The 144,179-nt window shown below is 40.9% G+C and overlaps 6 protein-coding genes and 1 long non-coding RNA gene across 27 annotated transcripts; 4 read left to right on the forward strand and 3 right to left on the reverse strand.

The window, feature by feature from the left end:
* Window positions 1-12,452: 12,452 nt before the first annotated feature.
* Window positions 12,453-17,646, reverse strand: LOC112848065 (putative transcription factor Ovo-like 1). The gene is made up of 4 exons (XM_025911045.1): window positions 17,001-17,646; window positions 16,569-16,798; window positions 13,837-14,026; window positions 12,453-13,155 (listed from the first exon to the last, which is right to left on the reverse strand). Exons 1-4 carry the CDS (start codon window positions 17,098-17,100, stop codon window positions 12,833-12,835), a joined length of 843 nt encoding a protein of 280 aa, XP_025766830.1. The 5' UTR covers window positions 17,101-17,646; the 3' UTR covers window positions 12,453-12,832.
* Window positions 17,647-26,132: 8,486 nt separating this feature from the next.
* Window positions 26,133-28,092, reverse strand: LOC109199532 (uncharacterized). The gene is made up of 2 exons (XM_019354879.2): window positions 27,115-28,092; window positions 26,133-26,982 (listed from the first exon to the last, which is right to left on the reverse strand). The coding sequence occupies exons 1-2, from the start codon at window positions 27,394-27,396 to the stop codon at window positions 26,329-26,331; spliced, it is 936 nt and encodes a 311-aa protein (XP_019210424.1). The 5' UTR covers window positions 27,397-28,092; the 3' UTR covers window positions 26,133-26,328.
* A 5,911-nt stretch (window positions 28,093-34,003) lies between these two features.
* Window positions 34,004-56,843, forward strand: LOC100692448 (vasodilator-stimulated phosphoprotein). The gene is given in 14 exon segments (XM_005453912.4): window positions 34,004-34,186; window positions 39,248-39,419; window positions 39,780-39,960; window positions 41,452-41,500; window positions 52,676-52,787; window positions 52,790-52,993; window positions 53,348-53,451; window positions 53,544-53,592; window positions 53,714-53,756; window positions 53,916-53,955; window positions 54,089-54,160; window positions 55,308-55,374; window positions 55,707-55,764; window positions 55,893-56,843. Coding segments are annotated over 14 exon segments (1,203 nt in total). The 5' UTR covers window positions 34,004-34,181; the 3' UTR covers window positions 55,940-56,843.
* LOC102077459 (uncharacterized) lies at window positions 45,343-46,868 on the reverse strand. The gene is made up of 3 exons (XR_003222010.1): window positions 46,737-46,868; window positions 46,556-46,646; window positions 45,343-45,969 (listed from the first exon to the last, which is right to left on the reverse strand). It is a non-coding gene; the product is annotated as an uncharacterized LOC102077459 (long non-coding RNA).
* Window positions 56,844-58,899: 2,056 nt separating the features above from the next.
* Window positions 58,900-87,857, forward strand: LOC100702193 (RAC-beta serine/threonine-protein kinase). Of its 10 annotated transcripts, none has more exons than XR_003221998.1 (15): window positions 58,900-59,039; window positions 60,620-60,750; window positions 60,877-61,005; window positions 61,147-61,258; window positions 61,533-61,683; window positions 62,214-62,345; window positions 63,572-63,637; window positions 66,253-66,321; window positions 66,463-66,585; window positions 83,363-83,491; window positions 84,987-85,201; window positions 85,282-85,369; window positions 86,697-86,799; window positions 86,900-87,032; window positions 87,314-87,855. XR_003221998.1 is itself a non-coding variant. In XM_019354884.2 (15 exons), the coding sequence occupies exons 2-14, from the start codon at window positions 60,705-60,707 to the stop codon at window positions 86,977-86,979; spliced, it is 1,443 nt and encodes a 480-aa protein (XP_019210429.1). In that variant the 5' UTR covers window positions 58,900-59,039; window positions 60,620-60,704; the 3' UTR covers window positions 86,980-86,998; window positions 87,314-87,857. The 10 variants fall into 10 exon arrangements, 7 of the variants coding, with proteins under 7 accessions (XP_019210429.1, XP_005453970.1, XP_025766823.1 ...); XR_003221999.1 differs by having other exon boundaries at window positions 87,326-87,855; XR_003222000.1 differs by having other exon boundaries at window positions 87,330-87,855.
* A 4,530-nt stretch (window positions 87,858-92,387) lies between these two features.
* Window positions 92,388-138,781, forward strand: LOC102078118 (CLOCK-interacting pacemaker). Of its 12 annotated transcripts, XM_025911031.1 has the most exons (7): window positions 92,401-92,573; window positions 92,712-92,785; window positions 94,046-94,090; window positions 94,481-94,530; window positions 96,045-96,250; window positions 96,692-96,858; window positions 105,222-106,816. In XM_025911031.1, the coding sequence occupies exons 4-7, from the start codon at window positions 94,523-94,525 to the stop codon at window positions 106,410-106,412; spliced, it is 1,572 nt and encodes a 523-aa protein (XP_025766816.1). In that variant the 5' UTR covers window positions 92,401-92,573; window positions 92,712-92,785; window positions 94,046-94,090; window positions 94,481-94,522; the 3' UTR covers window positions 106,413-106,816. The 12 variants fall into 12 exon arrangements, with proteins under 12 accessions (XP_025766819.1, XP_025766820.1, XP_025766821.1 ...); XM_025911029.1 differs by having other exon boundaries at window positions 92,712-94,090; XM_025911030.1 differs by lacking the exon at window positions 94,046-94,090.
* On the forward strand, window positions 108,627-116,224 carry LOC109199536 (uncharacterized). Its single transcript, XM_019354887.2, has 2 exons — window positions 108,627-111,177; window positions 115,801-116,224. The coding sequence occupies exon 1, from the start codon at window positions 109,856-109,858 to the stop codon at window positions 110,579-110,581; it is 726 nt and encodes a 241-aa protein (XP_019210432.1). The 5' UTR covers window positions 108,627-109,855; the 3' UTR covers window positions 110,582-111,177; window positions 115,801-116,224.
* Window positions 138,782-144,179: the final 5,398 nt, after the last annotated feature.

Below are 144,179 nucleotides of genomic sequence, written 5' to 3' on the forward strand. Positions count from 1 at the left end.
CCTGAGTGTATAGGCCTGGTAAAAATGTGGATGAGACTGACACAAAGTTCTCAGAAACTCACACCTTTTGAAATCATTCACGGTAGACCATTTCCACTACCAATTACAAGTGAGCCTATAGATAAGTCAATAAGAGAAACTACACTAGCCGAATGGATGACTAAATTACTTGAAAATAAAGAGATTGTTCTAAACAACTCTCCAGTGTCTTGCAGGTTGAAACCAGGTGATTGGATCATGATCAAAGTACTCCAAAGGAAAAATTGGAGTTCACCAAGGTGGGAAGGTCCTTATCAAGTGCTACTCACCACACCTACTGCCTGCAAAATAGCAGAAAGACCGTCTTGGGTCCATCAAAGCCACTGCAGAAAAGTGAGTGACAACCTAAACGTTTAGACGCCGACACCCCTAACTCCTGGTGATCTATTGGTGGAGGGAGGGCTGATTGGGTACACCCCGCCTTCTTCTTCTTGCCGGTAGTCTACTCATCAGAGGTCACAGGTGTGTATGGTCATCATGAAGACACTCGTCCTCCTAGTGGCTAATGTTGCACACCTGGTGAGTTTATTAACACTCACCCGAAAGAAAGAAGATGAACAACACCACCTGCAGACAAGATGGACACATGACAACTCACATCTTCGTGACATGACACAAGACCACATTCATCCATGGATGAACAACGCATGGTATCGATATATACATGACAGCACACCCAGAAAAGACTGCTATGTTTGCTCCTATATGCCCCCAACGACGCAGTACGCCACCTTGTACGCGAAGGCAATGGACATAATTCAGGCAAAGTGTGCCGCAAGCTACGCCAGCCTTGGGTATCAATTCCAGGGAATCGTGGTCAACCATGAGGAACCTCTCCAGATAGAACTACGAAATGGCACATGTGACGAATGGTTCTGGGTTGACCTGAAAGTGAAGCGCAGAAGTAAGGCTAAATCATTCCCAGTCTTTCTCGAAAACAATGGGAATTTGAGCCTCACCCGTGTACACGTTAAACCTGTCTGAGCGTTTTTATTCTGACCTGAGTTGCAATACAGGAAAACTCCTGACACTAAATTAACCTGTATGGTGTGATATTGCATCGAGTGAAGTTCAATAACTTTTTATTTTTTTTTGTACACAGCTCTGGTTAGGTGCAAATGTCATGTGATGGAAAGTCCCGAACAGCAGAATTTAACATCCTGTGGTGTCACTGTATGCAAGATGGCTATAATGGTCATGGTGTATTGTATTTGAATAAACAAAGATTCTAAATAATAGAAAATGGTCAGCTTGTAAAACAAATTCTATCAGGGAAAACAACACAGTACCCTGTTGACCAAGAGGGAGTTGCCAGGCTAAGACTGGATACACTCTCTCTGCTCAATAACTCAGCTATATCCCAGAAACGGCTGGATATTCATTTAAAATATTTATATGTATAAGCTAACCTCTCTATAGTTGTGAGTATGCTGAGAGGAAGAGCGTCAGCATGGTCTGAAGCCTATTTCACATTTTGTTCAGTTTTTTCCTGCCCATATAATGAGTTTCTAAATAAACTGAAAAAGGCCCCACTCACCCAGTCTCTGGATATGTGTGAATGTTAGTTAGTAAGCATTTAAAATCCTAGATGAAAGAGCTTGTGTTAATGGGTGAATGTGGCATGTTGTATTAAGTGCTTTGAGTACTCCGGGAGAGTAGAAAACCACTATATAAGAATCAGTCCATTTACCATTTACTATGGAAAAGCACATTCAAGAGTCATTGGCAGCAGGCCCTTCCTTTTCTCTTCCCAGTAGGCGCTGTTATCTTTCTTTGTAGCCAAGAAAGATAAAACACTATGTCCATGTATTAATTGGAGGTTGTCCCATCTGTAACAACTGAAAAAAAAAAAAAAAAAAAGATAATAACAACAAAGGTCGATCAAATGGACCAATACGGCAAGGCCGTGATGATCCACTTGGTAAAGTAAATCTGTTGGATATCTTTGTTGGCCCTCAGACAACAATTCTGATGGCTAAAGAACCAAACGGGACAGGCAAAAAACCCCAAAAACAAAACAAAAAATCTCAAGCAACCTTTCACCTCCACATCCATTCTGGTTCACCCCGATACCAAAAAACTGTTTATTGTTGAGTCCAGGGTTGAAGCAGTTCTCTCCCAGCACCCAGGCCCTCATGGTAAGCTACATCCTTGTGCTTTCTTTTCTCACCATTTAACCTAACTGAGTGCAACTCTGATGTAGGAGACTGGCTGTGAAGCTAGCCTTGGAGGAATAGTGGCACTGGTTTCGAGGGGGCTGAACAACCATTTGTAATATCGTCAGATCATAAGAACCCGAGTTACTTAAGAACCACTAAAAGACTCGATGCCCGCCAAGCATCTTGATCCCTTTGGTTGATTTGACTTTTTTATACACCAGCTACTGGTAGACAGGGCAGTTGCTGGAGACTGCAAGACTAGGCTGACCAACCTGTGCACTGCCTGGATTGATTACAAGAAAGCCTATGACTCAATGCCCCACACCTGGATCCTGGAATGCCTAGAATTGTACAAGATCAACAGGACCCTGAGAGCCTTCTCAGGAACTCACTGGGGATGTGGCGAACAACACTAGAGGCCAACTTGATGGCTATCTCTCCTATGGGCTTCAAGTGGAGAATCTACCAAGGAGATACTGTCCCCACTACTGTTGAGCACAGCCTGAACCCCCTCAGTGAGATCACTGAGAAAACTGGCTATGGATACCGACTACAGAACGGAACAATTGTCCAGTACCATGGTCCAGGATGAGACAACGAACATCAGGAATGATTAATGGAAGTTTGCCACAACCGATAGCATGCTCAGCGAATACCTCAGGCAGCAGAAACCCGAGCGAGAGGGTGAACCATCATGGAAAAACAGGCCCCTGCATGCTATGTACCGCAGATAGAGGAAGCGGCTGACATCCAGAAATCCTACCAGTAGCTGGACTGATAGACAGCACAGAGGCACTAATCATGCCAGTTTCTGAGAGTTAGCGACTCACGTGATGGGCGACTCACAGGACAACAGTTTGAAGCACAGCTTAATTGTGGTCATAGTAAGCAAGTCTTAGTTTTAAACTGTGAAGAGAACACTTCAAGCTGCAAGTTTGACAGGATGAGTTGCAGCAAGAAAGCCATTGCCAACACGTCAGAATGAGACAAAGAGGCTTGCCTGGGCCATGTAACTGAAGCTGAACATCCTTAAAACAAAAGAACTCATGGAGCTCAGGAGGCACAGACAGGTCCACTGCCCTCTCAATATAAATGGAGAACAGGTGGAATCTGTCTCCGCCTTCAGGTTTTTGGCCACGCACATCTCCACCATTTCCACCTGAACCCACAACACCAACGCCCTGGTAAAGAAGGCCCAGCAGTACCTGCACTTCCTCCTTGTCCTGAAGAAGAATAACTTCAACTTCAACCAGAAGCTTCTGCTGGCCTTCTACCAATCATTAGTGGAAAGCGTTGTCTTCTACTGTCTGGGTGTTGGGTATGCAGGGGCCATAACTGAGAACAGAAAGGCTGCGCAGAAGGTAATTAACACTGTCCAAAAAATCTTCTCTCTGCCACCAGTGGAGGCCATTATCAGATCCTCCAAGGCCATCACAGGTGAGCCCTTGCACCCTGCCCACGACCTTTTTGACCTACTGCACTCTCTTTGGTGCCTAAGATCAGTTAGGTCCCACACCTCCAGGCTCACAAACAGCTTCTTCCCCTTCCCCATTCAGGCTGTCAGTAAACACTATCCCTCACACCCCACCCCTGCCCACCCACCTCACTAATATGAGCCATGGTCTGAGTCAGCGGTCCCCAACACCCAGGCCACGGACCGGAGTGATTTGGTACTGGGCCATGAGAGTTGAGGCTCGGGTGTGAAATTTATGGTTTTCAGGGTTTTTATCGTTAACTCGGTTTCCCTGGATCTTTTCCAGTGTGTTATGAATACATTTTTTATATATTTTCATGTACTTTATATTTGTTTTGTAGTTGTGTATCTTATTTTGAAAGAAATGTTTACGCATTACCATAGCGACCAGAGAGCATTAAGGGGCAGAGAGGAGGATGTTACTCTCAATGTTTCTGGCGCATTTCAGGAGGAGGCTGCTAATAAAGTTACACAATTACACAGTGAATTTATGTTTATTATTATATTTACAAAAGACCACAGTTTTTGTTTTGGTTGTATTGTTTTATTTTGTTGTATTTATCCGTAACACCTTAAAGGCCGGTCTGTGAAAATATTGTCTGACATTAAACCGGTCCGTGGCGCAAAAAAAGGTTGGGGACTGCTGGTCTGAGTAACCCCCCATCACTCAGGCCTCTCACACACAGACTCTATTCAGACCAAGTCTTTATTTCTAACAGGTACATACCGGTACATAGTCTAAGGAGCTTGGAAAGAAAAGCATCTGGACTGCTTTAAGTTGCTTGAAGATGTTTCACCTCTCATCCGAGAAGCTTCTTCAGTTCAAGGGTCAAATGGGGGACTCTCACGTGTTGTTGTCATCACTATAACAGAAAGGAAGTGTACTTTTATCATTTGAGGTTTTTCTTGAGTCTTGTTTAGAAAATTTGATTTTCCTAATTTGTGTGAAATAACATGCCCTTTTTCTGTGGCCATGCCCTTAAATTTCCTGACTAAGAAGAATAATTTAGGATTAACAACAAAAACTTTTTTTGATAGCATAAACATGTGTCTTATAGTTCTCAGAGGGCACTACAGTGGCCCTTATAGGCCAGAAATAGAAATGACACAGAAAAGGCTAAAAGAAAAAAATCAGAAAAGAAAATGGTAGTGTTTTTGGGAACTCAATAATTTGACGGACCAGATGCAGAAGTGTGGTGGTGGATTTTTTTCCCAAAAAGGTGGAAGGCCCAAGGAGGATGGCCAAAGAGTAAACTTATTATTATTATGATTATTATGATTATGATTATTATTTTAGGCATATATACAAATATGGCAATTTGCATTCTACAGATACAAAAGGTACAATCAATTACAACAAGATTACAATACTCAATACTAAGAAAAAAAAAACAAATGGTGAATATGGACATCTGTGCAGATGTAAGCAAATGAACAGGATGTAACACTAAATTAAATGCCACAAATGCGAAGCCAAAAAAGAAGGAAAAAAAACCCAAGGGGGAAATGTATTTTATCTCAGCTATCCAAATCAGTGGGAAGATGCTTTAGAATATCATGTAGTTTTTGTGGCTTGTTTTTTTTAAGTAATTTCAAAGATTCTATAGATCATTTCAATTCCTTAAAAAAAATAACAGGCTACTTTTGTGTATGAAAAATTTAACTAAACATAAAACAGTGTTACAACACAGTTCGTCTTTCTTATCTTGTGAAATCAAACCAAATGTTATATGGTCTCTAGAGAAAGAATCATGGAGTGATGAAATCTTTGGTTTCATCCAGTAATGAACATCAACCCAGTATGTCTGTGTAAAAGAACAAAAGAAAAATGTATGTACTGTGCTTTCAACTTGATTTGTATAAAATGAGTACATGTTGTCATTATTTTAAATCTTAATATTAAATCTTATATTAATGCGAACATTAAGCAATTCTTTAGAGGGATAAATGTCATTCATTATCCAAAAATGTGTTTCTTTTGTTTTGGGGGGAGTATAGTAAGTTTTAAGTGCATTGCTCTAAATCTGTGAATTGAATCTTTAATATATTTATGTAGGATGTCATTCGGATTTTGTCTTCCGGGGAATAATTGATCTGGTAAACAGCTTCTTACGAAACTGTTGTTCCATTTCTTGTTTAAAAGGGGTTTTCCTTCAATTGCCAGTGAGGTGCGCTGTGGCACCATAGGTTGTTGTGCCTTTATATTTTTCGTTAGAAACACAAACTCTTTGGTAGTGCTTTACATAATTTAGTGAAATTATTAGGCATTAAAATTGTATTTAGTAACAAAATTATCATAATCCAATAAGTTACCATTAGTGTCCATTAGATCAGCTATAGACAGGGGTGCACATAAGTGGTCCGCAGGTGCACATTCGCTGTCAAAATAAAAGACAGCGAATGTCAAAATAAAAGACAGCGCATTCGCTGTCAAAATAAAAGACAGCGAATGTCAAAATAAAAGACAGCGCATTCGCTGTCAAAATAAAAGACGTGCACCAGATAAGAAGTTGCAACGTGCGTTTGCGTACATTTAAAAGGCACTGTTTTTGTCCGCTAGAGTGAGATTATCACAGCGTATTCTGCATCACATCTCTGTGCGTTCATCATTTGTTTGAAGCCAGCTCACCTCCTGCAACCACTTTTCCGAGAATACGCGCTTCTTTTGTGGTTCGGACTCCTTCTGACTTTTCTTTGGAGGTGGAGGAACACCAAAGTAATTGCTTAAAGGAGCTTGCTTCTTCGACATCTTTAGGCGTTCTAAACAAATGTCTGTCCTCCTCCAGAAAATCTTATGTACGCAAACGTGCGTTGCAACTTCTTATCTGGTGCGCATTTTTTATTTTGACAGTGGATGCGCTCCTGCGGACCACTTATGTGCACCCCTGCATATGGAAGTGTTTACACTACATTCGCTTCCTCCATCATCTTGCCAGCGTCTCGCCTCTCACTCATTTATGTAGCAATATAAATTTTCCAGTAACAAAAAAATGAAAACGTTACTTTTGGCCAAATGTTGTTATGTGAAGTTAGTGATGTTAGTATTTAGTGGGGCTCGTGTTCCAGTTGCTTTTAAAGCCTTTATTTTAGAATGCACGCCATTCAAAGATTGACTTTAACCTTAAGCCCATTTTCCATTCTATCCTTGTACAAATGTAAAATGAGCTTTACAGAGAGATTACAATTTCATGCGCAATGCCAGTATATTCACAAACAGAACAAGCGGAAAAACGTAGACAGGTTGGGAATTGTGCCTAAACCTTGGCAGAAAACCATGGAGGACAGGAGGACCGTGACACTCAGCTACTTACTTTTAAGCCCCTTTTCCATTAGTACCTACTTGGATCAACTTGCCATGGATGGACTGGTATACAGGAAGTACTCAGGTACTCAAGTATAAAAGGCAGTGGAAGGTTCTATATTCAGAAAGAGTATGTAAATATCAGCACCAGAATGTACTTGAAAATGTCATATTGTTTTCTTCAGTAATATGAAACATAGTGTATTTTGGATTAATAGTACTGCAGTTTGTTCCTTGTATTTGCTGTAGATGTTTATTTGCTTTATATATTTTAAGGTAAGTTCATCTATAGTGTTACATCTTTTTTTTTTAAGGATGCTAAGAGTTTGCATCATCTCTGTCCTGTTAGACCCATTTAGCAAAAATCAGCCCGATTACAGCTTATTTTTCAATCTATTCTATATGAATTAAGACAGTTACGATATGGTCTGACTTTTCTCACCCAATAAAGGAATCTTTAATATATTAATTAATATTTAATTTTTCAAAAACTAGTGCTGTTGAAATTAACGCTTTAACGCAAATTAATCTGCCATCACGGTCAACGCGATTAAAAAGTTTTTTAACGCAATTAACGCATCTGGAGTGCAGAATGACACAAAATCCCTGAAGTGTTTCTGTCCACGCATTTCGGGCAGTTTTGTCCAAGTAGAGTTACCTTCGCACATGCACAACTGGGCAGTTGATCTGGTTGTGACGGGCAGCTGAACCAATGAACTCGATCTGGAACATGATAAACGCACATTGGCCCTCTCGATGGGAAATTTCAGTATTAAAAAAAATAAAAAGATGGAACAGTCGGAGAAGAAATTTTCTTTTCACCGAAGCACTTCCAGCCTAAAATATCACATTGACACGAAGCATACGTTAGTTGGGGATGCTGCTAGGACTTTTGCTAACACGTCACCCAGCATGCGACAAACCACTCACGGAGCATCAGGGACTCAGTAGGTCTACCTCGGAAAGATTGACTGACACAATTGCCAAATGGATTGCAACAAACTGCAGACCTATTAATATCGTTGAGAACACGTGCTTTACATAGCTTTGGTTCCTCATTTCAAAGACTTGAAGTGCCTCCCCAAGAGTGACAGAGAGAGTGGATACATGAGTTTTTTGTTAACGTGAATGTTCATGATATTCAATAAACATATTAAGTGCGTATATTTTTCCTTTTTTCTCAAGTCTGTTTGTTCATGCAAAATGAAATGCGATTAATATAGAATAAAAATGAATGATATTTAATTGTGATTAATCAAAATTAATCCACAGTAACCCTGTGATGAATCTGATTAAACATTTTAATTGTTTGACAGCACGACTATATATCATATATTAGTGTATACTTACCTATTAGTATAGAGGGTTTTTAAAAAGTTGTATTTCAAAGGAGATTGAAGAAAACTATTCAAATTCTCTTTGAATTTAAGCATACATTCTTTGTGTTTATTCTGCATTTACTTCATTATATTGCATAAATGTCAGTTACAAGCTTAAATATGAAGTTGAAAAAATGTAGTTGCAACCAGGCTATTGATCAAGTAATTGCGATTAATTACAGAAAATTGTGAGATTAATTAGTTAATTTTTTTAATCTGTTGACAGCACTATCAGAAACATACAAATGATTACAGCTGGCGAGTTTTCTTTTTACCTATATAAGTAAGCATTCAGACAAATGTAGTGGTGCCAACTATTTCAAGAACAATATTTGTCTCTTTCATAGATAATCCATCCTTACATAAGCTCTAAGAAATATTTGTCTTTGAGATGATGAAGATATAAAGTGATATGAAATAGAAATAAATGCACCTTGAATGTTTGCTGAATCTCAGTATTTAAAACAGAGTTAAATTTGACTGCTGTATTTTTTAAAATTAAATACATTTAATGTGTTAATACAATAAATGTAATGTTGGACATATTATTATTAAATTATATTACCAAAGTGTGACAGACATTGGTCTCTTAAAGTATGTTAGCTCACTGTTGTTTATCTGTCTCTCTGCCTCAGATGTATCACATACCAATGTGAACCTTCAGTAAAAGTAAAAAATAAGATAAAATTAAGATTAAGAAGGTTCCTTAGTGTTGTGAGGAAAAAATGTTCTGGATAACTGCTTTTGTTGTGTAATTGGATTGCACTTTGTTTGGCCTCTACCCTAAGACCTGACCAACTTGGCCCATATGAAGGCTAAGCTTCTGCTGGTCTAGCTCGTAGGGACACTAAACCACGAAAACCCCATGACCATGTTAAGGTGGCACTTCCTCAGGGGGAAAACTGAAAAATAAAACAAGAAAAAATAAAATCAAATATTCCTCATCAGATTATAACAATTATTTACAATTGGATGGCTAATATCAAATATATTCAAACCCAACAATAACACTTCCCAGTATTTGCAATATTTAAAAAAGTTATTTAAAAAAATCAATTCACCAAATCTTGAAAACAAAACTGAAAAATAGAATAAAAAAATTACATAAAATATCCATATAGATCTTTACAAACAACAGCATAAGCTTTATCCTAATTGGATGGCCTAATTCTCAAATAAATTTGCAAAATAAAGTCAGAATAAATTAAGATCTCCCAATATAGCCAATATTTACAAAACTAAAACGGGTTGGTATAGTAATTTTTAAAAAACATTCACCATGTATTTTCCTACAATTCTCAAATTAATTATTCAAACAAAACAGATTTTGTCTTGTTTTAAGCTTGTTTGTTTTGCAAGGAACTGAACTCCACTCTCCTTTCTCCTCAATCCACTCGACAGCAACAGTCTCCTGCTACCCTTACAGATTCATCCACAAATATCCAAGTTATTTGTTATGGACGTCTCATGGGCCACGATCAGCAAATTCCTTTTTCTTTTTTGCAATATGGTATGACAATAGGGGGCTAGGACCTATCACACAGCATTAACTTTCTCTTTGTGAGCTGCTGGAAGTGAATAACCTTTACTAAAATCGCTGTGATTACATCAGTATATGAAATGAGGAAACTGTTGAGTGCAGAGTTGAAAGCTGGTCCTCTAGATGGCTCTATGCAGCAGACAGGCTCACATGAACAAACGCTTCTCTACCAGAGACTTTTAAGGGGGCATTGCCCCCTCTTGCCCCAGCGCAGAGCCAGCTGCAATTAGCAAGACTTCTGCCTTCTCTGAGTTTTAGTAAAATTGAAACTGCACATCAGCAGCTTTAAAAGTCGTGATGGAAAGTTCGGCTCTTTTCAGAGAGCCGGCTTCCAAAGAAGAGCTGGCTCTTTTGGCTCCCAAATGGCTCTTAATTTATTATCATCTGTAGCCTCATATTATAGCTTTACTTGGCAAATATGAATACTTTGTGTGTTGATAAACCCTTTTGCATTTAGTGTTTTTATGAGAAGGCTTATAATTGCCTAATTTTGTGTTTGTTCTGTTGCAAAAGCAGGCATTCTTACTTTTGTTTAATATTTTAATCATACTTTTAATTTTAATTTAACACAAAAACAAAACACTGCAAACAAATCCACAGAACAGAAACAGAACCAAACTCAGTAGCCAAACAGTTTGTCCTCAGTGCAGGTTGACATTCAGAAAAATCCGTGGCCTTAGCTTGGATGGGCTGATTTAGTTTCTTCTCTTAGTTAGTATCTGCTTCTTCTTTAAAATGCAGCCAGATGCTGTTTTTTTTATTACGGGTGTCAGTCATATATAAGTGTTTTTGTGCTGTCTACCATCGGAGAAACCTAAGGAGTGGCCTAGTCAGAGTCCTGTAAAAGACTTCCCACATAGCAGACAGGTCTGGCCCATATCTGTTGTCAAGCTGGCACTCCTGGCTGACCTCTGGCATGGTAACTGGTATGTCATCCAGATATGGGCCAGGCCTGGCGTAGATGGCACTGTTTATGTGATGGCATGGCACATCTGGCCCAATTGTGGTTTGGTTTATGTGGCCCAAGCTCATAGAAAACAGGTCTGGCCCGGGTCCGGCATCAAGCTGGCACTTCTGACTGACTGGTGTCATGGCAGGGTGTATGTCAACCAGATTTGGGCCAGGTCTAGCAATGATGGCACTATTTATTTTCCTATTTCAGTTAGAAGACCCAAATTCCATGTAGCAATACTATACTGCTATGGTAGCCAACGTTTCAAATGCAGGTTTGTGAGTGTACACTTTATCCAAAACCTAGTGAGGGTTTACTCGTGTTTACCACTGAGTGGCTGTAGCTCAGGAGGTCGAGCAGGTCACCTACTGATTGGAAGGTTAGTGGTTCGATCCCTGGCTCGTCATGTCAGGAACATCAGAAGCTCAAGAAAATTCAAGAGCTGAGAGAGGAGCTAAGATATGGAGGGTGAAGGTAACAGTGGTCCCCCCCCCCCAGGAGCAGTAAAGATGCTGCACAGGGCCCTCAAGCTCCCAGGCCTCTGGTAGAGGACAAAAGCTCGAAGGATAAAAGACCATCTGAAGGAGCGAGTGGGGAATTATACACACACACACACACACACACACACACACTTATTTCTCACTAATTTCCTAGATCTTTATCATTTCAACTGCTGCAACAAAAGGGGACATTCACAAATATTAAATAAATAAACTATTTTTGATCTCATGAGGGCCAGACTAGTAATCTGGCATACTGGGCATTTGCCTGATGGACTGACACACGTGTGGGCTGATGGGTGAATATATAATTTTTAAAATATAATTTGATATAGGGGTAGCATGGTGGCACGGTAGTTAGCACTGTTGCCTCACAGCCTGAGTTCAATTCCCCCATGAGGCCAGGGTCTTTCTGTGTGGAGTTTAGATGTTCTCACTGTGTTTGCGTGGCTTCTCCCAGGTACTCCCACAGTCCAAAGACATGCAGTTAGTGTGGATAGGTTAATTGGAAACACTAAATTGCCCACAGGTGTTAATGTGGTAGTGAATGTGAGTGCGATTGGTTGTCTCCTGTTATGTGTTAGCTCTGCGACAAACTGGCGACCTGTCCAGGGTGTACCCTGCCTCTCGCCCTAAGACAGCTGTGATAGGTTCCAGCGCCCCCCACGACCCTAAAAAGGATAAGTGGAAGCGAATGGATGGATAATTTGAGATAATTATATAGGCTATGTGCCAGCTTGAAGGGCTGTTGTGCACTAGCCCACCAGCACTGACAGCAACCCATTCGTTACTTTTCATTAGTAATGCTGAATTGCCCAACCAAATCACTTAAAGCAACCAGCCCCATCCCTACCGTCCTTTTCACAGAGAGAAAAAAATAAAGTAGAAATAGATACAGCAAAGTCCTCACTGCTGGTAGCACCAACTATAGAGAAGTGCAGGATAAGGGACAGCAGGAAACAACCCACAAGCACAGGGGCATATTAGATTTATCCAAGTAGTAGTAGTAAAAGGAACTTTGTACCACATTAAGGTAAGGGTGAATTTGGTTTTATTTCCAAAATATATATAAGTTCAGTGGTTCTTCCTATTACAAAAATATAAATGACAATAAAATCAGTTTTGCAAGGCTGCTTTTCTAATAACTGAAAGAAAAGACAACATAAAGTACCTAGCTAACTGTTAATGAAATGTATTTATTTTTCCCTAGCAAACATTTGGAATCTCTTTATTAGCACTGCTAACTTAGCAGGTCAGGCTTAGTGGGTTACAGATAGATTAAAAACATTAAGAATAATGTACAAACCTTCATTTTTATTTTAAAGTTTTGATTAAAAGCGTTTGCTAAAAGCAAAAAAGTAAATAAGCACAAAAGGGTATTAGCACAAGTATACTGACACACATGGCCTACATATTACACAAGGGAATACTTATGAATAGTTTTGTAATATCTACACAATAATGTAGCATGTAGCATTAGAATAAAACCTACATGTAGTATGCAGAGGCTGGGAACAGCAAATAGGGACTGAGATTACGATCTTCTGATGGAAAGGTGCTGTTCTCATGAGCCTGACGACGGTAGTACCTGCGGAGAGCAGGGCTGCCAGGGTGGCACTGTCTCACATGGAGGAAGTACTCATCAGGCCGGCTTGATGTATAACCACAATCCTCACACACAAAGATCTTGGAGCGTCTCTGGCGGTAAGCATACTGCTGATGTACGCCATGAATCTTTCTCATATGGGACTCCAGAGAGCAACGCTGTGTGAAAGCTTTCTCACACAGCTCACACTTGTAGGGACGGATACCTGTAGCAGTGAGAGACAAAAGACAGTTTCTCCTTTAAGCTTTCCACCAAGGGTGACATTGTCAGAGAGCTCATGTAATGACTGAACACAGATTTTCCATTTATTTACATTTTTGTTGTTGATTTCTGTTAATGCCAGTCACTTTAAAGTTACTGTAAATCCCACAAAGGAATTCTTGCAGATTTCAATCAAGTGTAAAAAGCTTGAAAAAAAAGTGACTGGACTTCTTAAAGTTTTTTTTTAAGACGTTTCAACTCTTATCCACGAAGCTTCTTTAGTTCTAAAACCAAATGATGGAGACTCCCGGGTATTTAAACCCTAGCGCAGGGGTGGGGAACTCCAGGCCTCAAGGGCCGGTGTCCTGCACGTTTTAGATGTGTCCTTGATCCAACACAGCTAATTTAAATGGATGAGAGGTGAACGATCTTTAAAAATCTTGAAGAAGTCCAGTCACTTTTCTTTCCAAACTCCTTAGATTATCATGAACTGGATGACTAAGAACCTACACAGACATTTCAATCAAGTGCAACTAATGTTACACAGCAAACGCATTAATCCCTTAATTATATTATCAGTAACGTGTATAATAATATGTACTCCCTTGTAATAAAATTGATTGTGATTCTTTTAATTTGATAAAGATTAGTGGATTCAACAAAATACATTTAGAACATTCCTAACCTGTGTGTGTTCGCATATGTCTCTTTAGGTCAAAGGTATCATTGAATCCTTTGCCACAGAACCGACAAGGATGCCTCTTCACCAGGCTGTGGCACTTCAAGTGGCGGGTCAACATGCGTTGTAGAGGGAAGATCTTGTGGCACACTGAGCAAACAAAGTCACCTGAGACAGGGGAAGCACGGGGACGTGGCTGATGGGAAGAGAACTACTGAATAAATATGACAAAACTTCACTGTAACAATCATCTTTTCTCTGCTCTGTTTAGCTTACAAGTAACAAACAGGATTACAAATTGCTAATACATGGTACAGTGTACCAAGACACCAGTACACCTTCCATGCAAATAGTTCCTTTATAAGCCATTAAATCATAATGAGTGGGTATGCAGTTCTTGAATTGATCCTATATCTACATCTTATCTGTGCAGATAAAATATTGCAGCCCCAATAATTAGTCTAGTGCATCACGACTAGCTTTTTCCGTCAGTCAGTGACAGCAAGCATGGCATAAAAAAAGCAGGTTTTTAAAAAAAAAAAAATATAGATATATTTTCTTAAATAGAGCTAAATTAATCTCACTGTATAATATTAGCCTTAAAAGTTTAATAATATTATCAAGAATGCATCAAGGATTTTATTTTTATCCTTTCCACAGCAGTTCAAAAGCAGATATGTACAATGCAATCAACAGACCTATATGAATAATGAATTTCTTGGCCACTAAAGGGAGCACAAATGTCAAGGAGTCTACTGAACTCAAACTTGATTGCACAGAAGACCAGTGAATAAGAAATAGATAGTTTTACAATTTGATTTGCATAATAAGGCACCTTTTTCTTGATAGATTATGTTCACAGTATGAGCACCTATGAAAGCAAATGAAATTGCCAGCCATGTGTCCGTGTTCAGTAGTTAGGGTGTGCTGAGAATAGCTCTAGTAAAAATCACAAAGTCAGCTGTTTTATTAATTGTCACAAATGCTTAACAGATTTTCTGTTAACAAAATAGATGGGAAGTTCAAAAGGGTCCTGTGTTTCTTTCCCCCTCTTTTAGTGGTTATGACCTCATAGGGCAGTATTCTTCTCACATGTAAAGTAGTTCTGTCTCTCTCCAACATATCTGCCTGACTGTGTGTTCCTGGACTTACCTACTGTCTTAGAGTTGTATGAAAAATATGATTTTTAATCTTAATAACTAATTTAAAGAACTTGAAATAAATGGTTGTTTTTTAGTTAAATGGAAAATGTATTTTACATCTTCATCAGATGTGTTACATAAACTAGGAGCATTCCACATTGTAGGTCAAATAATGAGCACATCTAAAATGACCTGAAAGTCCTCTACCAGAGGCCTGAGAGCTTGAGGATCCTGCACAGTATCTTATCTATTTGAAGGATTGCGCTGTTCTGGACAGAGACCTCAAATGTCATTCCTTGAATCTGCTGGAGCCACTTGCCCAGTTTGAGGGTCACCACTCCGATTACCACTGTTGCCTATATATATGGAAAAATGAATTCTGCTGTCTACCAAAACATCCTGAAGGAGAATGTCGGTCATCTGTTCATGACCTCAAGCTGAAGCCCCCTTAGGTTCCTGACCTGAGATTCTGTGACATGACCTTAAAAAGGTGGTTCATGCTCGAAAACCCTCTAATGTGACAGAATTACAACAATTCTGCAAAGATGAGTGGTCCATAATTCCTTCACAGCCCTGTAAAAGACTCATTGCCAGTTATCACACTTGATTGCAGTTGTTGCTACAGGGTGGCCCAGCCAGTTATTAGGTTTAGGGGGCAATCACTTTTTCACACAGGGCCATGTAGGTTTGGATTTTTTCCCCTCAATTACAAACATCTTCAATTATAAATTGCATTTTGTATTTGTGTTATCTTTATCTAATTTTTAAATTTGTTTGATGATCTGAAACATTTGAGCGTGACAAACATAGAAAAAAACAAAACAGGAAATCAGGATCACATCACTGCATCCCTATATATGTGTGCGCACTGATGCCATCTTAGATTGTGAAGTGGAGTGGATTTTTGTGTCTTGGAAATCCAACTTGAAGGGGTATTTTAGTTGAAAATTCCAACTTTGAAGTTCCAATTTCTGATTCCACTAGCCAATTTTTCTACTTAATATATCCAAGTGTTTTCTCATAGGTTTTCTGATTGTTGGGGTTATATTTTATATTGCCTTGAGATAACTATTATGAACTCAATCAATCAATAAAATTTAATTATAATTGTATTAAACTGAACTGATTTCCCAAGCACACTGCATCTAACCCCCCCAACATACACAGTTGTGATGAAAGCCACATATATAGTGGAAGAGAAAAAAAATTACTCAGAGAATGTAATATAGAATATTACCCTTTCCCTGATTGATGATTGAATTTACTACCATCTCATGCTTTTGAACTGTAAGCTACAACAAACACCTCTGTTAACTCTGTGTCATACATCACAAAAAATGTGAGTCTGATGATGCATATATTCCAAAGGCAGTCGTCTGTGGTCCTGCCTAAGGTCATGTCCTAAGAATCCTTGCCCAAATTTCTAAGCTGCTACTAGTCCACCTCTCCAGTATTGTACATTTACTTCATTCTTTTCAGGTTGTGAACTACCCTGTTCTAACAGTCACATGATGCTAATAACTATGCACTAAACACTGGGTTAGTTGTTCACATTAAAGGAGTGATATTGTATTTTGGCAAGAAAACCTTTCTCACCTTTGCTCTGCTGACCAGTGCCATTGTATTGGGATGGTAGGAGCCCCGGAGCATCACAGTAGACCAGTCCGGCCTGGTATCAGCTCTTGGTCCTCCCAGTCCTGCTAAAGGTACTGGCACTATAATTCCTGTTGTTGCATCACGTCCTGAGGTGATTACTGGCTGAGGCATGGCGGCAGGCTCTTGGGTGCCAGGACTGCAGGATATCTGTTTTTCAATATTTTCACTCACTAGATAGATAGATAGATAGATAGATAGATAGATAGATAGATAGATAGATAGATAGATAGATAGATAGATAGATAGATAGATAGAGAGATAGATAACATGACTAAATTACTACGTTGAAGTAAATTACTGTGATACAGACTAATTGTTGCGGCTTTAACATTTTGACAGCTGAAATTAAACTAAACTACTTGAAATTCATACCTTGTGGATTTTCTTCTTTCCACTCATGTTGTTCTGATTCTTTCCACTGCCATGCTCCACATGCCCCACGTTTCTTTTTCACAAGGAAAGACCTTGGCATCCTTTCAATCTCTCACTTCTTGTTTTTTTTTCTATTTCTTGACCTGTCTCTTACCTAAGCGTTGCCCTCTGATCCTGTCACAGTGCTAAGAGATTTAATTTGCTAATGTCCAATGTTCTGCTCTTACAAGTGCAACCATCTCCTTTGACAGTCAGCAAGTAGAGTGTCCTAGTAAAATCACAGCACTCATTTTCATAACACTCTCTGGAAAGGATGGTGAATGTTTTAGCTCTGGTAAAGGATGGGGAGGGAGAGATGGGCGGTTGGAGCGTCACTCTTAGCAGGAGTACACCTGTGCTGCTTGTGCGTGTGTGCCATTTTAACTGGTCCTCCACCAGTTTTGCATGTCAGGTAGTGAGAATCCGGGGAGCTTCACATTCAAGTGGCCCTTGGCATGCAAATTTTGGATCTGGACCAAGCCCTGGCCCCAGACAAAGGGCATGGCCTAAGTAACAGGAGCAAGCACAGTGGAGCCACAGCCTTAACTGCTAGGTAAATCAGCCCTTTCTCTTTTTTATGGCTTTTCTGTTGCAGTTGTTTGAAGGAATTACAGAGCTTCTTTGAATGCATACAAAGGACATTCATACGCAATAAAAAGATGTCAAGCACTTGCAGTCTATTGACTGAATTGTTTACATAATTACATATATGATGGCACCTTTTGTGTTGTCCCCTGGCACTTGCACAGTGAATGTAGGAATAATTTACACCCTCTGTAGCACTGAACAGAAAAGCATTATATGGAAATATATGACAGTGAAAAAAGTATCCAGTATCCAGAAGTCTGTTAGATACTGGATAGGCAACATGAACATATAGAAAAGATTTTCCCTCAGTCAGTCAGTTTCCCTCAGTGTGAGAACTGTAACAACTATTAATTTTGCTGATTTACAATCCCCCTTTGCTGCAGGTAAACAAGTGGACCCAAATTATGCCAGAAATGTTCTCACACAGCATAACAGAACCAGAAGCAAACTGCCCATTCTTGTCCAATTGTCTGCAGTTGGTGTATGTTTAACAGGAAAATGAACTGCATGTATCTTATTTCACTGGGCGTGCATAACAAATTCAAACAGTCTGAGTGTAAGTCAGAGTCTAAACCTCATCATGCAAATCTCAGTAGAGGTCACTCCAAGACCATCAGGAGGATCATGTAGTATAAACTGTACAGTAGTACAAACACAGATCTGCTCTACCTATCTGCTACATTTATGTGTTGTAAGTGCAATATTTTAACTGCTTACTACAATATATTGTAGATATTGGCCATTGAATATGAGGGTTCAGAAAGTGATGAATACAATGCAAATCTGGAAAACATTTGTTAATAGCTATATAAAACACAACTGCAGAGTCTGTATTTATTTCGGTTTATAAAGGAGGATAAGCCTATATTGTCCTACTTTACTCAAGATATTAATTTGTGTAAGTAAAATATCTTCAGACAGACTAATTAAATTCTGATTTTGCTGTGTAATGTTAGTGTTTGTACTGTTAATGTTTCCTAAATGTGCTTTAAGGCTGTTGACTATACTGTGATGTTCCTTTCTGAAGCTACACTCTAACTGTATGCAAAGCACATGCCTGTTTGCAGCAGCATGAACATGAAATGGTAACAAGGCATCCATCCATCCATTCGCTTCCGCTTATCCTTTTCAGGGTCGCGGGGGCCTATCCCAGCTGTCATAGGGCGAGAGGCGGGGTACGCCCTGGACAGGTCGCAGGGCTAACACACAGGGACAGACAACCATTCGCACTCACATTCACACCTAGTGGCAATTTGGATTACCCAATTAACCTATCCCCACAAGATGCATGTCTTTGGATGGTAGGAGGAAGCCAGAATACCCAGAGAGAACCCACACAAACACAGGGAGAACATGCAAACTCCACACAGAAAGACCCCGGCCTGATGGTGGAATTGAACTCAGGACCTTCTTGCTGTGCGGCAACAGTGCTAACCACTGTGCCACCGTGCTGCCGTAACAAGGCAGCTCCACATTATTTTGTAGTAAACAAAAAACTGTCCCTTCGAATAATATCTAAAACCTATCACTCTGTCTACTGACTGACGTATCAGTATAGTACAGAGTGAAAGAAAAAGCCACAGATTAAGATATTCAAACACAGCCTTCCTCAGAGGATAGTCACTGTTGCAAGTTTTGACAAATGCATATTAAACTTGAAAACGTTTGAAGATTAAAAAAAGGTAACCTTCATGTCAGTAACAAGAGGAGACTTGATAGCTTTCTTTCTTTCTTTACCTTCGGGTGAATGGCTTGTCTGAACTTGAACATGAATGTAAAAGAGACTTTTAGCTGTTCATGTGTGTCATGGTTAGCCACGCCTTTGTTTTCTTTTTCAGTTGGATTTAAAAGTGTGCTTGTGCATTTGTCTGTTGATTGATAGCAACTAATCTTTAGTAACTGAAACCACAATTTAGAGTTAGGAGCATTTTATCACCTGACATTGATGCATTGTATGAGGTACAAGGCTGCATAATTACTTCCCCAGGCTTTATATTACCTTTCACTGTATATGTATTGTGTCATAAGAGCTTTTTTAATTTAGCCATTCAGTTAGTTTTGGACAGTTTCTAATATAGTGCTGCATATTGTATACACTCTCTCTCTCTCTCTCTCTCTCTCTCTCTCTCTCTTGCTCACTCTAACAAACATATGGATTCAAATTGACAATTAACTGAGCAACAGTTCATTTGTCATTTGTTTGTTACTGTGAAATTTATATTTCACAACAATTTCATTATTTTGCAAATTTTTTAAATGTAAAAAAATTAAGCTGTAACAATGTTTAAAAATCATAGATTGTTTTTTCTGGTTGTGTTATAACATCTTACCTTAAGAACATGAAACATCTTGCAGTCCTCTTTAATCAAAATTTGAACCAAATCACAAATATCGATCCATGTGATTATGTCAAGACCTAGCGCTGTCTAGTCTTCCTGCTTGAGACTCTTTCATGGATGTCTGCCACTATGATGTTCCTGGATCTTGTTCAGGGAGGTTATTGTGGTCTGCTCTTAGATCCACTAACCACTGAGCAATGTTTCATCCTTCTCCCATATTCTCTTCCACTATTGCTCTGTCTCCAGCCTTGGCAGGGCTGTTCTCATATTGTTCCCCTGCCAGTGAGAGTACACTTTGGATGGCTCAGAGAAGAAGAGCTGGTTTATAGCCCTGGCTTCTATCTCTGTGGTATACCTCTTCAAGTGGTTAGCATATGAGTGTTTGCTTGGCAGTTTCTAAGGCCACAGATATGGACTGCTTATTGTACTTCTTAAGCATCCCTTTCTTCATCACATCTCTTAACAGCTCACGAGGAACTGGTACAGGGACCGGCTGGGCCCTAGCCACCTTCAACCGAGGAACAGGAACAGGTGAAGAGGGAGGCAGGGTCCAAGCCACCCTGCGAGCGGGAACTGGCTGACAGAGTGACAGGAGTGTCACAGGTGTGAATGTCCTTAATAGGAGCCTGAGATGGCAGAACAGTTTTTTGGGATTCAGGCTGATAAAAAACAGTCTGAAGTTTTGACAGGCTATCGGTGTGTTGAAGAGTCACTGGCTTATTAGTAGAACAAACAGGAGTCTGTTTGTGATGAGCAGGATTGAAAAAGTCAGTTTCACTCAACACTGGTGAGTGCTCCGGCTGCTCCAAATGATAAAAGCGTCAGTGGTGTAAGACTCGTCTCCTGTTGGCTGTGATGTATCTTCATGGCACATGTCTTATCATTCTGTCATGGTCCCTTTGAGGGGGTGGAGAAGAGAGGACCCAAACGCATGACTCACGGGTTAATTGAGGATGTGGACAGTGTTTTTTGTGAAGACAGGACAAACACAACATGAGACAACTGACTGAATGACTGGCTGGGACACAGCAGGATTGACAATGACAAGACAAGGAACTGAGGAAATTGAGGGTTTAAATACACAGGGTGATTATGGTTTAATCTAACTAATAACACATGGGAAGTAGAACTAAACATAATACACGCAGGAAGAGGCTAACACAATAGAACAGGAAGCACATGGAAAATAAACAGTGACACAGTACAAACTGAAAACACTGGGTCAATGACCCAGGAACCCTGCCATTTTGCAGATGTGTTCTTCCCCCAACCAGCAGTACCAATCTCATAGAGCACCATTTTGAAACGCGCCCTAGCATGACAGTGTGTTTGTGGCCATATCTGTTACTTGAACATAAAAGACATATTGCGGGTCGTGTCATATATGTCAAATGGCTGGTAAGCCCGACCAAATCATCCCTCCAGCTCCTTTACATCTCATCCCTATAGTAGGTGAGCCCTTTGAACATGTCATAATAGACTGTGTAGCCTGCTGTTGTTGCTGTTTGCCACTCGGGAAACCACACAAGAGTCCCTGGGTTTTAACCCCACTGCTTTGGTTCTTTGCATGAGCCCCTGTCACATCAAAGCACCTGACTCAAGGGCCATGCAGCTCCCCTGTTGTGGCTGTAGCTTCACTCTCCTACCAAAGTGAGGTGGATGTGTTGCATGAGCAACATGGCCCAAGCTCTGGTGCACGCTTCTAAAATCCTGGACGAGCCTAGGGGAAACCAGGGCGCAACACGCACAATAAACCCCAAAAGAATTAAAGATAATGCCCTTGTCCCTGCTCCCAAGAAAATACAGGCCTCTCACCTGTCTCCCTAACCTAAAAAGGAGAAAAAAGGTTTTAAAAGAAAAAGGCTTCCCACCCCTACGGCTACCAGATCAATCAGAAAAGGTCTATTCATATTATTTACAATAGATACAAGACAACCAAGCTCTTCTCAACATGGAAATTTGGTCACACACAGCACACTGCTAAACACAAGATATAGGGCTAAATGCCCAGCTTGTTTGGAAGCAGGAAGCAGGTGGGGCTGCCCATCGTGATAGGTCCAACTTTATAGCCAGCCTCATTCCATCTTCAGCCAGTGGTCTGCCTCCACTTGGAACTTACATAAGCACAAACAACAGAGAGAACGAATAACGCCACCCTCAGGTGTGAGGAGCAAAAATAACATACAAAATCATGACCTGGGTCATAACAGAGGGCCAAACCATGAAGAATTTTATACACAAGTAGCATATCTGTAAGTTTAATCAAGTTATGACAATTGAAGAAGTTGTATTTTGTAAAAAGTCTACAATGATGACATTCTTTGAAGGCCTGCTTATAGTCTTTCTATTGATTGTAATGTGGTCCAACTAGTCTGTGTCCAACTAATAATACAATAGCTCATGTAAGTTGTTAAATTGTTCATAATATACCTAAAATGTGCCATACCAAATGTGACTCTATTCACAATTTTTAACTTGTGTTTTACATGTAAGTTTTGACTCTAAATATTTATATTTATCAACAACTGATAGTCTTCTCCCTGCTACAAAGCTGAATCCAGCTTTCTATTTGCAAACCTTGAACAAAACATACAAACACACAGCTTACTGGGGCTTCTCCAGAAATCCACCATCATCTCTGCAATCTTGAGGGGGTTCAACTCCAGTGTGTGTGGGATGTGATGCTCCTCAGCCTCACCAGCTGTTGCCTATACGTCAGGAAGCTGGTGACCCACTGACAGTTGTTGGCAAGCACAGTGAACTGGTATGAGATTCTGATGGAGGATGTCTGTGATTAGGATGTTGAAGGCCCAGCTGAAGTCCATGAACAGGATCCTGGTGTACGTCCCAGGTTGGCTGAAGTGATGCCAGAGTCTTCTTGGTCTTCTATCTCTGGAAGAGTAGACACACATCCTCCTCACAGATCTTTAGTGCAGGTAGGGAGTCAGAGGGGAAGGGGGTGAGGGCTGCAGGTAGTTCTTTTGTGAAGGTGTAAGGTGAGGGTGAGCATCTTTGTATGTAGGTGAGGTGAGGGGGAGTAGTTGTATTTTTAAATCTGCAGTTCAAAGTATTAAGCTGGCCATCCAGCAGGGAATTCACTTCAGGGTGGGGGTATGGACTCATGTAGCTGGTGATGTGCTCCGGGCCTCTCCAATCTGATGCAGTCATTGGCTGAGAAATTGTTTTTTATCTTCTAACTTTATCTCCTATCAGCTACTCTGATCTCCTTGTGCAGCTTGTTTCTGCCCCGTGGTCCACAGTTTTGACCTCAGACTGGAAAGTTTTTAATTTCTGTCTGTAGGCATGAGGTGAAACAGATAATGATCTGCTGTCCCCATAAAGAGAGTCTACATGGGAGACAGCTTAATAGGCATCCTTTAATAGAATGTAATAGTGCTCCTGTATGTTAGCGTCCAGGACAGAAATAACTGAAAGGTCATGGAAAAAGACTTTCGGACTGCCTCGAAGAGATTCTGGCAAACCGTCAGGCGTCTCAGGAGGGGAAAGCGGTGCTCTACCTGCACTGTGTATAGTGCTGGCGGTGCGCTGCTGACGTCGACTGAGAAAATTGTCAGACGGTGGAAGGAATACTTCGAGGACCTCCTTAATCCCACTGACACGTCTTCCGAGGAGGAAGCAGAGTCTGGGGATGAGGGGAATGACCCGCCAATTTCTGGGGTCGAGGTCACTGAGGCAGTTAAACAACTCCTCGGTGGCAGAGCCCCTGGTGTTGATGAGGTCCGCCCCGAGTTCCTGAAGGCTCTGGACGTTGTAGGGCTGTCCTGGTTGACACGCCTCTACAATGTTGCGTGGAGATCAGGGGCAGTACCCCTGGACTGGCAGACCGGGGTGGTGGTCCCCATCTTTAAGAAGGGAGACCGGAGGGTGTGTTCCAACTACAGGGGGATCACACTCCTCAGCTTCCCTGGGAAAGTCTATGCCAGGGTGCTGGAAAGGAGAGTTCGTCCGTTAGTCGAACCTCGGATACAGGAGGAACAATGCGGTTTACGGGCCATTCGATCCCTATACAACCGTTGTAAGAGTTTGGTTCGCATTGCCGGCAATAAGTCGGACTCGTTTCCGGTGGGTGATGGGCTCCGCCAGGGCTGCCCTTTATCACCGATTCTGTTCATAATTTTTATGGACAGGATTTCTAGGCGCAGCCAAGTGGCGGAGGGCTTTCACTTCGGTGGCCTCAGAATCTCATCTCTGCTTTTTGCGGATGATGTGGTTCTGATGGCTTCATCGGGTGGGGGCCTCCAGCTCGCACTGGAACGGTTCGCAGCCGAGTGTGAAGCAGCAGGAATGAGGATCAGCACCTCCAAATCTGAGGCCATGGTTCTCAGCCGGAAAAGGGTGGAGTGCCCACTCCGGGTCGGGGATGAGTTCCTGCCCCAAGTGGAGGAGTTTAAGTATCTCGGGGTCTTGTTCGCGAGTGATGGGAGAAGGGAGCCGGAGATCGACAGACGGATTGGTGCTGCGGCTGCAGTGATGCGGACGCTGCACCGGTCCGTCGTGGTGAAGAGGGAGCTGAGTGTAAAAGCGAAGCTCTCAATTTACCGGTCGATCTACGTCCCGACCCTCACCTATGGCCACGAGCTGTGGGTAGTGACCGAAAGAACGAGATCGCGGATACAAGCGGCAGAAATGAGCTTCCTCCGAAGGGTGGCTGGCCTCTCCCTTAGAGATAGGGTGAGAAGTTCGGCCATCCGGGAGGGGCTCAGAGTAGAGCCGCTGCTCCTCCACATCGAAAGGAGCCAGTTGAGGTGGTTCGGGCATCTGACAAGGATGCCCCCTGGGCGCCTCCTGGGCGAGGTGTTCCGGGCATGTCCCACCGGGAGGAGGCCCCGGGGCAGACCCAGGACGCGCTGGAGAGATTATATCTCTCGGCTGGCCTGGGAACGCCTTGGTGTTCCCCCGGATGAGCTGGAGGAGGTGGCTGGGGAGAGGGAGGTCTGGGCTTCTCTGCTTAGGCTGCTGCCCCCGCGACCCGACCTCGGATAAAGCGGATGAGGATGGATGGATGGATGGATGGTCATGGAGGCAGATAGTCTCGTATGACGTTACATCTCTCTTCACTTGTGTCCCAGTCATTGAAGCAGTGGAGGTAGTTCATAAGAGATTACAGGATGACCCCAATCTCAGAAACAGGACCACTCTCACCACCAACGAACAGTGTTTGCTTTTGGAACTGTGTCTTCATTACACATATCTCACATACAAGGGCCAGTACTACAGGCAGAAACATGGGTCCACCATGGGTTTTCAAGTTTCACCCATTGTGGCCAACTTGTACATGAAAGAAGTGGAAATGAGGGTCGTACCCTGGAACACCACCAAGTCATTGGTTCAGGTATGTATAAGACTATTGGGTGAAAATCAAACCTCAGGCCCAGATGTGAGAAGCAAAGTACAAATACTTCGTTACTGTACTTAAGTAGAACTTTTCAGGTATCTCAGGTATCTGTACTTTACTTGAGTGAGTCTTTTTCTGACTGCTTTTCATAACTGCATTTACGTTCAGCATAGAAATTATGCTGTGTGCAATGTATGTGGGAAGACAGTTAAATACTGTGGAAACACAACAAACCTCGGTAAAAAAAGTGGAGAGCTGGCTTTCACTCGATAGGAATTAGCTCTTCTGATTCACTACAAAGCCTGTCTTGTTCGTGTATTACAGTTTTTTTCAATCGCTAACAAGCGCCTACCCATACTTCAGATACTTTTTCTAAACTCTTAACACAGACTCACACCTACAAAACACAATTGGCCAAATGGATAATTTTCTTCTCAAAAATACATTTTGTTAAATATATACTAACTCTTCATTTCAAAATAGAACACATCTTTCTCTGCACACACTAACTGTACAAAAACATTATAAATCTGACTCAAAATGAAATTAGTCTGTCAAAGAATAACACTTGTTTTCACTTCACAAGGTACATGCAGTCAATCAAAGTACACCAGGTTTCAAAATACTGGCTATTATTGACATTACAAAAACTGCATAGACTTTTATGTTTCAGTTTTACAGGTATTTGCATGCGAAACATGCAATCCACCATTTTGACATCAGAAATGTCTTGGTTGGTAACTGTATGTCCACATGTACAGTAATGTTCACATTCAAAAGCATTCCAGTAAAAAGCAAACAAGGTTTTGTTTCTTTACTGTTTACTACAGGAGGTACAGTAGAAACACGGTATGATAGGACAGAGAAAGTTTTACAGTATTGCTTACAGTGAACAAAATATCCATGAAACACACAAGAGCATTCTGAACAAAAAAACAACAGCAAAAAGCCAAGATAAAAAGGGGGGGAGGGGGAGGGGGACTAAAAAAAGGCAAAAAATTTGCATCTAATCTCTGCGATCTTCAGGGTTAGGCCACATGTTTTCATCAACATCACATCTGATGTTATCCAAGTCGATGCACCTGGGATAAAACCGCCTGGTATGTCGGATCCACCCTTGGCAATCGTCAACTGTGATGTCCCTGGAGCCAGCATCCATGGCTTCAAGGAGGGACATCTGGTCATGTGGCTGATGGTCATAAACCTTCCACCTCCATGCAGAAAAGAACTCCTCTATGGGGTTGAGGAAAGGTGAATAGGGTGGAAGGAAGAGACTTACCAGTCTTGGGTGGACTTCAAACCATGTTGTTATTGCTTGCGAGTGATGGAAAGCCACATTGTCCCAGGTAATTACAAAGGTCCTCATGTTTTCACCCTCCTGACCCTGCTCTGGAACCAGGCGCTGGTGGAGATCATTGAGAAAGGCAAGCAAGCGCTCTGTATTATAGGGTCCAACCTGACATCTGTGAAGGAGTAATCCTGCATTTGCAATTGCTGCACACATGGTAATGTTTGCCCCTCTCTGTCCTGGCACATCAACTGTGGCCCTTTTTCCAATTACATTTCGTCCACGTCGACGCCTTTTGGCCAGATTGAATCCTGCCTCATCGATGTATATGAATTCATGAGGGGCCTGGTTGGCCTCCAATTCCATAACTCTCTGAAACAAAGTTTATGTAAGTCATGTTATTACTGTATACCATACTGTACTGTAACCTAGTATTGTGTAGGTTACCTACTTGCAAAGTGCAAAGCTTATAGAACTGGACATTGGATTGAATATACACTATACCTGGACATATTGTCGTCGTAGCTCCTTGACCCTCTCACTGTTCCTCTCAAAGGGAACAGTGTAGAGCTGCTTCATCCGCACTCTGTGTTTGGACAATGTCCGCGTAATGGTTGTGAGGCTGATTCTATCGATATTGTCAAATATCTCATGGTCCGCCACAATTCTAGTTTGAATTTCACGCAGTTTTATTGCATTATTTGCAGCAACCATTTCTACAATGGCAAGCTCCTGATCATTACTGAGGAGCTTTCCTCTTCCCCCAGAGGGTGGAAGACGTTGCATTCTTTAGAAAGACAAAAAATTCAACATATGCATTACTGTATGACCATATTGACATGTCAAGTGAGAATAGAAACAATCCATGTAAAATGCTCGACCAGACATTACAGTGTTTGTCTTTTTTTTGTTTCCAAAAACATCACTCCTCAAGGTCTTGCCTTATAAACCCCACTGAGTCTAAGCCAGAATGAAATAAGCTGTGGTTGGCCCAATTTACCCAACATAAATCAGCTGTGTGTCAATTATTCAATTGTTTGTTTATTATCAGCTGAGATATATTTTTGATATTGATATTGTTTTTGTACTGATATCATTGCAGAAGCAGAGGTTTTTATACTGTATCTAAGGTTTGGAATATTGTTTTTGCTATTGTGGGATGTTGTGTGTTAACATTCGTAAATACTACAAAAACAGTCCATAATTTTGTTGGGAGGTATAGCTTGTCTGTTAAGAAAATGTAAGCATTGTGGAAATGTGTTCACTGACTGCATATTGGGTGAACACGACATGAAATGTGTGAATGGTATGGCCACAACAGACCGATGCTGTGCTAATTGTGTTTAGAGTTTTGCAAATGTGACAACTGTTTGGACAAACGCTTGTTAGCGACTGAAAAAAACTGTAATCACCAGGGGATGCCACATAAAAAGAGATGATGTGTGCCATGTCAGGGGTTAAAAATGGAACGGTATTTTGTTTTTTTCTTTTGTTTTTGCCACAACATGGGAATACTCTGCAGGTTAGTGCAGAATAAACAGGTTGGTTTGCTGTACTATGATGAATTTAAAATAAAGAACAGTGTATGTGACTGCTGCACACTGGCTGTGGTTTCATGGTCAGAGAAAGGTTACATTAAGTGTAGCAGAAATTCATATGAATTTTAGCTGATGATACTTAGATCCACTGACTGAATTCCACCTTCATATCTTGTTGAATTCAGTTGTGTACATTCACAAAGAGCAGCAGGTCAGCTGATCACAGCATGTACACTAAGTAAATCTACTGGAGCTCTCAACAGAAATTATTGTGAGTTATGATTTTTTCCCCACACTGAGCCATTACAACTTATTTTGGGGGTTCCCCCACCTGCCGATCCCACTTTAACCCTGTTTAGAGCCCACTTTTTCTGTTTAGAGGCAAAGTCACCCTCTACAATGTAGGCAATAGAAAATAGATATATATTTTTTTATTTTCTTTCTTTTTCTTTAGATTCAAGCTGAGTATAATTTGAATGAAAAAAAGTTAGACTGAAGTTTGTATTCCCATCTACTGATATTATTTTACCTTTATTTTAATGTAGCACAAGGTTCAGTTAGCTTTGCACAAAAATATCCTTCAAAGAACTACTTTTTACCTTCTTACTTGGAGTACATTTCAGAGCCTGTACTTTTTTACATTTACTTGAGTAAAGAATGTGCTTCTGTTTATAAGATTGGGGAAACCTGCAGTCAGCTGAGACTGAAGAAGTCACTTGGATGAGTGACGAAATGTTTCTCCCACTGAAAATGCTACGTCCAGATGAACAGAATCAATCTTTGGTGATTTACTTACCTGGAGCATCAAGACCTACATTGGCTGTACTCAGGATTTGCATTTATGTGACCAGTTGTTTGTCTGTCTTGCTAATTCAGCTAGAAGTAGTGCTTTGCCTAATCAGAGGCTCTCCCACTGATTTATGTAAGCTACAGCATCAAAGGTTTCTCTTTGCCTTCATGGGTCCTTCTTAAAAGGCTCCCTGTGAGTGATATTTTTGTTGCAACTGGTTGATCATCACCACACACTTGTTTGGTTCTATGGCCTGGATGTTGTAGCCCCTTTGGTGGCTCATTCTGTCCTTTCTGCTCATTCTACCATGCACTAAGGTGCTGGTGGTTCTTTTCCAGTTCAGGTGCTTCTCTGCAAGTGAATCAACCGAAAGGGAACAGGCAGTTATATCTATAACTTCTTATTTTTGTTAGGATTTTTTTTTTTTTTTCAGTTATTACAATCAGAACAGAGAGGACTAGGGATAGGAAAGAGAAAGAAAAAGGAAAGAGAAGTTGGGGAGAAAGTTAACAGAAGGAGAAGGAGAGAAAAATAGAAGAAAAGATGGATAGGGAGAGAGAAAAGACACTGAAAATATGCTTCACTACCTGCTGAAAAACAAGCAAAAAACAACACAGTAGTGTAGTAGTCTACTAGTGGGTATGGGAAGCCTTATCCCTGCCCCCCAGGATATGAAGCAGGCATGGAGGAGACCTGGGTCTCAGATATCTAGAAGCCCCTCAGAGCACAAGAGCCTAAGGAGGATCACTGCAGGGGCAATCACTCCACACAGACACAAACATGTATTCCAACCCTCATGCACACTTAAAAAAAATAGTCACTCATTTGCCCAACATGGAGACATAGAAATGAACTCTGCACTCCCACGTCCAGGCACCAGCACCACCTGAGGGGGAATCCGCCCCCCAAACCCTGGAGAAGGTCCCCTTTACTCTGAGGTGAAGACAAGCAGACCACCCTGTTCCAACAGCAGCAGGTAGAGCCACCAGCCCAGAACCCGACCAGACAGTACCCCCTCCCTGGAGCCAGCTCCCCCCGCTGACCCACATATGCACCCTCGTTCCCTGATTTCGATCCAGACCGGGGCCCACAGCAGAGGTACAACCAAGCCCCACAGAAGTCGGGGTGGCCCACCTGACCCCACCACAGAGGAAAAACCACACCCACTCAGATTCGTAAGACAATAGACACCCAGGCTGAGTTCATCTTCCACCTCTGCTAGATCATTCCAACCTGCAAAATGGACTCCTCAAGATCAGAGGATGGAATGGATGCATTACCACCTGCAAAGGATGGTTACAACCTCCCTGCCAGCTGAAGAGGGCCCCAGTTTCACTGATACACCAAAGGCCCCCCTGCCAGGGCCGAGGCCCTGTGCATGCACCCACCCACACCCCCAGTGATACACCAACCAGGATCCAAGGCCCCCAGGCCCAGCCAGAACCCCAGCCTGCAGGTGGAGCACCCCCAAAACCCCAAGTCCCCACAGGCCCACCCAGGTGCAGCCTGGCTACCAGGCTGGCAACTTACATCTGCTGACATGGAACCCCCCAGGTCTGCTGCACACAACCACCAGAAAAACACCACTCAGAAGCCACCAGAGCCCCATGCATCATCGAATCATGTCTCCCCTTTTAAGGATGTTGCCAGGACCGGAGGAGAGAGCAGTGTGGAAGGAGTAATTAATTCAGTTTATTAATGAGTTTATTCATATGATTACCTCAGGGATAGTGGTTTGTGAATGTTAGTTGAATGTTGGTGAATGTTGGAAAGTAACGTATCATCCGCATAAAGACTGATTTTATGTTCTACATTCTTGCATTTTATGCCCTTAATCACTATAGCCTGTCTAATTGGTGCTGCTTGTGGTTTGATACAAATTGCAAACAGTGCGAGGGAGTGTGGCCATCCCTGACTTGTGCCCCTATGAAGACATAAAAATGGAGGATGTTTGGTCTCTTGTCCTAACACATGCTGTTGGGGATTTATATAATATTTTTAACCAGTTTATAAAGAGTTTCCAAAACCAAATTTGTGTAAAGTTGCAAATAAAAATTTCCAGTTAACTCTATCAAATGATTTTTCTGCATCCAGAGACAATACTGTGTTTGGGTATTGTGGTTGCAGGTGTCCCGCATGAGTACTTGTTGATGAGTGCCTCCCTTTTATGAAATTAGTTTGGTCAGGATGTATTATGAGGGGCGTTATCTTCTCTAATCTTTTTGAGAGAGATTTGCATATTATTTTAAGGTCAGCATTAATAAGGGGTGTTGGATAATAGCTGGTGGGTAATATAGGGTCTTTGCCTGGTTTTAGCAGGAGAAGAAAGTATGTTCCTTACAGTTGGGGTGAAGGGAACATGATGTGTCCCAAAGTCTGAAATTGCTCATGTGCTGTTTAACTATATTTCTAGACTGCCAATTCCACTCCATCAATCCCATTTTAGATTAAGCTGCTCTCATTTCTGGAAATTTGGCCAAACATATTACATCTTTCAAAGATTTACTATACAGAGAGGGGGCTGGGAAGCAGAGTCTTACACCACTCTTTGTGGTTTCTCTCCTCCTGTTTTCCCCCCAAAACCACATCAACATTGAGTCTGTTTCTGCTCCCAGACCATCCTGTTTGTTTTATATTGCTTTTCATTGTTTTTTAAATGTAAATAGAAGATAGACTCACACTGGGAGTCTTGAAATATCCCAGTATCTCCACCTTTAACCATCCAGTCCACATTGCAGCAAACCCTTGCAGCCCCTCTTGTGGTTGATAAGCCTACAGGAGGCAAGCCCATGTGGCTCTTTCAGTCTCTGCCCCAAGAGCTATGGCCTGGCCACCAGTAAGCCAGTCCATGGCTAAGTAACTTGGTTTCTAGATTCTTTTCATCTTCATCTGGGTTTTTAAAATTGTTCTTACCCTGGCCCTTCACTCAGGACAAATTGCCTTGGGAAACCAAATCAAAGTAAAATTGCTCCCAGCAAAATTTTTTTTTTTCATAATGTTCTATAGTCTGATGTTGTAGTCTCCCACACTTCTTTCCCAGTCAGCTTAAGGCCTTAGTCACACTTGAGTTAAACTAGGACAGCAACCTCCATGCGGGGACAACTGGTGGTGGGGGGGATTGCATTTGCTGTCTGGGACCGATTGCAAGTTTTCTGCACACTACATTTAAAAACCCAAAGGAATGCAAGCATTTACCCACATGGAACAGTAACGGTATCTATCTTAGTAAGAAAAGGCTTTCTCTTTCCAACCAAACAATACCTAATTGTACTGTGATTAACATTAACATTTAGCATACTAACTGAAGTCTCAGGTGTAGTTCTTGGGCTTTTTGCAATTTCTCTGTCCTGGAACAATCTTTCTGAACACCTGAGATCAGCTAAAACCAAATAAATGAGAATAATTCTAGGTTGTACACCTGAGTAAATTATTTTTTGTTAACCTCTTAATATCTCTTCTCTCTGTTAGTATCATATTTTTACTCTTAATATTTTCATTTTACCTTATATTATTAATGTAATATACTCCATTTACTTTCACTCAATATGATTTAAAGTTTAGTTAATATGTACATGCAATCTGTGGAAAAACTACAATTATTGTGTGCCTTAGTGAGCAAACTCTGTAACCCTGTGAACTCTGTATGAACACAGGAAGCTGTGCATCTATGTCTTATGGCTTATATGCTGGCCTCACCCCAGTAGATTGTCTTTGAAGGGAAGCTGTTATATAATCAGCATGAAAAATTACACAGGAAAGCACTGTAATCATACTGGGAGTACACAACCTAGAGGGAAGATACTGTGTCGCAGACACAGTAGAACATACTGGAGAGGACTAGTGTGGTCTGTATGCCATATGAAATATAATTCACAGCTTAACATCTGAAAGATGTAGTGTTTGTGCGTGATGCATTTGTTTCCTTAAAAAAAATAAAGAAGCATTGGGGGACACCTTGCTCTATATAAATGAGAGCAGAGGAGAGGCGAGGTCAGTCTTTCTTTGTTTTTGCCCACCCTGTTGGTGTTTTGCTTCTTTGTCTTTGTCTGCTAACCTTGCTGTTTTTTGGAAACTCAATAAACTGCTATGCAACATTTTTTTTTTTATCCAGGAGATCTCTTTTTGAGTGTTTGCACTCTTTAATAGGTGCTAAAAAGCTGAATCCATGGGTAACCAAAAAACTAGTGATAATTTTTGACCCAGCACAGGGTTTACAATGCTATTATTTGTAATAGCTTATCAATAAAGCAAGTCTGAAACCTGTTTTAACATTTTTATTTTAATTTGTAGTGGATTGCAGAGACATTATAAGAATGAGGAACTGCAAAGTGATCATGAAAAGTAAGAGGAAATGAACAACATTCAAATACGACTACAGATAGCTATTAAAGGAACAAAGCTTGTCACTGACGAGGTGTTGGTTTCATACATATGTATGTGCATACAAATGCATAACTATTTAAAGTCAACACACATGTGAACATGCTAAAACACTGAAGCTGTGCGAATACATATTTAAAAGCAAACTTCAATATTTCAGTAGATAAGGGTTGAAAGTTTGGCAAAGTGTTGTACAAAGCACCAAAACACAAACAACAACAACACTAATGATAATAGTTAATAGAAGGTAAGAATACACCACTCTCATTCTGCAACAACAGGATAGTAAAGCAAGATTTGAAGCAGTTAGAATTGTTGTAATGAAGACTGAGGGATTACTCATTAGATTTTAATTTGTAGGTTGAAGCCTGAACTTGTTGCTGTTACTTTACTATGACTTTTATTTTTACTGCCTACCTATAATACAGTGAATATAAACATAACAGTATTGCACAAACGCAATTACAGAAATTTCTGTTAAACCACACGTGCTCTTTATCTGAAATAGTAATAATATTTATGTCAAGAGGACTCACCCTAATTAAAAACAACAGCTTGATAGAAAAGAAAAAGCAGACAGAAATCAGAGCTATACCGCAGGGAGACAGAAAATGGGGGAGGTGTGAAAATGTGAATTTGAAAGAGCGTGTGGAGACGAGAACAGGAAGAAAGAAAAAAACTGTCTAGGAAATGACAATACAAAGGCAGAAGTGCAAATGCTTGCTGCTAAACAAGTCACAGAGCGAGAGAAACTCAGATGTGCAATCAGGGATGACAGTAGGTTCTAAAGAAACGACTAATTTTGAAGTGAAGAAATATTGTTAAAAACAAGTGAAACGCTGGATATTGACCAAAGCTGAAATATGGGGTGAGTCATTTTCTTACATTAGTTATATTAATCAATTTTTTTTAACTGAGGAAAAAAACACATGTTCATTCCAATTTTGAATGACTCGTGAAAGAATGTGTAAAACAACACCGACTCTCATAGTGCCCGCTATATTTTACCGAAAAGATCTTTAGTTTTGTCTACATTTCCTGTTGTCTGCAAGTGTCTGAAGCTTATAACAGGTGCTTCGATTATTACAGTTATTGCACATAGACTAAAAATTTATCTGCATTCCCTTTGTTCTGAGAATGTTATTTAATCCAAGAAGGCATTCTGGGGAACCAAAACTTTTTGAGAACTTGGTGCATATGACAGGTGAAATACAGTCCATATTAGGCATTGTACTGATCACAGGAAGTGGTCAAAACATGAAAACCTTTGTGACAGGAAGTAAAGCTTTCCCACAGGCTACAGACGTTGCAAGTAGCAGACTGAAAATAAGTCAGTGTCATAATGCCTTGTAGAGACATGTAGTCTTTTTATTATTTCATTAATTTTTGCATACAAACATTCAAACCACACAGGATAAATACATAAAGGTATAAATGTATAATTGTTTTAATGAAATAATCATCAAAAACACATACTTGCCCCATTACTTTACAGTGCACAAATTTAGGGTTCTGAACCTCTGTATAGCTATGAAACATTACTTACTTTTCAAATGTGCTAAACAGATTAACTAACTAGAGGAATTAATTTGATTTTATATACAAAATTTGAACAGTTTAGAAATAGAAAAGAAAGTCCACCCTGTATGTATTTCATAGAACTTGAAAAGTTCTATGTGTCAGGACATAATAAATAAAAAATATATAAAAGAATATGATTATTTTAAAAAAAGGTCTTTGCTAGGTTCTAAAATAATTTTAATACAATCTGGATGTGGAGTTATATAGGCCTTATCACACAATTATAACATATTTATTTAACAAAACTAAACCCAAATTTAGTGTGTTTGTGCTGATATAGTATGTTTGGGATTTACCAAATATTGCACGGTTCAGTACCCAAATAGCCAAACTCTAGTGTGGTCTGTCTGGAAAACATTGTTCCAGAAAGCTTGTGGTTTATTCAGATAAAACTTTGCAAATATTAAATGTTCTTTAGAGAAAAGAAACTGTCTCCTGCAACTTCCAAACAAGCAATGCTTGTTCAGTCTTTTTATAATTGTACTGTCAGGAGCTTTAACATTTAACATGCTAAACTGAAGCCAGTAGTGTGTAATATGAAGGTCTTGGGTTGTTTGCAATTTCTCATTTGCTCTTTGCTTTTTTAAAATGGTTTTTTCAGCCTTTTTTTGATAGAAACAGTGAAGACAGGAAAGCAGCGGGAGAGATAGAGGAAGACATGAGGCAAAGGGCCGCGGGTTGGGTTAACCCATACGGCATGTGGTCGCCTGCTCATCCCAGTGAGCTAAACCAGCACCCAGTCGGTCTTTATGGTTCAAGCTTGGGTCCTCTACCTGGGAGCTTTAGGGTCCTCAAAAGTATCTTTGCTGTTCCTAGGACTGTGGTCTTGTGGACAGAGATCTCAGATGTCATTCCTGGGATCTGCTGGAGCCACTTGCCCAGTTTGGGGGTCAATACCCTGAGGCACCATCGTTGCCTTCATCCTTCACATCACCTCATGCTCCTCTCCCAGCCCTTGGTATTTCTTGAGTTTCTAGTGTTCCTTATTCCCAATGTTGCTATCACTTGGTATCGCTGCATCTATCACTACGGCCATCTTCTTCTGTTTGTCCACCACTACTACGTCAGGGCATACTTGGCACAGATGTTTCTGTATACTGTTCCAGCCACTTGATTATAGTGTTCCATGTATCCCCTGCCTCCTAGCATCTTACACCTTTCTGTTATGTGCTGGATCCCAACCTCTATCAGTCGTGTGACTTAGACTTCTCTGCATTAAATCATACTTGTTATTAATCTCTGTCTCTCTTCTACAGCATGTCATTTGTCCTGTCGTCTTTCTTTCACCCGAAATGGTCACAGTATATGGCCGCCCCTCCCTAAGCCTGGCTCTGAAGGAGGTTTCTTTTTGTTGAAAGGGAGTCTTTCCTTCTCACATTCACCAAAGTGCTTGCTCATTGGGGGTCATATGATTGTTAGGTTTTTATCTGTATGCACTATTGTAGGGTCTACCTTACAATATAAAGAACCTTGAGGTGACTGCTGTTGTGATTTGATACTGTATAAATATAATTGAATTCAAGTCAATTGAATTGAATTCTGCTTAAAGTTTGTTCCCATACTGACATAATTAGTGCCTCTGTGGTATCTTTTAGTCATTGTCCTGTCATTGGTAAGATTTTTTAATAACAGGTGCCTATCCTTCCATTATGGTTCCTCCTATAGCACCTCTTGTTTCACGGGTTTCTGGTGCACTAAGCACGTGATCATTATAGCCAGCTTCCTGATGTACTTATGGATCTTTGTTGTTTCATCCAGAATAATGGTTCTGATACTTACTACTAATCTGCGTCCTATCTTCCACTTAGCGTACAATCTGAGGGTGCTGGACTGGTGATACCCTCTAAGCATGATAAGGAGCTTTATTGTCTTGACTCAGTGGATTTTATCTCATCCTTCATTTAGTGGAGCGTGTTATCTCAACAGGGTATCCAACAGGGCAGGGTAGGTATTGATTGCCTGGATCTTGTTCTTCCCATTCAGCTGACTCCTGAGGAAGCGTGAATCATGTCAGGGGTTGGTGCTATACAGCTCTTCATATTTGAGACTTTTCTAGGATGTATGGCACTGTGATGGTTACTGGATCCTGTTCAGGGAGCACTGACTGAGCATTGATGTTGCACCTACAAATATTTGTGAAAGAATGGGTTGGTCTAAGGGGCTCAGTGAATTCCAACATGGTACTGTTCAGAGTACTATGTTGGAGTACCAAGCAGAATTAAGATTCTGAGGCCACAAAAGTGGAAACCTTCTGCCACCTGGCTACTTCTAGAAATTCTGTACATAAAAATTATTAACGGAATTGGTGAAAAGGGGCAGCCCTGGCGAAGACACGCACCAGGAATGAGTCTGTCAATGTCTGTTGGCAATGCAGACATTGCTCCTGCAACAGTTGTATAGAGACTGAATGGCAATGGACCAGACATATTCCTGAAGCACCCCCAGTAGGACACTCCAAGGGACACAGTCGAATGCCTTCTCCAAGTTCCCAAAACACATGTAGATGGATTGGACACACTCAAATATTCTTCCAAGGATAAAGAGCTAGTCCAGTGTTCCATGAATAGGATGAAAACGGCATTGTTCCTGCATTGTTTGTCAGTTAGGTTTGACTAATTGACAAACTCTTTTTCAGCAACCTGGCATACATCTTCTCAGGGAGGCTGGTATTCATAAAAAAGCATTTTGTAAATTATTTATCATAACCTTGGTTTTACTTGGTCTATCAACACAATTTAAAAACTAGTCTATAGTTTATATACACTCTTAAAACAAAAACAAAAAATAGACTCCACGTGGCTGCACGTAGACTCTGCTTTCTCTACAGAAGTCGATTAAGGAGGTTCTTGAAGTATTCTTTCCGCTACCCAATTATATCCTCTGTTTTTGCTTCAGCTACTGCCCAAGACATGTTCTGCTTGGCATGCTAGTACCCATCAGCTGCCTCAAAAGTTCCAAAAGTTACCTAAATCTGATAGGACTCCTCATCTCTGGTGTCCACCATCTGGTTCAGGGATTATTGCCATAACAGGGGCCACCCACCTTGCAGCATCTCCTTGCAGCTGCCTCAGCAGTCTAGGTGCAGATTCTTTCTCCAGCCACAGAATGCTGCCGGAGGTGGGAGTTGAAGATCTCCTGGACTGGGGGCCAGCACACCCTCACTGTATATTTAGGTGTGGCACATGTGTCAGGCATCCTCTCGCCACCTGATTTAATTAACCACCAGGTGGTGATCAGTTGACAGCTCAGCTTCTCTCTTCATCCAAGTGTCCAGATCAAAAGGTCACAGATCAGATGATATGATTACAATATTGATCACTGATCTGTGACCTAGGATGTCCTGGTGCCACTTACACTTATGGACATCCTTAACATGGTGTTGGTCATGGACAAACTGTGGTTTGCACAAAACTCCAATAATGAAACACTCCAAAGGTTCAGATCAGGCAGATAGTTCCTTGAAGTACTCAGTGACCATAAGAAGGCTGGGTACTCTGAACTGTTGCTCAGCATGTAACCCCCTCCACCATGGGTTACACGAGTCACGAGTCCAGTCGTAAAATTTCCTCATTAATAAATTTAACTCTTAGTGGTATTACAAACAAATTGGAAGCGATTGGGAACAACAGCAATAAAATCATAGAGGGGGTTCTCAAACTTTCTACAGACCTCCGAACTTCATGTGACCTTCAGATTAGCTCAAGAACAGTGTGCTTCATTTAATGGGTTCATTTAATGCTTCATTTACTGGGTTTCCATGGTCGAGCAACTGCATCCAAGCCTTACATCACCAAGCGTAATGCAGAGCATTGGATGCATCACCAACACTCTATAGAAGTCGAAACCCGTTCTGTGGAGTGACAAATCATGCTTTTCCATCAGCAATCCAATGGATTAGTCTGGGTTTGGCAGCTGCCAGGAGAGTAATACTTGTCTGACTGCATTGTGCCAGGTGTAAAGTTTGGTGCAGGGGTATTATGATGTGGCCTTGCTTTTCTGGAGATCAGCCTGGGCTCTTAGCTCCAGTGAAAGGAACTCTTAAAACTTCCCAAGCATTCCCAGCCTTCCAAGATGTCCATAAAGACATTGATGAGCAAGTTTGGTGTGGAACATGACTGGCCTGCACCTGAGCCCTGACCTCAACCCAACTGAACACAAATGCACTTCTGAAAGAATGATCAAAATTTCCTGTAAACTCACTCCTAAATCTTATGGAAAGCCTTCCCAGAAGAGTTCATGTTATAGAAGAATGTTCATGCTTCTTTTATCTGTACACTTACACCATTTTAGTATTTTGTTCTTGCACTGCATCTGGTCATCTTTTTTTTCTAATCATTCCCTCCAACAGTGAGTCCAGTATCTGTCAGGTGAGGGCAACGGTCATGCTGTATGATGACAACAGCAAGCGTTGGGTGCCAGCAGGATCTGACAGTACTTCTATAAGCCGTGTCCAGATCTATCACAACCCTTCAGCAAACACCTTCAGAGTAGTGGGACGCAAACTACAGGCTGACCAGCAGGTTCAACAAAAGCATACACACGAAACCAGACAATTACCTTCTCATGTTCTGATTGGACATATATATGTGTGTATATATATATACACACATATATATACATATATATATATATATATATATCCTTTGATTTCAAGTACTCCTTTTAAAACACACTGTGTATTCTGTTCACCTTGCACAGACTTAACAGATGAATACCCACAACATATATTGGTTTATTCCATGCACATTACAATCTACTGTTGGCCAAGCATCAGCAATATGATCTCACATATAATTATATATTTAAACAAATTCACTTCTGGCCTGACTAACTTTACATTTAATTTACATTTACTATCCTTCGCTTCCTGTTTTCATCAGGTGGTGATCAACTGTCCCATTATCAAAGGAATGAAGTATAATCAAGCCACACCAAATTTCCATCAGTGGCGTGATCACAAGCAGGTGTGGGGGCTAAATTTTGGCAGTAAAGAAGATGCTACTCTGTTTGCCAACACCATGACGCATGCTTTAGATACTGTCAGTGCGCCGGCAGTCGCAGGTAACCACACCACTGCAAGAAGACATGTTAGATCCAGATCGTGCAGTATTCCTGTCTGTCAGATTTGGCGAAGACTGAGGACCCTAAATGCAGACTCTTAGACAGGCAGGTTCCAGTGAATGTAATCCTTTATTGAAGGTAAACCAAAAGCCATAAGAACACACAGAAATGCCTGGAAAACCCTGGGAGCTAAACGAAGATGGAACATAAGGAACAATATGTTTTATAAATATTAGTTAATACAATTATTTTTGATTATTAGGCATTTATTCCAACTACTTTTTTGGAGTTTTATCTGGTCTATAACTCTGTTTAGATATTTATACAGAAAAACACCTTTCTATGCCTGAATTAAAACAATTCTTCAAAGAAAAGTGAGATAAAAATTTCTTCAAAGCATTGTAAAAGATTCCCTGCCAGTTATCAAAAGGGCTCAATAACAATTCTTCTTACCAAGGGTGGCTCATCATTAGATTTATGGAGCTATTATTTTTTCACATACAGCCAGGCAGGTTTGGATTGTTTTTGTACCTTAACAAATGAAATCATCATTAAAAAAATGATTTTATGTTTGCTTTGGATTATCTTTGCATAATATAAAAATTTGTTTGATAAACTGAAACATTTTAGTGTGACAAATTTGCAAAGAAACTAAGAAATCAAGAAGGGGAAAATAGTTTTTCACCACACTGTATCAATCTATTAAAATATTTAATTGCAATTAATCACATGATTCTATATAGTTAACTTTTTAATCGCATTTACAAGAGATTTTTTTTTAACCTGTTCTAAATGTATCTTAACAAGGTATTCTTCATGTTTCTAATATTCTTACCAGCATTAAGTTGGAGACAATTGTATTTTCCTTATTCACATTTATGTTTATTATTATTGCACAAATCCAAAACAATGACAACTCCCGAAAAACCTCAAAGGAACTGCATGCTCATAACATAGTCCAAAAGTAGACACCAAAAGTACCACCATATATTCCCAAACAATGGAAAAAAGTACCCGAGAGCTGCAGCCGCCTGTTTAGCTATTTAGCTATGGCTGTTGAAGGTTTGTTCGTTCTAGAATTGTCTCGACATCTCTGTTAAAAACTGTCCAGCATGGTCTGCCTTTGGCATCAGGGAGGAGGGCTCTCCGCATCAGCTGTCTACTTAGCCACCAAGTGGCATTTGAGACTCAATGTGGTAACTCAGTTCACATCAACAGTAAATACAAATAACTCTGGTTTTGTACAGAGAACAATCTGGCATAGCTTTGAGATTACTGATGCATCACTTCCAAACATCCTGAACTACCAAAGGTCACAGAAAGTGCAGCCGTACATTAATTGAGAGTCAAAAAAATAGAAGCGTTAAACTGAATTTGCATGACTGTGTTATCATCTCGTTGGCTTTGAGAGCCCTAATATAAACATACATGCATATTTTATATTATCCATTTAATATATTAATTTTAAATAATTTCAATGCTTTTTCTTAGGCCCAGCTCAGAACGGCCCCACTGCACAGCAGCTGGAACAACAGAGAAGGTACAGCTCATTCTTAATTATACTAAGGCTAATATCTATTTTGTGTCATTGATTTTTAAGTTTTGTTTCTGCTTTTAATTAACATTTTAAGCAGTTATTACATACCAATAAATACTACAATGAAAATGCAGAGATATGTTGTTTACAGCAGATAGTCCACATATCTATTTTCTCCTGCTTCTCTTGTCATGAGTTCATCAGTCTAAAGGCACTAGAATACTCTCTGCACTGGTTGCTTGCTCTGCACAGTCACTTCTATTTATGCTCACCATTAAGATGTAAATAGCAGCTGCATTATTTTCCTGAACAACAGCTTTCACTGCTTAGACAATACCACATCAGCGCTGATATAGAAAGAGATGAAGTCAAAACTGAAAGCAAAGTCATTGCCAAGTATTTTTCCATAAAGTCTCGTGTTATCAAAATTTTTCCACTCCCTCTGTAGAATTTATGAAACTCTAACCTTCTGATACATCATTAGATATCATTAGAATGGCAGAAAAAACTAACATGACTGTACACTTGACTGTCAAAACCTAGCTGTCGTGGCAGCAGTGCAATGCACCAGGTTACAGAAACTGAGAAGTGCACAACTGGGTGAAGTGACACCAAAACAAGGCTGGGTGCCAGTGGATGTGACATTATTTTTGGCGCACACAGTCTAAAAGCAGAGATGTTTACTCCTTGCTTATCTCACCCACCTCCTAGACCTCTTCAGGAAGACACCAAAGTGTTTCCCAGCCAGCCAAAAGTAATGATGTCGTGGCTGGCTTGTATGTTCTGGGTTTGCCCCGGCGTCTTCTTCTACTTCGGCATGCCCAAAATACCTCAGCTAGGAAGCACCTTGTAGGTGTCCTTGTTACATTCTTGAACCACCTCAACTGGTTCCTTTCGTGATGGGGGAGTAGCAACTCTACCTTGTGCCCTTGCTGAATGACTGAGCTCCTCAATCTACTGTATCTCTAATGGAGGAGGCATGCTTCTGCGGTGGTCCTATGGACAGACTATGCTTTTTCTGCTGATAAAGACCTCCCCCAAACTGCACTAAAGTGATGAGTAATGAATAAACTGTTAGATGACAAAAATAAAATGTCCTTTTTTCCACTATCTACAATTGAAAGTACAAAATATGAGAAATATGAGAAAATAAACTAAAATGTTGCTTTTATTAAAGTAAAGCAAATCACAAAGTAACATGAGAAATTTAACAAGGTAAATCAAACCTGCGACAGGAAAAACAAAACAAAAAACATACTGCAAGGGAGGACACAACTTTGAGGGATAATGTGACAAAGAACAAATGGAGAAAATATATACCCACCAGGGAAAACAGCTGGATGGAATTAGACTAATGAGACAGGGGCAAGCAAAACTAAACACAACACAAGACACGAGGGACTATCAAAATAAAATAGGAAGTAATACACCGAGACCCAGGACTAAGACATGAACTTAAGAGGAAATAAACAAACATGGAGACATGACTGACTGGGGTGACAGAAGGGGAACACAAAAACAATGATAACTGAAGAATACATAACCAAATGAGGAACAGAGACTAGAAACAAAGGAAATTTAACATGATGAAAAAAGAAACTAGAACCATGAACCAGAAATATAGATAATACACTATCTATAAATATAAAACATAAACAGAAGACTGTAGAGCTCAAACACAAAACTCATCTTTACCTAGAATGCACCTAAAGACCTATAGATTAGGAGAGCAAAACTATAATACAAAAATAATCAAAAATGAGTCAAACCAAAAAAAACTTTTTTAAAAACCATGGCACTTGGACTGATGGAAAGGAAAGTTTCTTTGGTCCAGCCTACTTAACATCAAAGTGGGTTGTATGTGGCCCACAAAGCAAAAATGAATTTGACCCCCCCCTCCCTGTTCTACATATTGTAGCTGTTTGCTGTAAATAAAGGGCAATGTCACAAACAACTGTTCTGTGGCACACTCTCCTAGTGCTGTGGCTGGTCCTTCATTCAGCCATAGAGAAGACTGAAGCTATAACACCTGAAACCAGGTGTTAAACAAATGAAAATTGTCTACTGTAACCATGACATCACTTTCATGCTTTTATATTTTTTTGCCCCTCTAAAATTTGTGGTGAACTCTGCTGTTACTGCATTGCCATGGTCCACTTTTCAAACAGTCAGCCAGTTAGTCACACCTATCCATAGTGTTTTTGGAAGACTGCACGAGAGATGTTTGAGTATGTTGAAAACCCCTCTCCATAGGCTTGGCATAGGCAAATACATACGCAAATGGACACATTCACTGTATCGTAAATTAAACATAAAAGAAAGTTCAGACACACTCCAGGCAAAGCTCATTTCCAATGCTTACATCCACTATCTCATTCTTTTGGTCTCTTGGATATAGGTAATGGTAGGAAAATAGACTAACCTTTAATGCTTAGCTGTCTCTTTACTATTGACAGTGTAAAAGTTGGATGTAGCTTTTGGATATGAAAAATGGAGCCAATGCAGTGCCTGACAACCTGCGTTCTATCTCATTCTATCTCAGAATCAGAATACTTTATTTTATTCCTTGAGGAAATTATGTAATCTTAAAATCAGCACAGCTTTGAAGCAAAAATACTTCCAGTCCTATAGACGTCTAAGAGAAAACCGCTTTCTGTCTTGACCTGTAAATACACTATATTACACTATAGTATTTATGAATCCTGGATTCATCAATGACTCCATGGATTTATTCACTGAATTTCCTCGCTACTAAATATTCCACAGTCAACTGTTGGTGGTATTATAACTAGATGGAAGTGATTGGGATTTACAGCAACTCAGCCACGAAGTGGAAGGCTGGATAAAATCAAAGAACGGGGTCATCAAATGCTGAGGCACATAGTGCACAGAAGTCTGCAACTTTCTGCAGAGTAATCACTACAGATCTTCATGTGACTTTCAGATTAGCTCATGAATAGTGCATAGAAAGCTTCATTTAATGGGTTTCTTTGGCCAATCAGCTGCATCCAAGCCTTACATCACCAAGCGCAATGCAGAACATTGGATGCATCTCACCACCACTTGACTCTAGAGAAGTGGAAACATATTATCAAAAGTGACCCACCGTTGACAATTGAAAGGAGCTCTTAATGCTTCAAACATGTCAGACATTTTGGACTATATCATGCTCTCAGCTTTGTGGGAACAGTTTGGAGATGCCCCCTTTCTGTTGCAACATGACTGTGCACCAGCATTGCAAAAACCCACCTCCTTAATACTAGATAAATACACTTATTTTTGGAGAAGATTTGTTTAAAACAAGTGAAATTATCTGCCAGTGGGGTAAGTGTTTTTTTCTTAGTAAGATTTCTTGAAATAAGAGCAATATCTAGATTTAAATAAAGCTAAAAAATAAGTCTTTTACACTTATTCCAGGCAACAAATCAGAACATTGAAACTTAAAATAAGCTTTAACCACTTATTCTAGGCAACAAATAAGATAGTTAAATCTTAAAATAAGCCTTACACACTTATTCCAGGCAATCAATCATAGCAATTGAAACCTAAAATAAGCTTTAACCACTTGTTCTAAGCAAAATGTTGAAGAAATTAAATCTGAAAATAAGCATAAAACACTTATTCTAAGGAACAAATCAAGGCAAATAATCTAAAAACTAGTACATTAAATCATTTTAAAGATACACTGCAAAAATTACCCATCTTAAAATAAGTTAAAAAATAATAGATTGTAGTCTAAATCTTCTTGAATTTAGTGAAATAATCTGCCAGTGCAGTAAGATAATTACACTTGATAAGAATTCTCAAAATAAGAAAAATAAAGCCAAATGAAAGCAGGCAAAGTATACTGTGTACATGACCTTTATTGGAAACAAACTCTCCAAACAGTAACAAATATTTCAGTAAATCATAGTACACAAAAATTTAAAGACACACTGTAAGTGTAACATTGTTATTTTGTGTTCCTTTTAGAAGTGCTAAACCAGTTAGCTACTCAACATATAAAATGTAATAAAAAGAGCATTTGCAATTTTAAACAGAATTTGCAGAACAGATGTGTTTAAAGAAAGAAGCACTGTATTACATTAATAAGAATTTTAAAAAAAGAATTCAAGTGTAAATTGCAACTTCAAAGCTATCAGGTCCAAACCTTCCAACACAGACCTAAGATACATCTTGCTCAAACAGCTCTACGTTTCAATAAAAAATTTCTACAGCCTGCCATGACTTTTTTGTATGAGCCTGTGGTGTCTTACTCATGGATTTTGTCCTTTAACACTTCAGTCTGAATGACAGACAGAAGCGTTGCCACACATTTAGGATAGGTGAGATGCAGGGTGTAGTAGTATGCCATAAGACACAGCAAACCTTCTCCAAGGTCATCTGCGGCAAATGTGGTGATGGGAGTGGTTCCAACTGCAATAAGACAGCGGGACCCTTCAAAGAGCAGAACAGGGCTGATGCTGGATCTTCTGTTGGCAAAAGAAAAGCAAAGACAAAATTGTACAATGTACGGAGAAACTCCAAAGCTATCAGGGTAGTTCAAATACTTAACCACAAGTATGTATTAGACTTAGACTTCACTTTATTGATCCCTTTGGGGTGCACCCTTGGGGTGATATATGAATGATGACAACCATAGATCAGATGTGCTACAGACCATATTAATGTCATTTTTCTTTAGATTGACAAATACTGTATAGAAAATCCCTAATATTCATGCCATTGAAAAATGTAATAAATTCTGACTCATCACCGTTAGGATTATGTCTTTACACACTTTAGGAAATGACAAAGATACTGCACCTGTGATAGTTAAATATGTAATTATTTCCATTTTGTTTTTAATTTCTTTATGATTTTCTTTATTATTTTTATTGAAATTTTTGATCAGTGTTTGTGCCATTTCAGATTTCTGCACACTTTTTTTTTTTTTTTTTAAATATAAACGACATTGTTGGAGGACTTGGCATGGATAAAAAGGCCATATGCCAAATGAACTGTTAAAGTGAATGCTTTAGGGGCATTATTTGATAACAAATATGAAGAAACACAGACCTGAAGGACATGAATCAGTGCTTCACTGGCATGTCCCATCTGGGTGGTGCAGCTCATGATGGGAAGAGAGTTGGTAGTGGCCTGAACAGGGCTATGTTTAAACAGAACAGGAAAGAAAGAACTAAATCAACTTTCAGTTCAATATTCAATATTATTGCCATAATTGTAATCTTTCACTTACAACTGTTGTCACCAGAACTGCTCCTGGTGGCAAAAGCATGTTTGATCCACCACTTGAATCTGCATCATAATCTTCTCCCTGGTCACATGGTGAGATATCCATGAGATGCCTTTTCTTTAGTTTCTTCCTAAATAAGAAAACAAAAACAGTTATATTACAGGAGTCCTAAACAAAATGTGTTGTGCTAGATGTTTTTAAATCAAAAGCGGCAAAACTTGCCTCTTTGTGAACTTGAGCCTACAACTGTTTCCTCCTCATAAAATTTTCAGGCCCTGGAAGCAGGTCCCTTAAATCGTCCCTACTGAGGGTGTGGAGCAAGACCTCATCTATGTTGGCAGCTGTAAATAAAAGTCAGTAACTTTCAGAATTGTAAAAGTTGTACATCTCTTTAAATGTATACATTTCACTGCTCAAAAAAGGAAACAATTCCAAATTGTCATTTTGTCAAATACATTTAAATGTAATTAAATATATTATTGATCTAACAACATAAAAATGATTCTATGTACGATCACTGTCAGTGTGTGCAACACAAAATTCATTTAGACATTAATTTGCATAAATATGCATATGCTTGGCCTACCATTTAGAACCGAAATCATCCAAATAGGGCTGTGCGATATGACCAAAATCTCATATCCCGATATTAAGACATCTATCGTCCGATAACGATATAAATCACAAAAACTTAACATTTTCTGTAAATTCAGTGACTCTCGGGCAGCTCGACTTGCGGGAAATGTTTCTGGGCGTCATGTAGCTGGAGTCGAGTGTTTTAACCGATGCATGAAACTATACATTTTTAGACATTAGTTGTAAGAGCCACCGTTTTCTTTGTGAGTATTTATTACACAGCGTGCTGCGGGGAAAAGCCTGTTCTAACGTTTGAGTCTAAGGTTTATTTTTTAGCACCTGACGGCTCTTTTTTGCTTCTCATCCGTAAATACTCTGCATCTTTCACGTGATTCAGTTTATTTTGAAAAGTCTCAACAGGATCTTGAGCTTTATTGTGAAAGGTTTATGTGGAAAATAAACAAGCGGACACGAGGTGGTTTTACCGTCGTTGTTGCTAACGACAACGCATAAAAACAAGCGCTTGTCCGTCTGTAATGTGGTTATATTAAATATAAGAGAAAGAGAGAACTTTAGGAAATTAATATAGCCACTACAGTGACCATCAAAATAATGAAAAAATATTGCCGTAAACGGTTTATTTTGCGACACCACGAAACAAACGATAGCGTAAAATAAAACGCTTATATCGAACAGCCCTACATCCAAAGCCTCCATGATTTTCTGGTGTAGCTTTTGTCAGAACTTTTCCCTGAGGACAGAAAAACATATATGTTTGGGTCAAAAAGAAAAACTGAGTCAAGACACCACCTGCCATGCCAAAGTCTATGCAATCAGACACCTGGATAAGGTGCAAAAGACAGACCAAGTAGAGCCTGTGTTAATTCCATGGTTAAGTCTTATAAAATTGCTCACTTAAAATTTATGACAAGGCTAATCCAAACTAGTTTTCAAACTAAAACCAATAGTGCCCAACTGCTTGTCAAATCATTCAACAAATGATCAAAGCTCAGATTAGGCCACTTCATCCAATAAGAAAAAATGTTACCTCAGTTCATCAAGGTTAAAGTGACCTGATTTATATTAATAGTTTACAACATAAATAATTGGAAGTAAGTTCACATCTCCAACTTACAATAGTTTATACGATTAATCATAATCTGTCGGAAATGAAGCTTAAAGTAAATCTATAGGTAAAGATGTCATTCATAAATGTGCATTATTTTATTCCCTTGTGTTATCTTTAATTTCATTACCCAAACTGGACTTGCAAATAAAATTTGAATAAACTCATGTTGGTTAAATGTAGTTTTGGTCATAAAACAGTTAACTCTTGATGACTTAAGTAAATCTTCATTTAAATTAAATATAGATCTGTCCAATCCCCTTTCTTTTTCCATAACAAAAAAAAACAAAACACAAAACAGCATTGTAAAGTTACGAGCCCGATTGTCAGATTTGTCTCAAACCAGTATTGGTCCTCCCAAGTTGCACACACAAACACACCAAGTGCAGTGCAGTGCAGTGCAGAGCGCGCGGCTTAAGAAGGGAACAAAAAAAAACCACACTGCAGCTTTTTATTCTCCGTGGGTGGGACACCCAAAACGGACTTTTGCAAAGGCGGATATCAACTGTAGTTCTTTTGTCGTATAGCTATGTTAAGTATATTGAACACGAAACTAAATTTACCCAACTAGCACCATTAATAATTTTAAACTCTCACTGCATGCTAACAATTCAGCATACTGAATGAACTAAGCTAGCTAGCTGGCTGGTAGATTTGGCTAACTACCCATTGGTAGTGAACTGATAATACTGCCTTGGTAAAACTTAACATTTGACCACGACTGATGTTACTACAGTAAGTCAAAGCTAAAAGAACCTTAAATGTTTGCAAGCAAAAGTTAATTACCTTAACAGAATCCAGTCCGAACCTGCTCCCTCGTATCCTTCGATTCGATTCAAACAGTGAGATAATGGACAGAGCCACTTGAGGGCAGCCAGGGGGGAGGTAGTGTTACACATTTTCGTCTGTGTAAAGCTTGTAAAACGTGAACATAACATGCATAATGAACCGGCATTAGAAAAACTAATTTTAACAAATAACCCATCAATTACTATGACTGGTGTAGTCGTCTTTACAATTACATTACTACACAAGTTCACGGCACTTCACTAACCCCCCTCAGAGACATCTATACTGGCAGACTTCAGCAGAAAGCCAGCATCATCGTCAAAGACCCCTCGCACCCTGGACACTCACTCCCCCCCCTTCCCTCTGGTAAACGCTACAGGTCCATCAGGTCTAAGACAAACAGACTCAACAGAAGTTTTTACCCACAGGCTGTCAAACATGCCCTACCTCCACCCTGATTGGAGGATAACTGCACTGCCAACACTCATGGACATTACACCTTAATTATAAATGGTATTTCTGTTTATACTTCAATGCAACCAACACCCCTACCTCTTTAAACTGTATTTATTATAACCTTATTTAGTATAGTTCAAACAGAACCCCCCCACTCAATGTGCAATATCATCCCCCCCCCCACACACTCAATGTGCAATATCACTGATCACACTGCACCTCTCAATGCACCTGCTAGTTACATGGCATGTATGTGTATGTATATAGATGTAAGCGTGTATGTGGAAATATGTGTGTGTATGCATGTACGGATGCAAATATGTATATATACATATATGTATGTATGTGCGTGTATGTTTGCAGGTGTATGTATAACTTGTACATATCTTTCTTGTGTAAATGTAAATTTGTCTGTTATTGTGTAAATACTTACGCTATTGTGTACTCCACACACATGGAGAGATGCCAAACTGCCTTTCACTGTTCTTGTAACAGTGACAATAAAAAGCTATTCTATTCTATTCTATTCTATTCTAAGTTAAATGCAGACTTGGTATAAACCACCCCTTCAAACTTGGTATTGACCTCTACTACTCTGCCCGCCAAGAACTTCTTTCAGGTCTTTTCCCCAAACAAGATGGCATGTTGGAGGTGTTGGATTTGTTTTGTTTTGTGTTGGATTTGTTTTGTTTTGTTGCCTTAACATTAAAGTCTCTTTTGAGCCATATTAATACAATTCATAGCAGTAGTCCAGACTTTTGTGTGATATGTGGGATTGATGGTTGTATGGAGGAATACAGGAACCTAACCTAGTGCTAATACATTATTTAACTTTTTAATATGAACTAGAACACCAAAGTGTTAAAATGTGTCATTTAATTTTTATTTTACATTGTGTATTTTTATAATATTTTATTAAATATTTATTTCACTACGATTCTTTTTTGTAATAATAGAAACATTTTGAGACACTTTAATTTTAAGCACCTGTTTAAGCAGCAGCCAGTGAGCGTTCAGGTCCCGCCCACTTACCCTGATTGCCTGAATAAGAAATTCAGTTGTTAAATGACTTTCTGAAATAAATACACCATTATGAAAAACCCCCATTATGAAACAAAAACAGATTTTGGGAAAAAGAGATTTTGGAATATAAACTGATTGAATTTAATAAAATGTCTCAAAAAAGGTTCTATAATTCATAAAAAAAAAAATTAATGCTAGTTTAGCTTCAAGTGACAACAGATTAAAACAATCCTCTGGACAAATGCTTATATTGATCAAGATTTTGCCATTCTTATTGGACAGTGTTGTAGAGAAAAATCCCTTTATCCAGTTTATTTTGGATTTAATTGAAATTGTTAAAATACTTTTTGCCCCAGTTGTGTCTTTACAGACTGTGTCCAAACTAAAAAAAATGATAGAAGATTACATGCTGCAACTTCCCTCTCAGATTATTGCCCTGGGACCTGTAATTTGTCATACGTGTATGAAAGCCGAGTCTAAACACAGTTTTTTTTAAACAATGTGTGCAAGTCTCTTGTAAACCACAATCAGCTGGTGGAGTGTTGTCAAAGTGAAGCAGGAACTGAGCATCTGATATTTGTAAATGAGAAAGGACTAGGTCCTGTATCAGAGGTTGCTAATATGGAGTTTTTGGTGATTGAAGATGCTACACATCATGCTGTTAGAATAAAGTAGCTTATTTTACATGGTAACAAATACATCTGTGACAGGTCTCAGATATAAATATACCTTCCAATGACTGACTTTCTTATTTCAAGGAAAAAGGTGAATGTTTCTTATTTTGAGATCATTTTTTGTTTTACACTCTATCTAAAAGCTATTTTTGCTTGAAATAAATGTAAAATGGTTCATTTTTAGATTTACAGCCTAAATAAGAAAAAAAAAGTAATATATACTTGAAACAAGTCTAATCATCTCACACATGAGACTGGAAACTAGCTTGTAATGTTCAAAACAAGATGGACAAGATAATCTGGCTAAATTTAAGACAATAAATCTTGTTAAGCTACAAGAAATTTGCAGTGAGTGCACAAAGCAAAGTCTATAAAGACATTAATGAGCAAGTCTGTTGTGGTAGAACATGACTGGCCTATACAGAACAACGATCTTAACCCAACAGAACACTTTTGAGATGAGTTAGAACATAGACTGTGAGCCAAGCCCCCTCATCAAAGATCAGTGATGAGGGGGGTACCCCAGCTGGGTAGCTTGGGGAGCCCCCCTGTAAGAAGGCCAGATACTCTAACCTGCTGCTCGACACGTACGCACAACCAACAGTCAGGACCTGTATCGAGTTGGTTCTGTACTACTCCATCAGATCTGCTTAACTCTGTGTTTCCTGACTGTAGTTTAAAACCACAAACTCTTGGGACCAATCTGGACTCTTTGCATCTCAGATTTAATCAGAGGGGAATTTTATAGTTTGCTAATTTCCTGGATTCTCTTTCATACTCCCTTACCACTTGAAAAGTGTTCCTCCCATCCATGTCCATAACAAACAACTACAATTGAACAGAGGTGGTGGCTTTCAACACCAGCTTCAACCGCAACTTACACCGTGCCTCAGTTGACCTTAATAGGCCACATGATAGGGTGGGTCTCACAGAGGTTTCACTCTTGTCTTCTTCTGATGGTAATGACCTATGCCTTTTTTGACTCACATGATCTGTATTAGGTCAACAACCACCTCCAGAGGGGACACCACTAGGTGTTAAATACCTGGGATTCTTTTGTTTGTCTTTTGTTTCTGGAACCCTGGGATGAGAGGTGAAGCATACTCAGAAACTTAAAGAAATCAAGTTCCTTTCTTTTTCTAACCTCTTAAAACTACCATGATTTGGAAGACTATGAACCTCCACACACAATATAAAGGATGGATTTTTAGTGAAATATAAACACATGTATTATATCTGTTGAGTTTTTATACAAACAGCAGTACTTAATGCTAATTTATCTGCCCATATTTGTCCAGACTCGAACGTCAGAAGCAGGAACAACAAGAGAAGGAACGTCTGGAGCGAGAACGCCAGGCCACTGTATCAGCCCCTCCTGCCCCTCCTGCCCCACCAGCTACTTCACCTGCCCCACCAGCACCCCACCACCTCCAGGTCCACCCCCACCTCCCTCTGGGGGATGCCCACCTGCACCTCCACCACCTCCATCTGGAGGTATGGTTCCACCTGCACCTCCACCCCCACCGGTTGCAGGAGGCAGTGGAGGAGGTGGAGGTGGCAGTGGAAATGATCTGGCTGCAGCTCTAGCAGGGGCTAAATTGCGCAAAACAGTGAAGGTATGAGCAAACACATATATGCATATACATATATGGGGTGGCTGTAGCGCAGGAGGTAGAGCAGGTCACCTACTGATCAGAAGGTTAGTGGTTTGATACATGGCTCCTCCAGTCTGCATGTCAAGTATCCTTGGGCACGATACTAACCCCAAGTTGCTCTCCCATGCGTCCATTGGCGTGTTGTTGTATAGAGCACTTTGAGTACTCTGGGAGAGTAGAAAAGTGCTATATCAGTCCGTATTTGTATTCTCTAAAACATTTTACTGTTTGTATTTAGTTTTATGTTTTTCAAAAGGATCTATCCATTGGACCAAACGGCTTTAAACACAGTGATGTGCATTTTTTTGTGTTAAGGATGAGGGAGGCTCAGCAGCCCCAGCCCCCAAACCACAGTCCTCATCCGGTGGAAGTGGAGGAGGTGATCTAATGGGAGAAATGAGTGCCATCCTTGCAAGAAGGCAAGTCATAATCGAGAGATATAAATCCTTGTGATAGTCTGATATGGAGGATCTCATTGTTTGTATTGTAATGGATTTATTTTTTTTAATAGGCGAAAAGCTGCTGATAAGCCAGCTGTAAAAAAGGAAGAATCTCACAATGTAAGCCCAGTGCTCTCAAGAAGACCTATAAGATTTTTTCTTGTGGGTCTTTAGTATTTGTAGATGTAATAAGATTTAAATATTAAATGATAACTGTAATTATCTTTATACCTGACCACAGGAGGATTCTGAGCCCTCTGTATCGAAATCCTCAGTTGTAGCGGGTGAGTAATCACATCTGTGTAGATAAAGAAAGATAAATGCCTCTCTTTACACTACAGCCCAGCATTGTACATAGACTTTTTGTGAAAAAAAAAACTTAACAAAACATTTAATTTGAGGATATCAACATGAAATGGAATAATAAATGCAACATTTTCCAGAAATCAATCAATCCAAGGAAAAATCTGCCACCATGCCAAGGTAAGAGACTGGTTCAGACTTTCACTTTACAACTGATCCATACATTATACACTAAACAACAACCTATTCTGAGCCATCCACAGCAATTCAGCAATCAACAACTTTCTTAAAACATCTGTGTTCTTTGCAACAGAGCCAAATCCTTAACCACCAATCAAAAAGACTCAAGCCCAAGTTCAAACTCTGCCACTACTCCAGCGTCCAGGTACTAGTCTCCCCCTGACTCTGCCTACTACATGGGTTCTCTTCTAAGAGAACCCATGTAGTAGGGTTCTCTTAGATCTTCACATGCATTCAGTGAAGATCTACTCCAATCTGAAAGAGATACTTTTTTGTTTGTTGGTGTGTGCTGCATTTCTATTTTCTACTTTGTCTTACTGTTGTAAGATTAACTGCTTTTATTGTTTCTGTCCGAAACAAAGTGTGTTGCTTCCCCTGGCCAGCTCATATTTGAGACAAAGATAATGCTTGGTTTTTAACCACATGTTCCCACAGATAACCAGCAGAACTGTGAGCATGACTGTACAAATAGCTTACTCTGTTGTAATCGCAAAACTGCAAACATTAGGTGAAAGGCACACCAGAGAGCTACACCCAGCCATAGTTTTATGAACTGATTAATATTTGTCAATGCAAATAATTAGTCTGCTTGTCTATGCACTTATTTAACTTAGATATTAAAACTTACTTTATTATTTTAATATATGTATTCTACAGCCATTAAAATTATTTGTGCTTTAATGCAAAGTGACACAAAGCATATAGAACATTTATACAACTTTCATATTTGCTGAATATTAACAACAAACATGTCAGTTTTTGAAAAGCTGTATTTATTTTAGGCAAAACGGATCTTAGCTGACTGCCTGTTACAAGAATAGGCTTGGCAAGCACAGACACCTGATGTCTGATAGAACAATTCATTTCAATTGTATAGCGCCATATCACAACAACAGTTGCCTCAAGCATGCCATCTGCATCATCCCCACTTAATAATAATATAAAAATGTGATATTTTAATAATAATTTTAAATTTTAATATTTTCAATGTGGTGGCCTCAAACTTGCTTCAATTTAGTTTGAGAGATTTCCACATAAAATTCCAAATTATTAGTGATTATTTCCTTCTGCTTTGAAAAACACACTGCGTGTGACACCTTCCCATGCTGCCACTATCCTGCTCAACTGATTCAGTGAGTATTCCACTTTTTGTAGCATAGCACTCCAAACTAATTTAAAAGAAAGAAACATCATTGGAATGCGTACATGAAGATAAAAGTAAGTGTTTGGCCTGAAATATGACCTCTTTGATTGTGTTTGCGTCAGTGTAATAATGTATCTTTCTTTTGTAGGATGAAGGTGGTGAAGAAGAACTCAGATGGTACAGGAAATGATAGTGATATGGAAAAATTTAAACAGGTTTGTTCCTCCATCTTTATATAAATACACACCAATATCCTAGAACTCCTTAGTAAACAGTATAACTTTCTGTGATGATATAAAACTATTTTAGTTCCTTTGAAACAAGAGAAGCTATTTAGTATGTAAAATATGTGTTCTAAGCCTCTGCTTGTTTTTCCCAGGACTTGCATTATAAAGCCATTTCATCTAAAGGACCTTAGATTATAGTTGCAAAGCCCCTAGCGTTGTTTCCAGATTTGTACTATTGTACACACAAAGTTTTAAGGCTCTTTATTAAAACAAAATTTACTTCTTTTATGTAAAACCTCATACTCTGTCTGCATTTGAAGGAAATCCTTGAAGAAATCAAAAAGGAACTCTACAAAGTAAAGGAGGAAATTATCACAGGTGAGTTCTAACGTATATACTATCCATAAACACTATGTCAGATGAACCTAGGGCATACATGTAGAAACTACTCATATACAGTATGTTGTGATCTTGTGTTATACCAGAATATTGCTCTGTTTTTCTAGCTCTGATGCAGGAGCTACAAAGGTCACAGCTCAAGGATGAAGACTGAAGAATTGATCAAAAGAAAAAAAATGGATGCTTATCTTGCAGTGCTTGCAGTGTTTTACTCTGGCGAAATTATTTTATTTTACATTGTTTAATTTGTTTTCATGCAATTGACTTTAAAGTCTGATCAGTCCTAAGACTATGAACATGAACACATTTTCAAATAAAATATTATTTTCATCATTTTTCCCCGATATCTTGCTTAGTTATAGAAATCAGAAAGAAATCCCAGTTATTGTCTAGGAGTTGTAAATTTTAGTGTTTCATGTAATATTCATCAACAGACATATGAATGACACGCCCAGGCATTTTTATCAGTGGCAGGTAACAGTAATCTGCTCAGACAGGTTGCTGACACTTTTACCATCAAACAATTTCAAGTTCTTGCAAAATTAAAGAACTGGTAGCAAAAGTGCACACTACTGGTTTTGTAGCTACGAGGATATACATTTTAGCACATGTTAACTTACATTCTTGAAAATGGGCCAGAAATTTGACTTTTTAATAGAATATTCAATTCAGTTTCAATTCAATTCAATTTTATTTATATAGCGTCAAATCACAACAACAGTCGCTTCAAGGCGCTTTATATTATACAGTATTCTATTCTAGTAGAATAAAATAGAAAAGAATAGAACTTTGGGGAGTTCCATTCCGGGAAATTCCAGCAGCTCTAGTTGAATATCTAAAATTACACAACATTATTCAGGTGAAGTTATTTACATGTATGTACATTTCAGGTTATACCAGGAAAAACTCCATATGACCCCATGTAGGACTATGATACCCTTCAGATGTGAAAACATTATTTTTGATATTCTTTCATTGTCATCTAATAAAGTACTCTTTAAAAGTACTCACAAATAAAGCTTATCTTGTTAAAAAATAATAAAAATTGTGACAAGCAAGCAATTTTTGTGTATGATTTTTCATTAAAACTGTGTAAAAACTGAATTTATAATGTTTTTAATATAATGTAGGTCACATACACTTGATTTAAAAAAATAGAAGTTAATAAAATTTAAAAAGCTAGGTGGTATTTTATAATATCTACACACTATTAAGCATTAAAGAAGTATTAGTTAAAACTCAATCATAAAATATTGTTCCTCCTTAGTATGTCATTTATATACATGTATATGAATAGTCTTGCTTAGTAAGGTCATATAAAAAGGTCATAAGGTCATAATTTTTTTTTATGTTTTCTGCTTTATAAATGATGGATTAACCATTTGCAAATAAAGTACTAATCCCTAGTGAGCATTCTCTCTTAAGCGGGTCATTGACCCACTATTAATCAATAATAATGTGCCTCACCACATGTAAGAAGATGTGAAAAAAGCTGTTGGTCATTATCCGCACAGTCTTGATGCATGCTCAATCATCCAGGTAGCGGAATACCAAAAAGCTGATTCTGTTCATCCTTACATAGTGTCCAGAGAAACAGAATCAACTTTTTAGGATTATCAGCAGAGGTTTTAGGTGAAACCATTGTGAGACCTTGCCCCACCCTATTATGTGACCCATTGAGCTCACATGATGCAAGATGTGAATGGGGACTCGGGCGCTTGGGAAGGTATCTCAAAACTGCATTGTAGGTGGCAGCCAGTTGCTGTCATGAGCTGTCCCCTCTGTTCAAAGATGGTCAGTTGCTTTCACAACTGAAGAAACTTCTCAGGTGAGAGGTGAAATGTCTTCAAGAAACTTAGAGAATTCCAGTCAGTTTCTTTCCAAGCACCTTAGACTGTATTTGTCAATATTGGGTCACACATATGCCGCTAACTTGTGGCAACAGGAAACTATGCAGTAGGTTATAATCATCCAATATAAATGAAATTTTAATTGGTGGTTGCACACATGATACAGCAGTGTGACATATGGTTAGACAATTGCCACCTAGTGGCCAAAGATGGTAAATGGTAATGGTAAATGGCCTGTATTTGTATAGCGCTTTACTTAGTCCCTAAGAACCCCAAAGCGCTTTACACGTTCAGTCATCCACTGATTCACACAGACATTCACACACTGGTGATGGCAAGCTACATTGTAGCCACAGCCACCCTGGGGCGCACTGACAGAGGCGAGGCTGCCGAACACTGGCGTGTTCAGTAAGTAAATTATGCCAGACCCAGTTAACATACTGAACTGAAAATAACCACATGACTGTGTGAGTATAGTCACCTGCCAAACGCCTGAGACGTAGCCCAGCTTGACCTCAGCACAGTTGACTGAGGCTGGCATGGACATGCAGCAGGGTGCAAGGACCCTCTTATTGCTGCTTGCATCTTTAATATTGTATTTGGTATTGAATCGACTAATACAGTGGTACAAAAATTTAAGCATTTAGCTTGTGACATATTTTAAATTTTATTGTACTTTTAGTCTCAGTTGGGTCCCTCACTTTCACTCTTCTTTTTCTATTATTATTATTATCCCTGTGGAAAGACCTCTTGTGTGAATGTGTGTGTGAATGGGTGGATGACTGGATGTGTAAAGCGCTTTGGGGTCTTTAGGGACTAGTAAAGCGCTATACAAAGACCCATTTACCATTTCTTTAAACAGGCTGAAAAACTGGATTCCATAATGTCACTAACACCATCAAATGAGCAACAACTAATTCACTATGTTGGATAAAATAACATTAAGAGAACATAATTTACAGTGAATTAGGTGTTACTGGGTATGTGTTTGCTCACAGTATTATCCTAGCCTAATCACATGTTAAAAAGCCCTAAATCATTGATGGCTGATCCACTAACATGTTTTCAGATACAAATTAATTGAATTTATATGTGCTTATAACATTGTGCTCTGAGTTATTAACTTTTCCAAAAAGCATCACAAACATTAGCGTTCCAATATCTTCATGGCGCGGCCAGTGTATGTTACTAACTTCCGGGAACAATGGCATAAAAAAACAAAACAAAAAACAAGCACACAGGCTGCCTGCAGGAGGCGATACTAGCGTAAAGAGGTACAACTATGTGACCTAAACTACGAAGAAGAAACTTCCACGGCGTTTTCCTCGGTGGATGGCCTGTTCTGGAACTAAACTGTTAAAGCTGCATTGAAACGAAATCTGTGTGGGATAAAGTCACTGAGATGTGCGTTAAATTGTGTTCCATAATTAAGTTGTGCAAAATATATCAAGTTAAAAGATTAGCTGACAAACTTTTAACTCATAGCTAGATTGAACTGCTATTTGATTATCGCTACCAGGGCTATATCAGCAACCTACCAGAAGGCATATGATCGCTAACGTAAGATATGTTTTCCTAATAATAAAAATAAAAATGAATTTATAATAGTTCAAGGAATCATTACTAATATTAGAGTTCGTTGTGAAGCCCCATAAAACTCGAGTATCGAAAGCACTACTATGACTGGCTGCAAAATAAGAACCTAATATGTGATAATAAGCTATAAGTAGCAAAGTGACTTTTGACATAACTCAAGTGACAAGTATCGTTGTTTGACGTTTGCTTGTCTGTAAATATAGATTCAGTGTGAATGCGTTAAGTTATTAACTGTATGTACATTTCTTTACTTAAACCTTTTTGTAACGTGTGCTTTCAAACTTCGCTGTATGTTAACAGTAAGTTATCTGCTGTGCGTATTTAAGTGCAAGCCAACTTAACTGCCCCGCCGAGTGACGAGAAACAATGAGACTAGGATTAGAATGGTATTATGTGTTGTTTAGCTGGAATTACTACAAATTGCGAGTTTTGTAGTGTGCGTTCATTTAAAATGTTGCGCGATGTTTGTAAATGATACCTTCTGCAACAAAACTAGCGATAAACTCACACACTGACGTTGCTGGAATTGTACAGTAATGTACGTTAACATCCGGCCGACTTAAGCATTCATTTTATATGCCCCCCCCCTTTTTGAAATAATACTTAAAATTCCGGATTGGTTTATTAGTGCTGGGCGACGTATTCTGTGGAGCCTTCACGTTAGCTGCAAAGGGCTAAGATATGCCATATTAAATGTTACTCAACATCACTTCTACAAAGTGGAATGTTTCGTGCCCTTGATACGTAAGTTTATGTTCCGAGTAAAACAGAGTAATAGTATACATTTAAAGAAACTTGTTGAGACAATCATAAATGATTAAACGATTAGCGAATAAATAGACAATGAATATGCAATAATTTCTTATCAAGTTTGAAAATATTGTAATAGCTTGTTAAATATTGTGTGGTTTCCATTACTTGAATACGAAGATTTTTTTTTCTTTCTAGCGATTCTAATATATAGTGGATACAGCATCATCGGTCGGTCTTTTTAATTTTATTCCAAAACCCATCTTTTTCAACATAAATCATTCAGCTTGACAGTGAAGCAAAGATGAGGCTTTAGGCTTTAAATCTGTAAATTAAAATAAAATTGTTTAATCCTAAAGTTGATAGTCTTTTACAACATCAAGACAGCAAACATTTAACAAATATCTTAAATAAGCTATTTAAATTTAGTCAATACTCTGACTGCATTCGGTATCGAAGAAATCCAGATACTCTCATCTGGATATTATATTATCAGGTCTTAAATGAGTTTTCTTTCATTTTAAGATTATTATTTTTTAGTCAGCTGTTGACTGAAAGTTAATTTTTTTCTTTGTTTTTTTTCTATGGAAAATATTTAATGTCATTCCTGATTTTGTTGCACTGCTTATTTCATTCAGTAGGTGCTGTTGTCACTGTGACTGAGACTTAAACATAGTAAGAATCCACTTTTCCTCCTTCTGACTCTCTGGGCAGTCCCTTACCATGAATGAAGTCAGTATAGTGAGAGAGGGATGGCTTCACAAAAGAGGTATGGATCATGAAAATTGTTATAAAATTGTGTTATAAGATGGGAAAACTGTTATCTTCTGTTGTCTGTTGACAGTTAATTATCGTATAATTGCACTGTTGATTTAATTTGTCATTTTTGATCCAGGTGAATATATCAAAACATGGAGGCCTAGGTATTTTATCCTAAAGAGTGATGGCTCTTTCATTGGTTACAAAGAGAAACCAGATTTAAATGACCAAACTTCCCCACCACTGAACAACTTCTCAGTGGCAGGTTAGTCTTTTAAGATGTTGAAGAGTGGCCATCCTTTATGTCAGATGCTTTCAGTTTTCAAGACTCGCTGTATGTTTTATCAGTTCTGGTCCCTTCTAACCGCCTTCAAGTAAATATGAATGATAATTGTATTTTTTACAGAATGCCAGTTAATGAAGACTGAAAGGCCCAGGCCTAATACATTTGTCATCCGTTGTCTGCAGTGGACCACTGTTATTGAACGTACTTTTCATGTAGAAAGCAATGAAGAGAGGTAAAAACCGTAAATCACATTTCTTACTATCGTTGTCAAATCCTGGCATGCACTTTTTTTGTTTTATGTACTGTGATGTGCATTTTCATTTATCCATTATTCATTAGTTGTCATTTAGAATACTTCGAATCCATCTAATGTTATTTTAATTGACAATTGCTAAGTCACGCCAAATTCTCCAGCATTGATGTATATGATACAGTGATTTTATGCTCTTCACAGTTTTACGGATTGGATAGCCGAGTGGCATTTTGTGATACTTTTTATTTTTCAGAGAGGGGTGGATAAGGGCAATCCAGTATGTAGCGAACAGTCTGAAAATGCAGGAACAGGGGGAAGAGGAACCAATGGATGTTCTCAGCTCACCAAACGAAAGCAGCCTGGTGGAGATGGAAGCGGTTATGTCCAAGAGCCGCACCAAAGTGGTGAGAGAATAAGTTGATACAGTTTTGAGCTGATAAAAACTGCTACTTACTGTAAGTCAGGCCAGTTTCAGTTGGTCTCACATAAATTATTATTATTTTATGGTCTTATTTGTTAGTTAAGTTCATTTTAAATGTTATTAGAGTAAGAGAGAAATCTAGTCAGTCTATTCAGGTGTTTATTCTTTGTGATTGAAAAGTCATTAGCCATTTAGTGTAGAGGTCCTCCGTTTCACAGTCAGAGCCACTGCTTGCTCATTACTGGTGTGGTTTCAAAGCACCAAGGCTCAACTTTAAGCCTTAATAATAGCCAATAAGATATGTCACAGTGATTAGGTGAATAGTTTTATCTGCAGTCTGCTATTTGCATTAGGACATAAGGAACAAGGATGCAAAGAACAAAACTTTTCATTTCATGTCAAAAGAACAGCATAATATATTTTACTTCTAAATCTATGTAACTTTAAAAGATCATTTTGTTTAATTAAAAAAATGTACACACTTCCACAATGAATGAGTTGTATATTTTACAGACAATGAGTGACTTTGAATATCTGAAGCTGCTTGGAAAGGGTACCTTTGGGAAGGTGATTCTTGTCAAAGAAAAGACAACTGGAGTACATTATGCCATGAAAATACTGCGCAAAATGGTGATAATAGCCAAGGTAAGTGTCTGTATTGACATAGTTGGTGCAGTTGTAATTGATATATTTCTGCCATTTTGCTGCTGCAAGACTCGTCCTACTTTAACAGGTGAATGCTACGAATATATGTGAAGACAGGAGTGCGGCACAGCATCAACATTGGATTCCTGTTTTCTTGTATAATGTTTACTGGCTCATTTTGAAAATTAGTGTTTATAGGGCTTGACTAAAATATTTTTGTCATTAGTTATGAAAGACACTGCTCATTGAATTATGATCAGTTCCTGATTGTCAGTGATTTTAATATTCAGGTCCATTATGAATCCAGACTCTTGGTCAAAGAATTCCTTGATCTTATTGAAACATTCTCACTCAGTCTGTGTCTGGTCCGATAGTGCACATGATACGTTCTTTAACAGCATCTTTGTTTGCATCAGCTTTTGATGACTCTGTGCTTGTAAATCGAGATTATTACTTTAATCTTAATCTTAACAAATTTATAGTTCTATTTAATTCTTGGCCTTTTTCGGATTTTACTTTGATAGGTACAGTGAAGAATTGACAGGAAAGTGAAAGGAAGAAAGGGCCACGGCTTGGACTTGAACCCGGGCCGGCTGCTCGCAGCCATACAGCATGTGGTCGCCTTTGGGGGTCAATTTTTCAAAAGCATAACATTTCCAAAGCAATGGCTTTGCAGATGGCTTACAGATTTATTTGCGAACCAACAGCCATGTTTTTATTCAGGCACTAGTGAACTGTCTGAGATGTACAATCATGATTACTTGACATGATAAACGATAAATGATAAAAGAAGAAGGACTGAACGTAGATATTTTCTAAATTAGTTTAGAATTTGGTGAGGACTAGAGATTTTTTTCTTTATTATGTCTTGATACATAAAACTTGAAAGTAGGTGTATTTTCTTTTACATAACTCCATAACAATATGTTCTTGTCTAAATATGAGCTAAATGAAAACGTCGAGCATCATTTGCTACTTTGTTGTGTCAGCAGTGTGCACTGTCCTCTGACCATCTTTAGGTAACAAAGTGGCTGAATAAAATTAGACTACGATATATATCAGCTACATTGTTGTATTTTAGCTTTGATACAAGTTAAGGCATTAAAACAAAGATTATGTCAACCAGACTGTCGTTCTCAGTCTCTGTTTGTTCTTGCCTTAAGTAATGTTTTACTGTTTTTAAAAATGTATTTTGTGTTTGTAATAATAATTGTGTTTGTTGGCAGGATGAGGTGGCCCACACGGTTACAGAGAGCCGAGTGTTACAGAACACAAAACACCCTTTCCTCACGGTGAGAATTATATTAAAAAGTGACCTGACAGTAGATATTTATTGTCATTGGACCAATGAAACATTTAACAACAAAATGTTGTGGTGCAGTTCCTCTCAGTGCAAAAGAAGACTAAAAATTAAAGAAATAAAATTCCCATGGATGGTCCTGCGCAGTATCTTTGCTGTTCCTAGGATTGTTCTCTTCTGGACAGAGATCTTATTCCTGTTGTTCCTGGGATCTGCTGGAGCCACTCGCCTAGCTTGGGGGTCACTGCACTGAATACTCTGATTACCACTGGGAGCACTGTTACCTTCACCCTCCACATTTTCTTCAGTACCTCTCTTAGCCCCTGGTATTTCTCCATCTTCTTGTGTTCCTTCTTTCTGATGTTACTGTCATTCGGTAATGCTACATCTATCACTACGGCCGTCTTCTTCTGCTTGTGCACCACCACTATATCCAGTTGGTTGGCCACCGACATTTTGTCTGTCCGTATCTGGAACTCCCACAGGATCTTAGCTCGTCATTCTCCACCAATATAGGAGGGGTCTCCCATTTTGACATCGGGACTTCCAGGCTATACTCGGCACAGATGTTTCTGTATACTATGCCAGCCACTTGGTTATGGCATTTCATGTATGGCCTGCCTTGCACCCTGCTGTTATGTGCTGGATTGTCTCAGGGGCATCTTTACACAGCCTGCACCTGGGGTCTTGCCTGGTGTGATACACCCCAGCCTCTATGGATCTTGTGCTCAGAGCTTGTTCCTGTGCTGCATGATTAGTGCTTCTGCAGTCTTTCAGTCCGGTTTTGTCCAGCCACTGGTAGGATTTCTGGATGTCTGCAACTTCCTCTATCTACTGGTCATACATACCGTGCAGGGGTTTATCCTTCCTCCTTTTGCTTCTCTTTCTTGGGTTTCTGCTGCATGAGATATTCACTGAGCACGCGGTTGGTTGTGGACATCTTCTTGATGTATTCATGGATGTTTGTTGTTTCATCCTGGACTGTAATACTGACACTCACTAGTCCCTGGCCTCCTTCCTTCTGCTTAACATACAGCCTCAGAGTGCTGGACTCCGTGCATGGTAAGGAGCTTCCTCGTCTTGATGTCATTGGCCTCTGTCTCTTCCTTTGGCCAGCTTATTATCCCAGCAGGGTAACTGATCACGAGCAGGGTGTAGGTGTTGATAGCCCAGATCTTGTTCTTACCATTCAGCTGACTCCTCAAGACTTGCCTGACCCTCTGCAGGTACTTGGTGGTTGCACCTTTCCTAGCGGCCTTTTCGTGGGTCCCATTTGCCTATGGGATTCTCAGGTACTTGTAGCTGTCCTCGATGTCTGCAGTGTTGCCTTCTGGTAGTTTAATCCCCTCAGTTCTGAATACCTTCCCTCTTTTCGTTACCATCTGACTGCACTTCTCCAATCCAAACGACATTCTGATATCCTTGCTGTAGATCCTGGTGGTGTGAATCAGTGAATCGGTGTCTCGTTCACTCTTGGCATACAGCTTGATGTCATCCATATAGAGGAGGTGGCTGATGATTGCTCCATTCCGTAGTTGGTATCCGTAGCCAGTATTGTCAATGATCTCACTGAGGGGGTTCAGGCCTATGCAGAATAGCAGTGAGGACATCACATCTCCTTAGTGAGTTGTGCTATTGGCTTGAAGTTGGCATGCTGTCTAACTCTTCATACTGGAGACCCTTTCTTCAATGTCTGCCATTGTGATGGTTACTGGATCCTGATCAGGGAGGTTGCTGTGGTCTACCGTTAGATCCACTAGCCACTGAGCATTGCCGTTATGGGTTCCATCCTTCTTCCATATTCTCGTCCAGTATTTCTCCATCTCCAGCCTTGGTGGTGTTGTTCTCACATTGTTCCCCTGCCACTGAGAGTACACCTAGGATTGTTTATTCTCCTGGCCTCTATTTCTCTGGTATACCTCTTGAAGTGGCTGGCCAAGGCTGTGACTCTTTGCTTGGCATTTTCACAGGTATGGACAGCTTGCTGTACTTCTTAGGCACCTTTTTCATTACACCTTCCTGCAGCTCCGATAGTTGGCTAACTTCCCTTCGTGCTACCTTGATCTTGGCCTTCTTGTGGTCTCCTTTTCCACTGAGGGTACTGCTCCTTGTGGTTGTTCATCTTGTAGCCAAGCATCTCACTGATCACTGCTGCTATATTTCATATATAGATAGATAGATAGACAGATTATTTTTTTCTGTTTGTTTGGACAAGAATTTACTAGATGAAGAAAAGAAGAAGAAGAAAAGCTAAAAGTGTCTCACAGGTTAAAACTGCTCAAATTGGAGATATCCGAGCAGAAAATGTTGTAAAAGCTGGCTGTTTTGAGATACGATGAGCCTACTAAACTATGACCCTAAACTAGTCGTCATTTTGTAGACGCTGTTGAACCCACTACAGTATCTTCACATTCCAGTCTTCAACTCATAAGCAAGGGAAAATTGAATCTTTTGATTTTTGAGGACCGTTAAAAATTATTAAATCAAATCAAAGGCCTCTTTCTATTCACTTCATGTTTTTGTTTTTCTCCTGATGGTTAGTAGTTATGTAGGGATTCTTCGCTATCTACCTGATATTTTATTTTCATTGTGATAACATTCTTACAGACACTGAAATATGCCTTCCAAACCCACGATCGACTCTGTTTTGTAATGGAATATGCTAATGGAGGCGAGGTGAGACCCCATATCCTACATCCATAATCAACTCATCAGTCACATGGGATGCACTCAGTTCAAGAGTTAACCATTTACACGTAGACAGATCTTGTGTAACACCAGGTAAGTGTTTGACTCTCTCTGCTCTGTTTTCTTCAGCTCTTCTTCCACCTCTCACGTGAACGAGTCTTCACAGAAGACCGGGCACGCTTCTATGGTGCTGAGATTGTATCAGCACTTGAGTACCTCCATTCACGTGACGTTGTTTACCGTGATTTGAAGGTGAATATAACACACAAATCCATCATTTCATAAATGTCCCATGTGCAAGTATGACTACAATCATAGTACAAACTTAATTTTAATTTGTTGATAATCACACACCAAGGCAAATGTTGCAAAATTTGAGAGCTTGTAGAATAAAATGTCTTTAGAAAAATATTTAACTTGTATTTTGAAATTTTCATTATTATTTCGTGTTTTCACGTTTTAAATTTAGTTACAGAATAAACATGCACAAATAGACTGATATTTGCACAAACGAGAGCTGTAAATTTCTAATTTAAATTTTACGTATTTTTTTTATTACTTACAACCAAAGCTCTGTGATTACAACCTCTCAAATTAGTGAATACAAGTACTCAATTGCACCCTCTCGAGTTACAAATTCATGAATTTCCTCGCTTTGACATTGGCAGCACGTCTTACAGTAAATGTGTTGCAAAACTCGTACTTGTACCTAAAGGGGTGTTGGTAGGGCGGACAGAGCAGAAGTAGAGGTCAGCCAGTCAAAAGCAGAAGACCAAGAGGCTCATTTTTCTCTGTCCTCTGTACACTACAACGGAACAATGGTAAGTTTCCCTCAAAACTGCTTTAGCACATTAGCACTGTGAATAACGACAAAAGCAACACAAAATCACAAAAACAAAAATCCTCAATCCTTATGAGGTGCAGCGTCAAAAACAAGAATGAATGAGGATTTTGGCTGTCTGTAACAGCGGTATTCACTCCATATGCCAGCAGTGTCTCTCTCTCACTCAGTTTGTCCCAGTAAATCACGACTTTTACTTCATCTTTGAGCCCTCACTCTGAACCACAGGACTGTCAACTCGGGGACATCAGAACATTACTGTCAGGGTTGGTTGTGTGGCAGGCAGGCAGGCAGGAGTGGGGGACCCAAAATGCAGGACTCAACACGGAAGTCAAACTTAAAGCGCAGCTTTATTGCTGGGAAAAAACTCTTACTTAACTAAACTCACCAAAAGACAAACAAAAACCCTGGAGGACTAAAACACTGGAGCAGGAGACTAAACACTGGAAACACGGAGACAAAACACACAGCTTGTTGAGGGTACGACGCGACAGAGAGCACAGGAAAACACAGGGCTTATATACACAGGGAAGTAATCAGGGAATGAGAAACAGGAGGGAGACACAGCTGGGAGGGTTTGGGCTGACGAGACACAGGGAGCAAAGCTAGACACACTGACATGAGGCACAACCTTTCACAATAAAACAGGAAACAATTCACAAAGACGTAGACAAAGAAACACAGACTTTACGCAGGCAGAACTAAACCAGAATGAGCTAAAACCTGCTAAATAATCATCATCATCATCATCATACAATAGATCAAGAAAATACCCAAAAATACAAAATCAAACCAAAACGTGAGAACTGAAAATACTGGGTCAAACTGACCCAGAACCGTGACAATTACACTTTAAATGACAGTATCTTTAAGCTGCTCTATCCATGCATATTATGCTGAAAGGAATCTATACAAAGTCATTGTTATGCAGCAAATATGTTTGATTGCTAAAGGGTTTTCCCAGTATCTCTTTCATGCTGTTGTCCACCCTTTCAATGGAGTGGATGTTTGCAGGAAGGCTGTATGCTGTTTTTTGTATTTGTTGTAATGGACTGGGGAATAGGAGCTATCCTCAGTTGTTTTCCTCGCCTTCTCTCCAAGCAGTCATAGTCCTTCCAGTCTTAGTCCCTCCCCTTCCCTTCCTGTAAGGAAGAGACATGAGGAGAGAGAGGAGTCCAGTCAGCCACTGTAGCGATAAGACAGCTTTACTGCATCGTGTTAAATTGATGTCACTTAAAAAAGGGTGTGGCACATTTACATCATCTGTCTATTGTCTAATTTCCAGAGCAGTGCTATGTCTTCTGATTACTGAGAGATGAGCATGGCAAATGTACAGATATCCATTTTTTGGGCACTCTTACAAATGGTGAAGGGTAGAAAGTTAGATTACATACCTTATCATCTTAAATATATAAGAATGCAAATTATTGCTGAATTTAGAAATCTCATGATTTGTGTATTACTTATTACTTATAACTTTTTGTTGCTCCTCTTCTATGCATCGCAGGTAAAACTTACAAAAGCATACATCATTACAGTGATGCTGACTGGACTCCTCTGCCTTTCAGATACATTTTAGGAAAAGAGACAACCTGTAAGATGCCAAACTGACTTAATTGTTTCAGTCTCAAGATACAGAAGACATAAAATTGAGAAACTTGAAAAGCCCAACCGTTTTGCCTCTATATTAGGCAAAAGGATAAGCAAATTGGCTGGGATGCCTTTACAGTAGGTCTCTATTACCTGAGATTATTGATAATTTGGGTTCTCCTGTCACAGTTGTCCTCATCAGTAAAATGACATCATATTGGTTAGTCTATAAACCATTAAACATTCATACTAACACTTCTATAATAAATTTCTGAATTCAACAGATAGAAGCTTTAAGAACTTAACTGACAGATGTTAACTTTTCATTAGAAGTCGACTTGCTTTTTATTAATATAATTTTTTAGAAAGTAAACTTTGACTGTCAGCAGTATTTTATTCTTGTTGTTCAATTTGTTATTCATTATATTCTATTATTTGTCTTAATATCAGCAGACAATCTGTCTCGATGGGATTCTTTTTTTCTTCAGTCACAGGACATTAACACAGAAACCAGCACAATGTTTCTAATGGGTCCAGCTACAATGTCATCAGAGCCAGAGGACTTGATATACACTGTTAAAGAATATGGTAATACATTACAGGTATCTCTGAAAATTATATTTAAGATATATCTAAATTTTTAAAGTGGATCTCCTTTAGTTACTTATATTAATAAACAAAAGAGAAAGTTTTTGTTTAGAGAAACATAATATTCAGATTCAGAAGACTTTATTTATCCCCCAAGGGGCAATTAAGAGACTGACCTTGCCGACTGTACATACAATACACAAACATCACATTGGGGAGACAGGTCAGGCTAGGTAGCTGGCCGGTCAGCTGCAAGAACAGGGACCCGGAACCGAACAACAATGGAAAATGCACAACATAAGGAAAGATGAGGAGAAAAGAAGAACTCCCCCCAGACTGAGCTCCAACAGGGAGATCAGTTTGAGAACAGAAAAAAACACCTCAGCACATAGCATATGAATCATCACATCTCACAACACAGAAGACATAAGCTTCGAAGGCGTTTGGAGGGGGTGGGGGGTGAGTGTAGGTCTGTTTCAGTGTACATGCGTATGTGTGCGAGTATGTGTTCCGTGTTCAACCGAGAAAAAGTGTCCCTTCACCCGGTTAAGCAAAAGTCAACAATCTTCGGTCGACGCGGCTGACCTTGAATGAGGAGGGAGAGAGTCATAACAAACAGTCTTATTATCTAATGGAGAATTGTTATTCCCGTCAGCTTTTGCCTTGAGCATCCAGCTGGCGCCAGGGGGGCCGCATGAGATGAAGATGGTAGTTGTTTTGGTTAGTGCGAACAAACTGCATCCAGGTCTAATGTCCGTCACTGGTCACAGGTCTCTCAATTCCCGTTGTTCTTCTTCAAGATGTTGTCCATATAGCAGAGCCATGAGCTTCTCCAAGATCTTATCTATATTGCGTTAAAAAAAAACCAGTCTGATAGATGTCGTTCAATGTCCTCCATCGAGAGTGTCGCCAGACACACGACGCAACCGACCATCGAGTATCCGGCAGCAAACGTCTCCGCAGGACAGTCGGGCTCTCCCAAGCCCAGGAGGTTGTCAATTCCGTTAAGGGACCAGTTGATCAAATCCATAATTCTTCTTTATGGTTTTAGAGAACAAGTCTGGGAGACTCTCTTAGGGTTAGAGAATAAGCGAGACTATACAAAGGACATGAGAAGCCAAGCAGGAAAGATAAGGGAGAAGGAAAGGGAGAAGGAGAAAGTGCGACCGCCTCTATCAAGAGCCAAGAATATTTACGTAACTTGTTACGTTATAGCAACAAGCGGACTGAATTACAGCAGAGGAATAGGTTTAAATTAAGTTTGTCTTTTTTTAAAAACTAAGTCACTGGAGATGAACAAGGGCAGCAGGTGAATTTAAGGAGCAGGAGAGTGCAAGCTGAGCAGATAAAACAGCTGGGATTAAAAGAGTACAGGGACTGGAGCTTGGAAAGTGGTGGGAACAGGACAGTGGGCAAGCAGCTAGGTACATGGCCATAAATCATGATGATAGTGTCGGTGCCGGTCAGTAGATGGCTTATAAGCAAGCTGGGGATTCTGAGAAACAGACAAGCTACAGGTTAGCTACAGGTTAGCAGGTCATCTACTAATCATAAGGTTGGATATTGGTAAATGGTAAATGGACTGGTTCTTATATAGCGCTTTTCTACATTATCTGAGCACTCAAAGTGCTTTACACACAAAAAAAGCAGCACACCCATTCGTACAACCACTTTTTTGCTTTCTATCTAAGGCTACGTCCACACGTACCCGGGTATTTTTGAAAACGCAGATTTTTCTATGCGTTTGCACCTTTCGTCCATACATAAACGGTGTTTTCGGTCACTTAAAACTGAGATTTTTTAAAGTTCCTGCCATGGTGGAGATTTTCTAAAACTCCGTTTTTGCATTTGCATGTGGACGAGAAAAACAGAGAAAACGCAGCGTCAAAGGTGTGCGCCTTTTTTGACGTCACACTGTGCGCCACGTTATTGTTTTGGTAAAATGGATTTCTACAGTGGCGGACTTAGACAAAATACTGTTACTGTTAATTTTACTCTCTGCAGTGTTTAAATGCTTACATATACACACACAGTTTCTGTCCCTCACACATAGGACTCAGTTCTGCTTCTATGTGCCATCTTTGTTTACCCTTTCCCACCCAGGCTTCTAGACTTCTGATTGGCCAACATTTCTACACTGTTAGGAATATATCACCACCTGTTGCTTTGGCATGTTTCTAGCAGCGTTTACCTTCGTTTTTGCGTTTACGTGTGGACAGGATTTGTTTTAAAAACAAAAACGGAAAATCTCCATTTTCAAAAATATCCGTGTACGTGTGGACGTAGCCTAACATTCACATGCAGTCATACTCCAATGGATGCATTGGAGAGCAAAATGGGGTTAGTATCTTGCCCAAAGATATTTGTCATGCAGGCTGCAGCAGACTGGGATCGAATCACCCACCTTCTGGTTAGTAAGTGACCTGCTCTACCACCTGAGCTACAGCCAACCCATATAGCCACCCCCGTATTCAATTTCTGGCACATATTTGAAGATCAGCTAGAATAGTCATAGAAGACTCACAAAGAGTCAGACTACAAAGGATCAGAGTGTCTAGTTTTAAACTGTTTGTGTTGTACAGTGAACACAAAGATGTAAACACACAAACAAGTGAATAAAACAATGTCAGTATAAAAATTAATAATTTGTTTTTAACAGATCCAGTGATGGTGAAAGATGTTCTGTCACTTCCAGTGACAGAATATAGAAAGAACAAGACAGGAACCTGAGAACATGGATTGTAAAAGTAAAGTGATTTTATAAATGTCCTTTAAGTTGTGGAAAATCTTTCTTTGAACTGTCAGTGGAAAGTAGAAATAAAAGTGTATGTACCATATTTGTAATGACGTTACAAAATTCAGTGTTGGTTCTTAGGTACTCTAGCTATTAATACCTAAGAACAAATAAGAATAGAAAATAGACAGTAAATCAGTAAATCATAATAAAAGTAGTGCTTCTTTATTTGCTAACTGGTATCATATAACATCTAGTATGGATTTGAAATGACATTAAACAGAAGTGCAGGGGAAGGTGGGCATTTTATGTTTATACATTTAAATATGTAATATGTTTAATGCAGTTACCCATTAGCAATCAAACAAATTTTCTGCATGGCTAAATCAGCATGACCCTCTTGTATTGCTTCATGGTCCAGTTCTGATGCTCAGGTACCAATTGTTGGCATTTTCTACGGGAAACAGAGGTCAGCATGGGCACCCTGACTGGTCTGCGGCTACAGAACCAATACAAAACACGCTGTGATGCCAATTCAGACACTTTTCTATCAGAGCCAGCTTGAACTTTTTCGGCAATTTGAGCTACAGTAGCTCGTCTGTTGGATTGGACCACATGCCTTCCCTCCCAATGACCCTTTCGCTGTTTCACTACTGTGAACATTTTGTTGTCAACGTTGATGTGCTGGAAGCCAAAGGCTGAATTGTGATGGCATACCACAGCATACTAAAGGTCTATTGGAGTCTATGTCTTGACACCACACACACACACACACACACACACACGCACATGTACACCACCGGTCAAAAGTTTTAGAACACCCTAATTTTTCCAGTTTTTTATTGAAAATATGCAGTTCAATCTGTCATTGCACTCTGAAATGAAAGCATAGTACAAATAAGCATTTGGAGTTAAAAAAGAAATAATGAAATAATTTATAGACTAAAATGTATTCTAAACTTTTGACTGATCAAATTAGCCATGGTTGGCAGATATAAGAGCTGAACACACCCGTGGCATTCTTTCTACAATAGAAACAAATATTCTTTCCCATGCTTTCTACACAGTGGCTTGCAAAAGTATCCGGCCCCCTTGAACTTTTCCACATTTTGTCACTTTACAGCCACAAACATGAATCAATTTTATTGGAATTCCACATGAAAGACCAATACAAAGTGGTGTACACGTGAGAAGTGGAATGAAAATCATACATGATTCCAAACATTTTTTACAAATAAATAACTGAAAAGTCAGGTGTGCGTAATTATTCAGCCCACTGAGTCAATACTTTGTAGAACCACCTTTTGCTGCAATTACAGCTTCCAGTCTTTTAGGGTATGTCTCTGCCAGCTTTGCACATCGAGAGATTGAAATCCTGGCCCATTCTTCTTTGCAAAACAGCTCAAGCTCAGTCAGATTAGATGGACAGCGTTTGTGAACAGCAGTTTTCAGATCTTGCCACAGATTCTCGATTGGATTTAGACACCAGACAGGCCAGGGATAAAGTTATTGAGAAATTTAAAGCAGGCTTAGGCTACAAAAAGATTTCCCAAGCCTTGGACATCCCACGGAGCATTGTTCAAGCGATCATTCAGAAATGGAAGGATTATGGCACAACTGTAAACCTACCAAGACAAGGCCGTCCACCTAAACTCACAGGCCGAACAAGGAGAGCGCTGATCAGAAATGCAGCCAAGAGGCCCATGGTGACTCTGGACGAGCTGCAGAGATCTACAGCTCAGGTGGGGGAATCTGTGCATAGGACAACTATTAGTCGTGCACTGCACAAAGTTGGCCTTTATGGAAGAGTGGCAAGAAGAAATCCATTGTTAACAGAAAACCATAAGAAGTCCCGTTTGGAGTTTGCCACAAGCCATGTGGGGGACAGAGCAAACATGTGGAAGAAGGTGCTCTGGTCAGATGAGACCAAAATAGAACTTTTTGGCCAAAATGCAAAACGCTCTGTGTGGCGGAAAACTAACACTGCACATCACTCTGAACACACCATCCCCACTGTCAAATATGGTGGTGGCAGCATCATGCTCTGGGGGTGCTTCTCTTCAGCAGGGACAGGGAAGCTGGTCAGAGTTGATGCGAAGATGGATGGAGCCAAATACAGGGCAATCTTGGAAGAAAACCTCTTGGAGTCTGCAAAAGACTTGAGACTGGGGCGGAGGTTCACCTTCCAGCAGGACAACGACCCTAAACATAAAGCCAAGGCAACAATGGAATGTTTTAAAACAAAACATATCCATGTGTTAGAATGGCCCAGTCAAAGTCCAGATCTAAATCCAATCGAGAATCTGTGGCAAGATCTGAAAACTGCTGTTCACAAACGCTGTCCATCTAATCTGACTGAGCTGGAGCTGTTTTGCAAAGAAGAATGGGCAAGGATTTCAATCTCTCGATGTGCAAAGCTGGTAGAGACATACCCTAAAAGACTGGAAGCTGTAATTGGAGCAAAAGGTGGTTCTCAGCGGGCTGAATAATTATGCACACCCCACTTTTCAGTTATTTATTTGTAAAAAATGTTTGGAATTATGTATGATTTTCGTTCCACTTCTCACGTGTACACCACTTTGTATTGGTCTTTCATGTGGAATTCCAATAAAATTGATTCATGTTTGTGGCTGTAATGTGACAAAATGTGGAAAAGTTCAAGGGGGCTGAATACTTTTGCAAGCCACTGTATCTGCTGTAAAAGTTTCCATAGTGGCACTTGTAGGTTGCTTTGCTTTCACTCTTCTGTCCAGTTCATCCCAAACCAGCTCAGTGGGGTTTAAGTCCAAAGACTGTGTTGGCCACTCAATTTTTTCCAACTTACCATCTTGTTCTTTTTTTCCCGAGTTAGTTCTGGCATAACTTGGACATATGTTTTGGGTCATTATCTTGCTGCAGTATGAACCCCTGACCAACGACCAGAGGGTATTGGATGGCGCTGCAGAATGCTGCAGTAGCTGTTTTGGTTCAGGGTGCCTCACTCTGTACAAATCACTTACCCTGGATCCAGCAAAACAGCCCCAGACCATCACACTTCCTCCTCCATCTTTGACAGTTGATGCCACTAACTGTGGAACCATCCTTTCACCTACTTGAAGGTGTACAAGGATCTTACGTGATGAACCGAAGATTTCCAATTTTGACTCATCAGTCCATAATACCTTCTTCCAGTCTTCAGTAGTCCAATGGTCCTGTTTCATGGCCCAGGCAAGACTCTTTGTCTTATTCTGACATCTTAGCACTGATTTTCTTGCTGCAACTCATCCTGTCAAACCGGCAGCTCAAAGTCTTCTCTTCACAGTTGAAATTGAGACTTGCTTACTACGACCACTATTTGTTTTCCCCAGTTTCTGAGTGCCTTCTGATGGCTAAGGAAACTGTACTTATTGACACCTTAACTTTATTTGCAATTTGTCTGTAGGACTGTAGGAAAGACCTACATTTTTAAGTGTTAAAATGGTTTGTCTCTCTTTCATTGTTAATTACCATCTTGTCGCCATATTTGTAGTAACACACTACTTTCTGCAGTACAATACTGTTCAACTGATGCTCACAAGGGTATGGTCTTCCAGTCAGTGTCTTCCAATACTGCTTTTATGCAGACAAAGGGGGTTCTAAGTAATCCAGAAAAGTTGGAACACCTGTAGGAATTAGTAGCACCAGCTTTCAATGCTTGATCAACCTCCAGTGCTGCAGAACAGTTTTAATTTTTAACCCATTTTGTTTTCCCTGAAAAAGGCCATTTTCTGAAATGTACATTATATTTCAGTTTTAGGTAACCTTATTTTTTTTTTTTTAACTTCTGGCAGTTCACCACCTACCTTTATACCATTTCAAGCTATTCATTGGATTTAAACGACTTGAATTGCAATAAATAACTGGAAAAATTGGGGTGTTCTAATTAAAACTTTTGACCAGTTGTGTGTGTGTGTGTATATATGTATGTATGGACATATGTTTTGGGTCTTGAAACTTGGATCCTATGTAGCCGGTTACCAAGGCTACGTGAAGTACCCACTGAGGATCTGCTAGATGATGTGAATGCAGAGACTAAACAGCTGATCTACAACAGCCACAAGGAGCAGTACCCTCCATGGAGAAGGAGACTAGAGGCCAAGATCAAGGTAGCACGGAGGGAGGTTAGTTGGAGCTACAGAAAGGTGCAATGAAGAAGGTGCCTAAGAAGTAAAGCAAGGTGCCCATACCTGAGGCCTTGGAAACTGCCAAGCAAAGACTCACAGCCTTGGACAGCCACTTGAAGAGGAATAGAAGGCAGGAGAATAAACCAGCTCATAGGCCCCTGCAGCTATACTCTCAGTGGCTGGGGAACAATATAAGAACAGCAGAGTGAAGCAATACTGGAAGAGCATAAGGGAGAAGGATGCAACCCATAATGGTGATGCTCAGTGGCTAGTGGATCTAGGAGCAGACCACAGCAACCTCTCTGAACAGTGCCCAGTAACCATCACAGTGGCAGATATCCAAGAAAGGGTCTCCAGTATGAAGAGCTGGACAGCAAAAGGCCCCTACGTGATTCACGACTTCTGGCTCAAGAAGCGGACTGCACTCCCCGAGCCTCTGGCAGTACAAATAAACCAGCTACTAGTCGATGAGAGACACCCCGAATGGCTAAAGGGTAGGGATGGGTACCGGTGTCCGGTTCCATGATGGCACCGGTTCTGACATAAACAGTAGTAACCAGACCGAAAAGCAGCGCACATTTCAGTGCTTTATTTCGGTGCTTTTTTTTTCCTGAGCCAATTCTAGCCAATCATTTTACGTTTCCGAGGATAGTAGGCGGGGCCAGGTACGTACGTTCTTTTAGAGCAGAGCTACAGATTAAAAATGCCCAAGGCAAAGAGATCAAAAGTCTGGCTGTACTTCACAGCAAAAGATGCAAACCCAGCAGCCTGCAACAAGTGCTTTAAGCTGATACTGTGATACTGTCAAAGGAGGTAACACCTCAAATCTGATGAAACACCTGGCGACGCATAGCGTTTTTTTTTTAAAGCCGAGAAATGCGCCGTGTTTGATAGCTTGCTGTGAGACCTCACACCGTGCACATCTACTGCGGGTGCGGTGCCTGTTATCGGACCCGGAGTTAGCAACATCCCCCAAGAACCCGAAGAGTAGAGTCCTGGCCCCTAGCCCTGTCAGCGTAGCAGAAATGATGACGGATGATGATGGCAGCAGCAGCCGTTCTTCTCTGCGTGAGTAGCTTCATGTTGTTAGTGTGTAATTAACGTTGAGTACGCTAACCACATTATTACATTAATGCACGTAAGGTGAACTAGCAAACACCGTCGTAGTTACATGCGGCTGTCTTCTTGTTTGATGGCAGATACTCCCTTCACCCTGGCCAAAAAGACTAAAATGACCAAAGAAAAAGTGGAAAACAGTTAAACATGAGAGGTTTTTGGACAAAGTTTGTGTTTTTTCCATTGTTTAAGCACTGCTTCCAGCCAAGAGTGATACCATATATGCCCTATAGCTGCAGAAAAGGCTAACATTGTTATCTTTTTACAAAAAAACCAGCTGAATATGAGAGGTTTTTGGACCAATTTTGTGTTCTCCATTCTTTAAGCACCGGTTTGAGCACCATTTAAGCACCGGCACCGTTTCAAAAGTACCGGTTTGGCACCGGTATCGGATAAAACCTAAACGATACCCATCCCTACTAAAGGGCGGACAATCCTGATCCCCAAGGACCCTAGAAGGGACCGGTCCCATCCAACTACCGGCCAATAACTTGCCTCAGTACCAAATGGAAGCTCCTGTCAGCCATCATAGCAGCTAAGGTGAACAGGCACATGGCTTAATACATGAGCAGGGCACAGAAAGGAATTGGCAAGAATACCAGAGGCGCAAAACACCAGCTCCTGGTAGACAGAGCAGTTGCCCAAGACTGCAAGACTAGTCTGACCAACCTGTGCATTGCCTGGATTGATTGAAAGAAGGCCTATGACTTGATGCCCAACACCTGAATCCTGGAATGCCAAGAATTGTACAAGATCAAATGGACCCTGAGAGCCTTTATCAGAAATTCAATAGGATGTGGCGGACAACACTAGAGGCCAACTTCAAGCCAATAGCACAAGTCACCATCAAGTGTGGGATCTAACAAGGAGATGTGCTGTCCCCACTGCTGTTCTGCATAGGCCTGAACCTCCACAGTGAGATCATTGACAATACTGGCTACGGATACCAACTACGGAATGGAGCAATTGTCAGCCACCTCCTCTATATGGATGACATCAAGCTGTATGCCAAGAGTGAACGAGACACCAATTCACTGATCCACACCACCAAGTTATACAGCAAGGACATCAAAATGTCATTCAGACTGGCAAAGTGTAGTTGGATATAACAAAGAGAGGGAATGTAGTCAGAACTGAGGGGATTGCACTACCAGAAGGCAACACTGCAGACATCGAGGACAGCTACAAGTACCTGGGAATCCCATAGGCAAATGGGACCCACGAAGAGGCTGCTAGGAAAGGTGCAACCACCAAGTACCTGCAGAGGGTCAGGCAAGTCTTGAGGAGTCAGCTGAACGGTAAGAACAAGATCTGGGCTATCAACACCTACACCCTGCTCGTGATCAGTTACCCTGCTGGGATAATAAGCTGGCCAAAGGAAGAGACAGAGGCCAATGACATCAAGACGAGGAAGCTCCTGACCATGCATGGAGTCCAACACTCTGAGGCTGTATGCTAAGTGGAAGGAAGGAGGCCAGGGACTAGTGAGTGTCAGTACCACAGTCCGGATGAGACAACAAACATCCATAAATACATCAAGAAGATGGCACCGACCGACCACGTTCTCAGTGAATACCTCATGCAGCAGAAACCCAAGAAAGAGGAGGAACCACCGTGGATATGTATATGTGTATATATATGTGTGTGTGTGTGTGTGTGTGTGCGTCTATATATGTGTATGTACATATGTGTGTGTATGTACATATATATAGATATATATATATGTATGTATTTTAAAAAAAAAACATCCCCGCTCACCCCTGCGGGCGGTCAATCCTTCAAGCTCGGGTCCTCTAACAGAGGCCTGGGAGCTTGAGGGTCCTGCGCAGTATCTTAGCTGTTCCCAGGACTGCGGTCTTCTGGACAGAGATCTCCGATGTTGTTCCCGGGATCTGCTGGAGCCACTCACCTAGCTTGGGAGTCACTGCACCTAGTGCTTCGATTACCACTGGGACCACCGTTACCTTCATCCTCCACAACTTCTCGAGCTCTTCTCTGAGCCCTTGGTATTTCTCGAGCTTCTCGTGTTCCTTCTTCCTGATGTTGCTGTCATTCGGGACCACTACATCGATCACTACGGCCGTCTTCTTCTGTTTGTCTACCACAAAAATGTCCGGTTTGTTAGCCACCACCATTTTGTCCGTCTGTATTTGGAAGTCCCACAGGATCTTAGCTCGGTCATTCTCCACCACCCTTGGGGGCATCTCCCATTTTGACCTCGGGACTTCGAGGTTATACTCGGCACAGATGTTCCTGTACACTATGCCGGCCACTTGGTTATGGCGTTCCATGTATGCCCTGCCTGCTAGCATCTTGCACCCAATCCATGTGCTGGATTGTCTCAGGGGCATCTTTACACAGCCTGCACCTGGGGTCTTGCGTGGTGTGATAGACCCCAGCCTCTATGGATCTTGTGCTCAGAGCTTGTTCCTGTGCTGCCATGATTAGTGCCTCTGTGCTGTCTTTCAGTCCGGCTTTGTCCAGCCACTGGTAGGATTTCTGGATATCAGCGACCTCCGCTATCTGCCGGTGGTATATACCGTGCAGGGGCCTGTCCTTCCATGATGGTGCCTCCTCTTCCTCCTCATTCTTGCTTTTCTGCTGCCTGAGGTGTTCACTGAGCACACGGTCGGTTGTGGCCATCTTACTGATGTATTCGTGGATGTTTGTTGTCTTATCCTGGACCACGCTGCTGACACTCACCAGTCCCCAGCCTCCTTCCTTCCGCTTAGCGTACAGCCTCAGGGTGCTGGACTTGGGGTGAAACCCTCCATGCAAGGTCAGGAGCTTCCTTGTCTTGATGTCAGTGGCTTCTACCGCCTCCATTTGCCAACGTATTATCCCAGCAGGGTAACTGATCACAGGCAGGGCGTAGGTGTTGATAGCCCGGATCCTGTTCTTACTGTTCAGCTGACTTCTCAGGGCTTGCCTGACCTTCTGCAGGTACTTGGTGGTTGCAGCTTTTCTACCGACCTCTTCATGGTTCCCATTTGCCTATGGGATCGCCAGGTACTTGTAGCTGTCCTCGATGTCTGCAATGTTGCCTACTGGTAGTTCTATCCCCTCAGTTCTGACTACATTCCCTCTCTTTGTTATCATCCGACTACATTTCTCCAGTCTGAATGACATTCCGATATCATTGTTGTATGTCCTGGTGGTGTGGATCAGTGAATCGATGTCTCGTTCACTCTTGGCATACAGCTTGATGTCATTCATGTACAGGAGGTGGCTGACGATTGCTCTATTCCGTAGTTGGTATCCGTAGCCAGTCTTGTCAATGATCTCACTGTGGGGGTTCAGGCCTATGCAGAACAGGCCTATGCAGAACAACAGCATCTCTTTGGGAGATCCTGCACTTGATGGTGACTTGTGCTATTGGCCTGAAGTTGGCCTCTAGTGTTGTCCGCCACATCCCTATTGAGTTCTTGATGAAGGCTCTTACGGTCCTGTTGATCTTGTATAGTTCTGGGGCATTGAGTCATATGCCTTCTTGCAGTCAATTCAGGCAGTGCACAGGTTGGTCAGACTAGTCTTGCAGTCTTGGGCAACTGCTCTGTCTACCAGGAGCTGGTGTTTTGTGCCTCTGGTATTCTTGCCCATCCCTTTCTGTGCCCTGCTCATGTATTGAGCCATGTGCCTGTTCATCTTAGCCGCTATGATGGCTGACAGGAGCTTCCATGTGGTGCTGAGGCAGTGCTTATTGGTTGGTAGTTGGAGGGGACTGGTCCCTTCTGGGGGTCCTTGAGAATCAGGACTGTCCGGCCTTCGGTTAGCCATTCGGGGTGTCTCTCGTCAACTAGCAGCTGGTTCATTTGTGCTGCCAGGCGCTTGTGGAGTGCAGACAGCTTCTTCAACCAGTAGGTGTGAACCATGTCAGGGCCTGGTGCTGGCCAACTCTTCATACTGGAGACCCTTTCTTGGATGTCTGCCACTGTGATGGTTACAGGACCTTGTTCAGGGAGGTTGCTGTGGTCTGCCCTCAGATCCACTAGCCATATGCCCTTCCAGTATTGCGCTTTCTGCAGCCCTGGTGCTGCTGTTCACATATTGTTCCCCTGCCACTGAGAGTACACCTTGGCTGGTTCTGTGGAGAACAGCTGGTTTATTCTCCTGCCTTCGATCTCTCTGGTGTACCTCTTCAAGCGGCCGGCCAAGGCTGTGAGTTGTTGCTTGGCAGTTTCCAAGGCCTCAGGTAGGCACCTTTCTCATCGCACCTTTCTGCAGCTCCGATAGTTGGCTAACCTCCCTCCGTGCTATCTTGATCTTAGCCTCTAGCCTCCTTCTCCATGGAGGGTACTGCTCCTTGTGGCTGTTCAACTTGTAGCCAAGCATCTCACTGATCACTGCTGCTGTGGTCAGCTTGTTAGTCTCGGTAATGGTGGCTGTAGGTATCGTCTGTATTACTGCATTAATATCATCTAGCAGACCTTCTGAGGGTACTTCACGTAGTCTTGGTAACCGGCTACGGGGGATCCAGGTTTCAAGCTTGGCCATGATTCTATCTTTCAGGTCCATTTCACTCGCGTCAATGATCCTTCTTCTATTGCACTTGGGGCTTGGTACCCAATCTCGGGTGTTGGTGATGATATCTCCCCCCTGACCTGGCGTCCTGGCTCCCCCTTGCCGTAGCATTTGTGTTGTACCTCGTCAATCTCTAGCTGTGAGAGCAGTCCCTTCTTTCGAATGTCGGAACACTGAGCTACTAGTTTTTTCGGCGTCATTGTGGATGTTGGGTATCGAAGATTCCATAGGTTGCTCTTCCTATTCATGTAACCCCTTCCACCAGGGTTACTTGCGTAGTAGCATTCCAACAACACCCTGTTTTTGTGTCTTGCCCACCAGTGCCTTCTTGTTCCAGTAGCCCACTTTGCATTTAATCATTAGCTGTCAAAACTGCTCCCAACAAACATAAATGTTTACATCAGCGCTGTAATTTGCACTAATCAACTGAACAACTACTACTGTTATAACTTGCACATTATTTTTCTCAGTTTATATACACTAACTTATTGGAAGTTACACATTTAATTTTTAATGCACAGGTACCATGCACAATCTGTGCTTTTTCTAAATATTCTTAATTATTTAAACGTCTTCCAGTACCCTGCTCTGTCTGCACACTACAAGCTGGGTTTCCCATTTTTATCTGTACTTTAATCTTAATAACTGTACAGTACTCTGTTTTTGTAACTATTGTCCATGATGTAAATATTTTTTTCCTGTAAAAATTGTGTGTGTTTCTGTTCTGTGTCCTGTTCTGTTCTGTTTGTATATGTGCTTTTTTTTCAATGCTGCTGTTACAACCAAATTTCCAATTAAAGGATTATTCTATTCTATTTTACCTTTAATCTGTAAAAGGCTGATTAGGTATTGCCGTCACCCTGCTGTGCGGGGGGACAGACGAGTGGGGTGACAAGGACACCTAAGTTTGTGCATGCGATAACTTGAGAATGAACTCTACTAAAAAACTCTGGAGTTCATATCTCAGTGACCTCGACATTAAGGTCCAGGTCAGAGGTCCAGTTTTCTGAAAATCTTGTGAAAGCAATAACTCAAGTAGGAAGTTGCCTAGGATTTTGAAATTTATACCATAGGGAATCTGCTAGCAATCTCAGACAAGTTCAAATCTCAGTGGCCTTTACCCAAAGGTCAAGGTCAGTGGTCATTTTTTTTGAAAATCTTGTAAATGCAATAACTCAAGAATACGGTGATGTGGGAGCTTCAAATTTATATCATAGGAGTATCTACTAAAAATCTTGGATGAGTTCGAGTGACGTCGACCTGTCTTTGAAAAAGGAACAACAAAACTATTCTTTCAGTGATCAAGACGATGAGGTTACCCAAAAATTTGTACACTGGATATAGGCTTATTTTTGGCTAGTTTCATGTAGACAGCATGTTTGTTTTTCTGTTGTTTTGCGAACAGAGGAAGAAAATGTACAGGAAGTGTGGATCTGTTGAACTGGCATCAGTGTATGATTATACTGAAATCTGACGTGAATGTATTTTTCCTCTCAGCTGGAGAATTTGATGCTGGACAAAGACGGACACATTAAAATAACTGATTTTGGCCTTTGTAAAGAGGGCATTACTCCAGATGCAACAATGAAAACCTTTTGTGGAACACCTGAATATCTGGCTCCTGAGGTAAGGCACTGTCTGGTGACATATTTTAAACACACCTGTGTTGTCAAGCTTGTTTAATATCATAGTTTGGTCCCCTGTCTCTAGATTTGCTGCAACTGTAAATCTATTGCTCATATTTTATGTGCATAAGCAGCTGTCTTAGTTGAGCCATGTAAAGTGTTCTGTTTTTGTTTGTTTTTCCTGTGTACTGTAAAACAAGTTACATGTGAGTTGATATGGTGACCAATGTCCAATATCACTAAGAATCATGCTACTCCCAAGACACCCAGTCACCCAAGTTTGTGAACTTCGGAACGAGGTCATGTAGAAGTTTCAAACCATGCCAAAATCTCAGACTAGTTCAAATCTCAGTGACCTTGACCTCAAGGTCAGAGGTCACGTTTTCTGAAAATGTTATCAACTTGAGCACAAGGCAACAGGATTTTCAAATTGATACCATAGGTGTGTCAAGAGGAGTACCACAGTGTTTTGTTTTGTTTTTTAATTTATTGTCCATTATAAAAGCCAATACTGGCAAATAGCTCGGACTACAAGACTCAAAAACAGCTTTTACCATCAAGCCATTCGACACCTCAACTACAACACTTGAACACACACACCACGCTTTACAGGATGCACACAGAAGCTGTCCTACAGTTTCTCAAGAACATACTACACACTGCACTGGTCACTTCATTTTTATTAGTATTTAAATTAAAATAAAAACCTTTACTCCGTGCAGTACTGTACTAACTGCCACTCTAAAATCTTGTACTGTTCAGTTTGTACTGCTGCTCACTCCTGCCACTTTATCCCATGTGCAATATCCCATTAGCCCCCCCATGTCAATGGTCACATTTCTATTTAAGATTTCTTTATTTATACATTTGTATATTTATATATATTTAGTCTGTTAATATTTGTAATATTTTTACTGTATTATACTGCTGAGTGACTTGTCTTCTGCACGTCAAACAGATTTTATTGGAATGTTGACCCTGTGCTAGCTTGCATATGACAAATAAAACTGAAACTGAACTGAAACTGACTTATATTGGGCTCTACTGTAGACAGATGGGCTACACCAGCAGAAGACCACATTGAGGCTACAGTTTGCATGGAATTAACAAATTAGACAGTAGAAGATTAGAAAAACATTGTGTAGTCTGAGTCTCAATTTCTGGTGACTTTTAGCTCATATGGTGCCTTATATCAGCTCACTGGCAGCTCCATTTAAACATGCAGAACACTTATTTTAAAGAGTAGGAAGAAAATGATGCATTAGATTTTTTACACACTTTAGAGAAAAGGTTTGCTCTGCTCTTTCAAACAGAATGGGTGATGTTGTAAAGGATGACTGGTAAGAAGTTTCAACAGAAAAAGAAGAAAAAACATATAAAGAAGAAATATTTTTCACTCACAAAAGTGTGCCATTATTTGCACCAAATTCTATGGTATGCCAATTCAGAGCTATGGCTTTTTACTGTTGTTGAGAAATTGGTCTCTTCTTCCTCAGGTCCTAGAAGATAATGACTATGGCCGTGCAGTGGACTGGTGGGGTCTCGGTGTAGTTATGTATGAAATGATGTGCGGCCGTTTGCCTTTCTATAACCAAGACCATGAGCGCTTGTTTGAGCTCATCCTAATGGAGGAGATCCGCTTTCCTCGGAACCTCTCACCTGAGGCCAAGTCCCTGCTGGCTGGCCTGCTCAAGAAGGATCCCAAGCACAGGTATTAGCCCAAACTACTCCTCTGTGTGGATTGTATTAAAAATGCCTAGTTTACTCTCATATGATCTTTTGGACTGACAGGTTAGGAGGAGGTCCCAGTGATGCCAAAGAAGTAATGACTCACAATTTTTTTATCACCATCAACTGGCAGGATGTGGAACAGAGAAAGGTAGGGCTTTCTTTTTTTAACTTCTTATTTCTATTTATCAAGCGCAGTCAGACAGTCCAATCAGTCATGTCTTCATTTCACAGGAACAGCAGTTACAAGTGAGTCAAAAATGAGATGATGGATTCTGGCATTCTTGCAGTGTAGCATTCTTGTCGCTCCATAGCAACATGACATGAGAGAAATAAAAAGTAACCAAATTAACAATAACATTCATCAGGAATCCCAACACTCACCATATGTACTATAAAGTAACCACATGTTTCACATACACTTGAATTTGGGTGAGGTGGAGTGACAAGCTCCTTACACTACGATGACGTGGATGACTGAGAACCTTCATAGACACTGATTTTAGGTGTTCTCAAATTTTGATAAATGGTAAATATCTATGGAAAGTAGCCATCAGGCCAATCCACATGAGATAGATTCCATTGGTATGAGGTTCTTTTGGTGATGCAAAGTGTTGTTTTTGCACCAACAACTTTTTGAATTGCAACCAAAAAGTTCAGCCTTTTCATCAGGCCATATCCCAGGTTTCCACATGTTTTTGGAATACTTGATGTATATTTTGCAAATTTTTGCCAGATTTCGATGTTTTTCTTTGTCAGGAAAGGCTTCCATCTTGCAACCCTACCCCATAGTCAAGGCATATGTAGAATATGGAAAATTGTTTTCACATTTTTAGTTGCAGAAATGTCTTAAAGACATAAGGACCTGGATGACTTCTAATTTCCTACTTCACCTCTGTGCAGCATTTAATATTTTGGACACTAAGATTTTATTACAGAGATGAGAGCATGCCGTAGTTAGAGAATGGAGTACGCTGCAGTGGTTTTAATCAAATCTATTTAATAGACTCCAATTTTTTCATGTAAATGAGGATTGTTCTGTACTTGCAAAGGTTAATCATAGAATTCCAGAGTGTTTCATGGTACGATCAATTCTGTTTACATTATATATGCTTCTCTTAGGCAGTGTCATTCAAAGGCATATGATACATTTTCATTGCTATGCAGCTGATACCCAGTTTTATCAATCTATGAAGCCAGATGACACACACCAATTCGTTAAACTGTTTAAGATAATAAATGTCCTGTGTCTAAATTGTGATTCTTTGGTCCTAAAAATCTTAGAAACACGGTGTCTAACCAGATTCTTACTTTGGAAGCCATTACCTTGGCCTCCAGTAACACTGTGAGGAATCTTGGAGTTGTTTTTGATCAGGATATGTTCTTCATTAAACAAATATGTAGAACTGCTTACTTGATTTTGCATGTTATCCAGCATGTTACCATGTGATATCTGTCTCTTCCGATCCCTGGTACAGCTGACCCCCCTCTTCAAACCGCAAGTAACATCAGAGACAGATACCCGGTACTTTGATGAGGAGTTCACAGCACAAACAATCACACTCACTCCCCCAGACAAGTGTAAGTATCTTCTTGTTGGACCCGTCAGCACTGATCCATCATTATTCAAAGTTAATATCAGGTTTCTTGGTCGCTGACTTATATTGACTTCTTGTTACAGATAACAGTCTGGACTGTGAGGACCCCAGCCAAGAAGCACATTTCCCCCAATTCTCCTATTCTGCTAGCATAAGAGAGTGATAGCATCTCTGCAACACACATGCACACACACACACACACACACACACACACACATGTCTGGTTTGCTATCCTGGTGGGGACATCCCATTGACATAATGGTTTCCCTAGCCCCTTACCCTAACCCTAACCATTAAAAATGAATGCCTAACCCTAACCCTTACCCTAAACCTAACCATAACCTAATTGTAACCCTGACACTAAAACCCCATTTTCAGTGTGAAAATTGCTTTCAACCCCGAGGGGACCTGGATTTTGGTCCCCACGGTGCAGAAAGTCCCCACCAGTATAGTAAATGTCAGATTTTGGTCCCCACCAGGATAGTACGAACCCGTACACACACACACACACACACACACACACGCAGTATAAACACCTTGGTTACAATCATACAGCCATAAAAATAAGTAGAGCTTTCATTTTTAAAGAGGTGTTAGTCTTAGCAGGATTTCAGTGCCTTGCCTGGGAGCCTTATTGTTGAAATCTGTCTTGGTCCACAGAAAAGAAAAATCCTATCCACAGTGGCTATACTGTAACATAAGAACTTCACATAGCCACCAGTGCAGTTTAACAACATAATCAAGACCATCAGACCTACAAAGCTGGTGCTGCTGTTTGTACCATTCTTTTTTCTTCTTTTTTTCTTTTTTTTTATATTCTTAAGAAAAAGCCACACAACTCCCCATGACACTTGTAAGTACTCTAATTCAATCCTGGCTGTGACCTTTGGTGAACAGGCTTGTATATGAAGAAGGGAGGAGAGCAGCAGTTAATCTTACTATTACACAAAAAATCCTGCATGTCTGTTTTTTGAACTTTTTTTTCTTCTGTATTATTAGCTCATTGAGTATTGAGGAATAAATTATAATATTATACAAATGGAAGGATGTGTACTGAACTCAATCCTTGTACAAGCTAACTGCAAAAAATGGACATTTGTCACTTTTTATTGCTTTGTGCTTTAGAATTTTAGTCTCCCATGTGTTAGATATTATCTTTGCAGCCTTTATCATTTAACATTTTTGGTCCCCCAGAACACAAGTTCACTTGCTGAACATTTTACATCAGAGACGTCAGAATCATTTTACATCGAGGGCCACATACAGCCCACTTTGATGATAAAGGGACCATACAAGTGAAACTCCACTTCTTTTCAGCATAAAGATATTTACCTGCACATTTAATCCCTGAGATATCTTAGTATACGATAACGAAGTGCGTTTTCAACAGAACATCTCAATTTTTCTGCATGATATTTATATTAAATTATAGAAAAGGTTCTGGTAGCTCACTGCCCAGACTGTCCCATATCTATAAAACATAAAGCATTTGTTTGTTGAAATTTTTTTAGTTTTTTACTGAATTATTAAACAAGCCGATGTTAAATATGATGTAAAAACGTCTTGATGCATGCTCAGTATCCAGGTAAGTAAATCCCAAAAGGTTGATTCTGTTCATCCGGATGTAGTGTTTTCAGTGGGAGAAGTGTTTCATCACTCATCCAATTGACTTCTTCAGTCACAGCTGACTCCAGGTTTCCCCAACCTTATAAACAGTACATTTGCACAATAACTGAAATTCGCCCACTGAATGAACAATGGGCTGTGAGGTCAGTTCCTTGATCATTAATACGCAAATTGTCATGTCATTGATTAATGGCCATGAGTACCATTCACAGAGAGTTGGGGAATGGCTACAATCACAGCATTGTAAGATGTGGAAAGATGTACCCTTAGGCCCTCTCCTCGATTCAAAGATGGTCTTTCTATAGCACTTTCTAGTCTCTACTCTTACTGACCACTCAAAGCACTTTAGAATATAAGTCTCACTTTAACTATAAATCTCACAACTAGTTATTTAGCATCAGATCCTTAATATGATCACTATCTGAGAGGCCTTTCAGAAGATGGGTAGAGATTATCACTCTGTGGATAATAGTTCAACAGAAATAAGAATTACATTTCTCAATGTAAAATTGCAAAGGTGCAGATAAAATTAGCATTATAAAATGTTAAAATTGAGGGACAGACAGCAGTGAATGGGGCCACTGCAGCAACCTCACCACCAGGGTCTGGGTAATGCAACTGCCCCCCCAAGGCCTATGTGTATGGTGATGTGTTGTGAATAATAATGAGTATAGTGTAATTAAAAAGGAGGGGTGGGTCACCGCGCAGTACAGCCAGCAAAACCACGTGAATGGCCCTACCCACTACGACCTACGTGACCCCCTGCACCACAGGGGTGTGAGTGATGTGTGGAGGGCTGGGATCTATGCCACAAATAAAAAAACAACAACAACAAAAAAAACATAATGAAATTTACTGCATGCAGACATATTCAGTTCTTTATAATTCTGCAAACCTCAGTTCAATTATGTATTACAATTTCTCAAGTAACATAATTTGTTGGATGGCCATTTGAGTATCCAAGAAACATTTAGGATGTTGGGGTGCAACATCTTTACCAGGATTTTCCAAAGATATAGTAACATTTTCAGTAACTTAACCACATAGAGGCAGTCCACCAACTCATCAAGCAATTCAAGTGGCATTACTCAACACAGACATAAGAAAATCAGACTGGTGCTTCATACATCTAGACAAGAAGCAAACTGGTACGAGTTTTTGAATTCATACAAACCCTCCCTTTATTGTTCCACTCAAGTGTCCTACTGAAAAATATACAAAGCATCTATGAAATGAAGCTTATGTCTAACTTTAACAAGGAAGATCTGTATTCACTCATCTGTCTGCTTTAGCAGGTTTTTGGCTGCTAATCTATTCTTTTACATCACTTCCACTTTCCCACACTACAAAACTGAATTCTGACATCATTGCTGTAGTCCAATCATTGTTCTGCCCGCACTCTTTAAGCAAGTCAGCCTCCACTCTGCATGCTTTAAATTGCACCACTGCTGTATTTCTGAACCACTGATTTTAGATGTTTAGTAGAATCTCTCTATACTTTCTCCATCCTCCTTGCTAAGTAATAATATCTCTCTGACCTAGGCCTATGTTACCCATGGGGTGTCTGTGTGTGTTTTTTCTTTGTTTGTTTTGTTTTTGAGGGGGGGAGGGGTCATTACTTTGGATACTTTTTTCTAACTTCATTAGGTTTTTTTTTGTTTGTTTGTTTGTTTTTAGAAATTAAATCTAAATTAGATTCCTTAAATTCCTTCAAAGTGCTCAGTGGTCATACGTTTAGTCTGGATTGATGAATAAGAGAGTATCTGAGTTGTATGTCAACTTTGAAATGTTAGCCCCTTATGTATGCAGATTGAGCTTCAGTAAACTACCTGAAGAAGCATAATTAAATGCCCATATGGTCAGAGTGGCAGCAATTACATCATATCATGTTCAGAGGATGTAAGAATTACATACTCAGATAACACTGCATGTCTTTCTGTCATCTCTTTTGCAGAACAGGTGTCACGGTTCTGGGTCATTCTGACCCAGCTTCTTCAGTTCTTTGTGTTTTGGTATGTTTCTATAGTATTGATTATTATTCTAGATTAAGTGCAGCGTCTTCTGCCTCCTTGTAAGTTGTTTCTGGTTTCCTGTTTTACTTTGGAGATTCGTGTCTGGTGTCAGTGTGTTCGGTTTACTATTCCCCTGTCTCGTCAGCTGTGATTTCTCCCAGGTGTGTTCCCCTCCTGTGCCTCATCCCTTGATTACTGCCGTGTGTATATTAGCCCTGTGTTACCTTTGTTCTCTGTTGCATCGTTAATGTCTACTCACCTTCGGTCTGTACTCTGTTTTCCATCCGTGTGTATCTGCCTGATTAGTTTGTATTTTCCCAGTTTAGTTAGTCTGCTGTTTACCGGCAACCTACTAATAAAGCGGTTACTTTGAATTCTACTTCGCCTCACTGAAACCTGCATTTTGGGTCCTTCTCTCCTTACCTGCCGGTACGCAAACATGACAACGGGGGCGGGGGCTTAGGTTTGCACACATGGGATTGTGAGGCTCACAGTTCTTTCCCCCAGCGGGAAACAGAAACATGTTGCTGTGAAGAAACCACACCTCCACAAGCTGCCTCACATGTTGCCGCACACATCCACGTCTCCTATGTTCGTGTTCTCTTGGGCTGTCAAAAAGCAGTGAGATTCCTGTTGTTACATTCTGTTCTACACTAATAGCACGGAGTGTTATTGCACTCATTTAAAAGTTACATGACTGCATCATCAGTAATGATAACAATAAACATTGCCAAATTTAACTGGTGGGGCACTTTCCACTGGACCACACTCCACTTTTTTCTCCTTTTTTCTTACAAACTTCCAGTCTAGTTTGAAAAACACATACAGTGTTGGGGAAACTAAATTGCAAGGTATTACTTTATGGTGGATGATGTTTAATAACTGCAAAGCAGCTATAGGGAAGGATTTTATTTAAAGCTCCTTAGTTAGGACGTTGAGTGTCAAGGTTGATTTGTAACAGAAGCAACAAGAGTGAAAGGGAGCATTTACAATATGGTAACGAGACATGCTATGATGTATGGTTTGGAAATGGTGAAACTAACAGAAAAACAGGGGGTGGAGGCCCCATCTTATCTTAATAACCTTCTGGTCACCCCATTAGAGCACTTTGCTCTTGCACTGCAGGCTTATTTATTGTTCCTAGAGTATTTAAAAGTAGAATGGGAGGGAGAGCCTTCAGTTTTCAGGCCCCTCTTCTATGGAACCAGCTTCCAGTTTGCATTCGGGAGACAGACACTAGCTCTACTTTTAAGATTAGGCTTAAAACTTTTCATTTTGCTTAGTTAGGGCTGGATTAGGTGACCCTGAATCCTCCCTTAGTTATGCTGCAATAGGGTTAGGGTGCTGGGAGATTCCCATGATGCACTGAGTATTTCTTCTTCAGTCAACTTTCTCACTCACTATGTGCTAATAGACATATCTGCATTGAATCATACTTGTTATTAATCTCTGGCTCTCTTCCACAGCATGTCTTTTATCCTGTCTTCCTTCTCTCACCCCAACCGGTCGCAGCAGATGGTAGCCCCTCCCTGAGCCCTTTTCTGTTTGAGGTTTCTTCATGTTAAAAAGAAGTTTTTCCTTCCCACTGTCATCAAAGTGCTTGCTCATAGGGGATCATATGATTATTGGATTTTTCACTGTATGTATTATTGTAGAGTCCACCTTACAATATAAAGCGCCTTGAGGTGACTGCTGTTGTGATATTAGTTTATAACATGTATATTGTAAACACAAGGTAGAAAATGAAACAAAACCAAAACACGTTTGTCAGGATATTAAGATCGAATAGTACTTTTTTTTATTATAGTGTAAATTCAAAAGTAAGAGAATCACTGAATTAATGTAAATTAAGAATGCTACTACGCTTATTGCTTTCTCAAATTTCAAATTACGTTGAAACACATGAACGTCTGATTTTGTATTTACGACAGCAGTTAAACACACCATACTAGCACCAAGCTCAACCCTCACATGGCCTGTCCGGCGTCACCGACTAATCACGTGTCTCTGCGCGGGATTGGCTAAACCATTGGCGTTACGTCAGCATCTAACTGTTCTGTGCACGACCCGCTTATTATCTGGCTACGTAAATGAACGTCATGGATGCCTTCAGTACACGGTTAGTGTGCCTACGTTCCTTATAGCAGGTTCTTCATGCATCACTTCAGCAAAGTAGAGCTTTGATTTTTTTTTTCCTGCTACTGGCAGAGGCAAAGGATATAAATAGTCATATATATGATTCTTCTACCCAAAATAGATTTTTAAACCTAGGACTGGCGGACTTCTGCTACCAGGAGTGAGCATTTTCTCTTAAGATAAAGGTGCTGACAGGTGAGTAAACTGTACGGAGTTCCACATTTGAAGGATAACTGAACAGTTTTAGTCTGAGCCTCGTCTCCCTTTTTTCTAATATGGCAGAGTCAGTTTTGTTAAATCTTTTGTGGAAGTCGTACAGTCAGTGAATGGCGAGTTTCCATTTGGATTTATAACAGGTTCACGTTTTTCCACTGAACAGCGCAAGCATTGTATTACATAATGGTGTTGGGGGTGGGCTTGTACAGTCTGCCATAGCGTCTTATCAATTTCCTTCTGCTGCAGGCTCGTCAGCATGTGCATGCTGTTATGTTTGCACAGAATATATCAGAAAAGCACATGATGATGAAAAATAGACTATTCTTGAATGCATTATTGTCCATTCTTGCAACTTTTCAAAGCTGACCGACTTACAAGTCGTTAACTTGCAGTCTTTTTTTTTTTTTTTTAACGTCATTCACCATACAGTACACTGTTATGCTAAATAGACTGTATCAGCCAAGCCTTGCTTTAGTCATGCGGGTGGTATTCATATTATGCTCTCCTCCAGAAATGACAGAAATGTTTGATTTTATGAAAATTTATTGTAATAGATTTTTTTTCCTCTTGCAACGTGTTTCCTTGATGTTCTAAACCACAAATTGCACAGATGATTTACCAACCAAGACTGACTTATTCCAATTCTGTGTGAACCTGCACCTTAAATTCTGGCATCATTATAATCCTCAAAATACAAATTTAAAGACTTTACAAACTTCAAATACAGTTGATGGGTTTCTTGTATAAAAAAAATTAAATAGCCACATAATACAAATGTATATTTTGTGACTACTTGGAGTATACATTTTGTGTAGATCTATAATTTCAAGAAGAACTAGAGCATATTGTACAGTCATCGATTTAGAAAAAAAGAAAAAGGTCTTCTGAACCTACTTACTTTGTTTCCAGAAGAGCTACCTCTGTTACAAGTTAAGCTGGTTGAAAGCAGTGGGAAATATTTTTTCACACATTATTATAATCACAAGAACTGCCACAAGGGATGTTTCCTTTATGCAATATGTAAAAGAAGCGACACTTCCTTCCTTGTATTTCACCCAACCTATGTCTTTATGGAGACTTCTATTTTGGAAGAAGAAAATGAGTTGTTAAAGACACATGGACATGAGACGGAGCATAAAATTGCAATTTGGCAGTGTATTTTTTACAAAGACCACTCTAGAAATGATATCTAACCATTTAGGAGGTGGTGAAAGACTGAAAAAATGAAAAATGTTTTAGGTTGTAACATTCCAGGCCACTAAGCTTCCAGGACTGGATGATGAGGTAGGTCTTTTGCAATTTCAGTATTCGTATTTACTTTACCTTCAATACTTTCCACAAAGAATTTGTTATTATGAACATTTGTTTCTCAAAAATGTGATTTTAGTCTTAGTGGGGTTTTCTTTTCATTCTGAGATTTTATTGTTGTTCACTCTAGTTCTGATTAGATACATTTGGATGTGCTGTGTCACTCTTGTTTACAGTTAGGTCCATGAGTTCTTTAAACAAAGTTTTTTTAATGGTTATTCTGCATACCACCACAGTGGATTTTAAATTAGATAATCAAGATGTGATTGAAATGCAGACTTTCTTTAATGCAAGGGATGTAACAGAACAATTTTTGCCCACTATTTACGAATCACAACCATTTTTATAAATATTCCCTCATTTTAGGAGGCTCACAATTAATTGAACAGTTGACCGGGATGTAATTTCATGGCCAGGTGAGATCTTATTCCTCATTGTTTCATTACAAATTAGACTGCTAAAATCATGAGTTGATTCCAAGTGTGAAACTTGTGGAATTCTCAATATGTGGACCAAAAAGAAGTCAATCCAAGTAAATTAAACTATCATTAGGCCGAAAAACCAAAAATCAAAGAAATGTTGCCAACTACATTCCTGTTGTAGTGTGGGAGGAAGACTTGTCGATTAGCCTAACATGTATATATGATTAACTGGTGGTTGTAAATTGGTTGTAGGAGTGAATGTGAGTGTGAATTGTTGTCTGTCTCCCTGTGTTAGCTCTGCAACAGACTAGCAACCTGTCCACATCTGATCCTGTGACATTTCCCCCTAAATGGTGCCATATTTTAAAGAAAATGCAGTTGTTGGTTGAGTAGGAGAGTTGAGTATGTAGGTTTCACCCATGAAAACTTGCCAAATCAGTTTATTCTGCTATTGACTCTTGTTTGGTGTTGTTTACAAGCAAGAATCAGACATACTGAAAATAGCATGTGGAAGAACCATTCACACACTAGCCTTGCACCTCCTCCTCATGCTGGTCACCAGCTTAGTCACAAAATGCTGTGGGATGGCATCCCATTCTTCAACTAGCATTTGTCACAAGTCAAACTATGTGGTTCTGTTGGTCACTCTGGCACAAACAACACGCCCGGACTGCAGACCATCCATCCTCTCCACTCTCAAATTCTGGAGCTAGTGTCTTAGAAACCCTGCTCTGTGGGGGTGAGCGTTGCCATCTTGGAGGACAGAGTTTGGTGCCAGACTGTGGAAATGAGATTGCCAGTGATTGCAAATTTGTTTTTTCCAGTGAGTGAGATGCTGCTCCACACCATCAGAGTACCTCCATCAAAAGCTGTTACCCTGTTATTGGTTCTTGTTCTAGTTCAAGTTCTAGTGCACATGTTACTAACACCAGTGCAAACAGGCCTGACAGTGAAGGGCAGTCATGACAGGCCTGTGAGACCAAAGATTGGCTGTTTGGTCTCACAGGCCACATACTCAACTCTGCTGCTAAACCCACAAATTTGTTGTATTACGAATGTGGCTTACTTCAGTGGGGGTGGGGTGGGGGGGGGTGGGGGGGGTGGTTTAAGATTAATTGCAAAGAAGCAATGTTACAACAAAGAAATAATCAACCAAACAAAAATTTCCTTACTTTATGATCTAAGTTTTGTGTCCAAATATTTAAAAACCTATCTGTACATTCCTGACAGTGACAGTGAACACTGACTGTTGAAGATTCTCTGCCCATGTGTTCATTTTGTATTCACTATCCAGCAACCAGCCTGGATAGTATACATATGTTGTTCAACTTCACCTATTTACCTGAGTGCATGCACAAGAACAAAAAACCTCTTATTCAGATACTGCCAGTATCAATGTAATCATTTTCCTCATGTAGGCTTATACTGGTAATCTTTACCACCAGGAGTATGGAAAAAATCCATCTATATGTCTTTTGTCTAAAAAAAAAGTGTTTGTTTTTTTATAGTTTCAGAATGTTAAAAGAACAGGAACCTTATGGAGAGCATAACACCCATAGCGCTTCGAAGAATGCCAAGGATAAGAGTAACAGTGCCACCTTGTGGGCATCTCAGGGTGGCACTCACAGGGTGCAGTCTGGAATGGGTGACAAGAGCACCTGCATGCTCTACTGTGACTCAGAGAAGGACTCAGAAAAAGACTCAGGGTACTCAGGTAGGTTGCATGTGGATTTAACACAGACCCAAAGAATACTGTTAAGACTTAACAAAAGTTAAATATGAATGCCTTTTATTTTGTCAGGACACATGAACATGTAGTTGAAAATAATGTTTTCTTCAGTAAGAACTCCTTACTTGTAATTCATTATAATTATGCAGCTCCATGCAGGGATAGAGTGTCTTAATTAAGGTTGCCTTGGCAATGACATTGATGTCTTGGCAACACTGAAAGAGCAACTGTTTTCATTTTTCTGCCTAGATTTTTTTCAAATTTCTGTGGATTGAATCAGTAATTGTGCAACCAAAACTGCCCTTTGCTGAGCTTTAGTTAATCACTGCTGATATGTTGAAATTTAATTGACAAATAATAAGTTAACATGTTTTTTCTGTATTCAAACATTTGAACAAATCTTTCCATATAATCATTGTCTTTCAGAGGCTGGCTCCGACTCTGTGCACACTGATGTAGATGATCAACGCAGCAGTGTGAACGAATCTCACAGGGAAAGCAGAAAATGCTCAAACAATAACAATGCAAATCCTGCAGGCCCTGACATGACTTCTTATGAGAATATCCCCCCAGTTTGCCTGGTGCTCAAGCCGGTAAGATATTCAGAAGAACTTTCTTGTTCAGGTGCTCAATCATGTGGCATAATAGGTGTTTTTTCTTGAGAAAATAAAACCTCAGTTTTAAAATGTATCCAGTCACTATTCTGTTTAGTAGAGTCCAGTCAGTTTAATGTATAAAGTATCTGGTACTAATGATACTTAATTTGCCTCAAAAGGGTTTAAAATCTGTCCGCCATTTGTCTTGCTCAATACATGTAAAGACGCCCCAAATGCAGTTCTTACAGAGCAACTGTAACCTTTGGCCTGGAGCTGATGTCGTCAGGCGATGCCCAACCTTCACTTGATGTTTCAACTCATAACGCCCTCCGGTTGTTTGATCCACAGTGGTGGCTAAATCACTGCCAAAAGCTCCAGACTTCCAGCCCCCCTCTTCCCTCCTACCCCCTGAGCACAGTTCACACTGACTGCTGGGGACCCTCTATGCCCCAATTCTAATTCCTGCTTTGACTAGATGACTAGTTCAGACCTCAAATCTGTCTGGACAACAGGCAGGAGATACAGCTTCCTTCCAGGGTCTACTCTTGTGCCTTCTAGAGGATGCTGGCTCTGGTTCTCCTTGCAGTAGTTGGCTGTTCTCCTGCAGTCGTTGCACTTGCAGCTTGTGTGGTATCGCAATCCCACCTAGTCATGCCACCACATTTTTCCCCAGGGTGAGGGCTATATGGCACAAAATGTGGGCTTCCCACACAGTTTGCAGGATGGATGTTACACATTACTGTGTTTAACAGAGAAGGGAGTTATATATTGTTCCAGTTGCTGATGGTGTCTTTTTTTTTATTCTGGTGTATGGATTTGGATGTGCATGTGTGTCCTCTATGCAACCTATGATTGTACTTAGGACTACAATGATTCATCAAGTAATCTGAATAATTCGATTATAAAAAATTCTCGAGACAAATTCTTTGCTTCCTTGCCTCATTTAACGCACAGCTCTGTAGTGAGCACCATGGGAACGCGAAGCAATCGCTTCTCCCACATTTGCACCCACAGTGAGCCCTCACATGCAAAGTCACAGTCCAGCTAACCGCACCGCCAGCTGCACCTACAATATTGTTGCTCTTTCTTACAGATATTACGGTATGAATGCCGACTGGCTTAGAAACACAAGAGTCTTCTCTATCCTGCCATTTTTCACCACTTTACTACTCAATCCACTTTTAGTTTTGGAATATTAGAAATAAATATTACACAGGGAAACTGTTAGAGGTGATGCAAATATTTCACTGGGTTCTTACTCTGGATCACCCTCACTCTTCTTCTTCTGGAATATCAGCTCAAAGATGAGAATGTTTGAAGTACAGTACTGTAATTTTGGCAGATTTTACTATTAATTTTCTGTGAAACCATAGAGTTCAGAGAGCTGTGAGCTGGAAGAAGAAGAGCACCGCAACAGGCTGGCGACCTATCCAGGGTGTACCTTGACACTGACCATATGGTAGCTGGGATAGATTCCAGCCTCCTAGCATAAGCACATGAGAATGAATGGATTAATATAAAATATAAATCAGTTAATAAATTATTGTATGATTTAGCTACAGTGAATTAGTTCCAGCTGTGGTGTACACTTTAATGACTCAACAATTATATAGAGTTTGAGGTATATTTTAATGCAGAACACTGGTACTTTTACAATTCAATTCAATTTTATTTATACCGCGCCAAATCACAACAACAGTCACCTCAAGGTGCTTTATATTGTAAGGTAGACCCTACAATAATACATGCAGAGAAAAACCCAACAATCACATCATCCCCTATGAGCATGCACTTTGATGACAGTGGGAAGGAAAAACTCCCTTTTAACAGGAAGAAACCTCCGGCAGAACAGATGGCCGCCCCTCCCTGATGGGCGGCCATCTGCTGCGACCGGTTGGGGTGAGAGAAGGAAGACAGGATGAAAGACATGCTGTGGAAGAGAGCCAGAGGTTCAATGCAGAGAGGTCTATTAACACATAGTGAGTGAGAAAGGTGACTGAAGAAGAAATACTCAGTGCATCATGGGAATCTCCCAGCAGCCTACACCTATTGCAGCATAACTAAGGGCAGAGTCAGGGTCACGTGATCCAGCCCTAACTATATGCTTTAGCAAAAAGAAAAGTTTTAAGCCTAATCTTAAAAGTAGCTAGTGTCTGTCTCCCGAATGCAAACTGGAAGCTGGTTCCATAGAAGAGGGGCCTGAAAACTGAAGGCTCTCCCTCCCATTCTACTTTTAAGTACTCAAGGAGCAACAAGTAAGCCTGTAGTGCAAGAGCAAAGTGCTCTAAAGGGATAATATGGTACTTAAGATAAGATGGGGCCACATTAAGATGAGATGGGACCTGATTATTTAAGACCTTGTATGTGAGGAGTGGGATTTTGAATTTAATTCTGGATTTAACACAGAGCCAATAAATGGAGGAAATATAGGAGAAATATGCTCTCTCTTTCTTGTCCCTGTCAGTACTGTTGCTGCAGCATTTTGGATTAACTGAAGGCTTTTCAGGGAGTTTTTAGGACTTCCTGATAATAATGAATTACAGTAGTCCAGCCTAGAAGTAATAAACGCATGAACTAGTTTTTCAGCGTCACTCTGAGACAGGATATTTCTAATTTTAGAGATATTGAAGATATTGAATATTAAATGGAAGAAAGCAGTCTTACATATTTGTTTAATATGTGCATTGAAGGACATATCCTGGTCAAAAATGACTCCAGGGTTCCTCACAGTGTTACTAGAGGCCAAGGTAATGCCATCCAGAGTAAGAATCTGGTTAGATACCATATTTCTAAGATTTTCTTCCAAGTACAATAACCTCAGTTTTATCTGAATTAAGAAGCAGAAAATTAGAGGCCATCCAGGTCTTTATGTCTTTAAGGCATCCCTGCAGTTTAACTACTAACTACTGCCTAAGGGAAGCATGTATAATGTAAACAGAATTGGTTCTAGCACTGAACCTTGTGGAACTCCATAATTAACCTTAGGGTGTGAAGATGACTCTCCATTTACATGAACAAATTGGAGTCTATTAGATAGATATGATACAAACTACTGCAGCACAGAACCTGCAATACCTACAGCATGCTCTAATTGTTCTAATAGATTGTTATGGTCGACAGTATTGAACGCTGTACTAAGTTTTGCAGGACAAGCACAGAGATAAGTCCACTGTCAGAGGCCATAAGAAGATCATTTGTAACCTTCACTAAAGCTGTTTCTGTGCTGTGATGGGGCTGACTGAAACTTTTCAAATAAGCCATTCCTCTGCAGATGATCTGTTAGCTGTTTGATGACTACTCTTTCAAGAATTTTTGAGATGAAAGGAAGGTTGGAGATTGGCCTATAATTAGCTAAGACCACTGGGTCAAGAGATGGCTTTTTAAGTAACAGTTTAACTACTGCCAGCTTGAAGGCCTGTGATACATGCCAATTATTAGAGATTGAAGCATTAATTAATGGTAGGACTTCTTTGAGCACTCTTGTAGGAAGACACATTGATGGTGTGGAGGAACTAATTACTGAAGTTAACTCAGAAAGATCAATTTGAGAAAAAGACTCTAAGTGAATATCAATGGTACTGAAAGTAGCTGTAGATAATGTTACATCTGTGAGATGATTATGAGTAATTTTTTCTCTAATGGTTAAAATTTTATTTGTATAGAAGTTCATGAAGTCATTACTTGTTAACGTTAAAGGGATGGTTGGCTCAACAGTGCTCTGACTTTTTGTCAGCCTGACTACAGTGCTGAAGACAAACCTAGAGTTGTTCTTATTTTCCTAAATCAGTGATGAATAGTAAGATGTTCTAGCTGTATGTAGGGCTTTCTTATAAAGCAACAAACTATTTCTCCAGGCTAAATGATGATCTTCTACATTTGTGATACGCCATTTCTTCTCCAGCTTACGAGTTATCTGCTTTAGGCTACGTGTTTGAAGATTATACCAGGGAGTCAAGTAGTTCTGATTTGAGGCTCTATTTTTCACATACATAGTGAGGAGGTAAAATTATTAACAAGATAATCGACCTCTGTTGGAGTAGCGTTCAGGTAGCTGCTCTGCTCTGTGTTGGTACAGGGCATTGAAGATGTTAACAGTGGATGGATTTTATTCTTAAACTCAGTTACAGCACTTTCAGAAAGACATCTACTGTGATGAAGTCTACTCCCCACCGCTGTGTAATCAATTATTGTAAATTTAAATGTTATCAGGAAAAGATCAGACAAGAGAGGGTTTTAAGGAAACACTGTTAAATGTTCAGTTTCTATGCCACATGATCACAAGATCTAGAGTGTAATTAAAGTGTTGGGTGGGTTCTTTTTCATTCTGAGAGAAGCCAATTGAGTCTAATAACAGATTAAATGCAGTGTTGAGGCTGTCATTTTTAGCATCTATATGGATGTTAAAATCACCCACAATAATTATTTTATCTGAGCTGAGCACTAAATAAGATAAAAAGTCTGAGAAATCAGAGAGAAACACTGTGTAAGGCCCAGGTGGACGATAGATGATTACAAATAAGACTGGTTTCTGAGTTTTACAGCTGGGGTGGACAAGGCTAAGCATCAGGCTTTCAAATGAATTAAAAGTCTGTCTTGGTCTTTAGTTGATTAATAGGCTGGTGTGGAAAATTGCTGCCACACTGCCCCCTCAGCCTGTGCTTCAAGGTTTCTGATAAGTAGAATGACTAATGAACTAATGACAAACTAACATAATCATCCTGTTGTAACCAGGTTTCTGTAAGGTAGACTTAATCGATTTGTTGATCAATTATTAACTCCTGTACTAACAGAGACTTGGAGGAGAGAGACCTAATGTTTAATCATCCACATTTCACTGCTTTACTCTTTGGCGCTGTTGAGGATACCGTATTGCTCTTTCTTTGTGATTTTCTTTGTCATTTTGTGCTGGTTTTTAGTTTGTTTTTTGTCTGTTTGGGAGCTGACACAGGCTCTAAGGGAATGGGGTTTTGGAGGGATACCAGGAGGAGAGAAACTGCAGAGAGGCGTGTAAGACTGCAACTCTGCTTCCTGGTCCCAACTCTGGATAGTCACATTTTGGGGGGTTTAATAAATTTGTCCAGATTTCTAGAAATGAGAGCTGCTCCATCGAAAGTGGGATGGATGCCGTCTTTCCTAACAAGACTAGGTTTCCTCCAGAAAGTTTCCCAATTATCTGTAAAGCCCACATCATTTTTTGGACACCACTCAGACAGACAGCAATTTAAGGAGAACTTGTGGCTAAACATGTCACTCGTGGTCTGATTGGGGAGGGGACCAGAGAAAATACAGAGTCCGACATTGTTTTGGCAAAAGTTTTTTTCCATACTGTTCAAATACTGTAGCATTACTACTTTTATAAGTATGGGAGTAGTATTACTACTTTTATGGGATTTGGGATAGGTACTTCCTCAACAATTGTAAAAATTTGATAATCAGCATTTGATCAGAGCATTTGTTCACTGTTGTTTGTTGAACTGGAGGACAATAATTTTACTAATAACCACAGATCTAAGTACCTACTAGAAACAGCTCTTTAATATTGTTCTTGCTATTAAGGTTTGTAAATAACCAAATAAACTTTAACTTTAAAGTTTATTTAAACTATACTTACAAGAATTTAAAGAATCCTGTACAAGGAACATTTGAGCAGTGACAACAGAAAACAGATAGATGTGTGGCATTTCCCTATGGTCTGCAGGTCCAGGGCAGGAGGCCAGATTGGTGGATCTTTGAGATGGAAGAAGTCACTTGGATGAGTGACAAAATGTATCTCCTGCCGAAAAAGCTATGTCCAGTTGAACAGAATCAGCTTTCTGGGATTTCCTTATCTGGATGGTTGAACATGCATCAAGACTCAGCCTATAGTAATCCAGTGAAAGTTGTCAATATTTCCCCTGCTACACAGCAAACAGTAGCAAACAACTGTTGATAGTTAATCCGGCAAATGTTATTTTCCAAATTGTAAACAAATATTTTTTAAAGCGGCACTTATGTTCTTGCCACAGTGTAACTCGGTTTAACGCAGTAACCTGAAGTGTCCATCAAAGTGACCAATCACATTAGGATCCCAGCTTCCTTTGGGCTCAGCCTTCAAACAGTTGATTTGAGCAACCAGGATTCTGCTGAGAGCATAAAGAGCTACACGCTAGAGTGAGTGTGTAGAGTGAGAGGCAGTGAATACCTGTGCCTGTGAAATTCAATTACTTACTCGGATTATGTTTTTTTTCTCGTGCATGACTTTTGACAGAAAAATAATTCCATACAAGATTCTTATTTTTTTTCTAGCTAAATATAGATAAAGGATAAATAAATAAATAAAAAATACCACTTTATGAGGGATTTAACTGGGATATCACCTTCTTCTTCCTTATCACCATGCTTTGTAAGTTTTTGACCTTGGAAAACATCTTTTCACACAATGCCAGATCTCCCAGAGGCTTCAGGACCCATCTTACCTGCCCATGTGATGTGGTTGGTCATCCATGAATTCTCTAATCAAGGGGTGTCTGTCTCCTGCTGTGGTCTCTGGTCCCCTAGCCTCTGCCACACCTGGCTGTAATGAGGAGATTCCCATGATAAACAAGGCAGGAGAGATGGTGTATCCCTTCTCCAGAACCTGCCATGCGGTGTTGCCATATGGTCCTGAATCGCATCATGAATAAGATCTATCTGATCTTATTTGGGACTTATTGTCTTTCAAGGACTTGATGAGGTTATGGAGAATTGAACCATATGTATTGGCTAGGTCTAGCCAGACAACTGGCAATTACCCTTGCTTCTCTGCTTGCTAAGTATGGTAATATAAACCCTAGGATACTTCCCTTCTGGAATGAGGTGCCCATGTAACCATTCTCCATCGGGTATGTTGTAATCTGTGTTTCCAAGCCTGAAAAGAAAATCTTAGCTGTACTCATAAGAAACATGGTTCAAAATTGGTTAATCTTAGAAAATCCCTAATCTTTTGGCACAAAGTCTGTGCAGCAAAATTGAGTATTTCTTTCAGTATGTGTAAGGCAGGCCATTCGTTCTGGGCTCTGATGCTTCAGCCTTCTTTATCACCTCTTTTACTGCTCTCCAAGGTGGTTCTCTGGTGCTCAGGTCTTTGAAAGGAAGTGCTGGGCTGCTGATCTTTGGACTTTGAATATGTCATCATCTACAGTGCATAGTATCATTAAAAGATTTTGAGAATATAGAGAACTCTCCTCAACTCCCATCAATATAGGACGCTTATGATTTTTTGTCATTGAATACTTGAATACCTACCAACACAATGGTAAACCAAATACTGCAGCTATAACAATACAATGGGTTTGTAGAAAATACATTTTTGTTGCTGAATTGTCCAGTCCAAACCTTTCACCAGTTGAAAGCATTTGGCATATCATGAAATGGAAAATACAACAGAGACACCTGACTCTTGATGTCAGAGGTCTGAATAAGTCAGACAGGTTTTAATATTTGGTAGCTAATCTGGAACCCCTGGATGTAACTGAATGGATCTGAAGATATAAGAAATGTGGAGGTGTATTTACTTTTTCATGAAAGAGATTATGTGACAGATTTAGGAAATGATTTCATAATATCTTTGTCATATGCTCTTTTTTCATTGGATGTATGTGACAACATAATAACCTTACCTTAACAGATCAAGACGACACATTGAAATTAATTTTGAGCCATTCCAGTGTGTTGCATTGTTTAATATTCATAATAATTTTAGTTTTGTTTTGGTCTCCACCAATTTCTGAGAATAGTACTTTTAGCCATTAGCCTAGTTATCACCCTAGCTACCTCTACTGAAATCTTGAGTTTCCTCATCAGTTAGTTTCAAACCTTTTTGGGCCGATATTCGGTGCTAAGCACACAATATACGATGTGTTTGCTTTATTTTTCAGATAGAAAATAAGGTTAAACCGGATTTGAATATTTTTTAGACTCTTGTTGATCTTTCTTACTGCAATAGCTACACCTTTTTTGCACGTCCTTCCTTTTTCAGCTATTTATTAATAAGTGACTTTTATGTATATATATGCATGTATATATTGTGCTATTCTTACTTAGTGTATTGTCTGTCTTTGTTACTGTTTGTTTATACTGGAGCACTGTAACCAAAAATGATTTCCCTAGGGATCAGTAAAGTATTCTGATTCTGATTCTTTCTTTTTAAAATTGCTAATTTGATCATTTTTACCTGTATACGTAATACACATCCATATCAGTGCATAGATGATGTGTATATGATTGTTTTTGTGCCCTACGGCTTATCTCTTTTTGACCTTAACCTCCTCTACATCTTGTGTTTGTTTGTTTATTTTTCTTCTGGTTTGAAAAACCCTGTCCACAACCTCCTGGTGAGACAGTCTGGATCAGGGCAGCTTCTACATGGCCCTCTGGGATGGGGTGGAAGTTGGCATAGCCTTACCAGTGGTAAAACACCCACTCAAGTATTTCTGATCCAACAGCCAACAATTTATGCCACCTCCTCCTGTGCCCCCACACCTTCTTTCTGTCTACCTCCACCACAAGGTCAGTTTAAAGAAGGAAGCAGCTGCAGCAACCAGAACCATAGCAAGAACTCGTATCTGCCCATCCTGAATTCTTACCCTCATATTGCCCCTCACCCCAGGAAGAAAATCCATGAGGGAAAAGGTATCAGAGTAGATGGTGTTAAAGAGCTTTGCAGTGAAGGCCAAAGCCAGAGCAAGAGAGCATGCATTGAGGAAGAGAAGAGGGAAGCTGTATCTACTACTATTCCCCTCCTGCAGCAGCAACAGAAAGATGACAAAGTCCATTTCCAGCATAAAGTCAGAGGAGGACATCCTCCTCCTATCCTCAGCTTATCTCACTGCCTGCTGCCCAGTTATGCCTCATCTAAAACCCAACACAAGTCCCGCCACTGTCACAAAAACTCCAGCTCTGAAAATTTAGGCTCACTGTCCATCTTGAGCTCCCACATACCCTCTTCACCTTCTTCCTTTTCTCCCCTATCCTCCTCTCCTTCCTCTTCATCTCCCACTTCTTCAACAGCTCACAGTCCATATCACCTAGCTCTAGACAGCTCTTCCACACGCCAGCGCCGTTTCCACAACACAGCAGAAATTCTCAACCAGTTGGGCCTGCTGGCTATTACACTATGCACCAAGGAGCTGCTAAAGCAGAATGTTGCTATAGAGACAGAAATTACCCAGCTACGTCAGCACACCCACCTCTTATCCCAGGCCAGCCAAAACAGCGGCACTGAAGTCTCACATAGCCTTGACAAACTCTTCCAAATTATGAGAGAATCAGGCGCCTACCCGAACTTGGTGCTTTCAGATGATGAAAGTCTCAGCAGCAGCCACCAAAAGAGGAAGACTATAAGACTGCAAGACTACACAGAGGATAACACAGAAACCTCTAAAATGCAAAGTAGCCTACCACAGGTTGTGTCTATACACAACATGAATGATGGAACATCACTGCCCTCTCCCTTGTTTGCCCCTTCACCGGATACAAAAGAAGCAGACCATGCTTACAGTTCAGAGCTCATGTCCCTGTCTCTCTTTTTCTAGATCTGTTCATAAACAAGGACACAATGAGTCAGTCATGGAAAAGGACTTAAGTGATTTTACTGTTTTTCCAGAAACTTCAACACATAGCAACTATCTCCTCTACAATCTTGGTGAAGAGGAGGATGTGTTATAGAAACATGTGCAACCTAGCAATACAAGAAAGCATTTGATTGAATTGAAAACTAATGAAAAATGGTCATAGAAAGGGTGATTTTTACTGATATATATATATATATATATATACACACAACTTAATGTTGAACACGATTTAGATATTTTCCTACATTTTGTCAGGGATTTGTTCATTCCAGGTGACCATTTTTCATCAATAGTTTTACCTTATGTGCACAGGCCTTATATGTTCAGTCAGGCACCTACAGCATGTTAAAAAACAAACAGAAGCACATTTGCTGTCACGACTCGGGTCTCTTGTGGAGAATTTCAGCAACTGAAGAGTGACAGCAGTCTTTTGCTTTGTTACTTCAGAAAACAATGCTTCCTGTCAGCAGTCCTGTCATACTGTTGTTTCAGTATTGTAAATTGTTTCTAATAAAAAGCTTCAATGTGCAGTGATACAAAAAGCTTGAGTCTGTAATTTATCCCTTAAAAAAGAAAATGCTCCAGGGTTATATATTAGGGTTGGGGTTAGGGGGTTAGGGTTAGGTTCTTAGGTACTTCTTTGTATTACTGTTGCTAATTGTATTGTGGCGAGCTCAGACAAGGAGGAGACAGAAGTATCGTTTAATCTTGTTTCCCGCAGTGTTAGCCAGGGAGCACAGCTGTTTATTTGCATTCAACAGGGAGCCCGTTCTCACGCCCGAGGCGTAACATCCCGACGTTTTGTCACGTCCCGCGGCGTTCCTGAGGAACGCGAAAGGTGACCTTCCACGTTGTTATGGTACGCGGTGGGTTCCAGCCCTGTATTGCAGCCCTAAACCTAACCTTATCCCTAAGCCTAACCATAACCTTATCCCTAACCATAACCTTATTCCTAACCTTAACCATAACCGTATCCCTACGCCTAAACCTAACCTTATCCCTAAACCTAACCATAACCTTATCCCTAAACCTAACCATAAGCGTATCCCTAAGCCTAAACCTAACCTTATCCCTAAACCTAACCATGACCGTATTCCTAACCTTAACCCGCACTTTAATGACGTGAAATAGTGTTTTCCCAAGCGATTTTAAGGGAAAAAGCGAAGATGTTCTCATGTGTCCGCAGTTTTCCGATGTCGTCACGTAGGAACGCGTTGGGTGCCCGAAAACGTAATATGTTGACGATTTGTCACCTAGCGTAAAATGTTACGCTTTGGGAGTGAGAACGTGTTGCAACAGGAGAACACTGCCGCTAGCCCAACTGCTCGGCGCAGCACTAGCATAACAACAACAACAAGAAAAAGGCGCTCTCTCTCCCAGAAAACACACACAGTCTCAGAGAGAGCGCGTCACATGGTAACCATGGCAACATAACGCTGCCGCCTCAAACAACAGAACACAGCTGTCAACAAAACCCAAACAGCCCTGACCCGCTACAGTATATTCATTACATATTGTAGCGGGTCAGGGCTGTTTTGGGGTTTTGTTATTATAGTTCTGTTTACTGTTGTCATGGTGATGAGTGACGCGCTCTTTTTTTGTTGTTTTTATGTGTTGTTGCCGCGCTGAGGAGGGAGGTAGCGGCAGTGTTCTGGGCCGGTTGCAAATAAACGGGTGCTCCCAAAGAAACCTTTGTCTCCTCCATGACTGAGCTCGCCACATTGGTGTCAGAAGTGGGATTGCTCACCCTCGCCATAATGGAGAGAGACATTCGGAGGCTGGAGCAAGCTGTCGAGGAGAGCATCCGCTGCTTGGGAAGCTGGCGATCGAGGAGAGAGGAAGCGAGCGGCCATGTAGGTCCCCCGACGGGTCCCGACGGCGCGAGCGCACCGCGGCGGCGGCCCGTCGCGACAGACGCTAGGGCAATGCTTCATGGGCTGCCTCTGTCGACCGACACACCGAGCCCCCGACAGCGAGCAGTGACGCCTGCAACGCCAGCTAAGGTACCGAAATACAACGGGCTAACCCCGCTAGAGCCCTACCTCTCACAAGTACGGCTAGCCGCGAGGCATAATGGCTGGAGCGACGAAGAGGCTGCTACACACTTAGCGCTAGCATTGGAAGGAGATGCACTGCAGGTACTCCTTGACCTAGCCCCGTCAGAGCAGCATGAGCTCCAGACCCTCACCATAGCACTCGAGAGGCGATTCGGGCAGCGGCACTCCACTGATCAGAGCAGAAAGCAGCTGACCAACCGGAGCCGTCGGCCAGGGGAGAGCCTGGGCACCTTTGCAGCGGACGTATTGCTGCATGCTCGTCGTGGCTACCCGGAGTTCCCAGCAGCAGCCTGTGAGGAGCTTAGCCTGCATGCTTTTCTGCGAGGACGTAGTCTGCGAGCGACTACGTCAACACGTCCGCCTGGCCATGCCTCAAACTCTCCGTGAGGCGCTCCTTGAGGCTGAGAGAGCCGAGCTGGTGTTCACCTCGCAACCTAACCAGCAGGTGCCCCCCCAAACTGTCCCCAAATCAGAGTCGCAGACTGCGACGGGGAGGGGGAGGTCGCCGAGATATGCCAGCTGCAACCCTCGGTGCCCCGGAGGCGTCTCCGTCGACCGACCGACCGCTGCTACCGGTGCGATGAGCCTGGCCACGTGGCGCGTGACTGCCCAGCACCTGCCCCGAAGACCAGGACTACGCAGCCCCAGGGAAACGGGGAGGGAGCGGTGTAGCGAGGGGACCACCGCTCCAGCTTCCTGCCCCCCTCCAAGGACGATGCACGGTGGTGGGCCGAATTGGGCACCTCAAGGGACTCTACCTGAGCTGCTGTGTTGAGGACCAGCCATGCCAGGCCCTGGTGGACACGGGGTCCACCATTTCCCTGATACGACCTGGCGTGCTCCCTGGAACGTCCGGGCCATTGGTGAAGGGTTGGTCGCCCACCGACACCCAGCTGATGACGGTGACGGGTGAGAGGGCTGATATGCGGGGGAAGAAACCATTGCGGATCCGAGTGAAGGATCTGGAGCTGGTGCACGACTTCTGGCTTGATGACATTCAAGACCAGTGCATCATCGGCCTTGATCTGCTGACCCGCTGGGGGGCCTGCGTCGCCACCGCAAAGTGGGCTATCACTCTTGGCACAGAGACTCTTGCCCTCCAGTGCGGTCAAAAGCAGGGAGCGGAGGGGACCAGAGCCAGACGAGACAGGCGTCGGGCAGCTGCCGCTCAGCAGATTTCGGGTACCGGTGGCTCCGGGTCATCTCTACTCACCTCAGCCCCGGCCTCTCAGCCCGACAAATCTCTCTCGACCGAGACAACCGAGGCTGTTGGTGACCTGTGGCAGCGCAGCAGCGTAGGTCTCAACGTTGACCAGCGCCAGCGGTTGAGGTGCCTCCTGGACGAGAATGTGGACATCTTTGCCGCCAGTGACAAAGACTGCAGGCAGACGGGGCTGGTCCACACTGGCTACCCAGCTCGCCATTCTCACCAGCCGCCACCAGCGGGATTGGGACCGACATCTGCCCCTGGTCCTTTGGTCGTATCGGACTGCGGTTCAGGAGTCCAGCCAGTGCACGCCTGCCGCTTTGATGTTTGGGCGGGAGCTCCGGACGCCTGTGGATCTGGTGTTTGGGTCCCCCCCTGAGCCGGAGATTGACGGTGGGCCAGAGATGGACTACTACAGGAGGCTGAGGGAGCAGCTGCAGGTGGTTCACGACTACACCCGCCAGGCCCAGGCCAGCGCCGGAGTACGGCAGAAAAGAGCCTACGACACCAAGTGTCGGAGGGAGGCTTTTGTGCCTGGCGACAAGGTTTGGGTCTACAGCTCGGTTCGCAAGAGAGGAGTGTCCCCCAAACTGTGCAGTCACTGGCAAGGGCCGGCGGAGGTCGTGGAGTGGCTAACGGAAGTGGTGTACCGTATCCGCATGCCGGGCCCGGGGCGCATGGTGGTGTTGCACCGGGACAGGCTTTCACCGTATCGACCGCTCGCTCCGGCAGACGCCGGGGCAGGGGATGCTGGTGACACCCCAGGTTCTGATCCGAGTGACTTTTCTGATCCGGTGCGCCAGAAGAAGGCATCCGGACACTTACAGGACTTTGTGTGGGGTAATGGGGCTGACGGGGACGACTGACCCCTTAGGTGGGGGCTATGTAGCGGGTCAGGGCTGTTTTGGGGTTTTGTTATTATAGTTCTGTTTACTGTTGTCATGGTGATGAGTGACGCGCTCTCTCGGCGACTGTTTTCCGGTGAGAGAGCGCCTTTTTTTGTTATTTTTATGTGTTGTTGCCGCGCTGAGGAGGGAGGTAGCGGAAGTGTTCTGGGCCGGTTGCAAATAAACGGGTGCTCCCAAAGAAACCTTTGTCTCCTCCGTGACTGAGCTCACCACAATATAGATATTTGCAAATATCTATATTTGATATGTTGATTTAAAACAGTTTGGTGAATACACAACAAAAACAGTAAAACTAATGTAGCAAAAAACATGTAGGTTAACTCTAAAACACAGCTCCATAGATGTTAAACTCTTGTGGACACCTGGACACAAGTACAGAGCACAGAGGTAAGGTTAAAAGATGTTTTAATGAAAAAAATATATGTTGAAAAGAATCTATCTAAAGGACAGGCAAGCAATTGCCACAAGTGTCTCTCTTCTTTCTTCTCTCACAACCTAGTTCTCTCGCCATGATTCTCTCAGCAGCTGCTGGTGTCTAAACAGAAGAGACAAAAGTGAGTACTGCATCAGCAATAGATAAACGAGTATTGATGGAGCTGTGCTTGTTTGCCGCATAAGCTGTTATAACTGACAGAGCTAAATTCTAGCCTTTTATCCAATTTTCACATGATGTCAGTGCTACTGGGACACGCCTACCTCGTGGGCAAAAACAGTACTGCGGCCCTCCTTTGAACAGCTTTGATGCCAGGTAGTTGCTGGGCTATCAGATGCTCTAATAAAAGTTTATTTATAGCTGCTAGAAGAATATGGAGTATGGCACTAACATGTGAACACTGAAAAATACTTGGTAAAATGATTTATTCCAGGGCTCTGGTTTAAGCCAGCTATGTAGTGCTTACTTTTGCTTTAATGATGAGCAATTTCTTGTTCTTCACTTGCCAAACAGTGGTATTATTTACCCATCTAGATGGGTAAAATAGGTATTATTCAGCATACACTAGGTAAAATAAGTACACATCACCAATTTTCTAAGTAAATATATTTCTAAAGGTGCTTCTGACATGAAAATCTCACCAGATGTCAGTAACAACCCGTCCAATCCACAAATTCAAATAAATGAAATCAGAGAAATCCATAAATTATGTATAATAAAGAGACATGACACAGAGAAAAAGTATTGAACACGTTTACTGAAATTTAATAGTTTGTACAAAAGGTTGTATTGATGACAGCTTCACGACGCCTCCTGTATGGAGAAACTAGTTGCATGCTTTGCTCAGTTATAATTTTGGCCCATTCTTTGACACAAAAAGTCTTCAAATCCTGAAGGTTACATGGGCCCCTTCTATTAACTCTGAGCTTAGTTCTTTCCATAGATTTTCTGTTAGATTTAGCTCAGGTCATTGGCTGGGGCATTCTAGCAGCTTTTTTAAAATTTTCTCTGAAACCAAGAGAGAACAGTATTGTGGGGATGTGATCATGACCTGTAATGTATGTAATGTCTGCGTGGCGCTCAGCGGTGACGCAGAGTTGTCCGACGCTGACTCTGGGGGGAAGGAGATGGCGGGGCCTTTGCGTGAGGTTCCGCCCGCCAGCTCCGGCAATTTGCCCCACAGGAGATTTCCCACTGGAGCAGTCTCGTGATGACATCCTACGGTCAGCCTTTGACAAGCGATAGAAATTGATGGTCACGTGGTAGTCGCTTTATCGAGTGAGTCGTGACACTCTCACAGAGAAAGAACACAGTTGTTGTTGCACCAACAGTTGTTCGAGCCTAAAAGCCTCCGGGAAATGATTTTCCAGGCGGCTCATTATAACCCCATGGCAGGGCAAATGGGATATGACAAGACTCTGGAACGAATAATGGCCCAATTTTATTGACTAATTAAAGAAAACTGGGAGGAAGGTCCAACCCCAGCAAAAAAAATGAGATTCAGTATGTCCTGGACCTGAGAAAAAAGCTGCACACGTTGGGGAGGTTATCATGACAGAATTTGTCAGCAACGCCTGTACAACACAGGGGCTAGACTCAGGCAGTTTTCACTGGGAGATAAAGTGCTTATATTACTCCCTTCTTCCAGCTCAAAATTACTCACCAAGTAGCAAGGGCCCTTTGTGGTCACATGGCGGGTGGGCGATGAGGCTATGAGGTGGTATGGTCAGACAGGGGAGGAGCCACACAAATATATCACCTCAACCTGCTTAAAGCATGGAGAGAGGCTGAGACTGCTTCTCTGGTGAGCCTGGTTATGGAAAGAGATGTCCAGAAAGTGGATGTTACTGCATTGCAATAGCGTTTTGCAAATGTGTTCTCCCACCCTGCCTGGCCGTACTTTGCTCACTGAGCACCATTTTGAAATGAAGCCTGGCGTGACGGTGCGTTCACGACCCTACACACTGCCTGAACATAAAAGAAAAATAGTTCAGAGGGAATTGGCTGAGATGCTGAAAATGGGGGGTAATAGAAGAGTCGCACAGCGCTTGGTGTAGCCCCATAGTTGTTGTAGTGAAGAAAGATGGGTCTACACGGTTCTGTGTTGACTATCGCAAGGTGAACAAAGTGTCACTGTTTGATGCTTATCACATGCCCCGGGTCGAGGAGCTCCTGGACCAGTTAGGCACTGCTCACTTTTTTATCACACTGGATTTAACCAAGGGCTACTGGCAGATTCCCTTGTCTGCAGAGTACAAGGAAAAAACAGCTTTCTCCACTCTGTACGGTTTGTATCAGTTTGTCACAGTTCTGTTCGGAGCCCCAGCCACTTTCCAGCACCTCATGGAACGGGTTCTGGAAAGCACGCCTACTTGGATGATATTATCATCCACAATAACACCTGAGCGGAGCATGTGCAGCAGGTGGCCGTGGTCCTGGAGTCCCTGAGGCAGGCGGGGCACACGGCCAACCCAAAGAAGTGTGCAGTTGGACAGAGGGAGGTACAGTATCTGGGGTACCTCTTAGGGGGCGGGCAGGTACGTCCACAACAGTTATTGCATCCGGCCCACGCCCCAACACCAAAAAGGAGATGAGGCTGTTCATGGGACTGGCCCATTACTATCACCGGTTCGTGCCTGGGTTCATGGACCTGACCAGCCCCTTGTACAATCTCACCCGATAGGGTGATTGTTTGGCCGGATGTGGCTCTGGACTCAATTGGGCGGTGGGGGTGTGTGGCGGGGTTGTGGTCTCTGACTCCGCTGCAGTGGAGGGGTGGTGCAGTGGGCTCGAGGGGCAGTGCCAGAGTGGCTGGTAGGGCAGCTGCTGCCACTCAGTAATCAGACTGTCCCTTTTTCAGTGACACGGTGGCTCAAGAAAGGAGCTGAGTGTGGAGTGGAGAAGCAGCTGAAAAGCTGACCTCACGAAGTCAGGAAAAAGGAAAACGTATTGTGCAAATAAACAAAAACTGTCTCCTGAGGCTATGTGGGTTCCATTCATTTCACAGTTACTTATTATTTTCTTTAAAATAGATGTACCTGCTGATTCCAGGTCTTTCTGAAGCTCTCCACACGTGGGAAACGTCAGAAAGTGGTTAAAGTGTTTGTGTGGTTCATGAACATATAATTGGATCACCACAAAATTTATATGTTAGCGTTTGTGTTGGAGTTTTGCCAATATTGCTGTGGTAGAGAAGAGCTTGTTTTCATGGATTCTGCTGCTGATTTCTCCCAATAAAGTAGGCTATTACCCATAATATTCCTGTAAATTATTAAATGTGTTACTACTATAATACTCCCAAGTTGTTGGGTTTTGGGTTTTTTTCCTAAGGTGAAGTGTTTGTTGTGTGCAAACAATTGGGGTCCAACAACATGCCTCATTGATTGGTATCATCTAGGCAGAGGTGTATATATCCAAACCTATACAGGCTCACTGTGTTCCCCCGCATCCTCAGTATCATGTAAAAGAGTTTTCTCTAAAACCGGAGAGGTTATTACCAAAAAGAGAAACCAGTTTAGTCAAGCACAGTAGGAAAAAGGCATTTTCTTAATAAAACATGAATAAAGTTACCATCACCCCACTATTCACAACCTCAATCATGTCAATTCACATAAAGAAATTCAGAATTTAACGTTTTTGGTTTTTTTAACCAATTGGACCAATTGCTTCAAGGCTTTATGAGGCTTCATTTGGCCATCACCACATCTTGTACAACTCTTCTGATAATTCTTTTTACTCTTCTGTCTGAGATCTTGCAGGGAGCACCTGGTTGTGGATGGTTTATGTTGAAATAATGTTTTTTCCTTTTCTGGATTAGGGCCCCAACAGGGCTCACTGGAACTTTCAGTAATTTAGAAATTCTTCTGTAACCAATGCATTCAATAAGGTTGCAACGGTTTTGAGAGATGGTCACTGATTTTACCCATCATGAGATGTATGTTGTGTAACACCCTGGTAATGAGACACCTTTTTATAGGCCATCATTTGGGACTAAACCAGCTGATATTGATTTGCACTAAGTGGGAGGATTGCTTTTTAATTACTGATAGATTCCAACTGGTGTCACGACTTTCCGTGAGTTTTTACATCTCCCTTTCTTCATGTGTTTAATACTTTTTCCCTTTGTCGTTTCTCATTATTACACATAGTTTATGGACATCTATCGTTTGATTTCTTTGCATGTGTAAATTGAATGGGTTTTACAGACATGTTGTGAGAATTTTGATGTCAATTAAATGACTATTTCAGTCTTAATGACTATTTCAGAGTTTTAATGTCTTCATCACAGTGTGTGTGTCTGTGTTTCTCAAAGACTTAGTGATTATGAGATTTTTATTAGGGCAAAAGCATTGTGATAGAAAATGGTAACAGATTTCAAAGCTGTGATTGTTTTCATGTTTCCATTGTATTTTACTGATTATTTATGACTTTCCTAATATTGTAGGACTTGTAGGATAAGCTTTATATCTACACTCAGTTGTACATTGGCTGTCTATAAGGCTTTTTGAGTTACGACTCAATTCTGAAGTATTTTTGTCACCCCTAATATTGATTTCTGGAGATGTCCATCTAATCATCTGGTGGATATATGACATGTGTGGTTGCCTGCACGTGCCTTTCAGAATCTATTTTGTGTTCACACTTAATTACATTAGGTTATTTGCAAGAATCTAATGCATTGTTACGTGTGTGTGTTGGTGGTTTATTTGTTTCTTAATGTGTGTATGCAAATTCACCTGTGCAGGGGCTCGGCTGTGATTGGTGGCCCTAAGGAACGGCCTGATGTAACTGGTTCCTGCTGTGGACGTGAACTATAAAAGGGCGACTGAAGAGCTGCGAAGCGGGGGGGTGTGGCAGACTTCCCGTGCACTTGCCCCAGGTCCAGACGGAGCAGCCGTAGCCATAGCTCCTTAGTTAAAATGTGTGTGAAGTGCGGAGCAAGTAGGGGTGAGCTGCCGATTATTTTGGGAAGCCTTCTTTTCTCCTGTGTTTTTAGACCAGGGAGGTCAGACTGTGTCATTTCTTTGTTTTCTTTTTCTTGAACAGGTCAGAAGGGAACCGAAGCCTAGGTTGAGTTTTGTTTGTTGTGTTGGCCTTAGCTCACCCCGAAAATATACACTCCCACTACCGTGAGTGCCACTGTTGTGAATAAATTATTGTTAAAAGTCCGACGCTGTGGCTGTGTGTGTTTGGGCGTGGGAAGTCGCGGGACACCCCGCTCTTGTTACGGTCATTTCGAGCCGGGTCGTAACATGCATCATCACCAATTATGTGTTGACTTCCTTGTACAGACACTGGACAAATGTTATTTACTAGCTAATCTTAAAATTACTGTTGGGTGCAGAAATGCAGACTAGCAATGATATGGTCTCTAAGCCTCAGATATTTAACATACCAATGAAAAATCTGCAAAAGTTAAAAAAAAAAAAAACAAAACAAGAAGGAAACCCACTTTCCACACTAATCGAATAGAATAGAATAGAATAGAATTCAACTTTATTGTCATTGCACATGTCAGAGGTACAGGGCAATGAAATGCAGTTTGCATCCATCCAGAAGTGCTTTAGCCATGATATAGATATATTACAATATATATTAACAATAATATAGATATGTAAGTATATTACAGAAATGGGTATGTTATAATGTACACGGTATGAAGTATGTTATGAATATGCTATAACTATAAGTATGTACAGGCTGTAGTGAGTGCAAGCTATGTACAGGCTATGAACAGGATATAAATATGAAAAACTATACAGAATATGAAATAAAAAACTATACAGAAATATGAGATATACAGTTATACAGAAATGTGAACTATGCAAGTTATGAACAGTTGTAGGATTAAAAATTATCGTATGTACAGAATGATTATTTACACAGAACTATACAGTAGTGCAGTTAAGATAAGTGAGATATGTGGATAATTTCTACAGAGGCTATATAAAGTGCTAGTGGTTGTAATCAACAACAGGTCAGATGCCCTAAGATAGTCAGAAACAACTCTACGGTGATTGTGGAGGTAAAAGATGCTATTGAAGAAAATCCACAGCACTGAAGAAATCAAACAGTCTTTTGGGTTTATCTGTGCTGACATTAAAACCATGAAGGAGAGAGTCAACCGCTTTGACGATACACATAAAAAACATCTCTCTTGTCTGGAAAGCTACACACACCGCTGGAATCTCAAGCTTTACGGCTTAGAGAAAAAAGAAAAAGAGGAAAGAAGTTATTCAAATGTGCCAAGCTAAGTGATGCTGTTTGGTGCTCTGCAAAAACCTCATCCTTCCTGAAAGACCACAACTTGAAGCTGGCAGAGGACCAAAACTACAGTAACTTACCTAATAGGGTACTGCATGCAGTGGCACTTTTTTGTATTTCTGAGAGAGTCTTTAATTTTGTGAACTGTTGTTAGCGCTTTTAAATGCACATGAAGCTAGATGCATCTTACTAGATATGTCCCTGTTTACTCACTCATAATGTTTTTTAATGAGGCATTCGATCTCAAGAGCTATTAATCTCTGGGGTTTTTGGGGGGGGGGTTGAATCTTACCTTATGAACTTTTCTTTAGTTTTGAAGCATTTCAGAGATATAAATCTCCTGTACTGCGCTGAGCTGTATCCATCAAGTTATTTATAACAGGGTTTGGTGGTTTGGTGGGTGGGTTTGCCAGTGTCTTAGGACCATGACCTGTCTTTTTGACAGTTCTTTCTCTTATTTTATTTTCTTGTAAGTCTTTGGCTGTTATTTACCAAAATGCGAGAGGTCTTAGAAACCATGTAAAATATAAAGCCTGTTTCCTGTACCGTAAGCAATACCGTACTGACTTCTGTTTTATACAGGACTCCCATTCCACTGCACAAGATACAATCCTCTAGAGGACGCAGTGAGACTGAGTTATGGATGTGTCACGGAACAGAACTCTCAGCAGATGTTTGCATTCTTGAAAATCATTTTAATGGAAAATTAAAATCCACTCTGAATGTGACAAAGATGGTCATTATATTCTATTAATGCTTGAAATTGCAAATCTGACTTTTCTTATTGTAAATGTTTACAGTTTCAGTTCCCAATCTGAAAATAATGGTTATATTGACAGGCAAGAGGAACAGGTGCTTCACTGATTAAACTAACTTAATTTCCCATTTCTCACATTGTTTTTGGTGGGGACTTTATTGTTGTACTAAAAGAGTTGTTTTGACAGATGGCCTTTTAGAAATTGTTTATGAACAGATTTGATTTAACCGACACAAAAAAATACACATAGTGTACAAATCACTATCAAACCAGTGACGAATTAACTATTGGCTCATCTCTAAAGATGTAGCTGTCACGGTCCTGGGTTGTTTGACCCAGTGTTTTTGTATTTCATTGTAGTTTGATATTCATTGTTTATGTTTTGGTTCATTTAGTCTTCTTTAGCTCCTACGTTGCCTAGTTATAGTTCTTTGTTCATTTCCTTGTGTCATCTTCTCTTGTGTTAAAGTTCCCCTTCTTGTTGAGTGTGTGTCAAGAGATTTATTCTAAAGACACTTCTTCAGCTAAGAGTCTAAGAGGAGAAACACACACAGACGCTGCAGCATTTACTTGTATACAAGGGCGATCACAGAACGCTCACACCAGAGTGGGGGCCCTGCGATGCGCGCTCTGCTCTTGCACTTGTCTTTATTTATACACAAGAAAAATGAATACATTTGACGTGAGCATGTGCGTATGTGATTGTGTGTGTGTGAGTGTGTGTGTGTGTGTGTGTGTGTGTGTGTGTGTGTTCGAGGTCAGAACTGCTTGTTTGTCTTCTTGCTATCGCTGTGAGAAGACTCAGATACAAATATCAGAACATGTTTTATAAAGAACAATCAGTCCTGAACAATGAAAAGAACAACCAGCTCTAAGCAAGGAAATGATCATCATGCAGCATTCTATCACAAGCAAACTTATATCATTAAAAGCTTATACTGACTAAAAAATACAATACCTTAACAAAATACAATTTTCTATTGACATTCCCTCCTGTTGTCAGTATAACCTTTAAGTGAGATATCAGTATGTAACATCTTGTTGCACATTTTCTGTCACATCATCATTAATCACACAAAGTCTTCACATTCCAACAGGTCGGGGTCATCATCATCATCATCATTTGTCACGGCTATGTATGCAGCTACAGTGGAAACGATTATGCGGTTAATCATGAGTTTTAGACATGGCAGGATACATGTTACAAAAACACAAAATAAAAGTAAAAATACTCCAACTCCGATGAGTAATCTCATTAGCACCTGTAGCCAGGAGCCAGTGTAAAGCCAAGAAAACCAGTCACTTGTATTACTCACATAGTCCTGATTTTGGGCCTGCTGGATCTGTCTCAAGGCATTCAGGGCATCAGTCATGTTTGATGAGTGTACATTGTCTGGTATGTAAGTGCAGCAGGTGTTGTTGAAGAGGACGCAAAGTCCCCCTTTCTCTGCCAGTATCATGTCCAAAGCTACTTGATGTTGCATCACTGCGATCCGTAATGCATTGATTTCCTGATTCTGCTGTTCGTTGATCTTGCATGAAGCGTTCAAGAAGAGTCCAAAGCGGTAGTCCAGAGTTTCAATCCTTAACATGTTTTTTCCGGTTCCAACCCACGGAAACAGTGAGTGGAGGACCTTCTGTCCATTGGTCCATAGTTTGAATTCCTCGGGCACATCACTGCCGTACACGGGGTCGTGTGGTTGGATACCTGGAGATGTTGATCTTCCTTTCCGTCGTGTGGTTGGGGTGGTGTTTACAGCGGTTATCCTGAAGGTGTGGTCTGATATGAAGATGGGGGCACAAACTCCGGTCCAGCCTGGGGGTAGTATGAAATAAGCACGTTGCCCACATAGCCAGGCCATTCCTGGCACCCAGTAAGTGCCATTTGAGGGGCCGGTCATGTTCACAGGGGCAAATTCTCCACTTCCAGCGGTCTGCTTACAGTTAGTGGTGTTTCCAAGCGGTCTGTTACTGTTGTATTGCTGGTAGCACATGGAGTGGTTCTTCCCTGGGGTTTGGTCCAAGAACACTGGGAAGTGAATGGATGTGTTCCGGTTTGTCACGTTGAAGTTGATCCAGAAAAGTTGGTCACACGTTCCTTTGTCAAGTCCAGTGTCTTCAATGGTGATTATCTCGTGTTGGGGTGGTCCCTGAAAGATACTAAGGAAGTTAAGCGAGTAGATGGTAGATGAGCTTGTCTCGTTGATGGTGATTTTATTATGCTGATAGCCAACGCCCGAAAAGCTGGCGGCACATTTGGCTTGTGTTTTGTTCATGTAGTCTCCATAAAAGGTGGGATGCGTTGAGGTGCTTGGCATGTGGGAGCAGACGTAACACGCAGTGTTGTTAGGCTCTCCCTTGGTTCTGTCATGCACGTAGCGATACCATGCGTTATTCATCCATGGGTGAATGTGGTCTTGTGTCATGTCACGAAGATGTGAGTTGTCATGTGTCCATCTTGTCTGCAGGTGGTGTTGTTTGTCTTCTTTATTGTCCTAGAAAAGCGCGAGGAGTCCTGCTAGGAGCAGGAGGACAGCTGCTAGGATGGCGAGTGTCTTCATGACAGCCAAACACACCTAGATCCTCGGGTGAGTGGACTACTGGCGAGAAGTAGAGGGCGAGATATACCCAATCAGCCCTCTCTTCACCAGGTAGATCACCAGAAGGTAGGGGTGCTGGAGTCTATGAGTCTAGGCTGTCACTCACTTTCTTGCAGTGGCTTTGGTGAATCCAAGATGGTCTTTCTGCTATCTTACAGGCGGTTGGTGTGGTGATGAGCACTTGGTAGGGACCTTCCCAGCTGGGCGAGCTCCAATTCTTTCTATGGAGAACTCGAATCAGGACCCAATCACCTGGCTTCAACCTGCAAGATACTGGAGAAGATTCAGAAGGCAATTTATTGTTCAAAACAACTTCTCTGTTTGTCAACAATTGAGTCATCCAATCTGCCAGAGTGGTTTCACGGATTGACTTATCTAGTGGCTCGCTAATAACTGGCAATGGAAAAGGTCGCCCATGTATGATTTCAAATGGGGACAGTTTGTTATTTCCTTGTGTTATTCTCATCCACATTTTGACTAGGCCTACACATTCTGGCCACAGCCTGCCAGTTTCTTCCATTGTTTTCCTGAGCCTTTGTTTTATAGTGCCATTTGTTCTCTCCACTAATCCCGCACTCTGTGGATGGTAGGCACAATGGTGTTTTAACCTGAAACCTAGTGCTTCAGATACTTTGCTGATCACGTCATTTACAAAATGGGTTCCATTATCTGATCTTATCAGAGTAGGAATACCATATGTGAATACCATACGTAAACATAGAATAGAAGATGGCGCCATTGTGTACGGCCAGCCGTCTGTGGACTCCGCTTTTTGAGTACTGCTTACTCCTTGCTCTCCTAATTTTACTATGCTCTCCGGACACTACTGCATTAATTACCTACGACCGACAAACTCTTTTAAATCTTCGACCTTTTTACCACCAAAAATTGGACTCACACCGGAACTTAGGATACTTTTCCCATACTCGAACGGACTCCTCCGCCTGTACGTACTATTTGCCGTTCTTTCCATCACACAAAAAACGGCATAGAAAGCGGGACAGACGGAGTGGTGTTCGCGTTCGAATCAAAGCCCATTTAAAAGCACTTGGAGTGGTTAATTGCCGCTCCATTTCAGAAGCTTCTTGGCTTTCTCAGTATACCCTCAGACAGTGTCGCTTCCGATGGATTCACTATGCCGGCCAGCTAGCCCCAATGGTACAACCAGCAGAGTTTCCACTCGGTTGGAGTTTGAAGCGGGATACTGGAAGAGGAGTGGATTACACCAATCTCCGCCAGCTGGGACGTGCATCTAGGAGTGACACAATCAACGTTCTTCGGATGGCACTACTGAATACTAGGTCACTGGCGAACAAGTCCTTTATTGTTAATGACTTTTTCCTAGCCTCAAGGCTGGACGTTTTGTTTTTAACGGAGACCTGGATCCGCCCCGGTGAGTCCTCTCCCTTTTCGGAACTTCTCCCTCTAGACTGCGCCTTCTTTAACACTCCTAGGACTGTGGGCAGGGGTGGAGGAGTAGCCTCGGTTTTTCGAACTAAACTCAGAGTGCGCCTATTGCCCTCTGCCTCATATTCCAGCTTCGAGGTACAACTTCTGGAGCTGCTTGGTTCTTCTCTGATTCTCTGTGTGGTAGTGTACCGCCCTCCAAAATGTATTAAGGATTTTATCAGTGAATTCGCTGACCTTCTAGGATCTATCCTCATGCTTAATGATCGTGTTCTTATTTGTGGTGATTTTAATATTCATTTATGTTGTGAGGCTGACCACCTCGCCAAGGATTTTTTATCCCTCATTGACTCATTTAATATTACTCAGTGGGTTAAACAATCAACTCACACTAAAGGGCATATGCTGGATTTGGTTCTGTCGTACGGCCTGGATATTTCCATCACTGACATTAAAGATGCTGGGATTTCGGACCATTTCCCAGTTATGTTTAACGTCCAGTCATGTAACCTGGATCTGATCTTTGAGGGCCCACAGTGCCTAACACGCCTGATTAATTCGGAGTCTGTTGCCCTCTTTTCCGAGGCTTTTACTAACACTGTTTGCTATGATGACTTTAGTAACGCTTCCCTCTCGGTTGATGGTTTAGTTAACTGTATTACCTCTACATGCTCCTCCATCTTGGACACTGTAGCCCCAGTAAAGACCAAACGCCGTAAAATCTCGCGCCAACCCTGGTTAAATGAATCTACCATTGCCCTCAGACGTGATTGTCGCCGAGCCGAGAGGAAATGGAAGAAAGATCAACTCCAGGTGTCTTTAGACATCCTGTACATGAGCCGGTCCAAATATCAGAAGGCCGCTAAAATGGCTAAAACGTCTTTCTTGTCAAACATTATTGCAACTAACAGTCATAACCCTCGAGTTCTATTTAAAATCTTCAACTCAGTGGTTAATCCCTGCCCTGACGTCTTGATGGATGCCTCCCCGGCCCTTTGTGAGAAATTCTTGAACTATTTTGTAGATAAAATTTCACTGCTAAGGGCTTCACACCCCCTGATTGTAAATCATGCCCCAATCTCAGTATGTTCAGCTGCCTTCCATCAGTTTGAACTGGCATCACTCACGACGTTAAAAGAATTAATTAATACCCAGAAAAATTCTAACTCTTTGCTTGACACCATTCCTTCGCGCATAATTAAGGAGGCGTTCGATACTATCGGGCCCTGTATCCTACTTTTAATGAACTTATCACTGTCATCTGGCTGTGTTCCGACTGCCTTTAAACACGCAGTCGTGCAACCAGTTATAAAGAAAGCTAGCCTTGATCATAATACGCTAGCGAATTACAGACCGATTTCTAAACTTCCTTTTTTGTCAAAAATCCTAGAGAAAATAGTGCTTCAACAACTTCAGACTTATTTAGAGAGAAATGGTCTATATGAAAAATTTCAGTCTGGATTTAGACAGCGTCATAGTACTGAAACTGCATTATTAAGGGTTTTTAATGACCTGCTCCTAATTACTGACATGGGGTGTCCCGCAATCTTAGTCTTACTGGATCTGACGTCAGCATTTGATGCTGTTGACCATGATATTCTTTTGACAAGGCTTGAACAAGTAGTTGGCCTAAAAGGAACTGTCCTTACATGGTTTAAATCCTATTTCTTTAATAGGTCATTCTCAGTCATGATAGGTAAATATTTTTCCACACCTGCTCTCCTTCGTTGTGGTGTCCCCCAGGGCTCGGTGTTGGGCCCTGTGTTGTTTTCCTTGTATTTGTTGCCATTGAGTTCAATATTTGCTAAACATAATGTCTCTTTTCATTGTTATGCGGACGACATTCAAATTTATCTTCATCTGACAGGACTTGCGTCCTCCCCACTACATGTTCTGCTTGATTGTTTAAGGGATGTTAAGGAATGGCTATCACAAAATTTTCTTACATTAAATGAGAAGAAGACAGAAATTATTGTCTTTGACAGAGATACTTCTTCAGGACGGCTGAATGACATACTTGGTCCTGCTGCTAGCCATCTTACTGATGCCGTTAGGAACCTTGGAGTCATTATGGATAGCTCATTTAAACTAGATAAACAGGTATCTAGTGTGGTTAAATCCAGCTTTCATCAATTACGTCTAATTTCCAAGGCTAAATCTTATATTCCCTACAAGGATTTGGAGAAACTTATTCATGCCTTCATTACTACAAGGCTAGATTACTGCAACTCCCTGTATATGGGCCTACAACTCTCCCTTCTTCAACGACTGCAACTAGTTCAAAATGCCGCAGCTCGCCTCTTGACTGGCTCAAGAAAGTACGACTCTATTACCCCTGTCTTGGCAAACTTACACTGGCTTCCCATTAAATTTAGAATTGATTTTAAAGTTTTACTGTTTACTTACAAAATTTTAAATAATATGGCACCTGATTACCTAGCTGATCTTCTCCGCCCGTATAGCCCCATAAGAGCACTAAGATCATCAGACCAACTGCTCTTAGTGCAACCCAGGTCTCGCTTGAAAACCAGAGGTGATCGTGCCTTCGCCGTTGCAGCACCTAGGTTATGGAATACACTTCCTTTCCATATACGCGCATCGGATTCTATTCAGTCTTTTAAATCACGTTTAAAAACATACATGTTCGACATTGCATTTAAGGTCAATTAGGGCAAACTGCATCCGGATTGCATTGGATTATGTAACTATTTTATTTTATTTTCATATTTATAATTTTATTATATTCTGATTTTATCTGTACTATGATCTTATGGAAAGCACTTTGGTGTACTTCGGTCTTTGAAATGTGCTATATAAATAAACTTTGATTTGATTTGATATGTTGGAATGAAATGGTTGCATAGACACTTTGCAACTGAGATTGCATCTGCTTTTTTCACTGGGTAGATTTCTGGCCATTTTGAGAAAACATCTATAATTACTAGAGCGTATTTTGAGCCCTGACACTCATTCAATTCAATGAAGTCCATGTGAATTGTATGAAATGGGTGAGGTGGTGTAGGAAAATGTCCTCTTTTTGGCCTTAAGTTACCTTGGCTATTGTGTTTTTGGCAGGTCATACATGTTCTCACATATTCTTTTGCTGAAGTTTCAAAATTAATAGTGTAAAATTGTCGGTTTATTATAAGGATCATTCCTCCCGTGGAAACATGGCTTAAACCATGGCTCACTAGAGCAGCTGTTTTGTGCAATGATTTGGGAAGAATGGGTTTTCCTGCTACTTTCATTATGTCATCAGTGTCTAGTGCTGCTCCGTGTTTTAGCCATTGTTTTTGTTCTTTGGGTGGTGCTGCTTTTTGTTCGTCCTGCAGCACAGATAGTGGAATGGTGTGATTTTCATGAGTTGTTAACAAGGCTGTGGTTGCTATAGCTGCTGTTTTTGCAGCTTTGTCAGCAAAATTGTTTCCCTTTGTGATTTCAGAGTCACCCTTCTGATGTGCTGCACATTTACAAATTGCTAAATGTCGCGGCAGTTGTACTGTTTTTAACAGTTGTTTCAGTAAATCAGCATGCTGAACTGGGCTTCCAGAGGAGGTCACCATCCCTCTGTTATCCCATATTTTTGCAAAGTGGTGAACTGCTGCAAATACATACTGACTGTCTGTGTGGATGTTAATATCCTGTCCTTCATGTAATTCGCATGCTCTGATTACAGCAGTTAGCTCTGCACTCTGAGCTGAATGTGTGTGTGGCAAGGCTCTTGCTTCCACTATAGTGTCTCTTGTGGTTACTGCATATCCTACACAGTTACGCCGTAGTGTATTTTTTGATGCTGAACCGTCAACAAAGATATCGGTGAAACCTTCTTGTGGTGTACTGTAAATGTCAGCACGTGGTTTTGTTTCTTCTTCTAATTTGTCCACGCAGCAATGTGCTTTTCCCTCCGTAGGTGTTGGCAACAATGTGCTAGGATTTAAAGGTCCACATCTCACTATGTTGATGTGGGACTGTGAAAGCAGTATGCCAACATAGGAGAGTTGCCTCGCGTGTGTTAAGAAAGGCAAATGTGCTTGTAACAGTATAGAAGTTACTGCATGTGGTACTCTAACAGTCAGAGTGTGTCCTAAAACTATGTCAGCAGATTTTTGCACTGCCTCTGCAGCTGCTGCACATGCTTGTACACAGGTGGGCATTCCTGAGGCCACTGAATCAAGTTTGCTTGAATAGAAAGCTAGTGGCCTTTGTTTTTCCCCAAATGATTGTGTCAATACTGCTTTCATGTGTCCCTGTGTTCCGTCTACGTTTAAGTAGAATGGTTTGTCATAATCTGGTAATGCAAGCACAACGTTAGTTTGGAGCATGAGTTTCAGTTTAGTAAATGCTCTTTCTGCTTCTGGCGTCCACTGTATTTTATCTTTTAAAGCAAGATCTTTTCCATAGATTAGGTTTTGCAGTGGTTGCGCCCATTTCGCAAATTCCGGAATCCACGCCCTGCAGTAATTCCATAACCCGAGATAACTCATCATCTGTTGCTTAGTTTGTGGCTGTGGTACATTTTGTATAGCTTCTTTTCTCTTGTTTAATAGTTTTTTGCCCGCACCTGAGAGGGTGTGCCCTAAGTATGTTACTTCTGGTCTCCATAATTGGAGTTTATTCAGAGACACTTTGTGGCCTTGTTCTGCTAGGTGACGTAACACAGCCATAGTATTTTGTTTACACCCTTCCTCTGTGTGGCCAGTCACTAAAATGTCATCTACGTAAAGTAGAAACTGTCTCTGCCCCTCAAAAGTGAAGCCAAACACTGAGAAAGCATTTGATAAGTCTGTCACTGAGAACCATTGTTTTATTTTGGAGTGACTTGATTCAGTATAGTGTGGGGATTTGCTACTACTGGTGGCATCATTTCAGTGATTTCATTTACTGCTCGCAGATCATGCACTAGACGGTATTTTGCAGTATTAGCTTTCTTCACCACTTAAACAAAACATCACTCTTTGTTTGTTTTATTATTATTATCATTATTATCATTATTATTATTATTATTATTATTGTTATTATTATTTTAAATTCTCCTTTCTCAAAAACAGAAAATGAAATTGTAGTTGTTCTTGGCTGAGAAACACAAAACCCCTTCTTTTTTTTTTTCTTTTTTTTTCCCAAGACAAGAAACTAAGTTTTAACTTTTCTGCCTTATCACCTAAAACAAAGCAGACAACCCAGCTTTCAGCTGGCTCTGAACTTATCATAATCAAGGTCGCATGATGAGAGCTACTTCAGAAGTCAAAGTACTCCTCACTCAAGCAACACGTCAAAAAAACAAAAACAAAAAGCAAAAAAACTCTACACGCACTACACAGAGAACAACAGTAAAGACACAACTGAAAATGCTGTTCTTCTTCGTTCTCCTTGAATTTTAGAATAAACTTCACCTGCATTAGTAAATCATATGCCTAATCATTATGTGTCACTAGTGTGATCACAAATTTATTTTTTATTTTTTCCAATTCAACAAAACAAAACAAAAAGGCTGCTGCCAAAAACAAATCAGAAGTATGAGGGGGAAAAAACTGAGCTCACAGACAGCTGCATGTTGCAGCTCCTGCTCTAAAAAATGTGTAACCTGCTCATCAGCTTACAGTGACCACATATTTTATTCAGCTTCTCACTCTTGTAGCTTTAGCTGTTATATACAGGGTTTAGCTTATTAGTTGTTAGTATAGGTGTGCTCTATATTTCAGCAATGTCTTATCTAGGATGACAGGTTTTCAAACAGGTCAAGTGCTTCTATGCACTTAAAGAAAATATCTAAACTAATTATTTTCTTCATCTCATATGTCATTGTACTGAAGTTGAGCAAACCTTAAGCTTGGTGCAGACTACTTTTAGCAATTATCCACCTCACATCATAACTGACTGAGGTGCCTCTTCATATTAATATTATTTCATTATTAACGCTATTATCTCTTTATATAACAGCAATAGTATATTACAATATTTATTTATATTTTATTTGTATCCACCAAGGGTGGTGATCTGCAGTTTCACCCTTTCCCAAGCTGGAGACATTTACATTTTCACACACTTTCCTTGGCTGAACAATGACACAACCTTAATATACCTTATGCAGTTCTCTAATTTATTTAATATGTGTTTGTGTGAATCATTCTGTTCATTCAGGGCATGGTCTTCATCCCAACTATGTGTCATTGTTAATACCAGTTTACAGGTTGTTATCCTTGCTATCATCAACTTGAATACATTACAGTTAAGTTCTAAATCAATTTAGCCTTTTGTTTATTTTACTTTATTCCTCTTGTATCTATATGTATTCAGTCGGGTCTGTTTCCAGCCCTTTTTAAACTTCTACTTTGATCTTGAATTTTTTACTTGGTGAGGGATTATTATGTTCTTCCTGATCTGAACTATTCTCTTCACCTGGGCTGCTATCCTGTTCTGAGTCACTGTCTTCTTTGTTTGTTAATGCTTTTACTCTTTTTTGCCTGTCGTCCTCTCCATTCCTCTCCCCTTCTTTTGGATTATTCCTGCTCCGGTTTGTTGTTTTTCTAACCATCCCTCATCAGGTGTTAATTTTGCTTGTTTATTCCCCATTTTTAAAGATTTTGCTGGGCCTTCACTGACACGCTTGACTTCAGAGTGGTTTACTGATACGGCCTTCGACTTCACCCTAGAGGTGAAGTGGTATCAGTTTTATGAGACGAAGCTCAACCGTTCTCCTCTGTCACCAGTACGTGAGCCTCAAGCAAACAACAAAATAAAATAGAAGTAGTTCAGCAGCGTATTGTGCTGTAAAAGCAACTTACTTCTAGACACATACACACATAGACATTTGCGCGCTAATTTGTCACGAAGTATTTCACGGCTACCTCTAAAACCAGTCTAAACACAGTTCCTTTTGGCGAACTTAAACCTATTTTAATTTCTTTGTCTCAACGTGTTTTAATTTGCCTAAACATATTTTAATTTGTCACGAAGTAATTTCGGCTACCTCTAAAACCAGTCTAAACACGGTTCCTTTTGGCGAACTTAAACCTATTTTGTGACGAAGTATTTAATGGCTACTTCTAAAACCAGTCTAAACACAGTTCTTTTGGCGAACTTAAACCTGTTTTATCACGTTTCTTTAGACCTTTGCGGCCGTTTTATATATCAAAATAGTGTTTCTCACCCTCAGACGTCTCACTGGTGGTTCGGATCGCCAGACTGAATCCCACCGCCGTGGACCAGACTAAAAACACCGGCCTGGACCCGAATTTTAGCGTCCCAGGTCTTTCGGCCTCGTCTAAGAGGGCTGTGCACAGACTTCGGTGCTGGCTTCCCACGGCGTCAGGAATCAGTGCTGGATCCTGGAACAGAGTCACAGATAACAGTTCTGATGTTTCTGCCCCGGCTTCGAAGGACCAAAATAAATGTCAAGAGATTTATTCTAAAGACACTTCTTCAGCTAAGAGTCTAAGAGGAGAAACACACACAGACGCTGCAGCATTTACTTGTATACAAGGGCGATCACAGAACGCTCACACCAGAGTGGGGGCCCTGCGATGCGCGCTCTGCTCTTGCACTTGTCTTTATTTATACACAAGAAAAATGAATACATTTGACGTGAGCATGTGCGTATGTGATTGTGTGTGTGTGTGTGTGTGTGTGTGTGTGTGTGTGTGTGTTCGAGGTCAGAACTGCTTGTTTGTCTTCTTGCTATCGCTGTGAGAAAACTCAGATACAAATACCAGAACATGTTTTATAAAGAACAATCAGTCCTGAACAATGAAAAGAACAACCAGCTCTAAGCAAGGAAATGATCATCATGCAGCATTCTATCACAAGCAAACTTATATCATTAAAAGCTTATACTGACTAAAAAATACAATACCCTAACAAAATACAATTTTCTATTGACAGTGTGTCTTACCTGTTATGTTATGTCTGCGTGGTTCATGTTGTCAAGTTCGGGTCACGTCTGTGTCCCGTCATGCTTCCGGTTTTATTTTGAAAGGTCTTATGTTTCTTTGTAGAATGTGTTTAGTTTTACTCTCCCCTGTGATGTCATTATGTTTCATTCCAGTCAGCTGTTTCCTCATGTGTCTCCACTTTCCCTGATCACCTCATGTGTGTATTTTAGTCCTCTGTCTTCCTGTGTTCAGTGTCGTGTCATCTGTGTTCCACCCCTCATGTCATGTGAGGTTTCAGGACTCTGTGCTGGTCATGTTCATGTTGCTTGTTCATGTATGAGTTCATAGTTCCTTCATGTTCCTGCACAAAGTCCTGTTCATAGTCGTCACAGTCTCCTTGTCATTGTCTTCCTAGTTGTCATAGTTAAGTCTCAGTTTTCAGTTTTCCCAGTTTAGGTTCCAGTTTAGTTTTGCCTCTGTGCTTACTGCCTTGTTTTGTTGACCTGATGATCAGCCGTAATAAAAGGCTTGCCTTTGTTCAAGTTAATTTTGGTCTCCTCGCCGGTGTCTGTACCGGGGTCCTCACACACCCACACACGGTCTGCCCCCGCAAACCGTGACAGTAGCTGCAGACATAAAACCGTCACCACTAACTGATCACTATATTATTCGTATCCTTATTCCTCTCGCAGCTTCTTCATAATGATATTTTCCACTTCAGTTAAGCAAATAAGGTGTAAAATGAGGTCTTAAAATGAAGGCTTCTTTGTATGTATGTCCTTTATTTGTATGTATGTTAAGATAACAACGTTATTGAGTCATTTAATTTTATTGTTTGTGCTATTTCCTTTGTTATCTACATGTTGTGTGCATGTGAAGATGTTTATTTTATTGGTTTGTGTAGTTGCACATTTTGGTCACCAGGGGGCAGTGCTTAAGAGTTAATTGCAGTTTTCCCAAAACTTTTTGTTTGTTTGTTTTCTAAATACCGGGATGTGGAACCTGACTGTCATGAAGCGGTGACATGGGACGAAATTGGTAAATTGCACATAACTTGCATTTGTGGCTGGTCAAAACTAACAACTGACATGGACCTTAAAATCCACTAAGGCAGGAAGAAGTGCCTCAGCGAGCTGAGAAAAGGGTCTCGCATTGACACATACTTTTTAAGAAGTAAGTCAAATCAGTCGAGTCCAGAGGCAGGAGAATCCCCACAGTCCTCAGGGTATCAGCACCCCGTTCGAAGTTCATTGTCGTACAGACCCTCCCATAGTCTCCAGATTGGAACTCCGTCAAATCCAGCCAGTAGCAGTTCCCAGTCTAGAGCTTAGCCAGCCACACCCAATATTAGATTCTAGGCCAGGCTCCGACCATTTTATATCAGCCCCTAGCTTGGAGTTTAGCCACCAACAGCTAGCAACACATTTGTGTATAGATGTAAGTCAGCCACAATCAACACCATATTCCAGCCCAGAGCTCATCCAGAAACAGCCAACAGAATCTTCCAACACTGAGTCTAGCCAACCACTACCAGCAAGGGAAAGCAAGATGGATAGTAGGAAAGATCAGATTCTGTGGCCCAGATCCAGTGAGAAAAGAGAGTGGGAAACCATTGACTTGGAACTGGCTCTTATACTAGATCAACAAAAGGGTCCAGTTGAAGGGAAGTTGGAGAACCTGGGAACCATCATCTACAGCTATGGGGCCGAGTGATTTGGGGTAAAGAACAAGACTCAGAGACAGCAGAAAGGCCCTTTAAACCAGTTAAAGTCCAGGAGACAGCGGGAATTTGACAGATTAGTGAAAGAGAGAAGAAAACTGAGGAAACAGCGGAGGAGGGCCTATGAGACAGAAAGGGAGGGACTCACTGCCCTGCAGGATGAAATAAAGCAAGAACTTACTAAGCTGTGAAGAGCAGAACACCTCAGACGACAACATAATAAGAAAGAACGGACAAAGACCCTTTTCTACAGCAACCCATACAACTTTTTTAAGGGGCTTTTTGTCGAAGAGAAGAGAGGGTGCCTCAAAATGCGCTTAAAAGACCTGAAAGTTCTTCTGAGGAAAACTTACTCCGAGGATTGGAGACATGAGCCAGTTACCATTCTGAGTGATATGCCGCCTATCCAGGCACCTGAACACCAAATGGACATAAGACCACCTACATGGAGTGAAGTGAAGAAGGTAGTGTAGCAGGCAAGAGCAGCATCGGCCCCAGGACCTAATGGCATCTCATATAGGCTCTATAAAAACACCCCACGAGTCCTCAAATACCTGTGGAAGCTGATGAAAGTAGCATGGCAGTAAGGAGTGATTCCAAAGGCTTGGTGAAGAGCAGGAGGTATTCTGATCCCTAAGGAGAAAAACTCCTCATCCATCAGCCATTTTCGCCAGATCAGCCTGCTGAACGTAGAGGGAAAGATCTTCAGTGTCTTGGCCCATCTACTTTCCTGCAAAGAAACAACTACACATTAGTGTAGAAGGCCGGGATCCGAGGCTTCTCGGGATGTCTGGAGCATGCCAGCATCATCTGGCACCAGATTCAAACTGCCAAGAAAGAACAAAGAGACCTTCATGTGGTCTTTTTAGACCTTGCCAACACCTTTGGGTCAGTTCTGCAGGAGATCTTGTGGATGGCCTTCAATTATTTCAGCATACCAAACCACATCACAGGACTGGTCAAGACATACTTTCAGGATTGACAGTTTTGTGTGACAGCTGAGAACACCTCCACAGCCTGGGCATCTCGGTGGGTAGTGGGAGGTGAGAGACTCAAGAGTGACTTTTGTCTTCTTCCCATTAGATGACATGACCATCATTACAACAACAAAACCATGTACTGGGCGATTGCTACAGAAGCTCCAGGAAAACATAGAATGGGCAAGAATGGAGTTTAAGCCAAGTAAATCTTGCAGCGTCTCCATCATAAAAGTCAAACTGACAGCCGAGCAATTCTATATCAGTGGAGAACCAATTTCAATAGTCTTAGAGAAGCCCATAAAGAGCCTGGGACGGTGGTATAATGCAGAACTCAATGATACGTGGCAACTAGAACAACTAAGGCAGAACTTCGCTAATAACCTCAAGCGGATTAACAACACTGCACTCCCAGGGAAACTGAAGCTCTGGTGCTTCCAGTTTGGGTTATTACCCAGACTACTGTGTCCGTTGACAATGTAAGAGGTCTCACTCAATCATGCCAATCGACTAGAGAGGCTAGTGAGCTCCTACGTTAAGAAGTGGCTCGGACTTCCCAAATGCCTCAGCAGCGTTGGACTCTATAGCGATGGCATACTGTCATTTCCTATCCCTAGCCTGGTAGAGGAGTTTAAATGTGCAAAAGTGAGGCTTGAGATGTCACTTACGGACTCCCGGGACCCCATAGTGAGAGGCACTGCTCCCACCCTAGCAACCGGGAGGAAGTGGACCCCAGCCACATCTGTGCTACAGGCCAAATCTGCTCTTCAGCATCGTGATGTGGTGGGTCACGTCCAACAAGGCAGAGGAGGATTTGGTCTTGGAGCAGTAACACCTCGGTGGCAACAGGCATCTGTAACCGAACGTTGAAAAATGGTGGTGGAGGAGATGCATCAACAGGAGGAAACAGACAGACATGCCAGAGCCGTAGCGCTGGCCAAGCAGGGTCGCTAGATGAATTGGGAGAGTGTGGAAAAGAGGAAACTCTCATGGAGTGAAATCTGGGGAATGGAGTCTAATAGACTAAGTTTCATCATCCGAGCGACATACAAAGTGTCCCCAATAAATCTATAGCTGTGGTTTGGAAAGGACCCATCCTGCCCATTGTGTACAGTCCCAGCCACACTCAAGCACATCTTGGTTGGTTGTAGGACTAGCCTTACTCAGGGCAGATACACATGGAGACACAACCAGGTCCTCAGGTGTCTAGCCGACAAAGTGAGTGCAAAAGAAAATCCATCAACGCTCAACCTTTCACGAGCCAAGAGCATCAGTTTTCATCAACATTTGTCCGGGAGGGAGACAAGCCGAGGACAAGCCCCTCAACCCTGGACCTGGGCCTGCTGAAGGTCGCCAGGGATTGGCAGATGCAAGTGGACTTGGATCAGACGCTAGTTTTTCCCACAGAGATTGTAACAACTACTCTGCGACCAGACCTCGTTCTTTGGTCTAACTCCCAAAAACTTGCGTACGTCATTGAGCTGACGGTACCATGGGAGGAAGCAATTGAGGAAGAATTTGAGCTTAGGAAGCTGCGGTATGCCAACTTGGCAGCTGAGGCAGAGGACAGAGGCTGGAAGATCAAGGTGCGCCCGGTGGAAGTGGGGTGCAGGGGCTTTGTTGCCAGTACAACAGCAAAACTGCTTAGAGAGATTGGGATCAGAGGACAGGCGCAACGGCAGGCTATAAGAGAATTAGCTAACACTGCTGAGAGGACCAGTCACTGGCTATGGCTAAAAAGGGCTGACATCACTTGGGCAGCTAAGGCAGTCAGCAAGAGAAAAGAAAACATTCCGCTCTTCTCCCCTCTGCTCTTCTTCCCTTTTCTGGGAGGCAGTGAGGAGGTAGAGCGTACAGCCCAACCCATCGGGGAGGTGTGGGAAGCCAGATCGAGCGCCCACCTTCCGGCTCTCCTCTCTGCTCTCTCCTATGTTGTCCCTTTTGTCTTACTTCTCTCTATCACCTTTTCTATCCCTTTGAAGGAGTGAGGCTCCATAAATGCTAAAGAGGTAAGTATTATTTCTCAGTTGCAGTGAATAGATAGGAGAAAATAAACCGTAGAAAACTAAACAGAAGAAAGAAGAAGAGAAATAACAATTTAACATAAACCAGTGGCACACTCCGGGGTCTGATCAACCCTGACAGGGCCTCCTTGGATGAGGGTGTCTAGTGATAAGATGATGTATTTCTGAAATGATTGATGCAAAGGACCTGCATGTGCAGTGCAGGGCGACCATATTCTGCGTGTGCGGGATATTCTGCGTGTGCTACCTGCCTGGACTTTTTTTAGGGGGAGGTAACAATGTTTAAAACAATAACAATAATAATATTTATATTTATAACAAGGTGCAATAATAATTAATGTGCAATAATAACAGTGTGCAATACACATACACTTATTCTTCTTTTTTATTTCTAAGTTAATATACTGTGTTGTGTTGTTTGTGTTGCGTTGTGATGTGTCATATCGTGTCGTGTTGTGTTATATGTAGTGCCGACGTAGGACAGTTTTTCCAATTTCATTGTACTACTGTACTATGTATGACTGTGCAATGACAATAAAGAATTATCTTATCTTATCTTATCTTATCTTATCTTATAAGTTGCAAGATTATCTGAGTGCTCCAGTATCCTGGGGTGAGCTGATATGTTGCTGTTGTTAAGGGTCCGATATTGAGGACGAGAGTAAAACAACGATGGTCCAGAAGAGCTTGATCAAAACAATTGATTTTAATGAATACACGCAGCGTGGGGAGATGCAAACTGCAAAACATCAGTTGTAAATCTCCGCCCCAAAATACACTTCAGATTGCTTTTATAATATCAGGGTATTATAACGCCCCCTCTTGCGTTTACAAGCACATAATTTGCCTCTTAAGAACATTATTTGCCTCTTTTACAGACAATGATCAATTTTAAGAGATAAATGCAGACACAGAAGTTCCCCTTTCTGGCATCCTCTTCCAAATATGGTGATGATCTCAGGCCTTTGAGGTCCCCATGGACTCGTCCTCCTTCTGTCACCTGTTGTCAAGTAAACTCTAGTGCAACATGTTGCTGAATACACTCAGGCCTTTGCTCCGCTACCATTTTTACTGTAACAATATACTCAGCATATAAGCTTTTAAGATTGTAGATTTAACTCAACGATTTAAAGTGTTTATAACTGCACCTGTAATAAAAATGTTAATATGTGATTATGATAACCCCTGTAATACAAATTATAACATAATGCCAACAGCTTCAATAAATGCTTTGATGAAATGATAATTAATGCAACGATAAAGATGATGGTTATGAACAGTAGCAGTAAAATAATTTCTTTAATCCTACACTGTGAAATTTAAGTGTTTATAAAAAAATGCACATAACATTTCCGCACGTTTTAAAGAAGTCTTGTGTAATTTAGCTCTTTGTATTTTGTTCTGTACAAACTCCTGTTACTAGCCCATCAGCTCACGGCTTACCAGACACTAAATGTTTGAACGTGTCAGATAAGAATCATTCTGAGGCAAAATAAGATTTTAATGGATACATGAAGCTGAGGATCAGGGATTTTTTATTTATTTATTTTTTTTTACTAGCGAGTCATCCAAACTACACAGCAGTATATTAATGTCTAACCTTGTGTGGATCATCTCAGGTGTTTTCTGGGCTGAAGTTTTCTTCGTTTTTCAACATCTATTTCCTGCCATGTGATTGCATTTGTCTGTGCCCATTAGGGTCCGTCATATTAAATTTTATTTAGGGGAAAAAAATTAGTGTTCATCCTTCATCTTCACTGTGCTAATGTGTTTATATTTTCCTAACCGTAGCTCTTTAGCTATTCACTACATAGCACACCAATACATGTCAGCTAGCCCAACTACAGTAACGCTATAAATGTTGCTGCTGTTTAGTTTTCTGTCTTTATTTATGTCTGAATTGATAGCAGAGCTGTTTGTATAGTTTTTCAGAGATCTCTCAGTCAGAACAGGGTATATCATCTTTAAATAGAAACTAACGAGCTAACTTCTTGTTAACTTCTAATCCGTTAAACTTCATAAAACATTCCATGACAATGCACAGGGTGATGGTGTTAGTAATGGGTAGATGACACCTCGTAGTCACATTGCCCTTATTGTGTCGACACTGTGTTGACTCTGTTGAAACAGTGATTTGAAACAACATTGCAGACATGAAAGCTGAGCAACTGTGGACAAAAGTTTCGGCCTGTCTCAGTAATGTAAAGCCCCGAACATCCTACATTGGCATGGAGGACGAGGAAGGCACTCACATCACTTAGTAATGACAACAACATTATGATAGTCTTTCTGGTTTAGCAAAACCGTGCACTTACTCTTCTAGCCCGTCAGTGATGGAACATTTAAAAGTTGATGTGTACTGTAAACAAGGAATACGGATAAGTATTTAAGGTTTGACTCTCATCATCCACCCAGTTTATGCACTGGGTGTTATCAGAACGCCACAACACAGAGTGAACACCATTTCCACAGACACAGCGGCCAGGGAAACAGAAAACCATCATATCAAGCTGGCCCTGATTAAATATGGTTATCCTAGCTGGACATTTGTCAAAGCTGGGACGGCACCTAAAGAAAGCTCCAGGCAATCCAGGAGAGAAGTACAACTGCTGTCTAAGCGAAAACCCTTAGTGATGCCTTATGTGTCAGGAGTATCGGAACAGTTGAGACACATTTTTTCTAAACACTGCGTCTCTGTGGCTTTTAAACCCCAAAACATACTGCGCCAAAAATTGCTCCACCCCAAGGATCGGGTCCCGAAGCAGAGTAATATAAACAGAGTAATATAACAGCGTAATACGGAGTAATATGCTGTTAAGTGCCAGGAGGATTGCCATTATTTATACATCAGGGAAACCAAACAACCTCTGGCTAAACGTATGGCACAACACAGAAGAGCCACCTCATCAGGCCAGGACTTTGCAGTCTATTCACACCTACAGGCCAGGGGAGACTCTTTCAATGATGAGGATGTACACATCCTGGACAGGGAGGAACACTTGTTTGAGCGGGGAGTCAAGGAGGCCATTTACGTGAAAAGGGAAAGACCATCTCTGAATTGAGGGGAGGGCCTAAGGGTACATCTTTCACCATGTTACAATGCTGTGATTGCAGCCATTCCCCAACTCTCTGTTAATGGTACTCATGGCCAATAAGTCATTGATCAGTGGTTGTTGGTCAACTGTCATAACAATTTGCATATTAATGATCAAGGAACTGACCTCACAGCCCATTGTTCATTCAGTGGTGCTAGTTTCAGTTATTGTGCAAAGGTACTGTTTATAAGATTGGGGAAACCTGCAGTCACCTAAGACTGAAGAAGTCACTTGGATGAGTGACGAAATGTTTCTCCCACTGAAAATGCTACGTCCAGATGAACAGAATCAATCTTGTGGGCACTAGATAAGTCCACTGTGCTGAACCATCAAGCACTGGAGAGACTGTCAAGAGCATCTGCTGGGTGCAGCATGGGGATAGGAGTCTTTGATCGTGGCTGCATTTAATTTCTTGTAATCAATACAGAACCAGTAACTGTCATCTTTTTTTCTCACAGAAATGACAGGGAAAGACCAGGGGCTACAACTTTCCTCAGTGATGTCATGTGAAAGGAGCTGCTGAACGTGCCTGTCTATCTCTGTTGTTGGATGATGTCCTGTAGGCCCTTTGTTTAATAGGTGAGGTATTTCCTGTCCTAATACTGTGTCTGACTTTGTCTGTGAGCCCATAATCCATAATCAAGAATGCTAAAAACATAACAACTATAAGACAACAGTAGAGCCTTTAGATTCTGTTGTTGTTTTTCAGAAAGTGATGACTGACTGAGATCAACATCTGGTAATGACTGCTGAGGAGGGGGTTCTGCCGTGGTGTCAACTGAGGCAAGAGCAGTCTCAGTACTACACAAGAGGGGGACACTAGCGTGATACCCTACATTGAAAATACCTTTTTCTCAATAACAGCAATCACATGACGAGCGGGAGTTTTACTAGGAGGTACCAGCACATGTTGATGGACCTCAGTATACCATACACTTGGCCCTAAGAATCTGCTACCATTCTTTTCCCTGTTAGGAGTGGTCTTAATGAAAGTGCACATGCTGTTGTCCTTCGCTGTGTTGTTGGTGTCTTTTTTTGATGAAATGGGTTAAGCAAGAGTCATTCCTGTGTCCACCCGAGACATTGGGAGAACTATGCCTGTGAGAGTTATTATAGGGTGAACACCTTGCAATTAACTTATCAGGGGAGAGACGTCTATCTGGGCTGTACTGTCTGAAATGTTCTCAACTGTGGGTAGAATGTTGGTGATATCGGTGAGGTGGAGAAGGTGGTGGACTAGACCTAATGGAGCTATGACAGCTGGGCATAGATCAGTAGAGACTAGGGTCAGGAGAAACAGATGAAGATACAACAACACCTTTCATGGCCATGCTCATCTCTTTGTTCATCTGGATGCTAGGGATGGGTATTGAAACCCGGTTCTTGTTGAGAACTGGTTCCCACTGTTTCAATTCCTTGGAATTGTTGTTTGCCATTTTTGCAAACGATTCCCTTATCGATTCCAGTCGCCCCGAATGACATCACCACGTTGCGGAGCGTCATTTACCTTGCAGGAAACACGGCGCCTAAGCGGCTCAAACGCTCAAAAGTTTGGTTATACTTTACGAGAACGGATGACAACAGGGCAACTTGCAATACTTGCAAAGTAGATATTTCATTTAAGGGAGGAAACACTACAAATATGCAAAAGCATTTGCTCACAAAACACGCGATAACCTTAAATGAATGTCGTGTTTTTAATTCCGCTCCGGACTCGTGAATCTCAACCCAGCAGCAGTGGTAACGTTTGCACGTCCTCTCCCGTTAATGCAGCAGGTAAATAATCAACTAACACTGCATATTATGTTAGCGTGATCTGCCTTATTACAAAACCTGCCATTACTGTGCGCTGCATTTAGGTGACCATGATGAGAGAGACAGACAGAGTCTGGCTGGCAGTTGTCGCTGCAGTCTACCGTCAGCGTCTCCTTTCAGGCCAGGATAGACGAATGTCATCAAGCAGTAACTAAGTTTGTGGTCAAAGGCTTGCACCCATTTGCCACAGCAGATGCCCCCGATTTTCGGTAAGTGAATGTGTTTAATTGTAGGCAGGGACATTACTGGATATTCTTGTGTAATTGCTACAGAATAATTTATGTTATACTTTGTTATTGCTAGAGAAGAATATTTATTTTATTATTTTACATTTACAATTTTTTTTTTCCTGGGGACCCTGTGACACCCCATTGAAGAGCCATAGGCTGTGGATCTCTTAAGATCTCACTTTTGGGTTTGTAAGGCCATGTTACTCCTAAATTTCTATCTTGTTCAAAGAGAAGATATAAAACAAAGTTCTAAGCTAATCGACCTTAGTGTTCTCCTTTTTTAAAAAGAATCGATAAGAGAATCAATAAAGAATCGAATCGTTAAACAGAATCGAAAATGGAATCGGAATCGTGAAAATCTTATGTGCGACCAGTGCGACCAGCCGGTCTCATATATATATATATATATATATATATATATATATATATATATATATAGATAGATAGATAGATAGATATACATATATATACATATATATACATATACATATATATATACATATATATATACATATATATATATATACAGGGGTGCACATAAGTGGTCCGCAGGTGCGCATTCGCTGTCAAAATAAAAGACACGCACCAGATAAGAAGTTGCAACGCGTGTTTGCGTACATATAAAAGGCACTGTTTTTGTCTGCTAGAGTGGGATTTTCATGGCATATTCTGCACCACATCTCTGTGCATTCATCATTTGTTTGAAGCCAGCTCACCTCCTGCAACCACTTTTCCGAGAATACGCGCTTCTTTTGCGGTTCGGACTCCTGACATTTCTTTGGTGGTGGAGGAACACCAAAGTAATTGCTTAAAGGAGCTTGCTTCTTCGACATCTTTGTCACGGTCCTGGGTCGGTTCGACCCAGCATTTTGTGTTTCTTATGTTTTGGTTTAGTTTTGCATTAGTTCTTCTCTGGTGATACTGTTTTGATTATAAATATATTCTGTTTCTTTAGCTATATGTCAAAAGATTTCAGGATTTTGGTATTTGTATTATTATTTTATTTTATTACTTTATCTTTTGCTCTTTATGTTTATGTTTGCTCTTTCAGTAAGTCACACTTTGTGCAGGCTCCTAAATGGGGAAGTTACACAGGAAGCCTGCAGTTCTATTTTCTCTCTTCCTATATGTGCTCTCTGAATAAAGACTCTTCCTTTTCACTGCAGCGGCGTGAGTCTCCCTGAGTCTCACCCGTGTACACGTAAACCTGTCTGAGCGTTTTATTCCGACCTGAGTTGCAATACAGGAAAACTCCTGACATTTCTTGGTCCTTCGAGCCGGATGGGATACAGCATTTTTGTGTGACCCCACAGGAAAGCCTCATCGAGTCCTGCCGCCGTGAGAAGCCCGCGCTGAAGTCTGTCGACAGCTCCTCTCTAGGTAGAGGATATAAAGTCCAGAGACGTGACGTTCGGGTTCTGGCCGGCGTTCTTATAAGTGGTCCACGGCGGTGGGGGTCGATGAGGTAGACCTGAGAGACCGGCAGCAACCAGGTGAATATTAACACTCTGAGACACCTTGCGTAAAACGTTTTAAAATAAAATAGAGCTCGTCTGGGACTGGTAGCTCCCCCATAGTGGGTAAAGTAGGCTCGCCCAGAGAGGCTGGTAGCGTTTAAAATAAAGATTGAGCTCGTCTGGGACTGGTAGCTCCCCCGTAGTGGGTAAAGGTAGCGCGCGTATAAAAGTACTGTTTTGTTTTGTATTGTTTTATTTTTGTTGGTGGAATAAGTTGATTTTACAGCACAATAAGGAGGCTGAACTATTCCACTATTTTGTTTGCTGTTGGCCACCCAAGTACTGGTGAAAAGAGAGAAACAGGTCGTGTTTTATCACGTAAAGATGACACCGCTTTCAAGAATAGCTTGAAAGTAGAAGGCCGTGTCAACTACCACTCTCTATTCCCGTGCCAGAGAAGGTGCCGCAGTTGTGTAGTTGTAAAGTATTAAAATTAAAAGGATTCAAACTCACTGCTGACGAGCAGTGGTTAGAGAAAAAATGTCCAGGCGCCGGACAAATTAGTGCATGTAGATGGAGAAATCCTAAGAAAACAAAATGTCCCACTTGGGAAGGTAAATGTAGCCCATCAGCATTAACACAACTGAGGGAAGCTCTTTTGAAAGAAATAGCAGAAACAAAAAACCTAAAAAAGAAAGGGAAACGTTCACAAGAGTTGTAATATTTTAAAGCATGGAAAGTGGAATGAAGTGGAATAAACAAAAGGTTAAATTAAGGTTAAATTAAAGTAGAGCTTATCTGCGATAAGCATGATAATAGGAGATAATAGGAAGGTTAACAACCTGTAAACTGGTATTAACAATGAAACAAAATTGGGAAGACAACCAAGCTGAATGAGTAGTAATGCGTGAAACCAGATAATTCACACAAAATATATCAAATAAGAAAGAGAGATGCATAAGGTATATTAAGGCTGTGTCATTGTTCAGCCAAGGAAAATGTCTCCAGCTTGGGAAGGTGTGAAGCTGCAGAGTCACACAGACCCGTGATGGATACATAATAAAATATAAACTAATATACTATTGTATATTAGTAGTAAAGTAGTGAAGTAGTGTATATACTATTGCTGTTATAAAAAAGGAAAAACAATACAATGATAACATTAACAATGACATACTATTAATAAGAAGGGGCACCTCAGTCAGTTATGATGTGAGGTGGAAGATTGTTAAAAGTAGTCTGATTCAAGCTCAAGGTTTGCTCAAACTCAGTACAATGATATATGAGATGAAGAAAATAAATGGCCTGTATTTATATAGCGCTTTACTAGTCCCTAAGGACCCCAAAGCGCTTTACATATCCAGACATCTACCCATTCACACACACATTCACACACTGGTGATGGCAAGCTACGTTGTAGCCACAGCCACCCTGGGGCGCACTGACAGAGGCGAGGCTGCCGGACACTGGCGCCACCAGGCCCTCTGACCACCACCAGTAGGCAACGGGTGAAGTGTCTTGCCCAAGGACACAACGACCGAGACTGTCCAAGCTGGGGCTCGAACCGGCAACCTTCCGATTACAAGGCGAACTCCCAACTCTTGAGCCACGATCGCCCGAAAAATAAGGAAATAACTACACTAATCAGGTGCATAGAGACACTTGACCTGCTTGTAAACCTGTCATCTTAGATGAGACTTCTTTAGGATGAAGAGCAAACCTATACTAACAACTAATGAGAAGCTGAATTAAATATGTGGACACTACCAAGCTAATGAGGAGCGGTGACGCGCATGGAGATGCTGGTTTTGCTCACTACAATTGTATAAATAGAGTTTGAATTCAGTACTGTGGATGTACAGTGAGTGACCTCTATATATCTTGAAAAGCATGTCTGAAATACTCGTATGGAAGCATATTTTGAGTGATTTTAACTGTGTAAATGCTGTGAGTAGTAGGTTTTGAGTGATTGGGTGTGATCTGCACAAAAATAATAAAGAAAAAAGAAAGTATATCACTACAAAGGTTCATAGTGGAGTGAGTGAACGAGTGGAAGTGTGTGTGATGATTCCTGATGTCTGAAAGAGCTCAATTTAAAAGTGTGTGTGAAATAAAGGTGTTGGTTTTAGATCAAGATTTAGTAGAATTAAAGAGGGTTTATAGACTATGAATACAAAGAGAAACAAAAGAGTTCGATTAGTCTGCAGAAACAGGAAATTTGTGTGCCTGTGGTGTGTCAAGACAGCTCACAGAGAGAAACAGAACTCTATGAATAGAATGAATAGACAACACATACTCAACTTGTTATATGTGAAATTATTTCTGGAAAGGGTCAGAAGAGATAATTTGAACCTAGAACTCAGTGATATGATGCACGAATTAAACCTTATGGCAATAAACACTTGCAATGAAGAAAGCAGCTTACACTCAATTAATATGAACGCAAAGCCTTGATGCCATAGGCAATTTGTTTTGTTTTGTTTGTTTGTTTTGTAAGTTTGGAAAACAAATTTGTGATCATACTTGTGGATCACAGTGACACATAATGATTAGGCACATGATTTAACAATGACGAGTTTTAGAGCTGTGAGCTATGAGCTATAAGCAATGCAAAGTTTTTCCTAACTTAAAAGTTTGAAATATGTAAGATGTATGAATTCTTTGAGAAATAGGAATTGCCTAAAATGCCTTAAGTCAAAATGTAGTGTTGCATCTACACAGCAGATAGAGTTGTAGAAGCGAAACCATTGACATCCTCACACATGCAGGCCAAGATATAAATGTATACACTGACAGACAGTATGTTTTTTCAGCTGTGCAACACTTTGAGATCTTCTAAAGACACTATTAGAAGTAATTTTATTGCCAAAACGGTTAGCATTTTGTAAATGTGCTGCACACCAGAAAGG

Source organism: Oreochromis niloticus, linkage group LG10 (assembly GCF_001858045.2).
Source record: "Oreochromis niloticus isolate F11D_XX linkage group LG10, O_niloticus_UMD_NMBU, whole genome shotgun sequence".
Taxonomy (NCBI): Eukaryota; Metazoa; Chordata; class Actinopteri; order Cichliformes; family Cichlidae; genus Oreochromis; species Oreochromis niloticus.

What these genes read in the sequence shown, in the direction of transcription:
- LOC109199532 (XM_019354879.2), bottom strand. Translation starts at nt 27,396, where the DNA reads ATGCAACGTCTTCCACCCTCTGGGGGAAGAGGAAAGCTCCTCAGTAAT. An exon ending in TACGACGACAATATGTCCAG is followed by an intron (nt 26,983 to 27,114) that starts GTATAGTGTATA and finishes ACTTTGTTTCAG; the next exon opens with AGAGTTATGGAATTGGAGGC.
- LOC109199536 (XM_019354887.2), top strand. Translation starts at nt 109,856, where the DNA reads ATGTGGACATCTTTGCCGCCAGTGACAAAGACTGCAGGCAGACGGGGC.
- LOC112848065 (XM_025911045.1), bottom strand. Translation starts at nt 17,100, where the DNA reads ATGCCAAGGTCTTTCCTTGTGAAAAAGAAACGTGGGGCATGTGGAGCA. An exon ending in GAAAGAAGAAAATCCACAAG is followed by an intron (nt 16,799 to 17,000) that starts GTATGAATTTCA and finishes CTATCTATCTAG; the next exon opens with TGAGTGAAAATATTGAAAAA. An exon ending in CACTGGTCAGCAGAGCAAAG is followed by an intron (nt 14,027 to 16,568) that starts GTGAGAAAGGTT and finishes TCTTCCCATCAG; the next exon opens with CCACGTCCCCGTGCTTCCCC.
- LOC102078118 (XM_013273589.3), top strand. Translation starts at nt 92,545, where the DNA reads ATGAACGTCATGGATGCCTTCAGTACACG. An exon ending in ATGGATGCCTTCAGTACACG is followed by an intron (nt 92,574 to 96,044) that starts GTTAGTGTGCCT and finishes GTTTTTTTATAG; the next exon opens with TTTCAGAATGTTAAAAGAAC. An exon ending in AAAAGACTCAGGGTACTCAG is followed by an intron (nt 96,251 to 96,691) that starts GTAGGTTGCATG and finishes ATTGTCTTTCAG; the next exon opens with AGGCTGGCTCCGACTCTGTG.
- LOC100702193 (XM_019354884.2), top strand. Translation starts at nt 60,705, where the DNA reads ATGAATGAAGTCAGTATAGTGAGAGAGGGATGGCTTCACAAAAGAG. An exon ending in GGGATGGCTTCACAAAAGAG is followed by an intron (nt 60,751 to 60,876) that starts GTATGGATCATG and finishes TTTTTGATCCAG; the next exon opens with GTGAATATATCAAAACATGG. An exon ending in GTAGAAAGCAATGAAGAGAG is followed by an intron (nt 61,259 to 61,532) that starts GTAAAAACCGTA and finishes TTTATTTTTCAG; the next exon opens with AGAGGGGTGGATAAGGGCAA.